Source organism: Odocoileus virginianus, chromosome 34 (genome assembly GCF_023699985.2).
Source record: "Odocoileus virginianus isolate 20LAN1187 ecotype Illinois chromosome 34, Ovbor_1.2, whole genome shotgun sequence".
Taxonomy (NCBI): domain Eukaryota; kingdom Metazoa; phylum Chordata; class Mammalia; order Artiodactyla; family Cervidae; genus Odocoileus; species Odocoileus virginianus.
The window spans coordinates 2,022,281-2,163,037 of record NC_069707.1 but is presented as its reverse complement, the minus strand read 5'-3'; the positions used below and the strand labels follow the sequence as shown (position 1 = coordinate 2,163,037).

The 140,757-nt window shown below is 51.4% G+C and overlaps 4 protein-coding genes and 3 long non-coding RNA genes across 11 annotated transcripts; 3 read left to right on the top strand and 4 right to left on the bottom strand.

Annotated features, from left to right (window-relative positions):
* Nucleotides 1-63: 63 nt before the first annotated feature.
* LOC139033046 (uncharacterized) lies at nt 64-16,037 on the top strand. Of its 2 annotated transcripts, none has more exons than XR_011485671.1 (2): nt 64-1,057; nt 13,134-16,037. It is a non-coding gene; the product is annotated as an uncharacterized lncRNA (long non-coding RNA). The 2 variants fall into 2 exon arrangements; XR_011485670.1 differs by lacking the exon at nt 13,134-16,037 and adding an exon at nt 1,415-5,445.
* Nucleotides 8,629-31,148, bottom strand: LOC139033045 (uncharacterized). The gene is made up of 3 exons (XR_011485669.1): nt 30,617-31,148; nt 9,094-23,840; nt 8,629-8,926 (listed from the first exon to the last, which is right to left on the bottom strand). It is a non-coding gene; the product is annotated as an uncharacterized lncRNA (long non-coding RNA).
* A 10,867-nt stretch (nt 31,149-42,015) lies between these two features.
* On the top strand, nt 42,016-70,949 carry CCR6 (C-C motif chemokine receptor 6). Of its 4 annotated transcripts, XM_020885956.2 has the most exons (4): nt 42,016-42,168; nt 55,858-55,957; nt 67,464-67,573; nt 67,672-70,949. In XM_020885956.2, exons 3-4 carry the CDS (start codon nt 67,565-67,567, stop codon nt 68,788-68,790), a joined length of 1,128 nt encoding a protein of 375 aa, XP_020741615.1. In that variant the 5' UTR covers nt 42,016-42,168; nt 55,858-55,957; nt 67,464-67,564; the 3' UTR covers nt 68,791-70,949. The 4 variants fall into 4 exon arrangements, with proteins under 4 accessions (XP_020741615.1, XP_070317819.1, XP_070317818.1 ...); XM_070461718.1 differs by lacking the exon at nt 55,858-55,957; XM_070461717.1 differs by lacking the exons at nt 42,016-42,168; nt 55,858-55,957 and adding an exon at nt 60,518-66,215.
* A 10,232-nt stretch (nt 70,950-81,181) lies between these two features.
* On the bottom strand, nt 81,182-86,475 carry GPR31 (G protein-coupled receptor 31). The gene has a single exon (XM_020885940.2). The coding sequence runs from the start codon at nt 85,943-85,945 to the stop codon at nt 84,977-84,979; it is 969 nt and encodes a 322-aa protein (XP_020741599.2). The 5' UTR covers nt 85,946-86,475; the 3' UTR covers nt 81,182-84,976.
* A 7,604-nt stretch (nt 86,476-94,079) lies between these two features.
* Nucleotides 94,080-120,455, top strand: TCP10L (t-complex 10 like). Its single transcript, XM_020885958.2, has 11 exons — nt 94,080-94,195; nt 97,740-97,875; nt 99,739-99,954; nt 101,708-101,821; nt 102,945-103,103; nt 104,775-104,883; nt 106,413-106,516; nt 108,609-108,710; nt 113,645-113,726; nt 117,214-117,331; nt 119,323-120,455. Exons 2-11 carry the CDS (start codon nt 97,741-97,743, stop codon nt 119,510-119,512), a joined length of 1,329 nt encoding a protein of 442 aa, XP_020741617.2. The 5' UTR covers nt 94,080-94,195; nt 97,740; the 3' UTR covers nt 119,513-120,455.
* On the bottom strand, nt 120,384-123,365 carry LOC139032975 (uncharacterized). Its single transcript, XR_011485593.1, has 3 exons — nt 122,668-123,365; nt 122,280-122,540; nt 120,384-120,725 (listed from the first exon to the last, which is right to left on the bottom strand). It is a non-coding gene; the product is annotated as an uncharacterized lncRNA (long non-coding RNA).
* A 2,045-nt stretch (nt 123,366-125,410) lies between these two features.
* On the bottom strand, nt 125,411-135,901 carry TTLL2 (tubulin tyrosine ligase like 2). Its single transcript, XM_020885961.2, has 2 exons — nt 133,650-135,901; nt 125,411-127,139 (listed from the first exon to the last, which is right to left on the bottom strand). Exon 2 carries the CDS (start codon nt 127,119-127,121, stop codon nt 125,532-125,534), a length of 1,590 nt encoding a protein of 529 aa, XP_020741620.2. The 5' UTR covers nt 127,122-127,139; nt 133,650-135,901; the 3' UTR covers nt 125,411-125,531.
* Nucleotides 135,902-140,757: the final 4,856 nt, after the last annotated feature.

Sequence of the window (140,757 nt, the reverse complement as noted above, 5' to 3'; positions counted from 1 at the left end):
CTGCTCTGTCTCAGCTCAGTGCCTCGGGGGGTGCTGCCAAGCATGGGGTTCAGCTGTCCTGCACCCACCGTCAGCCCCGCAGCACCCACAGCATCTCCTGTTGACTGGACCCCACTGGGGACCTGCTGGACTGCAGGGGGCTAAAGGCACTTCTCTGCATGTGGGGTTGGGGGCTGAGCCAGCAACACTGCTAAGAATTCAGCTGGTCACCACCCTGGGTGCTTAGAGCACAAGGGACCGCTGCAGTCTGTGAAAAAGTGGCCCTTGCATGACCAAATTTGGCATTTTTGGATTCAAGTCCTTTATCAGGTGTTTTGCATATATTTTCTCCCCACTTGTGGCTTGCTATTTTATTCTATCAGTCTTTCTCAGAAAAGATGTTTTAAATTTGAATTAAGTTCAGATTATGAGATTTTTCTTTTATTTGTTATGGATTCTACTTTTGGTTTTATATCTAAAAACTCATCACCGAACTCAAGGTTCATCTAGATTTTCTCCTGTTTTTCTTTACATGTTTTGAGATACTGTGATTTACATGTAGCTCTGTGATATGTTTTGAGCTGATTTTTACGAAAGGTGTAAGATCTGTGGCTAGATTTACCTGTTTACGTATGGCTGTTCAGTTGTTCAGCACCACTGGAGAAACAACTGCCCCTTCTCCACTGAATTGCCTTTATTCCTTCGTCAGAAATCAGATTGTATTAAACTTGTACTAAACTTTATGAAGAACCCTCCCCCAAAGTCTCTCGGCCAGCGAGACTGTTCAGTACATATCAGAGAAATTTAAGGAACGATAGATGTATTCTAATTTGTTTTTACCTTGCCTCTTAAAAGAATAATATGCATTGGGAACTGTTACTAAAATAACTGCCATTCATAGTAACAGCTGCTTGTGACCACAGCCTTCTTAGTTCACAGAGTGTTCTCCCAGGAGACGTGAGCTCCGTAAGGCAGGTACTCTGTTCTTCTCACTGCTGTGTCCTTCCGTCAGAGAGAGCCGTGACTCCACGTGATGCGCCCAACAGCTTGGTGGAAACGACACAGTCCTCTCTTACAGGTAAGACTGTATAGGTTGCAGAGGCGGGACCTCAGCCTTTCAGACAAGACGTGCAGAACGCACGGCTTCTACACCCCAGCAGAACCGGGGTGTGGTTCAGGGAGCAGATTGTGCAGACCAAAGAGGGAGACTGCTCACTGCGGACAGATCAGGTAGTAAATTTGCACTGAAGGTTCGGTTGAAATCTGTATAGTGGCCTAGACTGGATTCTGAGGTGGTCAGGGCAGGAGTGGACACGCCTCGGTAATCTTTGCACACCCATGTTTGTTTGTGTCGTCCTGAAAGTACACGTGGGTTTCCTGGGCAGGGACCGATTGTTTCTGAGAGCAGTAACCAGGTTTGTTTTCTTTGTTCTAGTTCTCCCCTCCTGCAGTGATGTGGTGGGGGCCAAATTGCCGTCATCGAGCCCACTTCTGGGGGCTGTATTGTGGGTGAAGTGAAGTACAAGTTGCTCGGTCGTGTCCAGCTCTTTGCAACACCAGGGACTATACAGTCCATGGAGTTCTCCAGGCCAGAATACTGGGGTGGGTAGCTGTTCTCTTCTCCAGGGGATCTTCCCAACCCAGGGATTGAACCCAGGTCTCCCGCATTGCAGGCGGATTCTTTACCAGCTGAGCCGCCAGGGAAGCTGCTGACACTAGACCAAAGGTATATTCTAGGAAAATTTCTCTCTTTTAAAGTAGTCTATGGAGTTTTCCTGCCTGATTCTACTAGTATTTTATATATATTTTTTGTTGTTTTCAGAAGCTTTATTAACCCTTTAAACCCTTAGGACCAAACTGCCCTTAAATTTTTCTAAGGAGAAGGTAGGCAGCCATCCAGATTGCTGCAGCATTGCATCTTTGACCCCCCTTTCTTAAAAAGGGTATGCTGCTGCTGCTGCTAAGTCACTCCAGTCGTGTCCGACTCTGTGCGACCCCATCCCTGGGATTCTCCCGGCAAGAATACTGGAGTGGGCTGCCATTTCCTTCTCCAATGCATAAAAGTGAAAAGTGAAAGTGAAGTCGCTCAGTCATGTCTGACTCTTCACGACCCCATGGACTGCAGCCTACCAGGCTCCCCCGTCCCTGGGATTTTCCAGGCAAGAGTACTGGAGTGGGGTGCCATTGCCTTCTCCGTAAAAAGGGTATAGGTTCAGTTTAATTAACACTGACTTTTTAAATGTGCAAAAATCTACCTCTGCTTTTTTTTTAAAAAGCAAATAAAAGGAAAACTATGGCTTCATTCCAATAATCAAATACCAATAAAATGGCAATAGTACAAAGATCTAAGCAAATCTCAAATACATCAGATTCATAATTAGAATATCACATAATAATTTTAACAAGAAAAAGCTTAATAATAGGTAAAGGAAAGCAAATAACTGTGTTAACTGTAATTAATCTTACAAACTTTGCAATATCATAATTGTTTGCTTTTGAAAGCCTTGTTTTTAAAATTAAATGCCTACTCAGCAAAACTAATTGGAACAGATGCATTTATGCAAATTTATATCCTAGAATACCAGAGAAAACAGGAGACGTCCATCAAGGATGAGTAAGAAAGTTCTGTTCTTTTTCATCATCTGTGTGATCAGGTGGCAAAGGACATGCTTTTCTCTTTGCTTTTCCCAAGCCACCGCTTCCAGCCTCCTCAGGAATCTTATTCTCTTTTTCTGAATCTTTAGGGGACAGTCTGAAGAATTCTCCAATTCCTTTTTGCCTCTTGGGAGTTGTAGGTGAGAAACCCCCCAAATAAGGATCTGCAGGCTTTATGAACATGGATCTTTCCCCTGAGACAGGGAAAGGAATTTGATTCCCTCAATATAAATAATTCTCAAGAAGAAAGGGGGAAAGACTCCTGGGTTCTTATTCTTTGGAATGTAATTAAATGTCTCTAGGAGGAGAGACCCCTGGAATATCTTCATGGCTCCTGGGTCTCAAACCCTTTTGAAATATAAGCACAGACCACGAGAAAGGCGAATCTCTATGCAGTAACTTATAAGGCCTGTCCTTTGTCCAAGGTCCTAGTAAAAATTGCTCAGAGAGCCCTAACCATGCAAAATGCAAAAACATTTTCTCTGAAGTTTATAGTCTGATGTCCAGTCACTGGCATAACTCAGCCAAGAAGAAGCTGGCAAGCAGTGAGCTGGAATAGCTGAGACAAACTTTGGGCCAGAGAAAGGGTGAGGTGCGCACCTCCGGCCCGAATGTGCCGTAATGCAGGTCCTGGCACTTCCCGGCGTTACCGTAACAGCTCATCAAGATACTTACACAGCACACAGGGCACCGTCTGCTCACAGAGTTGCACCACCATCACCATCATAATCATTCGGAAACATTTCCTTCTCCACCAAAAAGAACCTCATACCCTCTGGCAGTCATTTGCCCTTTTACACACCCCTCCAACCTTCCCCCAAGACAGCCACTTCCTGTCTCTCTAGAGTTACCTACTCTGGGCCTGTTCTTAATAAGTGGAATTAAGCAGTACGTTGTATTAATGTTTTCTTTTGTGATTGACTCATTTCACTTAGCATAATGTTCTCAAGGTTTATCCATGTGGTAGCATCTACCTACCTTCTTTTTATTGTGAAATAATATTCTGCTGTATGGATATATGGATATACCATGTCTGATGTGTCAATTTGTAAGTTGATGGACATTTGAGTTGTTCCCACTTGTTGCTGTTATGAATAACACTGCTAGGAGTATTCACACACTATTCACATACAAGTTTTTGTGAGGACATGTTTTCTCCTGAGGACATACTTGGAAGTGGAATTTCTGAGTCATATAGTAAGCCCATGCTTAGTATTTTGAGGAATTGCTAAACTGCATTCCGAGTAGCTGCAGCGTTTGACGTCCCTGCCAGTGGTTTCTCCACATCCTCTCCAGCACTCGTTAGTATCTCTGTCTAACCGTAGCCGTCCTGGTGGACATGGAGCCGTATTGCCCTGGGGTTTGGGTTCGCACCTGGAGCGTGGTTCCTGTTCCCTCAGGAGGCTGTGTCCTACTGCTGTTAGCTAGAGTGTCCTGCAGACGTCTTTAGGTCTAGTTGGTTAGTAGTGCTGTTCAGGTTTTCTGTTTCCTGATCTTAGTTTTTCTGTCCCTTACTGAAAACAGGGTCTTGAAATCTCCAACTGTTACTGTTTAACTATCTGTTTCTTCCTTCAGTTCTCTCATCTGTCCAAAACGCCTTTGTGCCGGAATTCTTCTGTTAGGTGACTGTTACGTCTTCCTGAATGGACGGGCCTTTTATCATAAAATGTCCTTCATCTCTAGCACCTTGTCTTTGTTTTAAGATCGTTTTGCCTGATACCAGTATAAACTTTCTTGTTCCTATGGTAGCTGTTTGCATGAGACACCTTTTCCTTTCAGCCTGTTTGTATCTCTGAACCTAAATAACCTCTAACTTTTGCTTGGATTGTTTAATCCGTCCACATTTAGTGTTATTATTGATATAGTTTGATTTATGGCTACAAGTTGCACTGTTTTGTTTTTTATATATGTTATGAACTTTTTGTTTTTCTGTTCTTTCTTTATTGCTTTCTTTTGCATCAAATGATTCTTTCCTAGTGTAATAACTTAATTCCTGCTGTGCTCACTGTATATGTGTGTGTCTTTTCCACGTGCATCACTATGTATGTTTTAGGTGATCAGTCGAGCATGATGGTTTGATTTACATCATGCATCATAAAATAATGATTACCACAGTAGGTTTAGTAAATATCCATCATCTCATATAGATACAATAAAAAGAAAAATAATTCTCCCTGTGATAAGAATTACTCTTAGGATCTGCTCTCTTACCCACCTTCCTAGGTATTGTCAGTATCTTTTGAAAGTTATTTCTTAGTGGTTGCTCTAGGGCTTACAATGTGCTTCCTATAAGCATCTTCTTTGGGTTTGTCCTGAGTTACTCCCACTGAACTCTCTCCTACACAGTTTTCTCCCTCCTTCCTTGCTTATGTTCTATTACTGTTACTATCTCTGTGCTTGTTACAGATCCAAGAATTACCTATATAACTTTTACTTTATATCATTTTATGTCTTTTAGAGAACCCATGGCCATAAAGTGAGGTGGGGACTCGGGAACATCGTATGAAAAGGGAAGTGTGCCTCTCCGTGGACAGGGTCCCCGGACCTGCTGCTAGAGTGGGGCCTGTGAGCTTCCTCTTGATGGCTCTGTGGCAAATGACACCCCTACCCACCTCTGTTAGCGGGCAGCGTATCCTGATTCAGCCCTCTCCTGTTCCCAGGCCACTTGTTCTGGGGGCAGTGTCACGGAATGACTGAGGGTGCTCTCATTTCTCCTTTGTTAAAGTTGTCATATGCTGGGCTGTGTACTGGGATTTCTCTCAGTTTGGACTCCTCCACTTGAACTTAAATAAAGTGTAGTCAGGAACCTTGCATAGCTGTCTATGATTGTTCAAGAAACTGTGAAATGTCCAGAATGTGATGAGTTCAGAAGGTGGCCTGGGGTGTGTGCTGGGAAGACTCAGAGCAGGAAGCAGAGTTGAAACTGAGAGTTGGGCAGTGACTTTGGTAGCTTGGTCCCTTGCTCTCTACACTTCTGGACACATTTCTGCAGGAAGATGAATGCTAACCCTCTGACTTATGTGAAGTTTTTGCAATATCTTTCATGAGTGGAAGCTTTAGTAATTTTATTTGGTTGTACTCTGTATCAGTGGGCTGAGGAGGGGGCAGTGGAAAGCTGCTTCCCCCAACCCCCCCCATAATATATAATCAAGCTCTGAAATTTGAAAAGAACAATTTTCCTTTAACACCTTCCTTGTTGGGAGCTGCTGGACTGGGCGCCTCTGTTGTTGGGGTCAGCATGCTGCCCAGAAAGTGTAACCAGCTGGCACAGGAAAGCTGCGCTTTGTAAAGAAAGCAGAGGGGGCATCTCTGCCCTCAGCTGACATGCTCTGAGGACACATCAGGGCCTCGCACTGTCGTCTGGTGAGTCTTGCTCAGAGTTACTGAGAGTTACTACTGAAATTAATGTGTTAAAAGCAACCTTCTCCCTAAAAAACCCACCCGCCTATAACTGAATCACGTTTTTCTGCTCGTGTTTAGGTATTAAGCGGCATCGTGTATGTGATATGCCTAGTAGCAGCAACCAGTCAAACTAGGTCACTTACCCAGTGTGCATTTTGAAGTCTTACCACTGGAGCAGCAGGTGGTATTTATCTGCCGCTATTTCCATTTCTTTGAAAAAGGAAAAAACAATTGCTATGGGCTTATAAAAATATTTGGCAATGGATCTCCTCAGAAACAGCAGAGAACGTTTAAAAAAATTATTTTTTCTGAGAAAACAGAGGATGCAGAAAACTTGGAAATAGAGTGTTTAAGCAAACATTATTTCTGCTTATTTGCAAACATTATTTTGCAAAATTTAAAAGTCTGTAAAATGGCCAACTTTCTAAGAACAGAGAAATACATATCCAGTTGATTCATTATGGTCAAGTAAGGGTGGAGCAAAAAATCAGAGGAGAGACAAAGGAGAAAGTGAAAAGAGAAGTCGGTCAGGAGACGGTGTGGAGGGGAGGGACGGGGCAGGGCAGGGAGGGCGGACGTCGGGGGCGGTGGCCACGTGGGACCAGTGCTCCCCACGGTGGAAGAGCTGTGCTCGCCGCTAGCCGCTGGCCTCTTCTCGGAAGCGGATGGTCAGCTGGGGTTCATGGGTCCGCCATGACCACCACTCACAGTTCTCTTTTCTATTGGCGACTGACGTTTCTGGATCAACCGGCCACGGAAGCTTCCTGGGAAGAAACGTCCTCAACGGCTGTGGTGCGGACACATTAATCTCCTAAGCTGCTGGCTTCCAGCAGACTTTCCCTGCTCCAGTTCTGAGGTTACTAGACTACGACAGGCAGGGAGGGAGGGATGTATTAATGTGTAAGGTTATTTTTACCAGCGATGGCCACTCCTCAACCTAAGTAATTCTCAAAAAATGAGTTGATTAAAAAAAAATCTTCAAAATCCTCAGAGGTCTATATTTGTGTATTAAAAAAGAAGTGAAATCTATCCTGTTAATACTTTAAATATCTCACTAGTGTTTAAAGCCTGTCTGTGATATTAAATCCAGAGCCAAAGAGGCAAACTCTTTCCAAAAATGTACATTTTTTTTTCTCATAGAGACTAGCTCTTTAATTGTGTGGACTTTAAGAAGCATTAGAAATATAGGCCACTGTCGAATGCATACCTGAATAGGAAATTTTGCAGAAGATAATTTTGCTGTTTCTCTCCAGAGTAGCTGAATTTTCCACTGTGGTTTGGCCTCTGTGGTTTTAGAAATTATTTATACTCTAAGCGTGTGTTCAGTTATGTAATAGCAATCACAGTGTAGGTGTTCTTGTCCATCGGCCTCTATTCAGCCAAACTTGTTTGAGGTAAAACCCTACTTAGTAAGATGATTCAGAGGTGGAGTGCTCTTGTTAATTAAGTTTACCTTTGTAAAAAAGATATGGAAATTTTAACATCGAAAAAGTCTAAAGTGTAGACCCGTTGGTTAGTAATCTTAATGTTCAGACTAAGACGTCAGAGTGGCTGCCGTGATAATGCTTCCTGAGTGGAAAGACGGAAATTATCAGCAAAGAAAGAGACGCACCAAGGAAAAGTAAACGAAAGTCAGAACTGAAAATTTCAAAAAATGAAACAAAGTTCTCACTGAATGGGTTCAGTAGCGGAACAAGGATAACAGAAGGAGTCCCTGAACTTGCGAACAGCTCTACAAAATTATCTGGCTTGAACGACAGAGAAAAGACACAGGAAAACATGAACAGTGTCAGGGAACTTTGCGATATCACCAAAATCTTATCATGGGAATACCAGAAAGAGATGAGAAAGAGTGTAACAGAAAACATATTTGAAGAAATAATGGCAAAAACTTACCGAATCTGGCAAAACATGGAAGCCTACAGGTTCAAGAACCTCAGGAAGCTTCAAACCGGACACCCTGCAACCTCACACCAAATTCATATTCTAGACACATGATGATCAAACTACTGAAAACTCCACAAAAGAAGCCTCGAGAGCAGCCACAGAATGCAGTCTTTATCGCGGATCAAAGGTTCAAAAGCGTGCAGATTTCTCATTAGAAGTGATGCTACACACAGTGACAGTGTCTTTCAGGAAGAAAGGCGAAAGAAAGATCACCTCAAATGAAGGAGAGACAGAAGACCCGTTGGTAGGAGACCTGCTCTGAAAGACTCGCTAAAGGAAGTTTTTCAGACAAAAAAGATATAGGATACCAGAGGAAAACAGGAAAAACCAGGAGCAAAGGAAACATCAGAAAAGGCAATTGTGTAAGTAATATAGTAGACTAGGGTCTTTGAGTTTTTAAAATGTCTATGATTAAAAACAAAAAAATAAAGTCTGTTGGGGTTTTAGTGTATGTGATGTATACAGAGGTATAATACATAATAACATAAAGGCCGGGGGTAAAGGGACCTCTGTGGCCACTAGCTTTCTCCACACAACTGAAAGTGCTAAAAAAGAAAACAACAACAACCAAAAAAAACCAACCAAACTGATAAATTTGCTAGGTTGACCAAGGAAAAGAGAATATTCAAATTATTAGATCAGAAATGCAAGAAAGGACATTACTTCTGATTTATAGGGGAAAAAGGATTGTAAGCAAATATTAAGAACAACTGCATGCCAACATGGGAAAGGCAATGGCACCCCACTCCAGTGCTCTTGCCTGGAGAATCCCAGGGACGGGGGAGCCTGGTGGGCTGCCGTTCATGGGGTCGCGAAGGGTCGGACACGATGAAGCGACTTAGCAGCAGCAGCATGCCGACAAATTAGTTAACCTCAATTAAGTGGGAAGTTTCCTGGAAACACATTCACAAGACTGACTCAAGAATAGAAAATCTGAATAGACCTGTAAAAAATGAAGAGAATGAATTATTAATTTAAAAGACTACCCAAGAGAAAAATCCAGTTAGGTGGCTTCACCACTGAATTCTACGAAGTATTGTTTTAAAATTAATAACAATTCTTCACAAACTTCTAAAAAAAGAAAAGAGGCAGGAGCACTTTCCAACTCACCTTTTGAGGCCAGTTTGCTGACACCGAAGCCAGACGAAGATCTCGCAGTGTATTGATGTGAAAATGACTGATGGACATCTCTTGTGAATATGGATGCAAAACTCTCAGCAAGGATTTAGTTTTTGTTCAAACTAATGATTTCTTGATTCTTAGTTAAAAGTAACCATGATACAAATCAATTTGATTTCCCATTTTTGAAAGTTTATTCTCCAGCTGAGTGACCTTGTGTTCAGAAAGACAGGGAGAACAGAATTGGGGGGGAAACTAACTGTTGTTGTTCAGTTGCTAAGTCGTGTCTGACTCTCTGTGACCCCATGGACTGGAGCCAGCCAGGCTCCTCTGTCCCTGGAATTCTCCAGGCAAGACTGTTGGAGTGGGTCGCCATGTTCCACTCCAGGGGATCTTCCCAGCTCAGGGATGGAGTCTCCCGCATTGGCAGGCAGATTCTTTACCACTGAGCCACCTGGGTAAATAAAACTTCACCAGTTTATCCAAAAAAGCAGTTAAATTTCTGATTTTTCCTTAAAAGTACCTAAACACTCTGACTTCAGTTGGATCTGAGAAGGAGACAAAGCACCTTTGTTCAGGCCTAGGCCTGGCCTTGGACACGATGACAGAGCAGGCAGCTTCCTTCAACTCTCTCTCTGGTGATTTTCCTCCCTTCTGTCCCACGGCCTTATTCCTCATGGACATCTGGCCAGGCTCCGGATCTTTCTAGCAAGCTCCAGAAAGGCTCACTTTGCCCGTATTCCCATTCTGAGACCCCTTGATATGGTCACATTGGGGAAGAGCATGGATCACTTGAAGGGCACGTTTGAGTTGCAATCTAATCCTCATATGCACGGCATGTATCAGGGCCAGGTTTCATCTCCCCTGAGCCCCAGTCTGTGCATGCGTAGAATCCGGGTAGCACCTCGCTGGCGGAAAGGCTGGGAATGCTAAGCAGGAAAGCAGCGTGCAGCGCCCAGTTAGGGTCTCCATACCAGCTCATCGTCTCCCTCCTCACCTCTGTCTCAGGAGGCTCACTGTCCCCGGCAGCACGTGTGGATGTTAGCGAAGGTCTGTGGGGGTGCCGCCGTAAAGCCAGCAGCTCTGGGCAGTGCGTCTTCCAGACACAGGATGTGGGTCTGGGTTAGGGCTCTGTGCCGCGAGAGCTCCGTCTGCCAAGCGCAGGAAGGAGTCCGGGGGTCCCATCTCGTTCCATCGCTTCCTGGCCGGTAACGGCGGGGCTCCTCGCTGTTCTCCTCTGTGACTTTGCCTCCTCCCAGGTGCCTGCGGGATCGGCGGGGGGCCCACGCGAGTGCTTCCAGCGCACTGCTGGGGCAGAGGTCGGCGCCCAGACGTGGGGCCCGGAAGTGAGAGGGCAGCCTCGCACACCCTCTAGGAGTGCAGCCCACTCTCTTCAAAAGGCAGGAGGGGGCTGATACGGCCCTGTTTTTAGCACCATCGAAACACACCTCTTGAAGAACATTTCTAAGAAGTTAAATGTTTATACCACTTCTCTTTAGGGAAATCTTGGCTTGCCTTTCGAGTTTTTGAAACCTGTCACTATGGTCAGCCAGCCGAATCACGCAGGGGGTAGGCTAGACTCTGCCATGTCTCTTGTCTCTTCCAGACCCGTGTCCATCCCAGGCCTGCCCCACAGCACCCCCGCTTAGGGAGGGAGCTGACCGCCTCCCCCCAAGTCTGGAGAATCTGGACGCCAGACTTTAAGAGGACTCACCCGGAAGTGCAATAGATCCCCCGTGTCCATGCGTTAACTAAAGCAAGTGTTTGGTGACACCAGCGTGGTGGAGACTTGGCATCTGCTCTGAGCGCGTGAGCCGCTGTGAGCCCAGGCAGGGTGTCTGAGCAGGCCAGTCCCATCCGACCCACGAAGGACGCTGCCCACCCAGCGATGCTGCCCTGGGGGTGGCCGGGGACATGGGACTCTCCCTTTCCCAGAAGAAAGCTCCAGACAAGACCTACCATTTTGGAGTCAAATCTCGAGTGATTTATAGGAACAGCTTTTTTTAGGAACTCATGATCAGATAAAGATGGATTTGAAACCCTATAGACTCAGAGCCTGTGGTTTTATCTAAAAGGAAAACTGAATATCATTGCTCCTAATAGAAATTATTATTATATTCAGTTCAGTCGCTCGGTTGTGTCTGACTCTGTGACCCCATGAATCGCAGCACGCCAGGCCTCCCTATCCATCACAAACTCCCGGAGTTTACCCGAACTCATGACCATCAAGTCAGTGATGCCATCCAACCATCTCACCCTCTGTCATCCCCTTCTCCTCCCACCCTCAATCTTTCCTAGCATCACGGTCTTTTCCAATGAGTTGGCTCTTTGCATCAGGTGGCCAAAGGATTGGAGTTTCAACTTCAACATCAGTCCCTCCAGTGAACACTCAGGACTGATTTCTTTTAGGATGGACTGGTTGGATCTCCTTGCAGTCCAAGGGACTCTCAAGAGTCTTCTCCAACACCACAGTTCAAAAGCATCAATTCTTCAGCACTCAGCTTTCTTTATGGTCCAACTGTCACATCCATACATGACTACTGGAAAAACCTTAGCTTTGACTAGATGGAGCTTTATCGGCAAAGTAATGTCTCTGCTTTTCAATATGCTGTCTAGGTTAGTCATAGCTTCTCTTCCAAGGAGCAAGCATCTTTTGATTTCATGGCTGCAGTCACCGTCTGCAGTGATTTTGGAGCCCAAAATCACTTTCACTGATTCCATTGTTTCCCCTCCATATGCCATGAAGTGATGGGACTGGATGCCATGATCTTTGTTTTTTGAAAGTTGAGTTTTAAGCCAAGTTTTTCACTCTCCTCTTTCACCTTCATCAAGAGGCTCTTTAGTTCCTCTTCACTTTAAGCCATAAGGGTGGTGTCATCTGCATATCTGAGGTTATTGGTATTTCTCCTGGTATTCTTAATTCCAGCTTGTGCTTCATCCAGCCCAGCATTTCCCATGATGTATTCTGCATAGAAGTTAAATAAGCAGGATGATAATGTACAGCCTTGATGTACTCCTTTCCCATTCTTGAATGAGTCTGTTGTTTCATATCCGGTTCTAAGTGTTGCTTCTTGACCTGCATACAGGTTTCTCAGGAGACAGGCAAGGTGGTCTGATATTCCCATCTCTTTAAGAATTTTCCACAGTTTGTTGTGATCCATACAGTCAAAGGCTTTAGGGTAGTCAATGAAGCAGAAGTAGATATTTTTCTGGAATTGTCTTACTTTCCCCATGATCCATCAGATGTTGGCAATTTGATTCTGGTTCCTCTGCCTTTTCTAAATCCATCTTGAACATCTGGAAGTTCTTGGTTCACGTATTGTTGAAGCCTGGCTTGGAGGAGTAGGTTTGAATAATGAACAGTAGGTTTGAATTATGTCCCAGGCTTATGGTAATACATTCACTTGTTCAGGGTGCATTGGTGTGGAGAAGTAAGCAAATAATGAGCCCTGGGGTAGTAATGTGGCTGAAAGTGCTTAGCTTGGTGTCTGGCTCGGGACGGGTGCTTGATAAACGCTTAAGGGAGCTGCCCTCAGTGCTCTGCGGTGAGTTCCCTCTGTCCTGGAAGCCCAGGGGAGTCCCAGCCGGGACAGCGAAGTCCTCAGAAGACTCAGTTTCAGGTCCTCACGTCGAGACATCATCTCCGTCAACCTGTGGGGTTTCTAGCTGCGCCCTCCTGCCCCTGCCAGAGCTTAACGAACAGTGAGAGCTGTGGGCTGCCGCCCCTCCCGGCGTGCCCAGGGGTCCGGATCAGCCCCTGGTGCGAGTTCCGGAACATCGCCCAGCGAGTGGTCCCCGTACGCCGTCAGCGCCGCGTCAGGAGTGCTGACTCTCGGGCCCACTCGGGGCCGCCGCACCCGTGTCTGTGCGTTGCAAGACTTCAGGGGATTTATGTGCTCACTAGAGGTTGAGAGGTGCCAGACTTTCAGAATTAGAAACGCCGGTCTGCTGGACTCTCAGTTAAGAACAGGCAGTTACACAGCTACTGGATGAGGACTGCTTCACAAGCTTGAACCTTAATCTTCTGGCAGGAGGAGAAATGGCCTGCTTTCTTCCTCGCTTTGATCGCTGAAGACGCAGTCAGGGCTGCTCGTGGGACAGAGAGACGGCCCGAGACGCCCACGTGAGATGCCCTCATCTCTGCTGCCGGGGCGCATCTGGAGCGTCCACCCTGGCCATCCTGACTCCGTCCTGGCTCAGGGTCCAGCGTTTGCAGTGTTCTGAGTAAAGGCAGTGGCTGTGCCCGCCTGCAGCAGCAGCAGCGAGAGGGAGTCCAGCCTGAGGACGCGGCCCTCCCTTTCACCGACTGCTCTGGGCTCTGTTCTCTGCTTTGTTTTCTCACTTTATGCAAATATCTTTAAATTTCTTCATCCCCTGCTCCTATTTTGCCCCTCCCTGTTGCCCCCATCCCACAGGTAGTCATTGGTTTGTTCCCCACAGCTGTGGATCTGCTTCTTTTTAAAATAAATATTCACTAGTTTGTTGATTTTTTAGATTCCACGTATGAATGATATCACACTATATTAATATTTGTCTTTCTCTGTTTGACTTATTTCCCCAGCATAATACCCTCCAAGTCCATTCATGCTGCTGCAATTGGCAACATTTCAGTCTTTTTTATGACTGAGTAGTATTCCATTGCATAGAACATACACTACACATATGTATATATAGGGGCTTGCCAGGTGGCACAGTGGTAAAGAACCCACCTGCCAATGCAGGAGACGTGGAGTCCATCCCTGTGTCAGGAAGATCCCCAGGAGGAGGGAAGGGCAACCCACTCCAGTATTCTTGCCTGGGGAATCCCACGGACCAGAGGAGCCTGGTGGGCTGCAGTCCATGGGGTCCGAGACTCAGACACAACGGACCAGCTGAGCACCAGCCAATGTGTGTGTGTGTGTTCACGTCATGGAGCGGGGTATATATGTACTCACATCATGTAGCGGTGTGTATATATGTACTCACGTCATGGAGTGGTGTGTGTGTGTATTCACGTCATGGAGTGGTGTGTATATATGTACTCACGTCATGGAGTGGTGTGTGTGTGTTCACGTCATGGAGTGGTGTGTATATATGTACTCACGTCATGGAGTGGTGTGTATATATGTACTCACGTCATGGAGTGGTGTGTATATATGTACTCACGTCATGGAGTGGGGTATATGTGTATTCATGTCACGGAGTGGTGTGTATATATGTATTCACGTCATGGAGTGGTGTGTGTGTGTATTCACGTCATGGAGTGGTGTGTATATATGTACTCATGTCATGGAGTGGTGTGTGTGTGTTCACATCATGGAGTGGTGTGTATATATGTACTCATGTCATGGAGTGGTGTGTGTGTGTTCACATCATGGAGTGGTGTGTATATATGTACTCACGTCATGGAGTGGTGTGTGTGTGTTCACATCATGGAGTGGTGTGTATATATGTACTCACGTCATGGAGTGGTGTGTGTGTGTGTTCACGTCATGGAGTGGTGTGTATATGTGTACTCACGTCATGGAGTGGTGTGTGTGTGTGTTCACGTCATGGAGTGGTGTGTATATGTGTACTCACGTCATGGAGTGGTGTGTGTGTGTGTTCACGTCATGGAGTGGTGTGTATATATGTACTCACGTCATGGAGTGGTGTGTGTGCGTGTTCACGTCATGGAGTGGTGTGTATATGCATCCTCATCTGCTCTCTTGGCTTTTCCCCAGGCCTTCGGCCGTGCCCAGTCTCACCTTCCGCCCGCCCTGGGCCGCAGCCTCCGATCACATCCGTCAGGGGACTTGGTTGCCCCAGCTCCCCGAGGCTTTGATGCCGGTGCGTCACCTGCTCAGTCTGGTTAGGGCCGTTCTGCGTTTTACCTGGAGCCCTGAGTGAGGGAGATTGGAGCCGTTCTTCGAATGTGAAGCAGCTGAGTGTGTGTCTCAGCATCTGGAGTCACGCGGTGTGCTAAGTAAATGCCAGCTGTTAGAAGCCACTTCCTCTCGCGACTCAGGAAGCCTCAGGAGGGGCTCATTCCCCCCGGAGCAGCAAGGAGACCCCAGACTGTTTACAATGTCACAGCACTTCTCAAGCCGTCAGAGAGCTTCGTGTGCGGGACAGCTCTGCGGCTAGCTCCGCAGAGAGGGGAGCCCTTTGGGCGGGATGAGCTGGCATGCACCACACCAGCCTTGGCAGAGGAGGGGGATAGGCGGCTACCAGCCCACAGCGGAGAGAGGCTAGCGGTAAAGGACGCTGAAGGCCAAGGGTGGGCTGGGGGTCAGGCTCAAACAGTGGGGCCTGGGACACAGGCAGGTCCACCCTCGCCCGGGGCTCCTCTCTGCAGCCTCCCCCAGAGACGGCAGGGGTGCCTGGGGGCAGGACTCAGAGGCGAGCTCCTCTGTGGACGGTCCTGCATGGGGCCCTCGGGCTCTGGAAGGCAGACACAGCACTCTCTCCTACCCGCGTTACCCTTTCCTGCCAGTTAGCAAAAGCCTCAGGCTACAGACAGAAGAGTGGTCCAGCTTCTCAGCCGAGGACAAACAATGACCCACTGCAGCTCGGGACGGAGCAGGAAACCGTCTCCCACCCAGGACAAGCCATGGCCACAAGGCAGAGCGGGGCTTCCCTGGGAAGGAGGGTCAGGAGTGCTTTGAAAACCTTATGGCAAAGCTCGGATTCATAGGCTTACATCAGCCTTGGGACAGCAGAAAAATCCCTCATTCCACCATCAGGAGCTGAGCATGAATCATAAACAGTAGCTGCCTATTTCTGGAGGAGAAAGAAACTTCAGAACGCGAAGATGGGCAGGAACACGGAGAAAAACCCAGCGGCACTTTGCCCACTGTGATGTGCTGAAAGTCACGATTAAAGACAAACACCCTGAAACCCAGCTCAAGCCCTGATTAGATAGACGACCTCCTTGCTCCTAGAACCTATTAAATGATTGTTTTATGAACATAAAAGCTACTTACTGTGATTTCTTACATTCTTTACGTTCTTTATGCATAATTTTCAGCAGTCAATCCAAAGCTGATACTTTAAAAAGCAAAGCAAAACCTGACCAAATCATTGCCAACAGATAAAGCACTCAGCAGGATTAGAACTAGCAATGACCCAGATGTTGGAAGGCTAAGATTGGGACTTGAAAATAACCATGATAAGTGATATAAATGGGTTCTTTTAGCAGGTTTCTCAGTAGACTAGTCTCAGCTGAGGAAAGCTGATGAACTTGCAGGTAGATCAGAAATCATAAAAAGATACACAAAAAAAGAATATAAGGCTGAAAAAAAAAACATAACACAGAATCTAAGATCCTTGGGACAATATCAAGTAATCCAACACAGTCAATTGGATTCCTAGAGTAAGAGTGAATGAACAGAAGAAATATCTAAACAGATTGTCCTTGTTGTTCATTGCAGTCATGTCCGATTCTTTGCGAACCCGTGGACTGCAGCACGCCAGGCTTCCCTGTCCTTCACCATCTCCTGGAGTCTGCTCAGACTCATGTCCATTGAGTCGATCACGCCATCCAACCATCTCATCCTCTGTCTTCCCCTTTTTTTCTTGCCCTCAATCTTTCCCAGCATTAGGGTCTTTCCCAGTGAGTCAGCTCTTCCCATCAGGTGACCCAAATATTAGAGCTTCAGCTTCAGTCCCTCCAATGAATATTCAGGGTTGATTTCCTTTAGGATGGACTGGTTTGATCTTGCTGTCCAAGGGACGGTCAAGTATCTAAATGGATAGTGGCTAAGAATTTTCCAAAAACAGGGCAAGATAAACTCCAGGTCCATCAAGTTCAGGGAACTCCAACAGTGTAAATACAAAAATAAATAAACTCCAAAACTGAAGGAAAAAATCCACCCAGACATATCATCAGTAAACTCCTAAGACAATATTTTGAAATTTTCTGTAAAAAAAAAAAAAAAGGTTTAAAGAAGCAATTTCAGATTAGTTGCTAGTGTCAATACTGTGGTACATAAGCCTAGGACACATGAATTAATCCGAGGCTTGAATTTTGAAGGGGAACAAAAAGCTTGTTATTTAGTTCAGCAGTTCTGGGCTCACCGACATAGGAACACTTGGGAGAGTTGAGGATGTTACTTCCTGGGCACCGTCCCTAAAGGCCTGGTGCTCCGGGTGCTGCAGACCACCCCGAGGGGCGGCTGCCCATTTCACGTGGCCCCTCCCAGCCCGCGTCCCCCGCAGCCCACGGAGGCGGCCTCGGGGAGGAGGTGCCGCGTCCTCGGTCACGGAGCTGAGTGGGGTGGGCCAGACTCGACCAGGGGTGACTGGAAGTCCTCACTGCTGAGAGACTGCAGCTGGGGCGACCACCACAAAGCGCCTCCTTCCCGCGAGGTGCAGTGTTCTTGCAGCGGTCAGTGAGCAGAAATCAGAACCCCTGGGGACAGCGGGGCGTCCTCCGTAAATCCCCCGACCTCCCACTCCAGGAACTTGGGGGCCACAGAAATTGTGGGCCAGCCTCTCGGCGTGGGGCTCCGTGGGGCTCCGAATAGGAGGCTCTGGGTCACGTGAGGCCCCCTGCCTTCCCCCTGCGGACAGAGGTCGCAGGTCAGTGGGGTCTCCCCGGGGACCCAGGGTGGCCCGGGCTCATGCACGGCGTGTTTCCTGGGGCCAGGGTTCCCGAGTCGGCCGTGGATTTGGTCTGGAGGTGAAGAGGGGGTCGGAGCTGCCATCAGAGGTGGGTCAAATCGGCAAGAAGCCGGACCAGCACCGGTCCTCAGGAGGAGGACAGCGTCACGCTGGGCAGCTGGGAGGGGAGCTGCTCAGACAGGCTGGTGGGGCGGGGCCCCCACCAGGACCTCAGGTGGGAGCGGGGCTGGGACTGGCAGGGAAGGGTCTTCCTTCCTCTCCTGGGACGCACGCTCCGGGAGCCGGTGACGGACAGGGAGGCCTGGAGTGCTGCTGTCCACGGGGTCGCAGAGAGGCGGACACGCTGAGCCACTGAGCAATAAGCAATAAAGGGATCGGAAGTGTGCGGGTCTCCTTAACTAGCCTTTATCTCCTGCAGGTGACAGGAAGGGGAGCGGCCACCCCGCCTCCGCGGGCTGCTTTGTTTTTCCCTTCTTTTCTGGTTCCTCCAAGCCCACTTCCTCCACCTCGGGGGTTCCTGTATGTAAAGCAGGCACGGACACAAGCCCTCTCTGCCGCCCTCACAGCTGGCTGAGTCGTCTTCCTCTGCCAGGGGGTTCCCAGGACGCGGCCGGCCGCGGGCAGGGGCCCAGAGGCTTTCACAGTCTCCGGACAGGCTGGATCAGCCTAAGACTAGCCCTGCCATGCGTCCCTTAGGATGGCCTGGGCACCAGCTACCTGTCCCTCCTCCCCGAGCCCTTCCCTCTTTAAAATGCACCACCTGCCAAATGTTTCCCAGCAAGGCTGCACCGCCCTCCGTCACACTCCCAGAGAGATGACGGGACTTACACAGAGCTCCCAGCTGATGAGCACCACAGCCCAGCTTCAGATACCAGTCTAAATCCACGGTCTAGTGAACTCTGTTACATTCTAGTCCTGGGAGATGGGAGGGAGGTTCAAAAGGGAGGGGGCATATGGCTGATTTGTGTTGAGGTTCGACAGAAAACAGCAACATTCTGTAAAGTGATTCTCCTTGAATTAAAAAATAAATAAATTCTTTTAAAAAAGCCTATGTCTCGGCGTCTCTGCCCCCAGTGGCCCCACTCACTACACTCACACCCTCCAGCGTCTCACTGGTCATGAACTTTCTCTCATGTCCTAGGCTTGTAGTCTTTGATAGTTTGGCCGAGGGAGAATTTCAGGCTTAAAAGGCAATGCAGAAGTATGGGTAATGTGCCCAGGCTCCCCTCATGGTCCAGTGGGAAAGAATTCACCTGTGAATGCAGGAAACATGGGTTCAGTCCCTGGTTCTGGGAAGATCTAAGTCTCTGAGCCACAACTACTCCAGGAGGCGCAGCTGCTAAAGCCCACGTGCCTACAGCTTATGCTCTGCAACTAGAGAACCCCCCCCCCCCATGAGGCGCCCACACGCCGCCGTTAGGCGGGAGCCCCTGCTCACTGCACCTAGAGAAAGCCTGCAGGCTGTGACAGAGGCCTGGCGCAGCTGTAAATAAATACAAATGCATCTTCAGTATAGCCCAGTGTGAGGTTCCAAACGTTGCCTCGAGCGGTGTTTGTCCGCCGGCCAGAGCATCCGGGTGTCCTGTCAGAGCAAGGAGCTCCATCTGGCAGGATGCTCTGGCATCCCCTCTGGCAGGGTGGTGGGCGGGGGTCCAGAGGGAGAAGTCGTGAAGGAAGTGGCCAGGCCCTGTGTGCTTCGGGTGAGTGTCCCACATAAAGGCCGCCTGCTTTTATTTCTCTTTCAAGTCGAAACCTCTTCCCCTTTTGAGATGACAAATCACAAGGTCGTCTTGCCCCAGATTGCGGTGAGCCCCCCCCATCTGTGATCAGGTCTGAAGATGGATGCGTGAGGAGATAAGCTTTGAAAGTCCACACTCCTCAGATTTTCCACGCCCGTCATGACTTCCCTTGCTTGTTCACTCGGCAGGCCTTTCTGGAGCACCTGCCCGCTGGGGAGTCGTCCACGGGAGCCAAACAGCAGCCCCGTCTCTCCGGGGCGTGCACCCTGGTGGCCGCAGACAGGAAACGTGGCCCGTGGGGCGATGAAGCAGGGCTGGAGCCGGCCAGCGGGAGCCCCGTGGATGGTCAGGGAGGCAGGAGCTCTGGAGCAGGCGCCTCACTGGGGAGCGCCCGCCCCAAGTTGTCTGGGGCGGGGGGCACATCCTGGCAGAGAAGTCAGAAGGACAAAGGCCATGAGTCAGGAACACCCTGAGCAAACTCCAGGAGAAGGCGGATGTCAGAGTCCCGGGTGTTAACAATGGGGGGAGATAAAGCCTGGAGGGGGAGGGCGTGGTGGGCCTCCCTCCCCATGCGAACACTGTAGGTCACGGTCAGGATGCAGGCTGGGCTGGGGGCGCCCTGGGGGTTTCGAACGGAATCCAGACCTGACCTGAACAATCGTGAAAGGCCCACTGGGCCTGCCGAGTGGAGACAGGAGTGGGGCGGGGCCATTTGGAAGATGCGAGTGCTGGCCGGGGTGATCGGTGGTCAGCAGGGGAGGAGTCAGGCCGTGAGATTCGGGATACAGGGTTCAGGTTAATCCCAAGGACACAGCCAAGGGGATTCGCTGGCATGCACGATGGGGACTGGGAGAGAATTTGGGCGCCTCTGAGGTCTGTGACTTCCCTGTAGCTCAGATGGTAAAGAATCTGCCTACAATGCAGGAGACCCGGGTGCTCTTCCTGGGTCAGGATGATCCTCTGGAGAAGGGAAGGACAACCCACTTCAGTATTCTTGCCTGGAGGATTCCATGGATGAGGATGAGATGTTTGGATGGCATCACTGACTCGATGGACAAGAGTTTGAGCAAGCTCCAGGAGTTGGTGATGGACAGTGAAGCCTGGGGTGCTGCAGCCCATGGGGTCACAAAGAGTCAGACACAACTGAGCGACGGAACTGAACTGAACCAAGGTCTGTGGCCTGAACCACATGGGTTGAAGGGGTTTGGTTGCCTGGTGCTGAAATGAGCTTATGGATGTGCAAATTTATGGAAGGCAAACTGAGTTTGATTTTAGACAGGAAATACTTGAGATCCTTGTGAATGTTCTGAATGGGAGCGGACTCCCGATGTCTGGGGTTCCAGAGAAGGATCTGGGCTGGAGATAGAGTTTCAGGGTGCAGTTAGTTGAATACAGTCTCACGAAAACTCATGTCTGCCTGGAAGCTTAGCACGTGACCTCGTCTGGACATAGTCTCTGCAATGTGCATGCTAAGTTGATTCAGTTTCTTCAGACTGCAGCCCGCCAGGCTCCTCTGCCCATAGGAGTCTCTGCAGTGTGTTGCCACGCCCTCCTCCAGGGGATCTTCCTGACCCAGTGATGGAACCCTCATCTCTTATGTCTCCTGCATTGGCAGGCGGGTTCTTTACCACTAGTGCAACCTGGAAAGCCCCTGTCTCTACAGATTAATAACCAAGTCAAGGGCCTCAGATCATCTTGGCGTGAGGGTGAGACAGGTGCCCACCCCACCCCGCATCAACATCCCTGTAAGAGGAGAGGATCCAGGTGCAGAGAGGTGACGTGAGGGTCAAACAGAGAGCGGAGTGGTGTGTCCGTAGGGCAAGGCCCCCCAGGGGCTGCAGACACTGCCCACAGCTGGGAAGGGCCCTGAGGTGGTTTGTATTCAGACCTATAGAGGACCCAGCCCCAATTCGATCCTGCACTTCTGACCTCCCCAACTGTGAGAGGTTAGATTCCTGTAGATTCAGTCCTTGGCTTTGTGGAACTTTGTGGAAATGTCCCCAGGAAGCTAACACAGGGCTTTGGAGCAGAGACAGAGTTGAGGTGAGGTCCAGGTGAATCACGGAGGCCCCGTCCAGGGTGGCCTGATGTCTAGGGAGGGCAGGTGAGGGGCCCAGCACAGGAGCCTGATGCATCTCTCCTTTCATCATTCCAGCAGAACTTCAGTTCAGTTCAGTTCAGTCACTCCGTTGTGTCCAACTTTGTCACCCCATGGACTGCAGCACGTCAGGCCTCCCTGTCCATCACCAACTCCTGGAGCTTGCTCAAACTCATGTCCATTGAGTCAGTGATGCCATCCAACCATCTCATCCTCTATAGTCCCCTTCTCCTCCTGCCTTCAGTCATTCCCAGCATCAGGGTCTTTTCCAGTGAGTCAGTTCTTCACATCAGGTGGCCAAAGTATTGGAGTTTCAGCTTCAGCATCAGTCCTTCCAATGAATATTCAGGCCTGATTTCCTTTAGGATTGACTGGTTGGATCTCCTTGCTGTCCAAGGGACTCTCAAGAGTCTTCTCCAACACCACAGTTCAAAAGCATCAATTCTTCAGTGCTCAGCTTTCTCTATGGTCCAACTCTCACATCCGTACATGACCACTGGAAAAACCATAGCCTTGACTATCTGGACCTTTGTTGGCAAAGTAATATCTCTGCTTTTTAATGTGCTGTCTAGGTTGGTCATAGCTTTTCTTCCAAGGAGCAAGCGTCTTTTAATTTCATAGCTGCAGTCACCATCTGCAGTGATTTTGGAGACCAAAAAGATAAAGTTTTTCACCAGCAGATCTTAGAAGTAGTAACACTGGAAAGCGGCAGGGAGAGCCTGGGACAAGTTTGCTAAGTCGCTCTGACTGACGTTCCGGCCTCAGAATGACGGGCATTAGGTCTCAACCCCGCCCCTGGCCCAGACCTAGGAGTCAGCCTGCTCACAGCTCTCCTGCTTGGGAGCGGCATCGTGTTTTAAAAAGTCAACTTTATTGAGATAATATACACACTTTCTGAGGGCGACAGAGGATGAGATGGTTGGATGGCATCATGGATTCAATGGACACGAGCTTGGAGAAACTCCAGGAGATGGTGAGGGACAGGGAGGCCTGGCGTGCCACTGTCCATGGGGTCACATAGAGGCCAACACATCTTGGCGACTGAGCAAGGAAAAGAGATTTATACACAACAGAAAGCAGTCATGGTCGGGACTGTTTCAGTGAGTTTTGACAAATTTACACCAGCACGTCCACAACCACGATGAGAGCAGAAAACATCCCCACCCCTCTGAAGGCCCCCGAGCCCTTTCCCGTCCGTCTCTGCTGCGTGCCTCTCTGCTTGACCGCGGACCACTGGCTGTCGCCGAGCCCAGCTGATGGTTTCCCCCGAGCTCCATGTCCGTGAGGTCGCCCGGGACGTCCTCTTCCTGCCTGCTGCTGCCCGAGTCCCTGGGGGTGGTGGCCTTGCGCCCGGCTGTCCTGGAGGTGTGGGGGCTCTCTTCTTGGGTCCGCGTTCAGTGACATCAGCTTGGCTGCCGGACACCGGCCAGAGTGGGGTTGTTCACTCCACAGGAGTGGGCAGACCTACTCATCAGGGCTCCTTTAATCCTGGGGGGCCACTGACAAACACTTCCGAGTCTGCCATCTGCATGCTGGTTCATAGTCAGAGCTACTTCCGGGTCAGCCCCCCGGGCGCTGGAAGGGAGCCCCAAGTCCATGGCTGCCCCTGCCCCTCCCGGCTCACACCACGCCCCAGGAATCCTGGGAGCTTGTCCGTGATGGCCTGTCCTGCTCCCAAAGGCGCTGCTGAAGAGGGAAGGGAGGCTCGGATATGTCCCCTCCCCAGGAAGAGTGGGGGGCATTTTCTGTGGTCGCTGCTCCTGTGCCTCGGCAAGCGGGCCTCACGGGGGGCAGAGCCGGTGCCCTGCCGTGTCAGTCTAGGACTGCACACAGGCCAGAGGGGTTGTCAGAGCAAGCGATGCCCTCGCCGAGTGTGGGGTGCTCTCTGAGCTCCTGCAGGCTTGACTTTGTCCCCGGGGCACTGCACGGATGGGGAGCCTTGGACTCGTCTGGTGGGGGGACCGTGAGGCCCTGTCACCCGGCCACTCCTAGGTGAGGGGCGACCCAGCCTAAGACCGGTTTCTGCCCCTTCTCCCCAGAGCCTCAGAGTTCTGGAAACCCAGAGGCCAAGAGAAGCCTTGACGAGCCACCCTGGCCAGGTCTCCCTCGCTTGCCAGCCTGGCCTGCATTTACAGGGCTTCCGAGAACCAAGGAGGGCTGGGCTCAGGGTTCCTCACTCTTTCTGCTGAGACAGAGGGAGACGGTCCACCTTAAAGTGACCGTGTCTCCAGCTCGGTCCTTCCTCCAGCGTACGCCGTGGTGGCCTTGGATCTGCAGCAGGTTCCCTTGAATTTCTCCCAGGTTCCCGGCATTTGTACCTGCAGGAAACAGGAACAGGTCGGCGCGATGCTCCTGCCACTCCCACAAAGCCCTCCGCGGCCGCAGGAGCAGGGCAACTGCCCCGGGAGCCCAGCGCGCGGGACGGTGTCTCGGGGCTGCGGCCCGGGGACTGGGCGAACTGCGCGGGTCAGCACCCGCAGCCGTCTCGCTCCCAGTTTATCTCGTCATCCCACGGACCTCCTGTGCCCTTCACCCTTTCCTCCCACAGAACAGAGGACCAGACACCAGGCGGCTTGGGGCTGCCCTTAACGCGGGTCGTCCATCACTGGTTGGGGCACTCTGTGGTTCTGCATGTGTCTATGGGCACGAAGCATGTTCCGCGGGGTCCCCATGAATCAAACAGCCAAAACGTCTGGCGGGCCTCGAGAGCTGAGAGCCGAGGGCCCCTCCAAGGGCAGCCATGTGGCCCACACCGGGGACGGGACTCCCCTGACGCAGCCCCCAGCTTCAGCGCTCACCTGCGGCAGGTGAGTTAGCCGGCTGTAACGATTCTTTCCATTTATTAGAAAGTTCTCCAGGGTGAGCCGGTATCTACGGAAACTTCCCTTCTTCTACTTCTGTCTCTGCATCCGGCCCAGTTCCTGGCATAGAATTAACCCTCACAACCTCTTTGGGGAACTGAGAACAAGACTCTTCCTTCCCTCCCCAGGTTTGCACTTTACAGTTTGACGACAGCTCTCGCGTTGTCCGCCGTCTTCTCGCTTTGGAACCAAACGCAGAGCGTTCCTGTAAGTCCTGATCCAGGGGCCCAACCCACGGGCTCTGCCGTCCACACGGCCTTCCTGACCGCACTGCCCGTCACTTCTAAGACACGGTGCCCAGGTCTGGAAGGAGTGACCCCCGTCTGCTCGGCAGACACACTCGTGACGCAGCGCCCGAGAGGGCCCGACGGCACCAGCACCCCCAACATCAGGCTCCAGCATCCCTGGAGTGATGTGGTGTGATGTGGTCTCACGCACTCCCCACCGGGAGGCAGGCTCGGCTTCCCGGCCGGTGAGCCTGCCTTGGCGCATGTGGCAAAGGGATGGAGTGCAGTCCTGAGCCCAGCCCCTGAGACGTCCTGTCGGAAGCGTCCCCTCCCCTGCGGGCGGCTCGGGCGACGCTGGGGAGGACGAGAGGACACGCGGCTACCTACGGGCGGGCCGCCCCGGCCAAGGCCACCCTGCACTGGTCAGCACTGGCTGACCTCTTGGCTGGGGCAGGCGTGGCTCAGTCAACTCTGGCCCCATCAGGAACCAGCTGGCTGACCTGCAGGCTTGGGAGCAATAATACGCGGTTAGTGTTACATCCCCCTGAGGTTTCAGTGCGGAGTTTTTTTACAGTGTTATTTTGGCAATACATAGTTAATACACCGCATAACTAGCGTCACCCAAGTTTGGATTACCTATTATAGTGGCTTACATTAAACATGTGATCGGTTACAGGTTTTTCCCCTGGGCTGGCCTTGTGGCTCAGACAGTAAAGCGTCTGCCTGAAATGCGGGAGACCTGGGTTCGATCCCTGGAGAAGGAAATGGCAACCCACTCCAGTACTCTTGCCTGGAAGATTCCATGGACAGAGGAGACTGGTAGGCTACAGTTCATTGGGTCACAAAGAGTCAGACACGACTGAGCGACCTCGCTTTCACTTTCACATTTTTTCCTTTGGGCTGACCTTGTGGCTCAGCTGGTAAAGAATCCACCTGCAGTGTGGGAGACCTGGGTTCGATCCCTGGGTTGGGAAAATTCCCCTGGAGAAGAGAACGGCTGCCCACTCCAGCATTCTGGGCTGGAGAATTCCATGGACTATACAGTCCATGGGGTTGCAAAGAGTTGGACATGACTGAGTGATTTTCACTTTCACATTTTTTTTTAAATTTCAGATTTTCATGATTTTTTTATCATTGTTTTAAAAATTTTATTTATTTTTAAGGTCCATCTAGTCAAAACTATGGTTTTTCAGTAGTCATGTACAGATGTGAGAGTTGGATGGTAAAGAAGGCTGAGTGCTGAAGAACTGATGCTTTCATACTGGTGCTGGAGAAGACTCTTGAGAGTCCCTTGAACAGCAAGGAGGTCAAACCAGTCCATCCTAAAGGAAATCAACCCTTAATATTCATTGGAAGGACTGAGGCTGAAGCTGAAGCTCCAGTACTTTGGCCACCTGACTTGAAGAGATGACTCACTGAAAAAAATGCAGATGCTGGGAAAGACTGAAAGTGGGAGGAGAAGGGGACGGCAGAGGATGAGATGGTTGGGTGGCATCACCAACTCGATGGACATGAGTTTGAACAAATTCTGGGAGATAGTGAAGGACGGGGAGGCCTGGCGTGCTGCAATCCATAGGGTCTCAAAGAGTTGGACAGAACTTAGTGATTAAATAACAACTTTTAATTGGAGGATAATTGCTTTACATGATCAGTTACATTTATTTGATAACTTTTACATGTATCAGTTTCTTGACTTGTGGTGGAACATCTGAAGTGTGGTTAGTCTAAACTGAGATGTGCTATAAATATCCAATGCACATATGCTTTTGAAGACTTAGTACAAAAATGATAAAATATTTCATTAATTTTTATATTGGTTACATGTTGGAATAGTTACATTTTGGATATACTGAGTTATAAATTATTTAAAAAATTTTTTTTATGTGGACCATTTTTAAAGGTTTTATTGAATTTCTTATGCTATTGCTTCTCTTTTATCGTTTGGTTTTTTGGCCACAAGTCATGTGAGAGCTTCGTTTCTCAACCAGGGATTGAACTGACACATCCTGCAGTGGAAGGCAAAGCCTTAACCACTGGACCACTAGGGAAGTCCCTAGAGTTAAAAATCTTGAAGATTGCTTTTCCCAGTTTCCTTTGACCTTCTCAAGGGTGACTACTAGAAAGGTTTAAATTATGTATGTGACTCACATCGCATCTCTGCCAGACACTAGTCAGGACGTGGCCTGCAGCCCACGTGTTTATCATGTTCTTCTGTGTCTTGCTGCTTTCAATGCAGAATTCCAACCACATGAAATAACACAGAATCTTGAGCATTATCTACACTAGTACTTATCCATCTCAGATCTTACAAATCAGCAAATTCGATGTGTTTCTTTCCTACCTGTATCCGAGTCATTGATTGACAGTAATTCTGAGTGAAAGATCCGTGTACCCCCATAACATTTCACTAATCAATTGTTTCCACACTGAAAAAATCACTCCCTCTTTCTAGGCGTACGTAGTGATTCAATCAGCCAAAAATCTACCTAAGGGTAGTATTCATTCATCCTACATTTTACCAGTTAATTCAGAAGGGTATTCAAAAGTTTTGCTAACATGAAGGTGTATTGGAGAAAACCAGGATGTGCAGGAAGTCAGATCAAGGTCTGCAGAGTGGCAGGTGTTTCCCGGTGCGCCAACACAGGAGCGTGTTGAGAAGGACGGCAAGGCCGGAGCCAGCAGGGGCGGCGACGCTGGAGACTCCTGCCTCCCGTCCTCCCGCAGGCACGCCAGACTCGCAGCTGCTCGGGGGGCAGTTCCCTTGGAAACAGGTCCAGAGACTGGCTGAGGGACGCCTGCTCTTCAGGTAAGTGAGACCTTGCTGCTGCTGCTGCTGCTAAGTCGCTTCAGTCGTGTCCAACTCCATGCAACCCATAGACGGCAGCCCGCCAGGCTCCCCCGTCCCTGGGATGCTCCAGGCAAGAACACTGGAGCGGGTGGCCATTTCCTTCTCCAGTGCATGAAAGTGAAAAGTGAAAGTGAAGTCGCTCAGCTGTGTCCGACTCTTAGCGACCCCATGGACTGCAGCCCACCAGGCTCCTCTGTCCATGGGATGTTCCAGGCAAGAGTCCTGGAGAACATACCCACTTCTAGTCTGGTAGCAAAGGCAAGCCCCTCTCGTCTTTGGTCCCGGGCCATACGTTCTGGAGAGAGCTCCCACCTCCCACCTTCCCCACGAAGAGGAAAAGGTTTAGATTCCACATCTGGTGCCCCAGCTTTCAACACTCCCACCGGAGGGCCAGGCCACCAAATCAACTAGCTCTGAAAGTCAACAGGACCTGTGCCCTTGAGACCCACAGAACTTGAGCGAACAGAGAAGCAATTCTTAATTGGTGAGCAAGGACTGACCTGGCTGTCCACCTGGGCTGAGCACAGAGGTCAAAGAGGAGTAAAGACTCAAGGGAACACAAAGCAACCAGAAAATAATGAATGAATGACGGCAGTATGTCCATATTCACTGATGATTACTTTAAATGTAAATGGATTAAATTCTTCAATCAAAAGACAGAATGACAGAATGGATTAAAAAAAAATAAGGTCCAACTGTATGTTGCTTCCAAAAGACTCATCTCAGCTTTAAGGACAGAAGTAGGGTGGAAGTGAAGGGACAGAAAAAGATACTACATGCAGTGAAAACTTAAAAACAGAAGACTTTATATATACACGTGTCAGAAAAAATAGACATCAAGCCAAAGACTTCAATGAGATAAAAAAAGTCATTATATAATGATAAAGGAGTCAGTTTATCAAGAGGACATAACAGTTGTAAATATTTATGCATCTGACATTGGAACAACTAAATATATAAAGCAAATATTAACAGATCTGAGAGGAGAAATAAAGAACAATACCATAATAGCATGCAATACTAATAATATTAATACCAGCAATGCCTCACTTTTAACAACAAATAGATCATCCAGACAGAAAGTCAATAAATAAATATTGTGCTTAAATTGCACACTAGACCTGGTGGACCCAAAGGACATATATTTCAATAGAACATTTCATCTAGTGGCAGCAGAATACATGTTCTTCTCAAGTACACATGAAACATGCTTCAGGATAGGTAGATCAACAAAATAGGTCAACAAATTAAGAAAATTGAAGTTGCATCAAGTATCTTCTCCAACCACAGTGAAATGAAACTGTAAGTCAATTGCAAGAAGAAAATGGAGGATTCACAAATACATGGAGATGAAATAGCAGGCTACTGAGCAAGAAATGGGTCAAAGGAGAATAAAAAAGACATTTTAAAGTGTTGAGAGACAAGTGAAAATGGAAGGACAGCATTCTAAAACATCTGTGATGTAGCAAAAGTAGTTCTAAAAGGGAAGTTTATAGCAATAAGAATGTGCGTTAAGAAAACAGACATAATTTCACAGTGATAGGAGGACAGACTCTGTATGATTTCAGTCTTTAGACCATGAGTTTTTTGCACCTGGTTTTATGTCTCCAGATGTGTTTCAGTATCTCCTAGTTCATAGTCTTTGGGACCTTGAGTAGAATTTGTATCCTACTGCTGTGTGAAAACTATATAAATCTTAATTATGTTGAATTGGTTCATAGTGCTTCTCAGGTTTGCTATATCTTTCTACTTCTCTGTATATTTGTTCTATTAATTTTTGAGTCCTTGATATTGAAACTCCAACTAAAAATCTTAATTTATCTACTTTAAAAATAATTGTACCTAGATGTCCATCAACAAACAAATGGATAAGAAAGCTGTGGTACATATACATAATGGAATATTACTCAGCCATAAAAAGGACAGCATTTGACTCAGTTCTAACGAGGTGGATGAACCTAGAGCCTATTATATGGGTGAAGTAAATCAGAAAGAGAAAGACAAAGATTATATACTAACACACACGTGTATATGGAGTCTAGGAAGATGGTGCTGATGAGCCGTGTGCAAGGCAGCAAACGAGGCACAGAGAACAGACCCGTGGACTCGGTGGGGAGCGGGCAGGTGGGGCCGTCTGAGAAAGCAGCACTGAAGCATGTGTATCACCACAGGCGACAGACAGCCAGTGGAAATCTGCTCTATGATGCAGGGAGCTCCGACCCGGTGCTCTGTGACAGCTAGAGGGGTGGGATGCGGTGGGAAGTGGGAGGGAATTTCAAGAGGGGACATATGTATACCTAGGCCAATTCCTGTTGATATATGGCAGAAACAAACACAGCCTTATAAGGCAATTATCCTCCACTTAAAAATAATTTTTAAAAATTGTAATATGTAGTGGAATTACATGTAACTTTATTCTGTGTTTTCCAAGTCTCAGGTAAATGTGTTACCATACTTTCACAACTTAAAACATTAAAAAAGAAAGAAAAAGAAATATTTAAAGTAAACAACTAAATTTACACCTCAAAGAACTTTACACCTCAAGGAACTTTACACCTGAAGCAGAATAAGCTAAGCCCAAATTTAGTAGAAGGAAGGAAATAAAGATCAGACCAGACTCGAATTAAACAGAGACTACAAAGATCAGATAGCTTCACTGATTAATTCTACCAGACATTCAGAGAAGAATTAACACCAATCCTCCTCAAACTCTTCCAAAAAATAGAACAAGAAGAAATGCTTCCAAGCTGATTTTATGAGACCAACATTACCCTGATACCAAAACCAGAAAAAGGCATTACAAGAAAAGAAATCACAGGCCAATATCTTTGCTTAACACAGATGCAAAAATCCTCAGTAAAATACAAGCAAAGTCATTTAAATAATACTTTGAATAGATTACACACCATGATCAAGTGGGATTTTTTTCAGTAATGCAACAATGGCTAAACATTGACAGGTTAATTATTGTGATTTATCACATTAGCAAAAATGAATGATAAAGATAATATTGTCACCTCAATTGATGCAGAGCAAACATTTGACAAAATTCAACATACTTTTACAACAAAAATTCTCATCCAACTAGGTATAGAGGTAATGTATCTCAACATAATAAAGGCCAGGTATGAAAAGCCTACAGCTAACATCATACTCACAGGTGAAGCGCTGAAAGCTTTATCTCAAAGATCAGGAACAAGAAAGGATGTCCATTCTCACCACTTTTATTCAACATAGTACTGGAAGCCAGTGTCAGAGCAATTAGGCAAGAAAAAAAAACAAGACATCCAAATCAGAAAAGAGGAAGTAAAGTTGTTTCCATGTGCAGATACCATGATATTAGACAGAGAAAACCTACAAGAGTCTGCCAAAATAAAAGAAAGAAAAACGCTTAGAACTAAAAATGCCATGATCGCACCCTCCCCCTTGAGCCCCTTGTAAGCGTTCTGTCTCCCTTCCTCCTACAAAGGCTGCAGGGGCAGCCAGTTCAGAAGCAGAAAATGAACCTGTGAGCAGCTAGGGTCTCATGACGTCCGGTGGGAAATGCAGTTACCATCCTAGACGTGTCCTGCCAACAGGGCAGCCGACACAGAGACTCGAGCAGCTGGGATGGGCTGTGTCTGCCGCCAAGAGCAGTGTGGGCAGAGGAAGCCAGCCTGGGGACAGGACGACCCAGAAAGGGCCTGTGGTGTAGGGCCTTCCCGTCAATGGTGGCAGCCAGCACACCGGGGCTTGCTTGGTTAAAACCACGACCCCCAGGAAGTGAGTGGGGTGACTTGGGGAGAAAGTAACAGACAAAAGCTTTTGTGACTAACAACAACAACAAAGAACAGACTTTGTTTACAGGTTGCTTAGAGAAAGTATGTAAGTGATGACTTTTGCTGGTAAAAACCATAATGACTAGTTGTGGACAAAAGCCATTTCTCTCACTTTTGTACATCCAGGGAAATATCCCAGAAACTGAAGGTCTTGACCCTGGAAGACGTTTTGATTCCAGGGACTGAATGAAGAATGGAGGTCTAGACTTGGAAAAATCCTAATAAATCTTAATTTAAAAATCCGTATTTTAGTGCAAAGCAGCTACCTGGTAAGTATTTGCCAAGTAAGTGAAAGAAAAAGATGTGAGGACAATTTTATTAAAGTTTTTATCAGATGGTTGAGAAAAAACACAGCTCATGAGTTCACTGTTTTAGATATCTCCTCGTAAGTGCTGTTATGTTAGTAATATCTGAAGAAAGTCAAGAAGCCTGGAAAGGAAACTATGGTCCAAGGTGGCAGCTCAAAAACAGACTATGACCCCTGGAGTTGTGCAGTGCACATCCTGTGCAACTGTGCACGGCAATCCTGCAGAGTCACTTAGGTTTGAGTTAGTATTCAAGAGCCCTTGGGAGTTGGGTCTGTGGACACCTGGTCCAGATCCCAAATGGGTTAAGGAGGGTGTCTGTGTGGAGTGTGGATGGCAACCTAGCGCGGCGTATCAGAACCAAAGCAAGGTGAGGGGGTAGCTGCCCAGGAGAGCAGCGGTGGTGATGGGAGACCGTTACACAGAGAGAGGAGAGATCAACTTGGTCAATAACCTGACATTACTGGAATCCCCGTTTCTCAGGTCGAAGAAGGAATTCATGAATGTGGAAAGAGAGAAGCCTCGGATGAACCGTTCACTGCTGATTTAAAACTGGAGATACTGGTGGCAGTCATGGCTTCAACCTATGCAGACAGACGTAGATGTGAGTGTCGTGCTTGGCTGTGTGCTCAGTCGTGGCCAGCTCTCTGCGGCTCCAGGGACTGTAGCCTGACAGGCTCCTCTGCCCATGAGACTTCCCAGGCAAGAACACTGGAGTGGGCTGACATTCCCTTCTCCAGGGGATCTTTCCAACCCAGGGATCGAACCCGGGTCTCCTGCACTGCAGGCAGATTCTTTATCCTCTGAGCCCCCAGGAAATGCAGTGGTGCTGTGAGCCCATGTGTTAGTTTCCAGGTAGCGTTCTCCACCACAAGGAGCCAAACTTGGAGAAATGGCAGATCCCAGGGCTGGAGTCGAGAAGTTGCCGCATGGGCTGGAAACAGGAAGTAAAGGAATGCTCAGACCGTGATGTGATGTCAAGAGGATGCAGGCTCAGCTCGCAAGGGCTCAAGTTGGTCAAACCTGAAGAGACTTTTACATCAAAACAAATATGGTATTATTTTTATTCTTTAATTGGAGGAAGATTGCTTTATTATGTAATGATGTTACTATTAATGAAAATAATAATGGGTTATTGAGTAACCTACTGAGTAAAATAGGAATCCATGAGCCTGATCTGACATAAATAAGCAGGGAGATGAGAATGCTTCTGGAGGCAGAACACCAGACGGGTGGATGGCAGCGTGACCATTGGGTGCACTCCTAGTAATAAGTAATCCAGGAAATACCCATGTACGTGGGAACCAGCTGTAGGTCTGATGAAGGTAGACTCTTTACAGTCTCAAAGTGTCCCCTCGTAAAATCTCACTCATTACAAAAGGGCAAAGAATGACCTGGCAGTGGGAAGCCTGGCTGATACCAGGTCCAACACGTGGTCACGGTGAGTCCAAGCCACGGGACAGGGCAGCTGTTTGGGGAAAGTACAGGGTCATCTCTGTGAGGCTTCTGCCAGAGATGCATGTCCTGTGTCTGGACACGGGGGAGCCCAGAGAAACCCAGACCCAGGATCGGTCCTCAATCTGCAGTCATGAGTGTCTGTGTCAGGACACGGGGGAACCCAGAGAAACCCAGACCCAGGATTGGTCCTCAATCTGCAGTCATGAGTGTCAGGGGAAAGACTCAGACGCTGCCTGAAGGTAAAGGAGACTAAGGATGTGAGCGCAGCTTGTGGCTCTGGGGCAGATCCGTTTTGCTCTGATCAACTTTACGGGCAAGCGGTGACACTCCAAGCATCTCTGGGGATTAGAGGTGGGCGTGGATCTGGGTGAAGCCCACAGGTTCTAACTCTCCCTGCCTTCGCATTCCATCCACCCCCGGCCACTGCTTCCTAAGAGTGCAAATTGGCCACAGAAGGTTTCCTCACATTTTCTGCCCACTTAGAGAGGTAAGACATGATGATGATAAGGAAAATAGAAAACTAGTATCTTTGTAAAGGAGACAAACATAAAAGAGGACTTGGAAGAAATTATTTAATGAGAATAAGAGATGAGAGACATATGTTTGTTGGCTGAATGGTACAGCCAGTGAAATCAATATTTTATTTTTATAATCACTGCCCTTTTAACATCAAGCATTACCTTGGTTAACCTTTTATTTTTATTTATTAAAACTTTAATATTTGAACATATATTGGTTCTGAATCACTAACATGCAGAAACAGGCAAAACCACTGGAAACCTTGTTCTTGACCGCTCCTATCTGAATGGCCTAATGTGACAGATGCTCAGACATTTAGTTACAAGAAACAATAAGGTTAAGTGTGGGGGTGGTCAGCTTACTCAGAGTCAAGACTTCAAATTGGCACCTTTTCTTAAGAAGGTGGGAGAGAAAGCAAGCAGATGAATGATTAAGCCTTTCTTTCTAAGAATTGAAACTTTGCATTTAATTAATAATTCTGGCTTTTAATTAATAATTCTGGCAATCCAATACATGATATTAGATGCCAGCAGGCAATATTTCTAAATAATTAGATCTCGATATGTATTAACGAAAGTAATTGCCATGAATAAATCTTCGTTAGCATATTCAAACTGAATCTCCAAACTCCTGGCGTCAGTCTGCATGTTCTCACCTTCCCAATTCAAGTGTACGTTTTTTTTCTCTAGTAGTTGATGGTTCTTATTCAAAAATCACCAAATCTATAATATTGTTCTGATTTGCTCAAGGGGGGAGAAAGTAGATCTACTTCATTCTTTCAGAATAAATGAATTTGTGATTAGTACTAGTTTTTCACAAACATGCAAAAAGCCCTATTTCCAAGTGACTTTTCTGTTTATTCTGCTAGGATCCCACTGGCCTCCTTGAAATTGTGTATTTCGACAAACGAGAACAAAATCCTTTAGTTGTAAAATGTGTTTTGAATGTATTAAAAAATATTTATTAAGGCAGAAGGATACATTTATCCCAAAATGAAGTTGTGACAGTGTTTATGTATTTCGTAAGTTCTGTCTTGGTTTGGGGTTTGCTAGAAGCACCCTCTGAGTCTAGTGGAGATATTCTACAACCTGGTGCGTAGAAACAGTGAATGTAAAGTAAGTCATCGGGATAAAAGAATGTGGGGAAGATCGTGTCACTTGCTACAGTCTCTCTTCACCATCTGGCTGAATGAATGTTTTATTGGTGATGAATTGTGATTCTTAAACTTGCCAATCTTGCTGTTTCCTTCCAAGCTGAATGTCTTTTTTGGCTCTTACTAGATTTTTTTTTCAGCAGTGGCAGATATTGTCAAAAGATGACTGACAAGTTTAAGATAGTGAAAGATTCCCTTGAGACCTCCTTGGAAGGGATATCGATACTGGCACAATTCTCAGTCCCCTTGTAGGGAGTGGAGTGGGAATCAGAACGAAAGGTCTGCTTTGTCTGAATCAGTGTGTGCTCGTAAGTAAAGGAGCACAGTAATGGGGACCTCTCGGGAGACTGTGAGCAGAGAGACGAAGGTAAACTGTGTGCATACAGCAAGGGCCTAACAGGTAACCCAGTTACCACCTTTGCAGGCTGTCGCAGTTCTAACTGCATCATGTTGCCCTGATGAAAAATTTCAAAGTTTGAGTGAATTTCTGTTTTAAAGAGACGGAGACTTGAACATCCGTTGAAACCGTCTCCCCGCCAGCGGGCTCCTCAGTGAACCCACGCCATTACTTCTGGAAGGACATGAGGAATGTGAATTCAGGAACTTCCAAATGTCGCGAGGAATGTGAATGCGGGAGATTCCGAATGTCACGAGGAATGTGAATGCAGGACCCTCCGAATGCCTCGCGTGCCGGGCGTCACGCGGACAGGTGTGTGTCACAGCCTGTTTCTGCAGAATCAGACTCTTCCTGGAGGAACTTGTGAGCTTGCAGTCTATCCTACTAGGACTCCCTGCTTCCTGCTTGGTGGGAGGGTTATCAGTTCTCTGGGGAGGGCTTTTAGAAGGTCTGGCTGAAAGACAGACGTGCTGTGTGACCTCCGCCTGGAGCTGGAGGAGTCTCTGCCAGACCCCAGGTGGGGCCTGGGGTAGCTGGCCTGGGCTGGATGGGCGAGGTCGTCCAGGAAGTGTGATGTTTGAGAGTGACGTGTCACCCTGCGAACTGGTCCTCATGCCGAGAGGTGGCCGTTCCCAGGAAGGGGTGGGGCAGGTTCCCGGGGGTCCTGGATGAGGTGGTGATGCTCACGGTTCCTGAGTGCGGTGGAAGTTGCCGCCCTTAACTGTCCTGAGACAGAGAGCTCAGACTGAAAACTCAGGGCCACAGGGGCATGGGGAAGCACCTTCCTCCCCTCGGGGCCTGACGTGGGCTCCGAGGCCGACCGACTCCCTTCCAGTGGGCGGGCCTGGTGCTCTGCCCATATGGAGGCAGCCAGATGAGCGCCCAGGAGCCAGGCAGAGGGTCTCTGAGGGTCCCCTGAGGACGGCCCTGCAGTTAGGAAGTCTTCTCGTAGCAACTTGCGTTTCTACGGGAATCATAGCCTCCTCTTATTAACACTCAACCTTCAGTAAGATCTCGTTTAAGAACTGGTCTTTCTCATGCTGTGGGAATAAAGCTCAGGGCTCAGTCCAGGCCTGAGGGCCACTAAGATGGGGAAGCCAAAGCCCTCTCTCGGATCCACCACTGGAGCGGCAGCAAGCACTCCAGCCTGGACCACCGTGGAAAGTCCCGTCTCATTCTTGGACCCACTGAGAGCTGGCGTCTGTTCAGGTCTTCCAGGAAACGGTTGAGGATAAGACAGTCCCGTGTGTCACTTCAAACCTCAGAGAGGCCCGACAGAGTGGGACCTTCCTCCCTGGGGTAAGGGGTTTCAACCCAGATGCCTGGGTGCCCAGGAACATCCCTGAGAACACAGCCCTTTTTGTAGCAGAAGACTCGTCCCCCACCCTCTGAATCTTATGTGTCTTTTCAAAGCCATGCAACTTCCCGCTCTCTGAGTCCTCTTGGCCATGAAAGCACCAGAGTAAAGGGCCCGGGTGCTCTCTGAGGGGCTATTCTTCTCCACTGTGCAGGTGACTAAATGATTCCAGTACGTAAAGCGTCAAGGAAGCGGCTGACGGAGAAGAGCTCAAGATCACCTTCCAAACTCGTGCTTATTTGCCGCGTATTGAAAGCCCGACCGCAAACTGGGACCACGGCAGGCCTCTCGAGGGAAATGCCTGGGTGTCAGGGGCCTGGGCAGCCACTTGCTCGGCTCTCATCTCCTCCTGATCCCTCGCGTGCTTCTGTTTCCCCCGTGGGTGCCTGATTCTGAAGCTGACTCTTCTTCATTCCTGGAAAGCACCTCCAACATAAGTCTAATGTAGGCAACAGAACTGTACTTAACATTTGGGGGTATTGGAGTGCCGGTTACAACACAGAAAAGGCCAGGAAAACCTAACATTAAATACGAGAAATTTATGCTTGTGTATTTATTTATTTATTTAAATTGGAGGCTAATCACTTTACAATATTGTAGCGGTTTTTGCCATACATTGACATGGATCAGACATGGGTGACATGTGTTCCTACGCTCGTGTTATTTTATTAAGCATCCCAGGCGGCTCAGTGGAAAAGAATCCGCCTGCCAGCGCAAGAGATGAGGGCGTGGTCCCTGGGTTGGGAACATCCCCTGGAGAAGGGAATACTCCAGTATTCTTGCCTGGAAAATTCCATGGAGGAGCCTGGATGGTTACAGTCCATGGGATCACAAAATAGTCTGGCATAACTGAGCAACTGAGCGTGCGCGTGCACACACACACGCACACACACAATGTCTCCCAAACTCTAGTACAGATTGGTCTCTGACTATATTTGTTTGTCCACAGCACCGTTAATAAATTTTCCTAATCAACAAGGACGGGTAACTCCAAGATTGCTTATACTACTTACTGTGCTGCTCAAGAATCTACAGGCAGCTTTACTGTCCTTTTGCTTAAATAGCGTTTCTACCGTTCTGAAATGTATCCACAGTACAAACAGCCTGATGTGTCAATAATTATCAAGACATTGCTATACAAGCATGGGCTTGCTTGCTAAATACCAGAATCCTAGAACGTAGTGAAAGTGAATGCCCCTCTGTTGTGTCTGATTCTCTGAGACCCTGTGGACTATACAGCCCATGGAATTCTCCAGGCCAGAATACTGGACTGGGTAGCCTCTCCCTTCTCCAGGGGATCTTCCCAACCCAGGGATCAAACCCAGGTCTCCCACCTTGCAGGCAGATTCTTTACCAGCTGAGCCAACGGGGAAACCCAAGAATACAGGAGTGGGTAGCCTATCCCTTCTCCAGAGGATTTCCTGAACCAGGAATTGAACCTGGGTCTCCTGGATTGTAGGCAGATTCTTTACCACCTGAGCTATCAGGGAAGCTGTTAGAACGTAGACGCCCTTAGAACCTAATAGACACATGAGAAAAGTAAGTTGTGATAGAAAAGGTCGTGTTGCTTTTCTTGATGGTGGCCAAGTAAGTGTTAGTCGCTCAGTCGTGCCTGACTCTTTGCGACCCCATGGACTGCAGCCCACCAGGCTCCTCTGTCCATGGGATTTTCCAGGCAAGGATACTGGAGTGGGGTGCCATTTCCTTCTCCAGGGGATCTTCCCAACCCAGGGACTGAACGCGGGTCTCCCTCATTGCAGGCAGCCACCAGGGAAGCTGCCCACATCAAAGAGGGCAGTTAACATCCCACCAGAGTGTCTCCTTGGGACCACTGTCAGAGACGCTGTGAGCACGGAGAGCAACGTCAGCCGTGCGTTCAGCAAACCCGCGTCTGAAGCCGATGGTGACCACTAGGCTCCATTTCAGGGAGCCTGTCTAGGGCCATCGCTGGACCATCTCAGGCTGGAGGGACTGGATGGTTAGAAGGTAACAGGACGCTTTAATTGCACAGCCCACTGGCCCTCTGTCTTACTCAGCTGGCTGGACCACAGCTCCGGCTGAGTTCCGCTCTCTGCAGCTCCTGTGCCTACACGATGACTGTGTCTAGAAAAGGAGGTGTCATTGCTGGTCTCACTTGAAATCCACGGCTGTCTGGCGGTCATGGCACTCTCTACCCCGTCTGTTCTCCCTCTCCCCTGGATGGCTGTTCACTCCTCTTCCTCTCTTGTCAGAGCCCTGATGCCTATTTTTCCATCTTCAGTCTCAGCCGATGATCTGGTTTCCTTTCCTACTGTGAACGAAGGAATGATCAGAAAAGAGCCGGTATGAGCACGCACGACCACACTCTCCCGTGTACTGTGCCCGTGGGCGCTGCCTGCCGCTGAGGAAGTCCCTCACGGGTCCCCAGGCTCCTCCGTCCACGTGAAGTGAAGGGGGAGTGCGCCTCCCTTCTCCTTGCAGAGATGACATTTCCCTCCTCACTGGATCATTCCCACCAGGGTGTAAAGACCGCTCATCTCTCCCATCTTAGCAACAGATGTTTGGATTCCAGCGGCGTCTCCAGCACCTGCCGTTTGTCTCTTTCCTCCTGGGCAAGCGCCCTGAACTGAGGGTTTGCATTTTCTCCCGTCTCCCACTCTCCTCCAGTTAGGTTCCCCTACCGCTCGACGAACACTGTCGAGCTTGCAGTGATCGCATGCTGCTGAACCTAGTGGTCACTTTTCTCAGTTTGTGCCGCTTGATCTGCTGGCAGGGTTGACACAGTTGATGAGTTTCCCCTTCTTGAAATACCTGTGTGCTTGGCCTCCAGATCTCAGGCCCCGGACCTCTTCTCTTATCCATCTATACATTCGCCCTTGGTGATCTCATCCACCCGAGAGCTCATGGCTCCTAAATTTACCTCTCCAGCCAGCGCTGTCCTTGGAGCTTTATATTCAGGTAAGCAATTATTTGTTGTATTGATGTTTCCACTGGAATAGTCTAATAGGTATCTCTCACTTCTTAAGTTCCTAACCAGTTTCCTGATATTCTCCTCCACCCTCAACCTGCTTCTTCTGTGATTTTATTTAATCAAATCTATCCATTGATGCTTTTGAACTGTGGTGTTGGAGAAGACTCTTGAGAGTTCCTTGGACTCCTAGGGAATCAAACCAGTAAACCCTAGAGGAAACAAACCCTGAATATTTGTTGGAAGTACTGATGGTGAAGCAGAAGCTTCAATACTTTGGTCACCTGATGCAAAGAGCCAACTCACTGGAAAAGACACTGATGCTGGAAAAGATTGCGGGCAGGAGGAGAAGAGGGTGATAAAGGGTGAGATGGTTGGATGGTATCACCCACTCAATGGATATGAGTTTGAGCAAACTCTGGAAGATGGTGAAGGACAGGGAGGCCTGGTGGGCTGCAGTCCATGAGGTCACAAAGAGTCGGACACGACTGAGCAACTAAATAGCAATAAATCCATAAAGAAGGCTGATTGCCAAACAATTGATGCTTTCAAACTGTGGTGCTGGGGAAGACTCTTGAGAGTCCCTTGGACAGTGAGGAAATCAAACCAGTTCATCCTAAAGGAAATCAACCCTGAATATTCATTGGAAGGACTGATGCTGAAGTGGAAACTCCAGTATTTTGGCCACCTGATACAAAGAACTGACTCATTGGAAAAGACCCTGATGCTGGGGAAGGTTGAAGGCAGGAGGAGAAGGGGACAACAGAGGATGAGATGGTTGGATGGCATCACCGACTCGATGGACATGAGTTTGGGTGGACTCCGGGAGTTGGTGATGGACAGGGAGGCCTGGCGTGCTGCAGTCCTTGGGGTTGGACATGACTTAGTGACTGAACAGCAACAATCCTTCTACTGTTCAGGTCAAACAGCTGGAGTCACCTTCTGCGCTTCTATTTCTTTCAAATCCTACGTCCAGTCTGCCAGCAAAGCTTGTTGACTTTATCTCCGATATGGGCACGTCGTATCTTACTGGGATGTCCTTCCTAATTCCACCTAGGCTCCCTTTCATCTGCATTTCACATTGCCCCCAGAGTCATCTTCTTAAAACGTAAGTCCAGCAGTCCTTAACATGTAGTGTCACTCAAAACCTTCCGGAAGTTTCCCACCTCCCCCTGAGGAGACGGTTAAGTCATCACGGCAGACTGGAGGGCTCCGCAGCCCGGCCCCCTCGGCCGCTTGGACCCCAACACTCCCCCCACTTCCTGGGCTCAGTCCCGTCACACCGCCGCCTAGATTTCCCCTGAACGTGTCAGGTGGGTGTCTGTCTGCATCAGGGATGCCATGTCCTGAAACACCTCTCTCCCAGGGACACCTTTCCTGATGGGTGATCGCTAACTGACCTGTCTGCCTGATTTCCCCCCAAGGCACTCGTCACCGTCTACCGGATTGTGTACCGTTTTATTTATTGATTTTGTTTATAATGTAAACCCCATAAAGTGAACGATTTTATCTGTTTCAGTCACAGCTACAGCACTTTGGCCAAGAAAGCTTCTCAGCACGTAATGGAGCTCAGTTAGTATTTGCTGAAAGCACAAATGAACTGTGGTTTGGTGTAGAGGACTTAGAAGACCCAGGCCTGGTTTTGCAAATCCACTACTCCTGATTTATAGACTCTGGAGAAAACTACTTAAACACCTTTACGGGCTCGTTTCTTTCCCTCGGGAAAATGCTTTGCCAAAAGCGTTTGTCAGGATTAAGTGAAAAGATAAATATGAAGATTTGCTTCTGGTGTTATTAGACATGTTAATTAACATTAACAGTACTACGTATAGTCTTGTGGGAAAGAAAGCAGACGGTTGGACAAACCAAGGAGGAGGTTCTCACGTCTTGCCCATCAGGGTCACTGGTGTTTTCTATCAAGGGCCAGTTTAGGACTTTCCACGGGGGGGTTTGTGGCTCCACTCATTCTATTTTAGGTTTCAGAGAAGGTGCCCCAGATTCCCCTCAAATTACAGGACTGTCCCTAGACTGAACAGCTGCTCTGGGGGTACAGAGGCTCACAGGTCAAGTGACGACATCACGGCTGCAAACTGTAGGAAATGGGGGTATTCTTCCTTTATGACTGGGTTATGCCTTCTTTTGGATATGATCACTGACATACATTATTTGCGATGTGCTGATTCTCTATTTATCATCTTCACCTTTAAAGCATAGTCATGTGTGTGTGTTTTTTTTTTTAGACTTTTTGTTCTTTACAGTCCAGAATGTGAGTAGTTGTCTATAAAGTTCACTAGGCTTTATGTGAAACTTTTCAGAGAACTTTGTAGTCATTCTGATTAATTTGCAATTTCCAAGAAGAATAAAAAAGTATTCCACAGACCAATAATTCTGAAACAAGAAAAAAAAATTTTTTTTTGTCTAAAATTGAAATTATTAAGTGACCTAGTTGCATAAGCTTGCCTTCCTCCCCGCCCCCCCATCTTATTATCTGCCTTTCTATGACCTGAGGTATGCGCTGGAGGAATAAAGTTTGTGGTGAGGCGTTCCCCACACCGCCCAGCACGTGGGCGCAGAATGAGCGCAGGGACACCTGAGGCGCAGGCACTAGAAAGTCCGCCTCCGAGCCGCTTCCGTCAGCACAAGGGCCGGGGGCTTTACGCTGGCGCAGAGAAGTCTGAGGATTCAAGAGACCTGAGCTTCGCCAGGGACAGCTCTGGGACCCTTCCTTTGTGGAATAAGAAGCTACTCCTCTGTCGGTAAGTTTTTATTTCATCTTGGAATCTAGAAAACGCGGCATCCCTGTAGTCTCAGCAGTTTAATGTGTTGAAGGTAAAAGAGTGTTGAGCAGCTCTGTATCATCCTGGTCGACACTTAGACCTCTTAGTCGTGTTCTGGGGGGAGAAGGAGAGACGCTGACTCGTGTTGAGTCCACGGCGTGCGGGCTGCTGTCCCAGAGGTGCCCCCTCTATTGTTTATGTAATCTGATGTTACATTCTAACTGCAGTCCTGGGAGCAGGTGTGACTAAAGGGTTAGAAAAAGCCACTCTGTCCATGGGTAGCGCGGAGGGAACACACTCCCTTCAAGCCTGCTGGAACCCGCTGATGGTGACCAGCTCTTGTGAAAGGCTGTGGAAACACTGGCAAAGAACCTAATAAGCCACCGCCACCTTGGAAAGAGCGATCACACACGTGAGCCTTGCCTGTGAAGGAGAAACACAGACTGCAAACCCAAACCAGACGCAGTCTCCTTAACTTACTGTTTGCACCCGTGCTGGGCTACCGTGTGCGGAATGGGGTGCTGGCGGACAGCAATGCGGATGGGGCGCGGGCCCGGGGGAGGGGAGAGTGCTGGACGGGGTGGCCCGTGGTAGGAACTGCCCCAGAGCTCGGGGTGGGGTCTAGGTGAGGGGACGGGCAGAGCAGCTCCCACGCAGATGGGCAAGAGCGCCGCAGTGGCGGGGAGACGGGCAGAAGACCGGGCGGCCTGGAGCCGGCTCCGCAGGAGGGCAGGGCCCGCGGGCGGGTGTGGGGGTGTGCATCTACGCGTGGATGTGTTCATGGGTCTGCTTCAAGGGGCTGGACAGTGCGGCCATTCACCGGAAGACCTTCTCGTGACACAACCATCTTTCAAGTGAAAGTGACAAATAGGTGGTGATGGGTTTCACTCTGCTGTGGGTTCATGTATTTGTGTCATTAAAAAGTACTGTCAGCCTGTTCATTTGACAGCACTTAGGCATTTGCCTTAATCTTTGGTTCGGTCTCTTATTAAACACATCAAACCTTCTGAGCCCTCCCTTACCTAGAGGTCTCTTATCTAAGAGCATCAACCCTCGAAGACAAACTGAGAAAGAGGAAATTAACAGAAAAGAGCCTCTGCAGCGAAAATAGATCCCACAGAGCCCACCCCACCGCTTTTCTCCCAGGGGAGACCCTCAGGTGTGCATCGAGAGGTCCCGACTCCTATTTTAGGTGATTTCTGATGAGTAACGCCCTTTGGTTTTCCAGGGCAGAGCTCCGAGACGCAAAAGGTTTCAAGTGGGAAGGCCGCTGCTGAGTGAGACCCCGGGAGGAATGAGGCGGGAGAGAGGACGAGGCGGGAACACCCTAGAACTCAGAGGGGCAACTGAGCGTGCTAAACTTTGGGGCCACGTAATGCACAGCAGTCAGCCCCAGGCATCTGCGTGACCCGTGCCGAGGAGGATACTCACACTCGCAGGGCTGACCGCAAAGGGCTTCAGAGGCAGGACTGGACGCCGGAGATTTTACTAGAAGGAGCGTTTGAGCAAGAATTTCATAAATCGGGTCTGAAGTTTTAGAATACTTAGGACTGGAAACGATTGACCTCAGTTGAAGGAGAATTCAGAATTACCTTCCCCCACGAGCAGGGTGAGTCAGACACTGTCGTGCTCCTCCATCAGCTGCACTCAGCCTGCGGGCTCGCGGCGACGGCGAGGTCCCGGGGTCTACAGAGGAGGCCGTAACAGAGCAGACAATGTCTAGGACGCACAGTCCTTTGTGCTTTTTACAGTCAGCTTTGGGAGTTGAGTGAGGCATCGGAGGCCTGAGAAAGAGACCAGGGAACAAAGAAAAGATGAAGGTGTCTAGGAAGGAGCGGTCTGGGCGGAAGGGAGGAGGGACTCAGAGGAGCAACGCAGAGACGGGGGCGCAGGCACACGGGACCAGGGCGGGTCCTGGGCGGGCAGACGTGGCGCAGGGTCGCCCGCCGCCATCGGGGGTCCCCCGGCGTGGGGCCAGGCCTCCGCACGGCCCTCCTCAGCGTTCTCCTCCTGGAGGGAATAACAGGCACTTTCTCCCGGTGCGCTGTCTCCCCTTCTTCACACCAAGCTCCGGGAATCCTAGGGGTGAAGGGATGACAGGCTGCAGGCTGCCTGCCCCCTCTGGTCTTGCCTGCCCAGCCGCGCCGGGGCTGTTAGGGGCCTCGGAACCACCCGGGGTCTGCTCGGTCAGGGACTGCAGAGGTCATCCAGACACTCAGCCCGCGTGCTTGGAAGCCCCTCTCACCGGCAGAGAAGTCCTGGACCCGAAGGCTAGTCACGGCAGAGGAGGCCGCGGCGGCCGCTGGCCGCCTCAGTGGCCGCTACTGGGCCAGCTGGGAAGCGGCCGGCTTGCTGTCGCATGTCACGGCCTGGGCCTTTCTCATTTCTGTAGCAGCTTTATAAGTCAGCCTGGCAGTTCCCGTCAGACAGACTGAGAAAGGAGGCTTGAATCTGGGTCACCGAGGTGCACGATGAATCAGTGGTGGCCCCAGACTCTCAGCCCCTGCTGCGCCCCAGCGGGCACCGTGAGGCCTTCACGGGCTCAAGGAAGGAGGCTGTCAATTTTACTTGTGGGTTTATCTGACACCACCAGAATTATTCGCGTGGAGGTCCCCCACGCGAAAGGATGTGTGGCTTGCAGCTTTGTTTCTGGCAGGTAAACAGAGGCTTTAGGAAACTGCAGGTCACGGTCCTGTGTGTGTAATGAAACGAAAATGCCATGAAGTAGCTTGGCCTCCGTGGCCATTCTGTCGCTTTGCAGACTCCGTAACACAGGCTTCAGTCGTTCGCACCCCTCCTCCCCGCTTCTGGCCGGCGGTGGCCTCTGCTCCCCAGCTGTGAGGCGGGGGTCGCTGGCCTCGGATGGGGGTCTGCGGGGGCCAGCACCGAGGCCTTTCTTGGCCTTCCTCCTTCGTTTTTTTTTTAGAATGGGGTGCACATGTCAGCCATCTTTTTTCTTAATGTTATTTATTGGCCATCCTGGGCCTTCACTGCCGCTCAGGCTCTCTCTAGCTGTGCGTGAGCGTCCTGCTGCCGGGCCTTCTCGCGCCGTGGGGAGCTCAGTCTTCATCATGCAGCACCCAGCCTCGGGAGCTGTGGCTCTTGGACTTAGTTGCTCTGAGTCACGTGGGATCTTCCCGGATCGGGGACAGAACCCGCGTCCCCTGCATTGGCAGGCAGATTCTTTACTGCCGGACCACCAGGGAAGCCCCCTTTGCCCTCTTGATGTGAAACGGGGTCTTTCTGTCTTCCCCACTCTGTGACCTAATTCTATCCACTCTGATAAAATTAGTCATGCCCTCCCTGAAGAGTTTGAAAGCATGTCTGAGAAAAGCCAGCCCCACTGGAAGGGAGCTTTAACGCTCCCTGGAGCTCGTTCCTCGGTCGTGATGATCTCACATGGGTTTCTCTGTTCTGAACTGGGGGTCATGTTCATCAACTTCTTTCACCATTTCCTGGATCTGATTTGAAGGAAAACAGCATGTTGACTGCTCAGGAAACCGATGGGAAAAATGTGAATACAGGGGCACTCAGAGCGTGCAGATTATCAGGAGCTATCTAGCAGGTGTAATTTTTCCAGCAGTTTACCTGAATGATATCTGCAACAGTTACTTCAACTAGCCCTTTTCCTGTTCTCAGAGACCGTTTCCTTGTACAACCATGCATCTGGTTACGAAGTACATGGAAAAAGCACAGAGACCCAGAAACAAAATGACTTTTCTTATGTTTCTGCCTCCTGAGCCGCCATTGTTAGCATTTCAATGTATTTCTGCCCAGGCCGCTGTGTTCCGGCAAGAATTGTAGCATTGTGTCTTTATAGTTTTGTCATGTTCCTATTTTGGCTTAGAAGCTTTGGGAAGAATAAGGCTGCCTCTAGAATGGTGTGCTCAGGGTTAGAACTTTAAAGTTGGGGCCCATATAAAATTTTTGCAAAGAAGTCTGTTTTCACATGGTCAACTCAAAACCTTGAAAACCTTCCTCTCCTCCCCCACTTCAGAGATGCCAGGCATTAGAAAGAAAGTGAATATTGGTTCTAGCAAAGTCGTCTTTAAAGCAGAGGCTGTGGCCGGCATCTGAGACCCTCGCGGGGCACCAGCGTGTGTGTCTGGGTGATGGGGTCACTTCCTTCTTGAGGAGCTCCGAAGCCAGCGGCCAGGAGGAGAGGATTCCTGATGCTCCGGGGCCCCTGAGGAGGCTGCCTCACCTCCCTGCTCCCCCCAGACCCGCCGGCTTCCCTGGAGCCTCGTTGAGCCGACCCCGCACGCTAACCCTAACCCCACGCCCCCTCCCCGTCCCCTCGGCAGCCCCCTCCCACCCCATCACTCCTTCCTCCCAGCTCCCGTCTCCCTCCGCCACCCCTCAGGACTCTGCTTTTTAGACCAGGTAGCCCCTTTCCCTGGGCACGCGAGGCAGCCGAGGCTTCCTGTCTGCAGACAGTGCGGGGAGGTCGGTGGGGAGGGAAGCCCGGGGGGTCTCACCCCTCGCCCTCACCTGCAGAGACCGCCTCCTCCCACCCTCAGTCCTCTGGCCCACGGCCTCCCTCTCAGCGCGACTGAGAACAAGGCTGTTCCTTTTCCTCGCCGGCGTCTTCCCCGTGGTCCCCTCTCCGGCCCTGGGGCAGCTGGCCGCCCCCTCCTTCCCTGTTCGTTCTGGTCCCAGGCCCCTCCTGTCCCCTGACCATGCTCTGCGCTAAGCAGGTCTGCGTGCGAAGGCTCCCGCACCCTGGCCTGGGGGCCATTACTGCCGTGGCCGTAGACCCAGAGCGTCTCAGAAGGGAGCAAGCTTACTCAGAATGAAGAGCAGAGATGATGAGGGCGCTGTGAGCTCCGTGGGCCGACCTCCAAGCAGGCTGAGGAGAGACGCTGGGACCTGGGGACGGGCCAGCTCAAGGGCGAGCTGATGATCCTCGTGGGCTGGTAGTCAACTCGTGGCGCCTCAAGACAAGGGAAAGTCCTGCTGGAAGGCTGGCATTCGGAGACTGGTGAGGGTGAGCTAGGGAGAGTACCAGGCTGGGCGATTCTGCCTAGTTTGGGATCTGAGAGCTGGCTGGTAAGATCAGGGGAGCCTTGGCAACCGTTACAAAGGGCCTCAGGCACTTCGGGAGGGGACCTTGGTTCTGGGCACCATGTCCGTGGCCTTGGGATAGGACTCTACGATTACTTCCGTTAGATCCCGGCCCACTCGGGACTGCCCTGCAGTTTCTACGTTCTGGGAAACCAGGCTGGTTGGCCGCCCGAATCCTGGCAGCCCACGAGGAGAAGGCAGGAGGCCGATGCTGGCAGGAAACCTGGACCCCGTCTCTGAAGGCTGGCTCCTGGCCCCTGTTGGCCTTCCAGGGGCCCTCGCCCTCTGCCCTCCTGGGCTGCACCTGAGGGCTGAGCAGAAAGCCTGCAGTCAGGAAACCAGGCTCTGGGGGTTGAGACGGGTACCATCCGGGTGGGTGGTCTCTGGCCCCACAGCTGCAGCTGAAATCAGCTGTGGGCCAGGGGTGGGTGGGGGCCGCAGGGGGGTCTGCTGACTCCCGGGGTTCAGCCAAGCTGCCCTTGCGCCCGTTGCCCTCTGCAGTGCCTGCCGTCTCTTTCTTTGAGTCTGGGTGCGCATTTTTTGGTTTTATTTTCTATTTATTCATTTTTGAATTGGAGTATAGTTGATTTCTAATGTATTAATTTCTGCTGTATAGCAAAGAGACTCGTTTATACACACATATATTCTTCTTTAGTTTCTTTTCCACTGTGCTTTATCACAGAGCATTCAGTGTACTTCCCTGCGCTACACGGAAGGACCTTGTTGTTTATCACTGCCAATTAAAAAAATTTTCTTTTTCTACGTCTGTGGTCTCTGTTTCCTGAGACCACACTCTCTTCTTAGGCCCTTGTAATAACGTTTTCACTCAGACATTCATACTGAAAGCTTATCTTCCAAGAGCACTGTAAACTCCAGTGATTATAGCAAAGGGTGCTTTTCTGCCCTCAGGCTCGCTGCTCTGCGGGGCTTTCTCCAAGCACGTTCCTCCCGTGCCTGCTGCAGTGACACTGCGCTGACTTCCGGGCAACCACTGCTTCCAGCCACTGCTTTCCTCCTCACTTCAATTTGTCCTTCTGCTTCCTGGCTTCCCTGACGGCCCGGAGGGTAAAGAATCTGCCTGCAATGCGGCAGACCCGGGTTCCATCCCTGGGTCGGGAAGATCCCCTGGAGGAGGAAACGGCAACCCCACTTCAGTGTTCCTGCCTGGAGAATCCCAAGGGCAGAGGAGCCTGGCGGGCTACAGCCCACGGGGTCGCAGAGAGTCGGACACGGCTTGAGTGACTAACACTCTCCTGGGCTTCAGAAGCCCCCGAGCTTTTATCAGTGCCTCTGAGTTCAGCTGTGACGTCCCGCCCAGAGCTGCCCCGGCTTCGCGTTCTGCGGCTCCTCTGTGGGACGGCAGGGAAGGAGAAGTGGGGGGAAGAGGAGCAGGGGGAAGGGTTGGGGGGCGGCTACTGGGGCCAAACCCGCAGGAAGACAGGCACCGTATGTCTAGTCCGCACCTTCATCTTCCACAAACCTCCTCTTCCCTTTATCAAGGAGACAGACCCCCAGAGACTGATTTGAAAAATGCCCGTCACGTGGCTGACCCAGATCTAAAGTCAAGACTCTCCAGTGACACGAGACCTCAGTCTCCGCACCTTGGATGACTCTCATTTCCTTCCTCTTCGAGCAGTTTCTGTACCTTCCGCGTAGAGATGTGTCCGAAACCTAGAAGGAAGCCTCCAGGTCTGACCCCCCCACGACTGTTGAGGTGGAAGAGAAGTTATCATTTTCATTCCTTGCTCCTCTCGCTTCTTCCTGGGTCTTCAGAGCATCCTTTCTCTCCACGTTGATCCCAGAGATGCACAGCCTGCGGGCGTGGCCGTGTGCCCCGGCTCTGGAAGCTCTGAGGTGCATGCGCTTGAGGAAGCTGCCGCATCTCTGAGTTTCAGGCTGACGGCATCGGTACCCTCCAGCTTCCCGTCAGGATGAAGAGAGCAGGATGAGGGGAACAGCAAGCTGGCGGGCTGTGCCCTCAAGCCTGCCAGCGGCTCTCGGCTCTGGGCCACCTCCCTCCCGCGCGGCTCCCTGCCAGGGGCCTTTCTGGGAACTGAGCCCCAGTCCCTCCACGGAGAGGAAGTGGGGGAGGTGTCGGGCTGACCTCAGTGCGTGGCGATGGTGTGGGCTGTTTTCTGTCATTATTACTCCAGGGGCAGCTCAGATCATCAGGCACTGGGGGCTGGAGATGGGGAGACCCAGGAGAGCACAGGGGGGTTTTCTAAGTTAGTGACCGACAGTGGGCGAAGCAGACGGCAGGCCCAAAACCGCAGCACGTGCCCCAACAGGGAGGCTGGGCAACCTGGAATCTCGGTCAATTCCAAGACACACGGTGTCAGCACAGCTGCAATTAATTCCCTCCATGAGGTGATCTATGAGATGCCTGAAACGTGGGAGACCCGGGTTCAATCCCTGGGTCGGGAAGATCCCCTGGAGAAGGGAATGGCAACCCACTCCAGCATTCTTGCCTGGAAAACACCACCGACAGAGGAGTCTGGAGGGCTATAGTCCAGGGGGTCGCAAAGAGTCAGACACGACTGAGCGACTTCACTTCTTCACTTCTTCATGAGATGCTGTTTGTCGCAGCAGGAAATTTGCTGGCGGGATCTGGTGAGCAGGGTGTCCCTATTTCTCTGGGGAGGAAGCGACACACCCTGGGGCCCAGCCCCGAGCCACCCCAGTGAGACCCTCTCCTGTCAACCTTGCCCGCTTCACCTCGCCAACAACATCCCTGCTCAGACGTCTTATTTCCCCCACCTCTAGCATCCTGCCGGCAAATTTCCCAGTAGGGGCAAAGAGCATCTCATAGAGGCTGGAGGTGACTAAGAGTCCAGGTTGCCCAGCCTTCTTGTTGGTATTCTTGGGAAGGATGTTTTTTTGAACAAAGTCAGCTTTTGCTGGGACTTCTGGGTTTGCGACCCACCGCTCTTCGTCAGGAGGGGCTTGTCCGCAGGCCGGGAGGACAGCCCGGGTCACTCAGGGCTGCTCGGCCAGGCAGCTCCGGCTGTGGTGGCTCCAAACAGCGGCCCATCGCCCGCTCTCTCGGCTCTGGGGCCGGGGGCTCCGCGGAGTGGTTCTCTGCCTGTCGTGCAGTCACAGTCAGGGGCCGGCAGGGACCTGGTCAGGGAGGCTCCGAGGCCTGGCTGTCTCCCGGGGGTCTCAGCAGGCTCCGGCCACCCACATGCGACCTCCCCCCCGGGGCCTGGGCTCCTCAGTGCAGCACGGAGCCTGGGTTCCGAAGGAGGCCTGGCCGGGGGGAGCCGGGGGGCTCCTGTGACCCAGCCTCAGAAGCCCCGGATCATTACGACTGGCGGAACGATTGACCCAGCAAGCCAGCAAGGGCACTCCAGACTCCAGGAGAGGGTCAATGTCCCCTCTGAGTGCATGAGCCGCAGTCTGTCTTTCGTTTTTATTCTATTTTATTTTAAATTAATTTATTCATTTTAATTGATGGCTAGTTACTTTGGCCACCTGATGTGAAGAGCTGACTCATTTGAAAAGACCCTGATGCTGGGAAAGATTGAGGGCAAGAGGAGAGGGGACGACAGAGGATGAGATGGTTGGATGGCATCACCAACTCAATGGAGATGAGTTTGGGTGAACTCTGGGAGTTGGTGATGGACAGGGAGGCCTGGTGTGCTGCGGTTCATGGGGTCGCAATGAGTCGACACGACTGAGCGACTGAACTGAACTGAATTACTTTACAGTATTGTGGTGGTTTTTGCCATACATTGACATCAATCAGCCACGGGTGTACACGTGTCCCCCATCCTGAACTCCCTCCCACCTCCCTCCCCATCCCATCCCTCAGGGCCGTCCCAGCGCACCAGCCCTGACGCCCTGTCTCATGCATCCAACCTGGGCTGGCGATCTGTTTCACATGTGGTGATGTACATGTTTCGATGCTATTCGCTCAAATCATCACACCCTCGCCTTCTCCCAGAGTCCAAAAGTCTGTTCTATACATCTGTGTCTCTTATGCTGTCTCACATATAGGGTTATCGTTACCATCTTTCTAAATTCCATATATATGTGTTAATATACTGTATTGGTGTTTTTCTTTCTGGCTTACTTCACTCTGTATGATGGGCTCCAGTTTCATCCACCTCATTAGAACTGATTCAAATGCATTCTTTTTAATGGCTGAGTAATATTCCATGGTGTATATGTACCACAGCTTCCTTATCCACTCGTCTGCCGATGGACATCTGGGTTGCTTCCACGTCCTGGCTATTGTAAACAATGTGCAGTCTCGTTTCAGCAGCAGAGGCACTGACCCACGCTGTCTCTGAAGACCACCCAGCACACCGAGGGGTCGTCTCATGAAGGGTAGCTCAGCTGGGTGCGGTTGCCAGGCCCCTGCGTGCCCAGCACTCGGGACACCAAAGCCAGATTAGAGTGCATCTCTCAGAGACGCTGCAGACCACCCCCTGCTGGGCCCTCACAGCTGCCAGCGAACTCCAGATTCGGAATTGGTCATTCATCAGGGAGGCCCAGGGTCCCCTGAGACCCCAGAGTCATCTGCCCTATGGGCCACCTGCCTGTCAGCAGACGTGGGTCACCCGTGTGTCACACATCTTTGGAAATCACCCACAAAGTTGAAAATATATGAAACCCTTGTCATCCCTTAGAGGGACATGCAGTTATCGTGGTGAGGAAGTCCATGTGACTGAAGAACTTTCTTTACAAAACTGTTGCCTAAAATTATTTTAACTTTTCTAGTGAAAAATGTGTTTGTTCATAGACCATGCACATTTCCCCAAGTTCCTATCTTTCCCTTTTTTAAGAGTTTTATTTTCTATTGGAGAACAGTTGCCCTGGTGGTGGGGTGGTAAACATTCTGTCCCCAATGTGGGAGACTTGGGTTCAGTCCCTTAGTCGGGATGATCCCCTGGAAAAGGGAATGGCAACCCACTCCAGTATTCTTGCCTGGAGAGTCCCATGGACAGAGGAGCCTTGCGGGCTACAGTCCATGGGGTCACAGGGAGTCGGACACGACTGAGTGCTTAAGCAGAGCATATAGGACAGCAGAGTGGCTCGGTTTATATACGTACCTGTGTCTCTTATTTTTCAAATTCGTTTCCCATTTAGGTTGTTACATAATACGGAGCAGAGTTCCCTGTTCTGTACAGTAGGTCCTTGTTGGTTATCTGCGTTAAATATAGCCGTGTGCACATGGGTTTTTTCATAACCTACGTGCATTTCCCGAGTTCCTCTTTTCCCTTTTAAATTCTTCTTCCTCCCTGGGCGATGAGCTTGTCTTCTCCCTGGGGCTTGTGGGGCTGGGACTCCCTTCTTTCTGGCTCCACAGACTCTGCCCCGCAGGAGCTGCCTCTTTCCATGGCCGAGGGGTGAGCCTGCCAGTTAGCAGGAGGGTCCCTGGGACTCACCACAGCCTCACCTCAAAGGGTAACGCGCTTCCCTCTCGGCTGTGATGTTAATTTTCCAAATGGCCCCTGGGCTTTGTCCTGGATGAACTGTTCACATTTCCTGGCAGCCTTTCAGACTGCAAACCATTCACATAAATAGCACAACCTAGGGTGGACCTCTTGCTCTTTACGTCCATCACCACGTCATGCAAATGAGCAGCAGCGTCTTATTGAAGTAGTGTTGAGAGCTCACGGGATTTTTAATATGGGAAATTTTTGCTTTTTTAAAGAAAGCCTTTATTTCTTTGGCTGTGCCGTGGCTTCATTGCCTCGTGTGGGGCCTCGAGTTGCGGCTCACAGACTCTAGCTGTGGGACGGCCCTTAAGCATGTGGAATCTCAGCTCCCCGATCAGGGATGGACAGTCCCAACAAGGGGACACTTCTAGAGAGAGGAAACAGATGGGTCTGAGCTTCCCAAGGGTGGTGTATAATTTGGATTTTACTTTGAAGCAGAAGGAATCTGGGGGCAGAGGACACTGGAGGACCACACAGGCCCCCGAGTCCCACCCAGGAGCAGCCTTGGGAGTGGGTGGGAAGGCCACAGTCCGGGGCTGGAGCCCATCAGGGACCAGGGCCAGACCTGCTACAGACAGGCTCCCGCCTGGCACAGAGGAGGCACGCCAGGGGCAGCGGTCCCTCGGGGGTGCCCCCTCCAGCTCTGGGCTCCCCCGATGGGCGGCCCAGCACCCGTGTCCAGGAAGGGAAGGTGCTCCAGGCCCCCTGGCCTCCCGATGCTGCCTCACAGCATCGCTTTTGTCGGTGTGCTGAATCCCACTCGCTGCCCCTCGGGGTCCTCAGCAAAGTCAAGTCTATTTTTCCTGTTTTAGGCAGGTTGGGCCTGGGGTGATACTGAGCCACAAACGGGCATACCTTCCCACCGTCTCGCTAAATAAGACTATCGAAGGGGACGTCAGAGGGAAGCGGTGGGTTAGAGGGTGTGTGGCATCTGTGTCCCCCGATCCGGAGGTGACCTGAATCTTGACCTTAGCCTGGAAACTGGCGTGGCGGGCAGCCCTTCCAGCAGCCTCCGCCAGCGGGAGCAGGGTCTCAGAGGAGGCAGTGGTGGCAGGGGGGTGATGGAGGGGTGGGAAGGACATGGTCCCCTCCTCTCCCTCCAGATGCCAGCCGTCCAGATCAGGGGCTGCGCGGGATGTCACAGGGAGGGTTCTTTTCAGAGGAGCGGGCAGGACACCCCGTGTGAGTGGAGAACCAGCAGAGCGAGATGAGTCAGGACCTGGAGAGACCGTCCTTCAGAAGGACTGTCGTGACGGAGGGAAGGGGACTGCTGGGACGGCGGGGTCCTGGGGCCCTGAGCTCATCCAGCCTCTCAGTCAGAAGGAGAAAGGCTCTTCTTCTGCAGGTCGGGGGGAGGCAGGGATGAGCAGAAACTGGGCAGGGAAGTAGTCTGCGAGGTCGGGGGAGAGGCTCCAGCTCTGCTCCGACAATTCCCGGAAGAGGAAAGGGGGCCAGGGCCACGCTGCAGGGCGGCGGCGGCCTGGGATCGAGCTGGGCTCTGGGGTCCACGGCAAGGAGAGACCCTGACCAGCGCTCGGTCAGCACCCAGCCGAGCGCTGGGGGCTGTGCATGGGCAGCGTGGTTGGCTCAGCACGAGATAGGAGGGGTCAGGCTCGGAAGGAGGGAAGGCGTCAGTCCCCCCGGTCTTGCTTTCTGTTGGTCTTGGCTGTAAAACCTTGCAAAGACCTGGGAAGCCAGGAGTGCTGCAGTCCCTGGGGTCGCAAAGAGTTGGACATGACTTAGCAGAACTTTGCTATCAGTCTTTTTATGAAACGATTTCCTGAACTTGGATCATAACAACACACTACAAGATGGTGAACACTTCTATGATTCTAGGATATCTTTTCTTTAAATTTTTTGCTAATTTTTTAAAGCCACTTAAACCGAAAAATGAGCTCCCCCAGCTGCTCACCAATGCTCTTCCTCGCATCCATCCCTACATCCAGTGACAAGGCACTCGGGAGGTTTGTCACCTGCCATCTCCTAATGAGCACGTGTCCTGCTGTTTAGGGTCTTGTGTTTTTTTAAGTTGAGAGATAATTGACATCTAACATTGCATTAGTTTCAGGTGCATGACACAATGATCTGATATTTACATATATTGTGAAATGAACGATAAGTCTAGCTAGCATCCATCACCACACGAGACGTTTTTGATCCCAGAGGAGACAATACCATGTGTGTGAGTTAGTCGCTCAGTCTTGTCCGATGCTTTGCAACCCCATGGACTATAGCCCGCCAGGCTCCTCTGTCCATGGGATTTCCCAGGCAAGAATACTGGAGTGGGTTGCCATTTCCTTTTCCAGGGGATCGTCCCTATCCAGGAATTGAACCCCCATCTCCTGTGTTGTAGGTGACTTCTTTACCACGGAGCCACCTGGGTTTTTATCCTCCCAAAACTCGAGTTTATTGAGCACTTACTCCACTCCTGGGCTTCTCCGGTAGCTCAGAGGGTAAAGCGTCTGCCTGCAATGCGGGAGGGCTGGGTTTGATCCCTGGGTTGGGAAAATCCCCCTGGAGGAGGAAATGGCAGCCCACCCCAGTCCTCTTGCCTGGAGAATCCCACGGACAGAGGAGCCTGGTGGGCTACAGTCCATGGGGTTTCGAAGAGTCGGACGCGACTGAGCGACTTCGCTCACTCGCTGCCCCACTGCAGGCGCCGTCCTACCTGCCGGTCTCCAGAGCCGGGCCCGCTGCCCCTGTGGCCGTCTGCGGCTGCCCCTCTGTGCAGCGGAGGGATGGGGGCTGCGGAGGGTCAGAAGCTGGCTGTGGTGCACAGCTTTCTGGTGAACCCAGGGAGGGGGGCCCTGGAGGCTACGTCCACTGTGCTCACTGGCCTTTTCTAGATACTCGTGCGTCTTTCCAGGCTCCCAGAGGTCGCCGGCCCAGAGAGGCCGTGTTTGAAAACAACGTCATCGCCACACCTTGAAAAGCAGCTCAGAGTCGCCCTTGCGGGGGAACCGCACCCAGGCCCCTCCCTTCTCATCAGCTTTACTGCGGCTCCAGGGGTCATATGATCGTTTTATAACCTACAGGATATAGATGGTTAACCATCTGTATTTGGGCAAATAGGCGTTCCCTTTACATAGGAAGTGGTAATTCAGCAATTTGCTTCTGGTTAATCCTGGTCCCTCACTGCTTTTTTCTTAATGACCATTAGAAAGTGCGCCTGGTGAGAGGTCACAGTGGGGATGCCCGCGCCTGGGGCGTCGTGAGGGCTGTGTACCGCTTCGTGCACTCTGGACCACGGCCTTTTGGAGGTGAGCCTGCTAAGCCCCTTTCGAAAACGTCTCTTCTTCTCTGATCCCTGCATCTGAGGGATATTAGACATGGACCTGCTTGACTCTTGAGGACTCTAGGATGCTGGCGTGCTGTCTGTGTTTACACTTCATAAAGCATGCTCACTTTTGCACGTGCAGCGGCCTTACACTTTGAGGAATAGCGCCGTGTTTTCAGGAAGCTTGCTTTCCCCCAAACGCACAGTAAGTGATGCGTTCTAATTGTCTCGCACTAGAGCTTGGGCAGTTTGGTCGTTGCCTCGTAACGTGATATCCGTGGGGCATCGGTCTGGGCAGAAATGCAGTTCTTTACTTAAATAAGGCCACAAAGAGTTTGGAGAGCCAAACCTGAGCTAAAAATGTTTTGGAGATGATGAGGAAGGTGATTTATGGCAAAGTACGAGTGAGGGTCTTGAATAGTTGGAGGTTGACTGGGAAGGAGCTTCTCAGGCAGTCATTTAAGAGAAATTGATGGGGTGGAAATTTTTATGAGACTCAGCACAACACAGGAAAAGCTCTGATAATGGCTGCTAACGCCACAGTGACTAGGGAGTTAGCGTCTCATGACTATAAAAGGATGCATGGTGGTCTTTAAGACAGTCTGCACAGATTCCCTCCAATGCCCATGTAGCTGCAGAAAACAGATATTGTAGTGATCAGCCCTGGAAAGAAACCAATGCCAAGTCTGAATTAGTCACTAGTTCTTGAAATGATTAGAGGTATAATATTAATTACTGTAAATGAAAAAGAAAAGGTAAAATGAGCTTTTGAAGAAGCAAAAGGAACCAGAAGGAAAAAAAATACAAACCTATATTCAACTCACTGGAAAAAACCTTCTGGCTTCTTTCTTAACCACGCATATGCAAAAGCAGAAGGAAGCCAGCCTAGAGTTTCAGCTCCACTGACATTCATCTAAAAAAGGGTAAAACTCTGTGTGCCTGTGAGTCAAATGAATTAAGACAGCAGTGACATGGTATTGAATGCCTACCTCTATGGTATGTAAGACTCTGATACCCATATGTATTAAAATAAAGATATTATTTAAGATCTTGTGGGAATTGTATAGTCCTTCAGTAAGACCTGCTGGAGACAAGGTGAATTAGAACGAACTGCAGTCTTCCCATTTGTAAAGTGGGTACGCCGTTGTTTAGTCTTTGAGTCACATCTGACTCTTTGTGACCCCATGGACTGTAGCCTTCCAGGCTCCTCTGTCCATGGAATTCTCCAGGCAAGCATACTGGAGTGGGTTACCATTCCCTTCTCCAGGGCATCTTCCCTGTCCAGAGTGAACCTGTGGCTCCCACATTGGCAGGCGGATTCTTTACCACTGAGCCACGAGGAAAGCCTGTAAAGTGGTTGTAAGTCATCTGAAAGGGATGTTGAGAGACTTAGCAAGGTAATAGACATAAAGCAGTGATCCCAAAGCCCACTGTGCAGTTAGAACTTACAGCGTGCACACCCACCCTCCAACACTCAACACACACATGCATATACACAGGCCTACACACACACAGCACACACACATACATGCAACACACAACACACATGCCTATACACAATGTGACATTCACACGTGCGTGCACATTCACACACCCACATGTATGCACGTGCGTGTGTATGCTCACCATGTACACACGCGTTCCTTTTGTTCTCATTCTTTGTCTTGGGGGCCATCACTGTTTATGAAAATAAGCACAGATTGAAACCTTCTGCTTTAATTTTAGCAAGCCGTTAAACTTGTTTAATTTGTTTAAATCAAAACTTTAAGTTTTCCTTGCTGATAATACTTTGATAAATGTTGTTAATGTTTCTGCATATTTAATTTTCATGGGTGGAGTCTGCCCTTGGCCAGAGGGGCCAAAAGCTGAGGGCGGCCTGCTGCCCACCCCTTCTGCTTTTCCAGCCACCTCCGCTCCCCTCCCCTCCACGTGCCCTCCCCCTCCCCTCCCCTCCCCTCCCCTCCCCTCCCCTCCACGTGCCCCTCCCCTCCCCTCCCCTCCGCTCCCCTCCCCTCCACGTGCCCTCCCCCTCCCCTCCGCTCCCCTCCCCTCCACGTCCCCTCCCCTCCCCTCCCCTCCCCTCCCCTCCCCTCCCCTCCGCCCCCGCCCTCCCCTCCCCCTCCCCTCCCCTCTCTCCCCCTCCGCTCTCCTCTGCAGTATCCTGCTTCCCTTTGCCCCCACCCGCATCTGACCCAGCGGAGAGCAGACCAGTAATCCGCCTCCCTGCGAGCCCATCCTGGTCACTGGGTCCCAGCGCAGACGCTGCCTGCTGAGGACCTGAGCCGTTCCCCATCCTTGTCCTCTGCCTGTGACCAGGAGGCTTCCGAAGCCCTCAGAGTCCCAGGACGAGGCCTCTGTGCAATGGAGGCCGGGGGGTGGCGGGGGCGACCTCTGGTGGGCTTGAGTGCAGCTGGGCAGGGGGACGGACCACGGCCCTGTGCACAGCCGTTCTGATCTGAGGACATGCGTGTATAGTGAGGTGTTCTTTGCATTCTTGAGCGAGGCAGTCAATTAGCTGTTAGTTTCCGAGGTACCTTCTTTAGTACACGGTACCTAATGCCAGTGGTCCAAGGCAGCCACGTCACTTAACTGTGATGAAATGTAAAGTAGCATTGTGAACACCATGTTAAAGATGTTGGTCTCATTTAGTAGCACTAAGGATTTCTCGAGTCTTTGCAGTGTGACAACTGAGGGCAGAGGCCTGCTCCCCGAGGCTCCTTCAGTCTGGGGTTCTGGCACGTCTACTTTCATTTATGGCCTCAAAGCTTCAGTGCAAAAGTCATGCAAAGGTTCAGCTTATCACCGCGTGCCTCTGCCAAAGTAAGAGAAGCCATTCGATGGCCTGACTTTTAGAAACATGGGTTCTGTGTGTCCGCGATGAGAGGTGACTCCGCCGGGGCTGGTGCAGGGGTTCGCCTTCCCCTTCCTGCACTTTCTGAGGGCGCGTCTACTCCTGGCCGCAGCCTGCATGGACACCAGCTGGTACTGGAGGGGATGTTCCAGAAAGGAGGAGGCAGATGGAGGCAGCTCCCAAAACTGACCCCAAAGCATCTCTCCCGGGCCTGTCCTAGTCCCCGCTTTCTTTGCAGCCAGAACATCTCCCAGGGACTCACTGATCTAAGCTCACTGATTTACAAGCTGATCTAAACTCCAGCGACACAGCTGTTAGAGGCTGGACTCCCCAGTGAAGCCACGACGCTCACACAAACGTGCGTTAGGGTCCCCGGAGGCGCTGTGAAGGGGGGTGAGTGGTCGCGGCCGCCCTGAGCAGGCTCTGGAGCTCATCTAATGCCCAACTGCACTGATCCCTCAAAAGACAGGCGTGCGCGGGCTCCTGCCGTGAGCACGACACGTGAAAACACCGTCCTCCGGGCACCCACGTCTTTACCCACTCACTGCCCGGCTGGAAGCTGCCTTTCCCCCGCCCCACACCCTCGTGTGGATGGGGCTCCAGCAGCCCCAGCTCCAGGCTTACTGGTGGTGAAACATTCAGGGCACACAGGGGTGTCTGCCTCAGAGCTCCTCGCTCAGACCCTCCGCTTGCAAAGGCACCTCCCAAGTTCCAGCCCATCCTGCCCCCACGGCCCCCAGCTGGAGAGGAGAGGGGCACCCGCTCTAACCCTTTCCTCTCCAAAGAGCACTCCAGCAGAGACTGATTCCGCAGGTCTGACCCAGCTCACACCCGCCTCGTGCTCCGTAAGCAGTGACCACTGCGCCTGACCTGGGCTTTTCTGGCCCCCAAGGCAGCTCATGCCAAGCTTGCCAACCCATTCAAATAATCTTCCTGACGTTTGGTCAGTTCTTTGGAAACCATCTCTACTCACTGGCTGCCTTCTTACCCTTTGCAGGCAGGTGTAAACCTAGACCCTCTCTAAAGGCCACCTTGCAGGTGGTCAGTGATATCACCCCTCCCTGGCCCCCATCTTTGCAGAATAGCACCCCCTCTGACGCATGGGGTCTCTTCACCATCGCGGCTGCCTGGCTTCCCTTGCTTCCGGCTGGCCATGTTTCCCACGGCGCAACTTTAAATTCCACTGTAAGTCTGACCACTGTAGACTTGACGGCACTATCGCGCACCTCTTTTCAAACCTTCCAATGACTTGGCCTAAGAATTGAACATCAGTTACTTTTAACACGTATTGAGCATTATTTCACTTTCCTATTGTAGTCATGACAATTTCCTCATGTCTGTTTTATTCTCTGTTCATTAAAGAAGGTACAAAAATGTCTCCTTTTAAAAGTCTTAATGTTTTTACCAATTTTCATAAGAACAACAGAAAGTGCTTCTGTTAGAAAGAACATAATCCTTCTCCAAAAAGCTTACTGTTGCTGCTCAAGATCTGAGGTCATTTGCCTGAGGGGAAAGAAAGGCTTTTTGCCCGTTGTGGTGACACTGGGCCAATCTGTCACTAACACGATTCCTTTGCAGAGTTGACATGATTTCTGTGATGAGGACGGTGGTCTGGGGCAGGCTGGATCATTTCCAGGTACTGCTTATGCCCGGTTCACACGAGGACTCGAAAGCTGTGTTTTCAAGAACACTGAGCTTCACCACAAGAGCGATGCATCCGTCATCATCCACAATTGAATAACGCTTATTCCCAACAGGTGTACAGCACTATCCCTGAAAAATATGGAATTTACAGATGTGGGTTATTCTGGTGTATTTTGCCATTTTAATTAGAAAAAAAAAGAGTCAATCAAAGGAAATTAAAATAATGTCTCAAGGTTTCCCAGATGGTGCAGGGGTCACGAACCCCCTCTGCCAATGCAGGAGATGCAGGTTCCATCCCTGGGTCAGGAGGATCCCTTGGAGGAGGGCATAGCAACCCAGTCCAGCACTCTTGCCTGGAGAATCCCGTGGACGGAGGAGCCTGGTGGGCTGCAGTCTGCGGGGTCACAAAGAGGCAGTATTCTTGCCTGGAGAATCCCGTGGACAGATGAGCCTGGTGGGCTGCAGTCTGCGGGGTCACAAAGAGGTGGACCCGACCGAGCAGCTGAGCATGCACTTCACTCCCTCACTCAGAAATAGACATAATTCTGGCCCAGCTTCTAAGGTCTCTTCTGGGAGTGTCCCCGAGAGTGGCCTGAAGGTCTGGCCCAGACCCTGCACCGACACCCACGACAAGCTGCTCCTACCCGGGCCTTCTCTTCGCTGAGAGTAAAGCCCTTCTTTCCCTGCCCACCCCGCTTTTACAGCTAGTGCTGCCGTTTCATAACGATTTGCTCACCTGATAGGTTCTTGAAGCTGGAGCTTACGTTCTATGCATCTTTGCATGCTCAGCATCAGTAGACATTTCACAATCGTTGATTGAACCGACTGTATTCATTGTTAATAATAACAGATAGACAGCATCATTATCTATCACAGTGCAGTTAAAAAGTAGTTTCCCTAAGTGGGGGTCCGGCTGGGCCCAGTGTGCTGGGGCCTCCCTGGCCGCATTTCAGCTGGGCTGCCCACCTCATCTGCACACGGGACGAGGAACTGACCCCGCCCCACCCGGGGCGCCCCACCCAGGGCCCGTGTTGACGCCCCGGTCTGGCCTCCCCCTGGGCCCCCGGTCCCCGCATGGCCCCCTGCAGCACGGGGTCTCCACTCCTGCTCCGCCTCAGCCCGTCCCCGAGCACCTGTACCCCCACCCACCTCAACCTGTCCCTCTTCCTCCTTCTGGGGTCGTCTCTAGTCCTTCCTCCCCACAGACCTCCCACAGCCCGCTGTCCTCAGTGGGGACCTGTCGCCAGCATCAGTGCGTTTATGTGGAACCATGTGCAGCTGTTTTTATTAGCCGCTTGAGCCATAGATGATAGCAGTAAATGCCCCAGTCTGAAAGCCAGCCTTCAGTGGGCTTTGCCAGCGGCCATCATCCTGACGGGGCACGTCTCGGGCACCTCAGAAAGGCCCCCCAGGCCATTCCGGCTGACCCCTTCTCCCTGTTCCCCACCCACAGCTGTCACTGACTGGGCTTCCACCGCCATCGTTTGGCCTTTTCTAGAATTCCATATAAATGCAACAATGCAGAACCTGGGCATACACGTTAAAGTTCTTCACCCAGAAAAATGCCCTGGCGCTCCGGGCGTGCGGAACAGGCCTCAGCAGCCCCTGGCCACCCGTGGACTGGGGCCGAGTGTGTGTCTGGGGCGCCATTTACATATCTGCTTGCCAGCAGATGGGCACCAGGGTTCCTTCCAGCCGGGCCGTGAAGAACAAACCTGTGACTGCACGCCTTTCATTTTCATTCTCTCGGGTGAACGCAGGGGTCACTCACGGTTTGAGTGGTGAGTGTGTGTGTGTGTGTGACCAGAGAGGCCTGGCCCTGTTTTCTCAGAGCAGGCCTCGGCATCACCGCCCTGCCACTTGGGTGGGACGCCCGTGGCTGTCTCTTCCACAGTTGCCCTTTTGATTTCAGCCAGTCTGGTGAGTGTGAAATGACTTCTCACTGCAGTTTTAATTTGCATTTTCCTAGTAATTAAGGACATGGTGTGCCTTTTCTTATGCTTTTTTGCCATCCATGTGTTTTCTTCGGGGAATCAACTTAAAATCTTTCGACTGATTCTTCTTGAGTTGTCACTGAGTTGTAAGTGTTTGAAGATGCTGGCTACAGTGATGAGATATAAATTTACATTTTTCCCCCCATTCAGTGGTCTTTTTCATTTTCTGAAGTCTTTCAAAGAGCAGAAGTCTTAAATTCTGATGAGTTATAATTTATCAGTTCTCTAACAGTCCATGCCTTGAGCAATCTATATAAGAGATCGCCTTCATTCCCAAGGGCATGACAATTTTCTGCTGTTTTCTTCTAGGTGTTTTGTGCTTTTAGCTCTCACATATAGATCTATAACCTATGCTGATTTTTATTTTTATTTTTTTGCCTATGGTATGAGATAAGGGGTACAGATCAACTTTCATACAAGAATATCCAGCCGTGCTGGTTCTATATACTGGACAGACTGTTGTTTCTACTGAATTACTTTGGTCCTTTAGTTAAAACTCAGTCTCTCTTCTGTTCCGCTGCTTCATGGGTCTATTCTCTTATCACACCCCACTGTCATGACTACTGTAACTTCGTAGCAAGTCTGGAGATCAGGTATTGTAAGTCCTACAGGTTTGTTCTCTCTTTCAAAGTTGCTTAGGCTATTTTAAATCCCTTGAGTTTCTTAACCATTTTAAATTTACCTTGTCCATTTCTACAAACACCCCTGCCACTGTTTTCACTTGGATTTGTTTGTCTCTGTAGATCAATTTGGAGTAAACTGACATTTTAACAATATTGAACTGTTTGATTTAAATATATATCTTCATTAATTTAGATTATTTAATTTCTCTCCACGTTGTTTTATAGTTTTCAGGGTATGGATAAGGGGGGAATGTATCCATAAATATTTGATTTCATGCTTTCTGATGCTATGATAATTTGTTATTCAATTTCAATTTCTAAATGTTGCTGGGATATAGAATCGCAGTTGCTTTGTGCGTGTTGACAGAGTCCAGTCTGATGTTAATCCCCATCGGTGTATTTTTTTTTCCTGCTGCACCTGAGAGGCATTATAGGTCTAGTTCCCTGATCAGGGATCGAACCTGAGCCTTCTGCAGTGGGAGCACAGAGCCGTAACGCCTGGACCAGCAGGGACTGCACCAGTCTGTGTAATCGCATTCTACACATTGTGCATTTCATCTTCAGGATCTTTCTTTAGTCTTTTATATCTTTCATGGTGCTCCTCATCATGTCTATGCTTTCCTCTGCCTTCCTGATCATGTGCAGTCTGTTTATAGTGCGTGCGTCCTAAGAGGCTTCAGTCATGTCTGACTCTTTGTGACCCTGTGAACTGTAGCCCGCCAGGCTCCTCTGTCCACAGGATTCTCCAGGCAAGAACACGGGAGCGGGTTGCCATGCCCTCCTCCAGGGGATCTTCCTGACCCAGGGATGGAACTCCTGTCTCTGATGTCTCCTGCTTTGGGAGGCAGGTTCTTTAGAACTAGTGCCACCTAGGAAGCCCATTGCATTTATCCCAGGATCAGACCACGGGGTCACGAAGAGCCAGACACGACTGAGTGACTAACACAGACAGTGTATTTGTAGTAGCTGCCGGAGCATCTTTTTCTGCTAATTACATCATCTCTGCCACTTTTCTGTTTCTTTGTGTAGATCACGAGTCACTTTCCTGTCATTTTGAAGGTTTGCGCCTTAGTTTGAGTTGCGATAACAAATTACTGCAGACCGACTGGCGTCAACAACAAGCGTCTTACTTCTCACAGTTCTAGCAGTTGGGAAGTCCAAGGTCAGGGCCCCAGCGGATCCAGGTCTGATGAAAGCCTGCTTCCTGGTTTGCATCTTCTCAGGGCGTCCGCGCAGGATGGCGAGCAGAGAGGAAGTGGGCTCTCATATGCGTCTCTTCTTACGAGGGCCCCGATCCCCTGGGGATGGGGGCGGGCTCTCATCTCCTCGCACGGTCACCCTGGGGATTCAGCTTCAGCGTGTGAACCGTGGGGAGCTGCAAGCATTCAACCTACAGTGGTTTAGACATTTTGTTGGGCACCTGACATTATGAATTTCACATGCTGAAGGTAGAACTCTGTCATATATCTTTAATTTGGGGATTCATTCATTCTGAAGGTAGCAGTATGACTGGAGTCAGATGGCTCATCTGTGACTTTCTCTCAGACTCTGTCCTGGCGGGTCCGGAGAGGCATTTAGGTCGGCTTATCTTAACCCTGTTACTCCTAAGACGGCTCCCTTCTGAGGATGCTCCCAGGGCCCCAGGACTTGGAAGGTCGTGATCGCTGCTAATGCCGGACACCAGCCTCTGTTCACTGGTGCTAAACAAAAATGCAGAGACAGAGTTTTCGGTGAAGCAGAAAGGAGCAGTTCTGACTGCTTTGCCAGGCAAAGGGGGCTCCCGGGGCTTGGGCCCTCCAGCCGGTGCCCTCCCCTGAGAGAGGAGGAAAGCATCTCACAGTCCCAGGAAATCGGGCTGCAGACGAGGGTGCCAGTGTGCCATCTCCTTCACCTCGGGAAAGTTTCAGAACTGTCCCAGCTGGCGTCAGCTGCCAGAGGCTGTGGTGGTCCTAGAGGCCATCGCTCTCTGAGCTTCTTTCTGGAACGAAGGATGCCCCGAAGGAAAGGGCCACGGGGGAGTGTTTTCCCGAAGAAGTGAACAGTGGGGGCAGAGTACAGTTCTCACTGGAAAATAATCGCTTTCAAAGTGCAGTTCAACAAGGACAGGGGAAAGAAAACATCTGTGAGAGGGAGTGTTGGGCTGGGATGAACGCGGAAGGTCTGACACGGTGGGGCGCCAGCTGCCTGTCGCAGCCCCGCCCTGCCCTCGGGAGGCCTGTCTCCAGCCTGCGGGGTCTCTGTGGGCGGCCCCGTGCCCCTTCTGGGGGCTCTCCCCTGGCCGTGCGCCCCGTGGTCTCAGGACGGCTCTGCGGGCCCCTGTCTCTGTGCGGGGGCTCCTCTCTCATCCGCCCGTCTCCCTGAATTCAGGCCTGTCTCCTCAGCACCGGGAGGAGGCCGTTCTCTGGGCTGCGCTCCTGCTCTGCACACGGGAATGGCTCCCAGTGAGAACCAGGGGGCTTTGCAGAGCTCAGACCACTGCCCGCCTCACCGTCCTCCTGGCAGGGAACACAGTCCCCGTCCATCACCCAGCATCTGAAAACTGTGATTTGATGCATTTTGTGGGCGTTTTTGGTTGCTTGATGCAGTAGGGTGCGCGTGGTCTCTGCTAATCCCTCGTGGCCGGAAGCACGAATCTTGAGGTCGTATTTCATCTGATACATTTAATCTGGTGATCTGACGGCTGCTTATCTCCTCATTCGCTTGTGCAACACGGGAGCTCTGATTGCGCGTCTTCTGCAGGCAGTTGTAGAAGTGCAGAGGGGAGCCGAGCATTCCTGCGGCCTCGCGTCCAGAGCGGGGGGCAGGCAGTGCAGAGGCTTGGGCTCCAGGCAGCAGAGAAGGAGGGGGTTGAGGCCATCTGTGTGTGATCAGGAAGCCGCAGCGGGAGAGACACGTGATGCAGGAAGCATGTGCAGGAAGCCCTCCAGGGTGACCTCTATGTACACGGGACCCCTCCGCCAGTATCAGTGTGGCCTCCATAGCCGAGGACAGGCCAGGCACAGCCGGATGGGCTCAGGGCAGCATCCTCCTCCTCCACCTGAGCCTCCAAGGCTGGCCTTTCTGTTCTTCCTGGGCTCCTGGGCCACCGGTGCGGGGGAGCTGCAGGAAAAGAGGGAACGCACATTTCAGGTGAGTCTCAGACTTCCAGGGTTTCGTCCGTGGCTGGATAACAAACCAGAACGAGGCACCACACCAGGTAAAGATGGATGAGGGCGTGTGGGAAGAGCAGCAAATCTTTCTTTCCCCTCTGCCTGTTTGTTTCAAAGTGATGGACCTCACAGGCCTTCCTGCAAGGCCCTGCTCCAGCCTGCACCCCACTCCCAGTGAGTTCCTTGAGCCTGGAGCCCTGGAGCTCCCCTCTTGGCATCCCCAGCACATCCTCAGCGCCACTGGGGTTGTTCAGCAGCGGTCAGGCCAACCCAGGCAGCCTGGGGTTTCAGAAACACGCAGGGCTCAGCATTCCTTTTCAGCCTGAGTGGTCCCCTGCCAGGGGCTGGTTCTGCGGGGACCCAGGGCTGTGCGGTCACAGAGCCTTCCCTAACCGCACCGGCCCGAGCCCCCCTCCCTGCAGCCTGGTTCCTGAAGATCAGGGTGTGTTGGCTCCAGCAGACCAGCGGTTGCCAGCAAGACTGTATTCTGGACACATCTGTGGCTCCCAAGTCCCTTCCGCCACGTCTGACTCTTTGTGACCCCAGGGACCATAGCCTGTCAGGCTCCTCCGTCCATGGGATTCTCCAGGCAAGAAGACTGGAGTGGGCTGCCGTGCCCTGCTCCAGGGGATCTTCCCGACCCAGGGATCGAATCCAGGTCTCTTGTGTCTCCTGCACTGGCAGGCAGGTTCTTTACCACTAGTGCCGCCTGGGAAGCCATGCAGTCTTTAAAATTATATATAGTATTTTCAAGCAAGGACTATAAAGTCTAAGTATCCTAGCAACACTACCCTTCTACAGGTTTTGTTCAGTGGCATCTTGTTGAATGTAATTAAACTGAATTCTTCAAGAATATTTTACTGCAGATTGAACCTGTGGTTTTGCTGGTATCACCTGTTTTTACACTCGAGATCAGGGATCGGCTGTCACAGCCCATGGCCTGCGGCTGGCCTGCCCATTTGTTCACATAGCTGTCTGAAGTTGCTTTCAGGCTTCACCAGCAGACCTGAGTAGTGATGTCAGAGACTACATGACTTACAGATTCTAGAATATTTAATGTCTGGCCTTCCATGGAAAGCGGCTACTGACACCAGTTCTAAATGAGTATTTCTGTATAAAACAGCAGGCTGTGCACTCTTGTGTTGAAATGGGAAGAATTCTATTTCCTTAACTCTTTGGCTCTCCGAAATACACAACTGTACTGCATTCTGCTTTCCTTCCTCCTTAGATTCACGTCTCTCCTGTTCTCTCCACTGTGAGCCAAAGGAAGTGAAAAGTCTGCTGCTTTCTGTTCCAGGCCTGGCCTCTCTGCCCAGATCGAGCACCAGGATGAGAGGGGTGAGCATCCTTGTTATTTTGGCTGGGAGGATAATATCCGTCAATTTGACTCCTAGAAAATTACACTGCAGCTGACTCTGTCTTTGTTCACTTTCTAGGAACCAATGAATTCCACCAACATCTACGATTCAAATGAGGACTACTTTGGATTAGCTAACAGTTCGGATTACTTACTGGATGATGACAGCTTTCTGTGCTCCCTGCAGGAGGTCAGAAGTTTCTCCGGGCTCTTCGTGCCGGTAGCTTACTCCTTGATATGCGTCTGTGGCCTCCTGGGTAATATTCTGGTGGTTGTCACCTTTGCCTTTTATAAGAAAGCCAAATCTATGACGGATGTTTATCTCTTGAACATGGCCGTGGCGGACATACTCTTTGTCCTCACCCTCCCCTTCTGGGCTGTCAACCACGCCACCGGTGAGTGGATTTTCAGCAACACCATGTGCAAACTGACCCGGGGCATCTATGCCGTCAACTTCAACTGCGGCATGCTGCTGTTGGCCTGCATCAGCCTGGACCGCTACATCGCCATCGTGCAGGCCACCAAGTCCTTCCGGCTCCGCTCCAGAGCCTTGGCGCACCACAAGCTGATCTGCTTGGCGGTGTGGGTGGTGTCCGTCCTCATCTCCAGCTCGACCTTCACGTTCAACCAGAAGTACAAGCTGCAGGGCGGCGACGTGTGCGAGCCGCGGTACCACGCCGTGTCCGAGCCCATCCGCTGGAAGCTGCTGATGCTGGGGCTGCAGCTCCTCTTCGGCTTCTTCGTCCCACTGGTGTTCATGATCTTCTGCTACGCGTTCATCGTCCAGACCTTAGTCCAGGCGCAGAACTCGAAAAGGCACAGGGCCATCCGCGTCATCATTGCGGTGGTCCTCGTGTTTCTGGCCTGCCAGATCCCGCACAACATGGTGCTCCTGGTGACCGCCGTCAACCTGGGCCGGACGGACCGCTCGTGCAGCGGCGAGAGGCTGCTGGGCTACGCCAAGAACGTCACCGAGGTGCTGGCCTTCCTGCACTGCTGCCTCAACCCCGTGCTCTACGCCTTCATCGGCCAGAAGTTTCGGAGCTACTTTCTGAAGATCATGAAGGACCTGTGGTGCGTGAGGCGGAAGCAGAAGGCGCCGGGCTTCTCCTGCTCCCGGCTGCACTCGGACACCTTCACCTCCCGGCAGAACAGCGAGACCGTGGACAACGACAACCCATCCTCCTTCACCATGTGAGGCCCCCAGGCTCAGCGCTGACAGGATGGAGATGCACGGGGCCCGTGGAAATGAAGCAAAAGCGAGTGGGGTCGTTCCTGCAGGATCAGGGCCGCCGGTGCTCTGGGTGCCGGGGGGTTCCCACAGGGAGCACCCCCAGCTCACCTGACCGGGGATGCCCTGCACCCCTGTCCCTGATGGCTGGCATTCCACAAAGCGGGCTTTGGGACGTGCTGGATGAAAGTGAACTGCTTACAAGCGGGAACACTTTCAGGAATGTTCGCAAAGAAGCCTTCAGCCGCAATTTCTGGTCATTGCAAAACATCCCATGACTTCAAAACAAAACAAAACAGGAACAACCATCAAAAGCCCTCACATAACTCATTTAGGCAGAAGATTAAACATTTTTCCATCCCCATGGATACTGTTGCTCATCAGAGCAGCAAACCGGGCTGGCTTGAGCTTTTTCTCGTTTCCTTGTGACGCACTCAAGTTGCATGAGATTGTAAAAGGGCAGAAGGAAAAACAAGCTCAGAGACCAAAGAGGTGGCTGCATAAGTGCTGGTGATGCCGGGCCCCAGGGGTCAGGCAGCTGTGGTCGTCACGGGACGTCAGGAAGTACAGTGTGCTGTATTTCTCTCCATGATGGCAATTCTCCAAAAATCAGTTAGATGAAGGTGCTTAATAAATACTTGTTTAACAAAACATAATAAAATTGGGGCTTCTAGTACAGATAAGAGTGAAAGTCACTCAGTCGTGTCCGACTCTTTGTGACCCCATGGACTATGCAGTCCACGGAATTCTCCAGGCCAGAATACTGGAGTGGGTAGCCTTTCCCTTCTCCAGGGGATCTTCCTGACCCAGGAATCGAACTGGGGTCTCCTGCATTGCAGGCGGATTCTTTACCAACTGAGCTACCAGGCAAACTCCAGTTTGAGTTAGTTGTTTAAATTTTTTAAAAATTTAGTTTTAAAAAATTAAATTGTTTAGAATACTTAAAAAGAAAACAACCAGGAAACTACTGAGACAACAATGAAAGGGGTTTTGTTCCTTTCCATTGCGGTGTTAGAGAGAGACGTGTGGAGTCTGGTCGTGACGAGCTTCAAAATAGCTGGCAGAGAGCTAGGGTCATGTAGGTTTCTGCTGCTGTAAACAGCAAGTTACCTGAAGTCTGAAGTTAACTGCAAAATCAGATTTTAACAACTCTCTTTGACTTCATAGAAAGTTCATAGGACTCAAATTTTGAAAGTGTTTTAGTATTTTGGCCACCTGATGAAAACAGCCGACTCATTGGAAAAGACCCTGGTGCTGGGAAAGACTGAAGGCAGGAGGAGAAGGGGATGGCAGAGGATGAGATGGTTGGATGGCATCACCGACTTGATGGGCATGAGTCTGAGCAATCTCCAGGAGTTGGTGATGGACAGGGAGGCCTGGCGTGCTGCAGTCCATGGGGTCACAGAGTCAGACATGACTTAGTGGCTGAACATCACCACCACCAACAAAGTGGGGAAAGTATCAACACATCTTATGGAAACACAAATGCTGGAATCTCTGGTAGTCCAGTGGTTAGCACTGTTTTCACTGCTGAGAAACTTGGTTTGATCCCTGATAGGGGAACCAAGATTCCCCAAGCTGCATGGCCAAAAATAAACAACCTCCCTGCCCCACCCCCAACAAATGTGTCTTAGAAAGGTCCTGACATGAACTGCAAAGATACTGACATGGTTAATGTTGACCAGCATGTTATTTGAAACTTTCTCCTGTTCTTGCAAGCCTCAGCTGTGTCTCTATATGCCATTCAATGGGATTTCTTAAGATCCAAAGTCTGTATTTTTAAAACATGGTTTTCACTTTGCAAAATAAAACTGTTCTGTGGGTGAAGTAGGAATTGTCTTCAAGTCTCAGGGTTCTGACGGGAGACCCAGGTGTTCAGCAGTCCCATGTCTTTCAAATCTGTTAGCATGTGACTCTAGAAATCAAAGCAGAGGAGGTGTCACTCAGATGCTTCTTTCAGTTTGATCAGAGCCCTGATGAGATCTGGGGAAGTGTGTCTCTAAACCCGCACAGAAGCTTCGCACAGCCCCTCTGCACCTGGCCCCAGAGGGGTGAAGCCTGCCTCTTTATGCAATAACTCTTCTCAGATTTCAGCCATAAAGAATAAAGACGTTTTGCAAACTTGCTATGTATGTTGTTTCATTAAACAAATGGGATCCTTTTTCTTGCTGCCTTGGGCATCAGAACAGGTGTATCAACAACCATTTGGTGCTCAGAGGCGGATACTCCCGGTCGACCTGGGACTCCCATGTCTCTGCTCTACATTAAAGGACCCCAGACTGGTCTTTATGGCACCTGGGTCTTTTCTCCTGTTTCTCGTGTCTTCGCTCACAGTCAGATCTTTTCACCTCTCCTCTGAATCTCTGCAAACACTGTTCCACTGTGTTTGGGGATCAGCTGCCTGTACTTGGAGGCACAGCGGGTTCATGCCTGTCAGGCTGTTAGTAATAAATTAATCACATGCACATGCATAGTTTCTTGCATAGGCATATGTATGTGTTTTTAATATACACTGACCAGAAGATAATTTTTCTTGGTTTTTGCTACAAAGTAAGTGAGATGGTCTTGAGCAATTACTTCTGGATAATTGAGATTTACATATATGTATATATATATGTATGTATATGTATATATGATGCGTCAGCAAAGGTGAAAGTGCAGGCACTGAAGCGTTATCTTTCAAATTGTACCCTGATTTTCTTCTGATGATGAGAGGCTAGCTCTCAAATGAGGCCGGGAAAGTACAATATTTTAAAATCTTTGCGAGATTTCCGCCAGTGTGCCAGTCCTGGGCATCCTGCGAGGTATCAGGACAGAGTCTGGTCTAAACAACACAGCGTGTGTGCGCAGGCACAGTCTACTGGTGTGGCTCGTTGGGAGGCCTGCTGAAGCAAAGTATCCCAGACCAGGCCGCTTGGCCAGCAGAAACTGACTTCTCGTGTCTGAGGCTCTGGCGCTGCGGAACTGGCTCTTCCCGAGGCCTCTCGCTGGCTTGCAGACGGCCGTCTCACTCCTGTGTCCTAGCTGGCTGTGCTTCTGGGGGGCGGTGTGTGTGTCCTAATCTCTTCTTATAGGGACACCAGTCACATAAGCCCGCATAAGCCACATTAGGCTGACCTGAACGGTGTTGTTTTTAACTTAATCAGCTCGTGAAGCTCCTCTCTCCAAATCTGGGCTTCCCAGGTGGCGTTAGTGGTAAAGAACCTGCCTGCCAATGCAGGAGACATAAGAGATGCAGGTTCCATCCCTGGGTCAGGAAGATCCCCTGGAGAAGGGCATGGCAACGCCCTCCAGTATTCTTGCCTGGGAATCCCATGGACAGAGGAGCCTGGCGGGCTACAGTCCATGGGGTCGCAAAGAGTCAGACACGACTGAAGCGACTTAGCACACAGTCACGTTCTGAGGAAGCGGGGTCAGGACCCCAGTGTGGGGGTCACAAGTCCAACTAGTCCATCACGACCAGGTTTCTGGAGGCAGAGCGGCTCTTCATATCTGAGTTGATTTCAAATGTGAGCACTCGTTTCCGGGTGGTCCCTCCTCCCTGGTAAGGTGCATCCTGAGCAGTCATTCCCACTGCGGGCTTCAGTTTTCAGCTGTGCTCCCCACTAGATGCGGACAACGACGGTGCTGTGGTCCTGGCTGGACACCCCTGCCCGCTGGCCTGTGCTGAGGCACCCCCTGCAGATGGGCCTCCTCCGGAAGCCTCCACTGGTCACCTGCCCCCCTCCATCCTGCCCTGGGGGAAGGGGTGGTCCTGCTTCCCCAGCCCCACCCTCCAGCTCCATAGGGGGGATTCCCCCAAACCTGGGCCACTTCTGTGCTGGATGCAGAGGGCACCCTCTTCTCTCGGGGACCTCTGGGTGGTGGGCGGCTACGGCCACAGAAGCAGCTCTGATGGTGCCAGGGGAGGCGGGGCCCCATTCGCCCACCTGTTTGCACTGACAGGGTATCCCTGGCTGGAGGCTGCAGAGACCCCTGCTGTCTGATCAGCAGCCCGCATTCTCCCTCGCAAGTGCGGGGAGAGTCAGGGCCTCACGTGTACAGTCGGACTAACGGAACCACAGCACCTCTTCCCGCGTGGTGCCTGCTTCCCTGAGGGAGCCTTAAGCTCGGGGACTTTCCACGCGGGGAGGCTGCAGAACCAGCGCTCAGACCGGGCGGCTGGGGCTTATATTCTCCTGTTATGATTTTGCAACTCACCGAGAATTGCCAGATTGCTCTCTCACATTCTTCCTAGAGCTGCATTTGCTAATACAGTCATTTTCCTGATGTTTTTAGGTAAATCCATAGCAGAGCTAGCTAGCAGTAAGAGCTGTGTCTTTCCTAACCCCTTGTCTTTCTGTTTGTCGCTGGGTCTTCACTGCTGCGCGGGATTTTCTCTGGCTGTGGGGAGTGGGGGCTTCTCACTGCAGTGCCTTCACTTCTGACGGAGCGCAGGCTCCGAAGCACAGGCTCAGCAGCTGTGGCCGGAGGGTTGAGCTGCTCTGCGGCATGTGCGACCTGCCCAGATCAGGGATCGAACCCACGTCTCCTGCATTGGCCCGAAGATTCTCTACCACTGAGCCCCAGGGAAGCCCTCTGATCCTTCGTTTATTTCTCGTGTTAGAGTCCAGGTGGACCTTCCAGACCACCAGCAGGTCGCTGTTGTCCTTAACGGCAGTCTGTCCTCATGATGCAAGGGGGCTGCTATAGCTCCCTCGATCACGTTTTTATTCCAGCTAACAGAAAAAAGGAGAGGGGGAAACAGGTAGCCTTTTATTTAATGACACAATGTGAAAGTCATAGGAATCACTTCTCCCAACCTACTGGCCTCGATGTGGTCCTGTGATTACAACAAGGCAAAGGAAGCCTGGAGAAATGTCTCCCACTGAGTAGCCATGTGTCCACACACATGTAATAACAGTGAACACACTATGTGTAATTGTGTCGCAACGGACCATTACTCTGTGGGAGGGGAGAGGAGGCACTGGGGAAATGGATTTCAATGGAAAGAAGTACCATTTGCTTTAAAAAAAAAAGAGCAAAGGTTGTACGTGTTAAAGAAATGCTCAGCTGCAGTAAAAAGAGCAGTGCGCGCTTGGTAACAGTCTCAGCTCGGCCTCTAAGAGGCGGGTCGGCCCGGGGCCCTCTGCCTACACACGGCCTCCTCCCACACTTGCAGTGATGACCAGCACAGCATCCGGAGCCAGTCACTCTAAATCATCTGAGCACCACATCTGGGGGCTTCCCTGGTGGCTCAGAGGGTAAAGGATCTGCCTGCAATGCAGAAGACGCAGGTTCGATCCCTGGGGCGGGAAGATCCCCTGGAGGAGGAAATGGCAACCCACTCCAATATTCCTGCCTGGAAAATTCCATGGACAGAGGAGCCTGGAGGCCTGCCGTCTATGGGGTCCCCAAAATCTGTGATAGCTTACGGTGAACGGTGTCGGATTCGTGATCTCTGAAGAAGATTTAGTTTCAGGACCAGGCTTGGTCACTCAAAAGACTTTGTGTAGCATAGTTAAGTATGAAAAGGGACAGAGAAAGGTTCTGACACATCAGAAGGGGGAAGGAGAGTGCCCCCTCGACAGTCTTCAGTTCAGTTCAGTCGCTCAGTCGTGTCCGACTCTTTGCGACCCCAAGGCTGCAGCACGCCAGGCCTCCCTGTCCATCACCAACTCCCGGAGCTTGCTCAAACTCATGTCCATTGAGTCGGTGATGCCATCCAACCATCTCATCCCCTTCTCCTCCTGCCTTCAGCGGGCCTTACATACTTTTATCAGACCCATTCCCACAACATATGTCTTAAGATCACAGGAGTAGATGAAAGGTTCTCTTAAGGACAAACATGTCCTGGAGCAGGATGCATTGCTTTATGATCCTTAGAACAGAGTTTAAGCTGATTTGTTTCGTGTAATCATCAGCTCCGGGCGTAAAGAAAAAAACGTTTTATGTGATGAAGACTAAGGAATGTAGAAAAAAAAATTTGTCCCTTCCTCGTCCTTGAGAATTCCGGACCCCTCTCCCCTCTCCGAGGGCCCCAGACCCCTGTCTCCTCCTTGGGGACCCCGGACTGCTTACCAAGCTGCCTAGGGACTGACTCAGTTGGACAGAGTGACCGAACGCACACCACAATTTCAAGGGGCCTGACTTTGCAGGCGACGTGGGGGCGGACCTCCCGGGTGGGACGCGGCCGCCACCTGCTGGTCACAGTTTGCGCTTACGGGACGTCCAGGCGAGAGGCCCCAGCATCTCAGAGGGCAACCCCGTTCCGTCTGCGCGCAAGGTCAGTGGGGGACAGGCGGCCGCCCTGGAGATGCCGTCAGCAGCAGCCTGCAGCCTGGCCTTCCCAGGGAGCGGTCCTTGGCCGTCTTTCCAAGTCAGCACCCCGGGCCCAGGAAGCCTGGTGTGTGGTCGGCACTTGGGTCTCACACTTCTCTCCGTGAACACTATGGTCCCACCGAAAATGCCAGCTTTGCCAACCAAAGCCCATCTAGTCGAGGCTACGGTTTTTCCAGTGGTCACGTATGGATGTGAGTTGGACTATAAAGAAAGCTGAGTACTGAAGAATTGATGCTTTTGAACTGTGGTGTTGGAGACGATTCTTGAGAGTCCCTTGGACTGCAAGGAGATCCAACCAGTCCATCCTAAAGGAGATCAGTCCTGGGTGTTCACTGGAAGGCCTGATGCTGAAGCTGAAACTCCAATACTTTGGCCACCTCATGTGAAGAACTGACTCTTTAGAAAAGACCCTGATGCTGGGAAAGATTGAAGGCGGGAGGAGAAGGGGACGACAGAGGATGAGATGGTTGGATGGCATCACCAACTCAATGGACATGAGTTTGAGTAAGCTCCGGGAGTTGGTGAGGGACAGGGAGGCCTGAAGTGCTGCAGGCCATGGGGCTGCGGAGAGTCGGACGTGACTAAACTGAACTGAAAATGCCAGCATTGCTGTTCCAATTTGTCTTGGCGGGAAGGTGAGAGTCTCAGCCCCTCCCATTTGTCCCATGGGACCCAAGCTGAGCGTGGCAGCGGGCTCAGGGGCCGGAGGAGCAGACGCAGAGCCCCCTGCATGGGAATCGTGATGAGCCTCCTGTTAAGTCAGAGCTGGGCTTCCTGAGCTCTCCCCTGGTGGCGTTCACATCCTGTGAACCCACCCTGGGTGGGGAAGGAATCTGTTGATGGTTTACAACTGAAGGAGGGACGCTGCCAGATGCTTGCCAGAACTCGGGTACCAAGGTTTCCGCAGGCCAGTGACAGTTACCGTGGTTACTAGAGCAGGGCCAGGAGGGGAGCGGCCCCTGTTGCCAGTGCCCAGGAAGGCCCTTCCCTCCCGAGGTCTGGTGTGAGTCGGCAAGGATGCTGGGAGACCTTCCTCCCCCATCAGAATCTGCAGGGTGCCCCCTCCCATCTCTCGCCCACGGAGGACGGCAGGGTCCCTTCCTCTGCCTCTCTGTTGATGAGCTCTCCCCACACACTCCCCTTAAACGTCAGGTTGGGAATTTAACTTTCAAGTAATGCAGTGGCTGAGTCCACAGTTTCCAGGGAATTTTGCTGCCTCATTTTTGCTGTTTTCTTCCTTTATCTTAACAGTGTTTGCCTTTGTGTTGGCAAAAGTCACAGCCAGTGCGTTTTTCCTAGGCAGATAGAGCTTCAGATTTTATGATGCTGGTGTTTGGAATCAAACTAAATGTTTTAGAGTAAATTAAAGCTCTAACTGCTTGCAGGCTTGTTATAATGCAGCAGGATTGGGGGGTTCTTAGTAAATAAAAGTATGATACCATCAGAGTTCTAGTAAAAATGAGATAAGTGAGTCATGAGAGAGTTCTAGAGTTTCTCCCACTCAACACTGAAATTCAAGTTAGAAACCAAAACGGTGTGCCTGCAACTCCCCCTGAGCTGAGCTCGCGGCTGCTTGGAGGAATTAGTTCTGTAAAACACATTTATTTTCTCTAGTATGGTGAGTGTGTTCACATCCCAGGTTCCTGTTCAGGCTTAAAAAGAGGTTATTTATTTTTATTTTTTTGCCTGTATTTTAAATTTGGAAATAATTGTTATAATTAAATATATTTGTTGAGTTTTAACTTGGAGTGCAAGGAGATCAAATCACACAATCCTAAAGGAAATCAACCCTGAATAGTCATTAGAAGGACTGATGCTGAAGCTGAAACTCCAAAACTCTGGCCACCTGACGCAAAGAGCTGGCTAGTTAGAAAAAAGCCCCTGATGCTGGGAAAGATTGAAGGCAGAAGGAGAAGGGGGCAGCAAAGGATGAGGTAGTTGGATGGCATCATTAACTCAATGGACATGGATCTGAGCAAATTCTGGGAGACAGTGGGATACAGAGGAGGCTGGCGTGCTGCAGTCCATGGGGTCAGGAAGAGCCTAACTCAACTTAGTGACTCAAAAACAACAATAATGAAACTAACCAAGAGTTGTAGCTGAGACCTGGGGATTGTATTGCATGCAGGTGTTGGACCAGGGTAGGGTTGTGGTGAGACCTGGCTACTTTTTTCTCACTGAGTGAAGAACTGTGTCATATGAGTATACAGCTGCTAGAGTGGTTTGGGCTTTTGTCCAGAGGTGGGAGAAAAGTCCCCTGGGCTTGAATCCCCGGGACTGCAAGGAGATCCAACCAGTCCATCCTAAAGGAGATCAGTCCTGGGTGTTCATTGGAAGGACTGATGCTGAAGCTGAAACTCCAATACTTTGGCCACCTGATGCGAAAAGCTGACTCATTGGAAAAGACCCTGATGCTGGGAAAGATTGATGGTGGGAGGAGAAGGGGACGACAGAGGATGAGATGGTTGGATGGCATCACCGACTCAATGGATATGATTTTGAGTAAACTCCGGGAGCTGGTGATGGACAAGGAGGCCTGGCGTGCTGCAGTCCATGGTGTCGCAAAGAGTCGGACACGACTGAGCGACTGAACTGCACTGAACTGGAAAACAAACCTGTCCTCTGCGCTGAACTCCCGTGTCTAACAGGGCTGTGTGAACACACAGCCTGATCTGATGGGAGCTGAATCTAACGGAGAAATGTTCAGTTTCGTGTTGAACGGAAACCAGATGCACGTGCTCTGGGGACTTCTGATTGTCCCTAACACAGGCACGGGGAGACGGCAGAGCAAAGCCGGTGAGGGGGTGACGTGTGTCGGGGAGAAGCAAGGACCTCAGAGGACAGGAGGGCACTGCGGATGGGGGCAACGGAGGCCCAGGTGAAGCTGACGCTGAGAGCGTGGAGGAGAGGTGCACCAGGAGACGGGGGCGGTGGAAACGGAAATAAAGTGCTAGGAGCAGAACTTCAGACCACCCGCCCTGACAGCCGAGCTGAAATCACTGCTGCGGGAACGGGAAGGGGAGAGCGAGAGGGCAGGAGAGCGCTCCTCTCCAAGGAGCAGGCAAGTGTGCACGCGAGTGCAGGGATTTGTTTAAAGGGCCTGACTCCTACACCCGCGGGCTGCAAGCTCCGGCGGGTTTCTGCCTTCAGGTCTGAGCGCAGGACGCCTCTTTCTCCGGGAAACCCACAGATCTGCCTCTAAGGCCCCCTCCTGATCGGACGAGGCTCACCCCATCAGGAAGGGTGAGGTAGCTCCTCTCCTCACAGGCAGCCAATGCAGACGCTGACCCGTCCCGAAAAGCTTCCACACAGCGCCTGGGTTAGGGTCTGGTGAGTCCCTGGGCACCAAGGTCTGGCCGTGTAGACACAGACAAGTAACCATCACGCTGACCGAAGAAGGGAAACTGAAAAATGCATTTGAAACTCAGTGAGGTGTAGGTGGGGCTTCCCAGGTGGTCTGTGCTTTAGGGTGATGGGTAGGTCAGTGAGCCTACTGCTGAGAGCTCAGTAGGCAAAGAATCTACCTGCAATGTGGCAGACCTGGGTTCGATCCCTGGGTCGGGAAGATCCCCTGGAGAAGGAAATGACAACCCACTCCAGTGTTCTTGCCTGGAGAGTCCCAGGGACAGAGGGGTCTGGGGGGCTGCCGTCTATGGTGTCGGACCGGACTGAGACATACGCGGCGGCAAGGAGGTGCAGACCGGAGTCCACGAAGGTGTAGCTGCTCGCAGGGACCAGGGGGCCACCCCGTGGCCGCGACGGACTGGCAGGGACGTCCACTCCAGGGAGGGCCTCCACCCCCACCAAGGCCTGTGGAGGGGGGGCGGGGGGGGTATGTGCCCAGGGCTGGCAGCTCTGCCGTTTTCAAAACCTAGACTTTTAAAAATGAAGAGTCTTGGGTCTTCTTAACTATGTATAGTATAAGGCAAATTGAAAATTACTTGTGAGTTAAACAGAAGCCTTCTGCGAGCAGAATGCAGCCTTTGGGCAGCTGTTAGAATTCTGAGGTGGACAAGGATTTAACCATCCAGACACAGCAGCAGCCTGGGGAGGCCTCTCCCGCACCTCTGGGTGGTCAGGTGGGTGCTGTGATGGTGCAGCGGACAGCCAGGAGGCTCGGTACGGGCCAGGAGGCCAGGGGCATGCCAGGTGGCCGGGTATGGGCCAGGTGGCTGGGAGCACGCCAGGTGACCGGGTACGGGCCAGGAGGCCAGGGGCACGCCAGGTGGCCGGGTACGGGCCAGGAGGCCAGGGGCACGCCAGGAGGCCGGGTACAGGCCAGGAGGCCAGGGGCACGCCAGGAGGCCGGGTACGGGCCAGGAGGCCAGGGGCACGCCAGGAGGCTGGGTACGGGCCAGGAGGCCGGGGGCACGCCAGGTGACCTGGAGCACGCCAGGTGGCCGGGTACGGGCCAGGAGGCCGGGGGCATGCCAGGTGGCCGGGTATGGGCCAGGTGACCAGGGGCACACCAGGTGACCAGGGGCACGCCAGGTGACCGGGTACGGGCCAGGAGGCCGGGGGCACGCCAGGTGACCAGGTACGGGCCAGGTGACCAGGGGCACACCAGGTGACCAGGGGCACGCCAGGAGGCCGGGTACGGGCCAGGAGGCCGGGGGCACGCCAGGAGGCCGGGTACGGGGCAGGAGGCTGGGTATGGGCCAGGAGGCCGGGTACGGGCCAGGAGGCCGGGGGCACGCCAGGAGGCCGGGTACGGGCCAGGAGGCCGGGTACGGGCCAGGAGGCCGGGGGCACGCCAGGAGGCCGGGTACGGGCCAGGTGGCCGAGGGCACGCCAGGAGGTCGTGCAGGGCTGTGCAGGGCCTCTGAGGTTGGGCCTGGTACCCTCACCCCCTCCATCTCCCATGCCCTGTGCAGCACGCTCACATCTCTGTCCTCTGCTCTATGAGCCTCACGCGGGACGAGGAATGCCCTGGAGCATGGTCTCCACTCTGCTCTCTGCTACAGGCTGAAGAGGTTAAGTGAGTCACAGGACAAAGACTGGCGCGTTAAGCAACCTGTCCCGTTTGAATGCGAACGTGGAAACCATCTGTGCCCCTTGTCCAGGGGTTGGACTGACAGAGAGAAGCTCCCATCAAGTCCCGGACGGCCCAGCCTGGGGCAGGGAGTGCCCGGGGAGGCAGGGGGCCGGTGAACTCGGGGTGTCAGCCTGGGAACCAGGCGGGGGAGGGTGTGAAAAGGGCCGGCGCTTCGCCGCTCCCTGGTCTCCCGTTTTCTGACTGCAGTCGGCAGACAGCTGCTCTGCAGGGCTGCACTGAAGACCCCAGGCGTCCCGTGTGCACAGGTCAGGACGTGGTCCTGGGGGGCTGGCCGCCCTCCCAGCCGTCCTTCCAGTGAATGGTCATCAGCCTTTCCGGATGGAGACATGGGCCCCACCCGGTGATGGGTTCGAGTTTCCCCGACAGAAGGGCAGCAGGGCTGAGCCTCCAGCTGAGGCCGGAGCGCTCCCGGGGACCGCAGCCTGTCCCACCCTGATTCAGGCTCCCGGGGGTCCCATGCCCGAGGCTGGGCGTGGGGGGCTCTAGGCTCTGCATCCAGGAGGGGCTTCTCCAACCACCCTCAGGACATGTGTCTTCCGGCCAACGGTTCCAGTGAAAAAGAGGCTTAGGCGTGGAAGCTGTCTGAGATCTCGGTGGAGTACAGAGCAGGGTGGCGGCAGAACGAACCTGCTGCGGGCCCGGTTCTCACCTTCTCCGTCTCTGATGTCATCAAGCACTTCCTGATTTTCAAAGAAACGTTTCTCCACTTCACATCGCTTGGGATGGCTACTATAAAAACGAACAAGCGAACAAGCAAAACCAGAAAATGACAAGGTCTGGGAAGGAGGTGGAGCAACTGGAACCCTCGCACACTGCTGGCAGGAGTGTGAGATGGGGCAGGCAGTGTGGATATGGGGTGGGGAACCCTCAGACAACTAGAACTGGAGTCACAGGGTCCAGCGTTGCTCTGCCGGGACGGCCTCTACCCATTTAAAAAAGATCCCTGTTAAACGGTGAATAAAGTGAATTCTTAACTTTAGATCAGGTTGGTTTGTGCATGTATTTACTCCGCAGATTTATTAAGCCTGTACTGTATGCCAAGCCTGGTCCAAGGAGCCTCCAGGGTGGGAAGTGCAGATGGGAGGTCCACGGAGGCCTCTGGGCCAGGGTGAGCCAGGCGGCGGGGAGGGGCTCCCAGGACAGAGTCTGGAGCGTCCCAGGCCCGAACCTGCACCTGCAGGATGTGTGACCCAGGCGGGCGCAGCAGCTGCTAGAGTCTGGAAAAGGGAAGAAGAAGGTGGCCGGGGTTTTCAAAGAGCAGCGGCGTGATCTGAGCAGAGAAAGAAATACATCTCTCGTACGGAAATCTGGGTCAGAGCTGAGGCAGGGCTGAGATTTGCAAGGCGCGCAGCGAGGTTGGGGACCCGCCGCGTTGCAGGAAGTGAGTCACGGGAGAAGAGAAACCAAAACCTGCCGCTGGCAGCAGGATGGTTGCGGTTCCGACGGCCATGGGGTGCTGTCTGTTCACACTTTCATTCTGAGTCATTTCCTTACTCGGAGAAGATCATCTGGAGAAGACAACCTCCGTGGTCCGTGTCTTTAAAGAAGAGGCCCGTCCACGTGCAGAGCTGGCGTCCGACTGGAGAGGCAGGACCAGGCGGCCAAAACATCCTCAGAGATGTCTGGAGGATCCTGAACCTTCCACACACACAAAAGATTGTCCCGTTTCACAGGATCCTTAGAAAACATGCAGAAAGGAATTGCTGGAAGGAAAGAATAGCAATAAAGCTTTGATGTAGCAAAGCCAGCCGGCTCAGGAGGCCGTGCTGAGGGCGTGTAGGTGAAACGTGAGTCCCCAGAGGGACCACAGGCTTGTGGGGACGTACACAGAGACCGCTGATTGAGCGGATCGTGTGGAAGCGGCCAGGCAGCACCTGCTGTACGCTGTGTCGTGAGCCGGTTCCATGCCCACAGTTTCGTGGATTGTTTCAGCCACATGGTCGCCCCGTGTGGTCTGCTTCTCCTGCCCCCATTTGACAGGAGAGGAAAGTTCAGAGCAGTTGGATGAACTGTCCCAGGTCACAAGGCAAGGAAGCGATGGAGAAGCATGCTGACACAGGGGCCCCGGGCACGGCCGCTGACCCCAGGACTCTCAGCCTGGCTGCACGGCGTCAGAACTGACGCTGTTGCTCAGCTGCGTCTGACTCTGTTTTTCTTCCACGTCCGACTCTTTACGACCTTGTGGACTGTAGCCCACCAGGCTCCTTTGTCCATGGGATTCTCCAGAAAGAATATTGGAGTGGGTTGCCATTGCCTTCTCCAGGGGATCTTCCTGACCCAGGGTTCGAACCCAACTCTCTTACATCTTCTGCATTGGCAGGCAGATTCTTTACCCTGGAGCCACCTGGGAAACCCAACAGAATTCATGAGGGGACTTCAATCTTACCCATGCCTCCCAGACTAACTGAGTCAGAACCCCCGGGTGAGCTGAGGCATCCAGGTTGCAAAAGTTCCCGGACTGATGCCCCAGCGAGTCCAGGAGACGGCCATCAGGACCCTGAGAGGCAGCAGATCTGTGACGAGACCTCCCCATGCGGTCCCCCGAGGGTGGGCAGAGCCGCTGGCCACAGCACTGTGGAGGGAGCCCGGCAACACGGCTTGTGGGAAGCAGTCAGTGCCCAGGGTGGGCCAGCAAGCCTGTCCAGACGGTCACGTGGGCTGGCTTTGCCCACCCCCACCCCAAGCGTCCCTGACGTCTGGACGGCTGTGTGTTTTCAGGGTGTGGATTTACCTGCATAGCGGCAGAGATGTCATCAGCACGAGGATGGTTAAGAAACATGTCCTGAGTAGATCACTGGGTTATCAATAAGGCTTATGGGGAACTTATCATAACATGGGAAAGGCTTCTATTGAATGTTAGTTTCTTTAAGTTCAGTTTAGTCGCTCATTTGTGTCTGACTCTGCGACCCCAGGAACTGCAGCACGCCAGGCTCCCGTTTCTTTAAAGCAGCATTTAGCATTGTATATGCCGTAGAACAAAGGAAGAAAAATGGAGACAATTCTTCTCTTTGAGACAGAAGAAACAGTTTAGAATGGCCACATCAGAGAATTTTATTCAGCGGCATCACACCTCATCTGGTCCTGTTTCCCTTCTAAGTCTTTTGAAATTCTGTTCACTCGGGCGGAACTGAACTCCGAGAAGAGAGCGCGGTGTTGCTGGGGGACCCACACCCCCCGGGACCCCCAGGCACACTGGCTGCCTACCTCCTCCAGGGGCAGGGTGGGAAGGTCATGCCCACATTTCAAGTCTGGTTCTGGCAAGGAGCCTACGTGGGAGGCACACAGATCCTGGAGGGGAGGTAGCTTTGCCATTTCCTGTTGCCTAATTCCAGCAAGGAGTTAATTCCAGTTAAGGTGTTTAACCTTAAACACCTTCATAGAGCACCTTCTGGGAAAAGCAGAAGTCTCTCCCTGGGGGCGGTACAGGTGAAGGTCATGCGAGGCCCCAGTGTGGGCTGCGTGGGACCCAGCGCTACAGGCAGATCCCGGGACCCGGTGCTCCAAGCGGACCCTGGGATCCAGTGCTACAGGCAGACCCTGGGACCCAGAGCTACAGGCAGCTCCCGGGACCCGGTGCTCCAAGCAGACCCTGGGACCCAGAGCTACAGGCAGATCCCAAGACCCGGTGCTCCAAGTGGACCCCGGGACCCAGAGCTACAGGCAGATCCCGGGACCCGGTGCTCCAAGCAGACCCTGGGACCCAGAGCTACAGGAAGATCCCAAGACCCGGTGCTCCAAGTGGACCCCGGGATCCAGAGCTACAGGCAGACCTCAGGCCCCTTCTAAGCATCTTGGAGTCTCTCCAGGGCGGCACCCCTGCCTTGAACAGAGGGTGGGAGATGAGGCAGATATCAGGGTGATGTTCTAAGTCCTCTGTCAGCAGCATGGGTTGCAGACTTGGGACATCATTTAAGAGGCAGAGGAGAAGAGGCAGCCGCTGTTAGTGTCCAGGGGCCCTGCCCACCTTCTCTGGGTGGCCTTGCGCCCGCCGGTCCCCAGCAGCCTTGCTCAGGACTTCCGCGTCGCGGGCATTGGGTGGAAAGCACGCTCTCACACCAAATGCTCCTCCAGGAGGCTCAGAGCGCAGCGGTTGTTTTAGAGCTGGGGAAGCAGACAGAATTTCAGAAGCACACAGCCATTCAAACCTTCATGAGTTCTACAAGCACTTCTGAGAAGTTTAGTGAGAAAGCACGCCTAATAATAAAGGTAGGCACTGACCGTGCTGTCTTGGGTGTGACCTATAATTTATGCAAGTGGAGCTCAAGTTTATCAAAGTGCGGTGAGCCAAGCAGCGCTGAGCACGGGACGCTTACAGCCGGCGGAACCTGGTTTCAGACCCGAAGCCCCACTTCCCCACGTCAGTTACCACAGTCTGCACAGTAGGTGCAAAAGAGCAGAGACCTCTTTGCATTTACAAACCAGCATAGGAAGTTAAAGTGATTTGCCAACACCGAACCATCAGAACCACACCAGGCTTGCCACCTTCCTCCTCCTCTCCCTCCATCACCGGACACCAGAGCATCTTTTCTCAGCGACGAGCATGGGGCCATGATTGAGCAGTTCAGCATGCCCCGTGATTGTGTCAAGGAGGCTCCGCCGGCTCCGTTTTGAGTAGTGGCTCTGTGAGGCTCTGTCGCTGGAGGAAATCGTGGTGAACAGCGTGGGCAGGACGCTTGCTGGCACGGTGTGAAGTGTGTAGCGCCGAATCCTGACTTCCCATCCTGCTGGCTCGGCCCCGGGAGAGTCGTCTTGGAGACAGGGAAGGGCAGGCGGTCCTCAGGAGTCTGAGTCTCTGAGGTCCCAGCCCGGGGCCTCTGCTTGCAGCCTGCGGGCCCGCAGGGTGAGCGCGTAGAAGAGCTTGCGGTAGGAGTGCCGGAAGGCCGGGCTGGAGAAGCAGTAGACCACGGGATTCAGCACGCCCTGCAGGTAGGTGAGGCTGCCGGTCACGTCGGCCGCGTGCATCGCGGCGGTCAGCAGCCCGCAGCTGCGCGCCCCCCGGGAGGCAGCCAGCAGGACGCGGGCCACGAAGCAGGGCAGAAAGCATAGCGCGAACAGCACGCCCACCGCGCCCACCAGCGCCCGCGCCCGCCGCAGCTTGGGCTGCTTGTCCGGCTCCCGCAGCCGCTTCCGCAGGGTCCTGAGGATGCCCGTGCTGCAGAACAGGATGAGGCCGAAGGGCAGGATGAACTGGACGAAGAAGAGGGCCTCCTGCCAGAGGCGGTGGAAGGAGGACTCTTCCCGGGGCTCGGAGCTGGGGCACTCCACCTCCGAGAGGAAGGCGCTCTGGTGGGTGAGCCCGGCCATGAGCAGCCAGACCAGGCCCGAGATGCCCCAGGCTGCCCGCAGCGACAGCGTGTTGACCCTGAGCCTGGAGTGGACCACCCGCAGGTAGCGGTCCAGGGTGACGGCGGTGAGGAAGGCCAGGCCTGCCCCGCGGCACAGGGCCCGCAGGAAGAGCAGCGCTTGGCAGGGCGCGTGCCCCAGGTACCAGCGCTTCTGCTCCAGGTAGAAGGCGGCGTGGAAGGGCAGGCAGGCGGCCAGCAGGAGGTCTGCCAGCACCAGGTTGAGCAGGTAGACGGCGAAGGGCTTCCACACCTTCAGACGGAAGAAGAAGGTCCAGAGCGCCACGGCGTTGCCCAGCGTGCCCAGCCCGCACTCAAGCAGCAGCAGCGAGGCCGTGGCCACCTCCGCCGCCTGGCTGTGCGCCGAGCAGTTCATCGGCAGCATGTCGCGCATCCCCGCCATCCGTCCGGAGCTGAGGCTTTGGGAGCGAAAGGCAGGGATGGGGCCCGAGGCTGTGCTCGTTCCCACAGGGAACACACTGACAGCATCCGGATGAAGTCAGAGACAAAGTAAAATTTGTTTGGGGAAAGAGGATCAGGAGCGGGGGGAAAAAACCCTTGCAGTTTTGTTTTGCCCTGAAGAAGGGGAAATTGTGTTTCACTTCCCGTCGTCCTGTGCTAAATCGAGTGCTTTATCCTGAGGGTCTGTGTGTGGCCCCGGAGGGGCTTGGGAAGTTCAGGAAGACTTTATAAAGTTAAGATAATGAAGGGAACAGATTGTTCTCGAGTTTGCACTGTTTTCCCACAGTCAGACCCGGTGCTGCGATCCCTGAGAAGAGGACGTGGATGACCCGGTCATTTGACAGTTGCCCACTTTCACTTGTCCTTTCGTTTCATCAGAGCTGGTCTTCTGTTGAGGAGAAGATCCTACCCTACCCTCCCCACACTCCCCACGTGGGGACCCGCACCCCTGGGGGTCGGAAAGCCCCTCCCTCGGTGGGCTTGGAAAGCAGAGTGAAACCGATGATGGGTCTGGACGCACAGGCTCCACCAGCATGTCTGGTCCACGAGCGCAGGGATGCACTCTGTGTGCTGGTGATGAAATAGTGCCTGACGCATAAGCAGAGTCAAAAACCAAATACTGATGAACCCGTCATTCCGACCCATCCTGACCCTGACTCACTGGGTCTTGGCCCTGATTCGCCCTGTCTCTCTGCAGCCTGATTCTTTTTTCTCTTCCGACTTCATGACATGCAGGATCTCGGTTCTCCGACCAGGGGTTGGGCCTGTGCCCCCTGCAACGGAAGCTCTTACCACTGTACCTCGAGGGAAGCCCCTGTTCAGCCTGCTTTGCGCGTTGGAGTCAAATAGGGTTCAGTTCTATCTGGCTTCTCCACTCAGCAGCCCTGCGGGGTGCAGATGAGGACGTCGGCGTGCGGGGTCCCCGTGTCTGAGACACTCTTAGGTGCATGCGCTGTGCACCGTCATCTGGGACTTCACGGGTGCCAGACACGTGTGCTGCAGTCGTCATTAACCTCTATCCGATGCTTAGACTTTCAGCAAAGCTCTTTTCTCTCCCAACGTCGTGGTACAATTCCACACCTGACTTCAGTTCCATGTGCTTCGACGCCTTCATTTCTGAGACCTAAGCTGGAAGCTTCAGGAGGTTTTTCATCAGTGATGATTACTAGCTGCCGTATGTTTACCGTGTTTCAGGCACTGTCCCGTGCTCACCTGTGTTACTGCAGTGAACTGAGTGGCATGAGGTGCAGGAGGCACAGGTCTAAGCGCTGCGCCGTGGATGACGGCATGGTGGTTCAGAGAGGGGAGGTCACTCGCTCCAGGTTGCCGGGCAGTGAGCGGCAGGAGCCAGGTCCTCCCAGCCCAGCCTTCCCCAGAGCCCGCGTCCCAGCCACTCCGCCCACGGCTTCCACGCCTGCAGCGGCCTCACACCTGTGTGAGCGGAAAGTCCAGGTCTCAGGAAGCCCACCACGGCCTTTGATTTGCATGACTTCTCAGGCAAATTGACTAGTGTTCCTTCTTGCTTTAATTTTATCAGGTTTTCCTTTTCAACTGGACCACCAGCCCACACATTCTTCCATCTCTGCATCATGCAGGTTCACCTGCCTCTTATTTCCTAAGAAGGTGCATTTGGAGAGTTGTCTAAGCTTTTGCAATTGCAGAAACATCCTGCCTGGTACCTCTTGTGACGCCTCCAGGGACATGAGAGGATGTGTTCGTTCCAGCTGAGGGTTGGCTGGAGACCACCATCTCATCTCCAGGGATGCTGTGGCTCATGGTGACGCCCAGGAAAGCTGGCACTCACTCAACTGCTCAGGGACAGAAGTCACACAAATGCAGGAAAGAAATGGATTACATCATTTCAACGCATTGAAAACTTGGAGAGACCTTAAAAGCTCCTGTCCCTTAACTGCAGATTCACAGTATACCAAAAACTTTCTAAATTACAAATATTCTAGCTCAATAGGTAACATAAACATGAATAATTATGTATTTTCCCTTTAAATATAAAAGGAGAATAATTATATATTTTTAATATATAATTAATTATATAATATATAATTACTTATATGTTTCCTTTTAAATATAAAAAAAAATCAAAGTTATAGAGTTAAAAAAAATTCTGCTTCTTTTTCTCAGCATACTGGTGTATTCTCCTTACTTCTGGAAGATGGTATTGTCCTTTAAGAAGTTTGTTGTGATCTGCACAGTCAAAGGCTTTGGTGTAGGCAATAAAGCAGAAATAGATGTTTTTCTGGGACTCTCTTGTTTTATCTATGATCCAACGGATGTTGGCAATTTGATCCCTGGTTCCTTTACGTTTTCTAAATCCAGCTTGAACGTCTGGAAGTTCATGGTTTACATACTGTTGAACCCTGGCTTGGAGAATGTTGAGTATTACTTTGCTAGCAAGTGAGATGAGTGCAATTGTGCAGTAGTCTGAACATTCTTTGGCACTGACCTTCTTTGGGATTGAAATGAAAACTGACCTTTTCCAGTCCTGTGGCCACTGCTGAGTTTTCCAAATTTGCTGGCATATTGAATGTAGCACTTTCACAGCATCATCATTTAGGATTTGAAATAACTCAACTGGAATTCCATCACATCCACTAGTTTTGTTCGTAGTGATGCTTCCTAAGGCCCTCTTGACTTCACATTCCAGGATGCCTGGTTCTTGGTGAGTGATCACACCATTGTGATTATCTGGGTCATGAAGATCCTTTTTGTATACTTCTTCTGTGTATTCTTGCCACCTCTTCTTAGTGTCTTGTGCTTCTGTTAGGTCCATACCATTTCTGTCCTTTATTGAGCCCATCTTTACATGAAATGTTCCCTTGGTATCTCTAATTTTCTTGAAGAGATCGCTAGTCTTTCCCATTCTATCGTTTTCCTCTATTTCTTTGCACTAGTCGCTAAGGAAGGCTTTCTTACTTCTCCTTGCTATTCTTGGGAGCTCTGCATTCAGATGGGTGTATCTTTCTTTTTCTCCTTTGCCTTTAGTAAAGAAACAGTCAAGTATGCAGAATGTGATAAATTTGCTTTTCAGGACTCTGTGCTTTCCTAGAGACATTTCCTTCTGTCCCAGCGTGTGAAATCCCAGACACCCTCTGGTGCCCCTGCCAGTGAGCGGATTTGGTCCGTGGGGGACAGGCTCCCAGAGGGCGGCTTTGGCGAGGGTCCCTGCAGGACCCAAGTTTAGGCAGGGACCCCGTGCTGCTGTCGAATTTGCCTGCTGTGAGTGAAATGAAGGTCCCTGGAAGCCGTGCCACAGGAAGGAAAGGCAGGGGGAAGGGGCGTCGCCTCTGCGGGCCTGCACTTGCCGAAGTGCCCTCACACCTGGGGAAACTCGCCACAAGGGGCTTCCCCGAGGGGTCGGGAGTGAGCAACTTTCTCCTTCCAGAGTGGGGATCCACATGGGAGCTCGGAATCTGGACGACGTGTGAGCAGGGCTGCAGCTACTGACGCTTTGTAAGGTGGCAAGCCTTCTCCTGCCTTAACCACGTTTGGGCCGCCGCGTAATCTTCAGTTCGGTCCGTCAGTCATGTCTGAGCGTTTGCGGCCCCACGGACTGCAGCACCCTGTTTATGCAGCATACGTGAACCCAGAGGTGGCCACACCAAGTGAAGTGAGTCAGACAGGACAAGTACCACACGCTGTCCGTCCCCTGCGCGTGGGACCTAAAGTGCGGCTCCGATGAACCCGGCAGAGAACAGGCCTGCGGTTGCTAAGGAGCTGAGGAGGCTGGGAGGACGGCCTGGGAGTTCGGGGTCAGCAGATGCAAACTACTACATACAAGATGGGTGAACAGCCAGGTTCTTCTGTAAAGCAAGGGGACTGTTTCCAACAGTCTATAATAAACCATAATGGGAAAGAGTATGAAAAAGAACGCATATCTGTATAACTGGGTCACTTTCTGTGTGGCGGATTTTAGCACAGCATTGTAAATCAACTATATTTCAATAAAATCATTTTTTTAAAAGCCCTCATGTGATGATGAACTGCTAGATACGGACAGTGTATGCACACGTGTGTGTCTGTGTGTGCATCACAGATCTCTACACTGATCTGAGAGGAGCTCAGCTAGCTTTTGGGGGAAGACGACTGCTACATCAGATCTTTTCAAATTTGCTTCAAAGTCAACTTGGATAACTGTTGTTAGGACGCCGTGGCCCCTGGCTTCCGCTCCTCCCCACGCCTGGGCCGGGGGCGGGGATGCTGTGCTCCTGAGTTTGCGCCCCTCTCCTCGCCCTCCTGGCAGAGTCTGGGGGGGCGGGGGCGGGGAAGGGGTCAGTGCAGCCACCTCATCCCCACCACCCCCGCCTTCTGCTGTCACAAACCGCCCCTGACATTCCCGCCATCACTCTGATAACACATAACTCAAAGGATTAGGAGAAATCGACGCTCATTTTCCTAGACACAGGTTTGCTTTTTCACAGAGGAGTCTCAGATTTCATCCCATCGCCAGTCTCATCATCTCATGATGAGATCCCATAATGAGATCTCGTCTCATCATCTCAGCGCGTAACAAACAAGAAACACAGGGAAGTGCCGGGAAAAGGGAAGTCACTGTTACATAACCGCCCGTCACACGCGGGCCTTTACACAGAGACAGGGTCACGCAGTCCCTGCTGCGCGCAGCCTGGCTTCCCGCCGGGCCATTCTCGCGGATCAGCAGACGTGACTCTGCGCGCGGGGAGGGCTGCTTGCTGGGTGGTGTGACTGCCCCCGCTGCGCGCCCTCCGGTCAGCGCTGTCTGCATTCTCTCGCCTCCTCTCTGCTCTTCTTCTCCCAGGCCTGAAAATGGCCAATGCAGTTTCTGTGCTTACGAGATGGATTGGAAGGTGGTCTAGTGGGCTTTAAATTCTCCTTCTCGTGAGCTCAATCTTGTCACTGATCACACATGTTCTCGCCCTTCCCCACGTCTGTCTCTGTCTGTGCGTCTGGGTGTGATGCCCGTGTCCACATAACTAACCACGCTGCGAGGCTGCTTGTCACATGAGCGAACACTGCGGTCCTCAGCCTCGGGCTGATGCTTCCAAAGAAAATGTGTCCCTCTCAAGTGTAACCTCACAGGCTAAAAACTTTAGAATTTACAGCTAGTTCCTTATTATTGAAGTGACCTATTCAGTCAGAGAACATATAGGAAGCTGTAAAGTAAAATTGAAACAATCGTTTCTAGTCCCACTACTTAGAGACACTATTTGCTAACATTCTGGTGAATTTCCTTTCGGTTCTTTCTGTGAGGCGCCGCTTCACACAGGCTGCTGCTGTTGCACCCTCAGCCGCTCGGTCGTGTCTGACCCTTTGTGACCCTGTGACCGCAGCAGGCCAGGCCTCCCTGTCCTTCACCATCTCCTGGAGCTGGCGCAGACTCGGGTCCACTGAGTCGGTGATGCCATCCAACCATCTCATCCTTCTCCTCCTGCCTTCAATCTTTCCCAGCATCAGGGTCTTTTCAAATGACTTGACTCTTTGCACTAGGTAGCCAGATATTGGAGTTTCAGCTTCATCATCAGTCCTTCCAATGAATATTCAGGACTGATTTCCTTTACGATGGACTGGTTTGATCTCCTTGCAGTCCAAGGGACTCTCAAGAGTCTTTTCCAACACCACAGTCTGAAAGCATCAATTCTTCGGCACTCAGCTTTCTTTATGGTCCAGCTCTCACATCCATATGACTACTGGAAAAACCATAGCTTTCACTAGATGGACTTTGTTGGCAAAGAAATATCTCTGTTTTTTAATATGCTAAGTTTGTCATAGCTTTTGCAAGGAGCAAGCATCTTTTAATTTCATATCTGCAGTGATTTTGGAGCCCAAGAAAATAAAGTCTGTCACTGTTTCCATCGTTTCCCCATCTATTTGCCATGAAGTGATGGGACTGGATGCCATGATCTTTGTTTTTCGAATGTTGAGTTTCAAGCCAGCTTTTTCACTCTCCTCTTTCACCTTCATCAAGAGGCTTTCTGCCATAAGGGTGGTGTCATCTGCATATCTGAGATTATTGATATCTCTCCCAGCAACCTTGATTCCAGCTTGTGCTTCATCCAGTCCAGCATTTCATATAATGTACTCTGCATATAAGTTAAATAAGCAGGGTGACGATATACAGACTTGACGTACTCCTTTCCCAATTTGGAACCAGTCCATTCTTCCATGTCTGGTTCTAACTGTTGCTTCTTGACCTGCATACACATTTCTTAAGAGGCAGGTAAGGTGGTCTGGTATTCCTATCTCTTTAAGAATTTTCCAAAATTTGTTGTGATCCACACAGTCAAAGGATTTAGTGTAGTCAGTGAAGCAGAAGTAGATGTTTACAAAGTGGATTTTTTTCTCCATTTAATTTGTAATCTTAAAAAGCTTCTCGTGTCATTGTGTTTTGAAATATTTGGAACATCAGCATCGTAGACATGGTGAGGGATATCCTACAGCCGAGCCTTTGTCTATGCCACTAGCTATGACTTTACAAAAGGTTCTAAGAGACGGAACTTGTGTCCATGATATAGGAGGGCTTTGCATGTGTTTGATTTTAAATTTTGTTGTTTTTAGTAAATAGGTGTAGAGTTGACACAGAAGATCGTGCATTTCTTTAGTTTTCTTTATACATCTTTTAGGCCAGGAACTGGGGGATGAAACACACTTTGGGGGGGCTCGCCGAGGAGGCACTGGGAGTGGATTCTCCTACCATGGGACCCTGCAGGGCCCCCGGCCCTGCCCCGGCCCGATGCACACCCCTGGGACTGAGCTGTGACCCGGTGGAAGTGCCGCCCCGCCACTCCGTCAGTGACCCGGGACGAACCTTCTAGTCCGGCTCCATGCAGCTCTGGGAACCTGCACTCAGGCCAGCAAAGCATGAGTTTCAGGGACAGGCCCGCCCTTTCCTGTTTCTCAGGCTTGTGGTTACGGCGAGCTGGCTGCTCCCCAGCTGTGACCCTGCTCGGGCAGCCCCCCGTGGGTGGCAGCTTCCCACAGGGCTCAGGGGTGCGGGAAACTCTGAAAGAGAGTCAGAGTTTACCAGGTAGTCCTCTTCATTTATCGACATCAAACAAAAACTGAAACCGCATTCACATCTAAATTTTGCAGGCTGCGGGACCGAGGAGAAAGGGACCCTCTGACTTGGTGCTCAGAAGAGGCAGACAGGGGATGTGGAGAGACGGGGTCTGTCCTGTGTGCTGAATCCCGTGACCGAGAGAAGAGGAGCTGGTAGTCACAGAGGACCCCACTCCGCACCGACTGGGCTCCTCAACCTGGCACGTTCATGGGGGTCCCAGAGCCAGGAGCACATTTAAAGTCATACTCCAAATTCAAACACCTTGGCCACGGTTAACTAGACATTCTCCCTGGTGTATTTGAAGAATATTACGATCTGGTCAAACTGTTCTTGTTAAGAGGGTTCTCTAATTAGACAGTATCAGGAATGTATTTTCAAACCGTTTTCTCAGTGGGCAGCATTAGTAACAAATAGTCTTTCTACTGAACCACAGGATCACGCCTTCATAGAGCTATGTAAGAGCCTAGAAATGCCTTTTTCTTCTAGCACTTTCCTAGAACTCCCAGCAACAGCCGGCACGGTTGAGAGCACAGCTTCCCTGACACGTGGTGCCCCAGGGCCCGTGTCCGGGTCCTCTAATCCTGTGGCTTCACCTGGAAGCCCTGCTCTCCTCCCATCCAGGGTCTGCAGGCTCGGGCTCGGCCCCCTCTCCCACCTCCAGGGGTGTCATCTGATTTATTTCCCCAACCGCGGACGTACATAGCCACGCTCCCTCTGTGTCTGCAGGGATCCTGCTACCCTTCTAGCAAATAATGGATCAAAGGACAGCTTTTCGTCCTTGAGGACTCAGGCTAAGAGAAATGAGGCCTTGCTCTGTGCTATGCATGGAAAACTTGATATTAAACACATCGTGGGCGGTCAGTTGGGGGGTGGAGTCCCACCACCTTCAGTTCCTATGCGGGTAATGTATTCCGCTGACTTTGAACTGACTACACCCAAACCACACGTTTGTAAATATTTAACTGTCTTCTAACTTAATGAAATCATAAAGCTAGCCAGAGTGTTGGGAAGTGTGGTCCGCGTGTGCCCCTTTAAGGCGGGGAGGCAGTTTAGAATCAATCGCTGTTCTCTGAGAAGGAGTGGCAGGGTCAGGGTGGCTGTGGGGGGCCAGGACCCCACCCGATGACCGCCCTGGACTAGGTGAGGCGGCAGGACTTGCTGGGTCGGCTGCGGGTGGGGGTCTCCCCAAGACTGCCTTAGGAGCTGGCATTCATCCTGTTAGAGAAACACGAAAGGAGCACCTTTCTAGAGTCACAAGGATGACACACTCAAGCCAACTTCTGAGTAAGACTTTGGTAAAACCCAGCTGGGGATGGGATGACGGAATGATTAGTTCACTAGTCTCTGCTGTTGGTGCTTTTGATTACCTTTCTTCACCAAACAAATGCTTTAACTTCTTACTTTTCTGCCACTGTGGTTAACTGTTCATTCCATGTTTAGTGTAGTTCGAAGTTTATGAGTAAATGCATTTCTGTTTGCACACAGGTGTAGATGTCATAGTTTCAGTGGTCCTTTTAAGCCTGCCGCCTCCCCCAAGCGCTTGCCCTGGGACAGTCACTGATGTCTTCTGTTGCTGTTGTTCGGTCGCCAAGTCATGTACACTCTTTGTGACCTCGTGGATTGCAGCACACTAGGCTTCCCTGTCCTTCAGTATCTCCTGGAGCTCGCTCAAACTCATGTCCATTGAGTCAGTGATGCCATCCAACCATCTCATCCTCTGTTGTCCCCCTTTCCTCCTGCCCTCAATCTTTTCCAGCATCAGGGTCTTTTCCAATAAGTTGGCTCTTCGAATCAGGTGGCCAAAATATTGGAGATTCAGCTTTATCATCAGTCCTTCCAATGAATATTCAGGGTTGATTTCCTTTAGGATAGTCTGGTTTGATCTCCTTGCAGTCCAAGGGATTCTCAAGAGTCTTCTCCAGCACCACATTTCAAAGCATCATTTCTTCGGTGCTCAGTTATCTTTATGGTCTAATTCTCATATCCATACATGACTACTGGAAAAACCATATCTTTCTTGGCAAAGTAATGTCTTTTGCTTTTTAATATACTGTCTAGGTTGGTCATAGCTTTTCTTTCAAGGAACAAACATCTTTTAATTTCATTGCTACAGTCACCATCAGCAATGATTTTGGAGCCCAAGAAAATAAAGTCTGTCACTGTTTCCATTGTTTCACCTTCTATTTGCCATGAAGTGATGGGGCCAGATGCCATGATCTTAGTTTTTTTGAATGTTGAGTTTTAACCTAGCTTTTCATTCTCCTCTTTCATCCTCATCAAGAGGCTCTTTAGTTCTTCTTCACTTTGTGCCATAAGTGTGGTATCATCTACATATCTGAGGTTACTGATATTCCTCCTGGCAATCTTGATCCCAGCTTGTGCTTCCTCCAGCCCAGCGTTTCTCATGATGTACTCTGCATGGAAGCTAAATAAGCAGGGTGACGATATACAGCCTTGACGTACTCCTTTCCGATTTTGAATCATGTAGGTTGTTCCATGTCAGATTCTAACTGTTGCTTCTTGACCTGCACACAGATTTCTCAGGAGATAGGTAAGGTGGTCTGGTATTTCCATCTCCTTAAGAATTTTCTACAGTTTGTTGATATCCAAACAAAGATTTTAGAATGGTTAGTGAAGCAGAAGTAGATGGTTTTCTGGAATTCCCTTGTTTTCTCCATGATCCAAGAGATGTTGGCAATTTGATCTCTGGTTCCTCTGCCTTTTCTAAAACCATCTTGAACATCTGGAAGGTCTCGGTTCATGTACTATTGAAGCCTTGCTTGAAGGATTTTGAGCATGTCCTTGCTAGCATGTTAAATGAGCACAATTCTGTGGTAGTTTGAGCATTCTTTGAGATTGCTCTTCTTTAGGATTGGAATGAAAACTGACCTTTTCCAGTCCTGTGGCCACTGCTGAGTTTTCCTAATTTGCTGGCATACTGAGTGCAGCACTTCAGCAGCATCATCTTTTAGGTTTTGAAATAGCTCAGCTGGAATTCTATCCCCTCCACTAGCTTTGTTCGTAGTGATGCTTCCTAAGGCCCACTTGACTTCACATTCCAGGATGTCTGACTCTAGGTGAGTGACCACACCATCATGGTCTTTAGGATTATCCAGGTGACTATGGCCTTTTACGTGAAGTTCTTCTGTGTGTTCTTGCCACCTCTTCTTCATATCTTCCGCTTCTGTTAGGTCCTTGTGGTTTCTGTCCTTTTTTGTGCCCATCCTTGCATGAAATGTTCCCTTGAAATCTCCAGTTCTCTTGAAGAGATCTCGACTCTTTCCCACTTTGTTGTTTTCCTCTATTTCTTCACATTATTCACTTGAGAAGGCTTTCTTATCTCTCCTTGTTCTTTGGAACTCCGCATCCAGTTGGGTTTGTCTTTCCCTTCCTCCTTTGCCTTTCACTTCTCTTTCTTTCCTCAGCTGTTTGTAAGGCCTCCTCAGACAACCACTTTGCCTTCTTGCATTTCTTTTTCTTTGGGGATGGTTTTGATCACCACCTCCTCTACGTTACAAATCCTCATCTATAGTTCTTCAGGCACCCTGTCTATCAGATCTAATCCCTTGAATCTATTTGTCACATCCAGTGTATATCATAAGGGATTCAATTTAGGTCATACCTGAATGGCCTAGTGGTTTTCCCTACTTTCTTCAATTTAAGTCTGAATTTGGCAATAAGGAAGGAGCTCGTGATCTGAGCCACAGTCAGCTCCCTGTATTGTTTTTGCTGACTGTGTAGAACGTCTCCATCTTCAGCTGCAAAGAATATAATCAATCTGATTTGGGTTTTGACTGCCTGGTAATGTCCACGAGTAGAGTCGTCTCTTGTGTTGTTGGAAGAACATGTTTGCTGTGACCGGTGTGTTCGCTTGACAAAAGTCCCTGTTAGCCTTTGCCCTGCTTCATTCTGTACTCAAGGCCCCACTCGCCTGTTACTCTGAGTCAGCCTTAATCCTCATTTTGATAAAGGTCCGGGTTTACTTAAAACAGAGCGGAAAGACCGTCAGCTGAGGGTGGTTTCAGAGGACCCCCTGTGTTTGGGGGAGCTTGGTTGCTCGGGTTTAGCTCTGCTTTCTGCCGCCATGAGGTGCGGCGGTGGTGGACACGCCGTCCCGGAGGCCTGATTCCTCCTCGAGTCTGCACACAGCCTGGCCGGGAGCCGCAGGAGTCTCCGTGGCTGAAAGCCCGCAGCCTGAAGGCAGGAAACGCGTCCACCCGTCCCCTGCCTGGGGTGTCCGGGGGCAGGGCCAGCGCCCCACTCTAGGGTGGCATCCCTTGTCTCCGGTGGCCCAGACTCGGCCCACTGGGGGTGTTGGGAAAGCCGCCCCTTCAGCCCGGCGGACGGAGGGTCCGTTCCAGATGTTGGGCAGTGCCCCTCATGCTGAGTGCAGAACAGGGCCCTCAGTTTCCCATGGAGACGCTCCTGAGCACACCCGGAGTCCCGTCTGCACGGCCCGATGGCCTGTGAGTTCGAGTGTCTGCTCTCCACCGCCAAGGAGAGCCTGCGGGTGGCTGCTCGGTGTTCCGTGGGAGCTTGGCGGACACCGCCATGGCCTGTCTGTGAGTCAGCTTTGTAGGCACCACGCAGGCCGAGCTGGACTGTCTTGAGGGGGGATCCCATGCTGCAGTGGGGGGCAGCCTGCACCCCCTCCCTGCCCACCAACCTTCTGCTCCTTCCTCAGAATGCTGAAGGCTCACCTGGGGGCCGACAAGCCAGCGGAGACAGAGCCGAGCTGCCCAGAGGATGGCGGGGCCGGGCCCCACCCCGACACAGCGGCTGGGTGCTCCCCAGAGGACGGCAGGGCTGAGGACATGCTGGTGAGCGGGGCACAGGCCCGGGGGTGCAGGCCTGCGGGGTGCAGACACAGGGGTTACAGCCTGGAGGATGCAGGCTTGGGAGTGTGCAAACCTCGGAGGTGCAGGTCCAGGGGGTGCACAAACCTCAGAGGTACAGGTCCAGGGGGTGCAGGCCTGAGGGGCGGTGCTGGCCTGGGTGGATAAATGGGGGTGCAGACCCAGGGGGTACAGCCTTGGAGGGGTGCAGTTCTGGAGGATGCAACGGGGGTGTGCAAACCTTGGTGGTGCAGGTGCAGGGGAGCATACCCAGGGGGTACAGGCCTGGGGATGCAGGCCTGGGTGTGTAAATGGGGGTGCAGACCCAGGGGGTGCAGGCCTGGGAGGCTCCGTCCTGGTGTTGACCCTCTCTTACCAGTCCTTGCCCGACTGTGTCCAGGGGACCCAACTCTGGAATGCCCCTGCTCCTCACCCTCCCTTCGTGACCTTCAGGTTCTGTGTGGGGAAAGTAACCGGGGTCTGGAGGACAGGGAACCATGCCCAGGCTTCTGGGGCCTTGTCAGCCCACCCCTGTGCCCAGAAGCTCTGTGGCATCAGCCTTCATGAACTTGGTGTTTTTAGAATAATTCCTGCAGGTGAGGAGAAGAAGAATATGAATTTAATTCACTATGGAAATGCAATGACTTTCCCACTGTTTCTAGAAGAAAATGAGAGAATGATATAATTACTAGTTTCCTCTCAAATTGTGTTATTTTTTCCTTTTAATAGTTAATTTGCAAGTGTGGTGTTTATTTTTTGGAGGTAATCTCTATAAAAGGAAAATATCTTTCTCAAGTTCTAGGGTTTTTTAAACTTAATTTTTCTGTCTTCTAAATCACTCTACTAAACTGTTTCTAAAGTAGGCAAATTAATACCTTCTTTTCTGAAAACAGCTTTTATTCTTATATACAAAGAACATTTCCTTTGTTATGCCCAACAGCTTATAGTTTTTTCTTAAAAAGATAATTTCCATCCACTTTTAAAAAAGCATATTTATTTCTTTACTTACCTATTCTTGTTTTTGCTGTGCATGGGCTTTCTCTAGCTGTGAGGAGCAGGGCCTGCTCTAGTTGCAGTCCACGGGCTTCTCGCCACAACGGCGTCTCTCGCGGCAGAGCCCAGGCCCGGGGGAGCTCAGCCTTCAGCAGCTGTGGCGCGTGGGCTCAGCAGTTGTGCCTCACGGGCTCTAGAGTGCAGGCCCAGCAGTGGAGGTGCTCAGGCTCAGGTGCCCTCTGGCATGAGGGGTCTCCCTGGACCAGGGACTGATGCAGCGTCCGCTGCACAGCAAGGCGGATTCGTAACCACCAGACCTCCAGGCAAGCCCCTTATATTTCTAATTTTGAAGTCTGTTTGTATCTTAACATGGAAAGCTGGACATAACTGAATGAAGAAGTGCAAAGCAACAACTCACATCAATTCCCCGTGTTTCATTCTCTGCACTGAGTGTTCTGTGTGCAGGTTTCCCCTCTCAAAGCAATGGCCCGAGGGCACTTTGTGTCATCATGTTAGAGGAGCAGAAGCTGAGGCCCAGAGAGGTTAAGTGCCTTTCCTGAAGTCACACAGCAAGGAAGGGGGCGCAGCCAAGGTCACGGTCTGGGTCTGAATCCCTTCAACGCTCACGCTGTCCAGTCCAGGCTGTCCTGACCCCTCAGGATAAGATGAGGTGGGAAGAAGCGAGACCCCTTTCAGCCTCTTCTGCCCCAGGAGTGTTTTAGCAGGAGGATAAGCCTCCTGAGCTGGTAGTGTCACGTGGACGTGACTTGGCGGAGACGGACAGAGGTCTCCTGGCTGCATCGCGCCCAGCGGCCGCGGGCTCCTGACAGTGGTCCTTGCTCTCTCCCGGCGCAGCGGCTGCAGCAAGAGTTCTCGGGGCTCCGAGAGGAGTTCAGGAGGCAGGAGGCCCGCTGGGCAGCCACGCACCGTGAGCTCCGGGCCCAGATGGACGCGCTGGTGAAGCAGAACCTGGAGCTGTGGGCCAGGCTGAGGGCCTCGGAGAGGCGGCGCCTGGAGGCCAAGCGGAGCGCGGCGGGCTCGGTGCACGTGAGAAGATGCTCAGACACTCAGGTACCGGGGCCTCTGTTTGCTGGCCCAGAGCATCTCCCCCAGAGCTGCGTGCTTGGCGTTGGGCGGCCATGGCACTTTCCATGCAGGAGACAGGGGGCTTGCCTCCTCTGGCCAACTCCACACCCCATGAGCAACCAGTTCAGTCGGGAGGGGACAGGGCGTTCACGGGGGCCCCGCGCGTCTGTCTGCAAAGACATCTGCCAACACCAAGCAACAGCACGTGGGATGCTGCCCGGGTTTACGGGGGCGGTCTGTGCTTTCTGCCCCTATCGACCCCTGCCACGACCCCCGAGGTGGGTCTGTCCTACCCCAAGGATAGTCACGTGGCTGGGGAGCCCAGAGTCTAGACTCGGACCAGCTCGCTGATTCCAGAAGCAGCCCATGGGCCTCAGGGCCGCTCTGTCCATGCCGGGGGACCGCTTAATGGAGAGGTGGGAAAGTGACCACCCTGCTTCCCTGCACGCGGCGCCCGGCTTCCACGTGCGGGTGGCACGGCGGAGCATAGGCAGCAGAGACGGTGGGGTGGCCCGGACTTGGTGCTGTGTTGGCAGGTGCATCTACAGAACTGGACCCTTCGAGCTGTACTTGCAGGAGTCAGCAAGAAACCATGTAAACAGCTCGAAATGTAACCGGGTGTTTCCTCTAGCAGATTAAGGGAAGCGCCAACACTTCTTGTCTGCACGCACTGTGTGCTTCTGAGCCTGTAGTTCAAGGACTTGAAACTGAAAAATGAAGTTGCTCAGTCGTGTCAACTCTCTGTGACCCCAGGGACGATACAGTCCTTGGAATTCTCCAGGCCAGAATACCGGAGTGGGGAGACAGTCCCTTCTCAGGGGATCTTCCCAGCCCAGAGATCGATCCAGGGTCTCCCACTTTGCAGGCGACTTCTTTACCAGCTGGGCCCCCAGGGGAGCCCAAGGACTTGGGGTATCTCTGATACCCTCCCTCTCTCATCTCCCTTTCTCATCTCTATCTCTCATTTTCAGCTCTTGTACTTGGCGGGCTTCCAAACACCCCTTAAGTCTGTGCACAGTCCCCGTCACAGGGTCCTGGGGTTACTTAGACGGACCAGGCCTGCCCTCCAAAGTACACACCTGATCTGAAGGGAACAGACACACATGTGAAATGCACACCTTAGGTGCACATAGGTACATCTGTGTGCAGACACGACTTCAGGGACAGAAGATCAGAAGGTCAGCGGCCTCAAGGTCAGTGACCACTCACGAGCACACTGGACCAGCCTCCCCTCACCCCCCACACCCTCGCCCCTTCCCCGCCCAGCCCTCCTCTGGGCTGAATGGTGAGTAACTTAGAATACTTCCTCCCGCCTGAGGGATAGGGCCGCTTGCTTCAGATCTGGGAGGCGACGGCTCTCCCAATTCCGATCTGAGATAAACTGTGAGTGACACTAGAAATGGGGTCACGTTCTTCCTTCTTGAATCCTTTCTCAGCTGAAGACACACAGCTCAAGGAAACAAATTAGGTGTTGGTTTTGTTGCCTTGGGGATCTCGGGATATTTTCAAACAGTGAGCCATGACATCCCCATGTTTGGGATGTGGTGTGTGTTCCTGGAGAACCTTCCACACGTTGAGGGGAGAATCCCACCCCGGTCCCCCACTTGGCATCCCTGTTTTTTCCCTAAGACACTGTAGTTACTGTTGAATGGATTAAATGTGCATTTCTCTCACAGTTACTGTACCTCAGGAGATGTGACCTCGCTTCCTGAATTTTCTGTGTGATAAACTGTCTTAGGTGTCAGAGTCTACTGTCGGAAAAACGTCCCCTCTGCCAGCTGATGCAGGGATAACGCCGAAACATGCTGGCCGAAGCCACAGTGCAGCGCTCCTAGGACTGCCGTCAGGGAAGGTAACTTCCACCAGCTGGACTCTTGGGTTTGTCCTCTGTGAGAGGACGCCAAGGCTGGGCACCCAGGCCCACGTGTCCCCGCAGCGTCCCGGGGGGACCCTGCCTCCTTGAGGGATTGCCTCCTGGTAAAGCAGGGTTCCCCTCTCTTGCCGCAGTCTCCCTGGGGCCCGAGGGCCGAGGGCCTGGCAGGGAGCTGGCCACGGGCGGGAGGGCCGTACACCTGGGTCTGGGCTGTATTTCCAGCGATCCAGCCGCGGGTCAGGGCCCAGGTGACCACAGCCGTGACCCTGTCTGGCTCATCCTCGTGTGTTCCTGCAGCCGTCGCGTCCCCTTGTGGCTTGTGCCCTGGACTCTCTCCACGCACAGCTCACGCTGCTGTCTGGGGGCCTCCTGCGGGGTGTTATTTTATCTTGGCTGCATTTTCCTGGCTAAGGGCAGCCCCTCTTTAGTCCATCTTACCAGCAACATATTTGCTACTTCAGTTCTGAGGCGTCGTCACACCTGGAGGCCAGCATCGGGTAGTGGGGTGACTCGGGCAGAAAGCCCCCGACTCCTGGGGTTGGCCTGGTGTCCTGCCCTCCTGCCCCAATGCCTATACTGAGCAGAAAATATTTTATTCCTTGAAGGAGGGTCTGGGCTCTCCTAATCCAGGTGTTTATTAAAAGGTGGAAAGCTGTCTTTTTCGGGTCATTGGGGTGGGGAGCGTCCAAAGCTCCAGCGCTGTGTGGAGTTGCTGGTTTGCTTTGGAATGAAGCCTTCTCTTATGTTCTGTATTGAACTGATTTAATCAATGCATGTGCAAGTGAAGAATTGGTGTGCTCACACCACAAAGCTATCAATTTTCGAATAAGGCAAAGGATAGAAAAAATTTCTGTTGCATGTTTTAAAATTCAGTTTTGAGCAATTTCTTTTGCCATAATAGCAAATCTCTTCTAGACAATCAATGCTAACTTTCTTTGATTCCATGTGAACACGGGCTAGCATGTGGGAGACTAGATACACCAAGAATTCTGCTTTGCAGCCTGTGCAAAACAGGGCTAGAACAGCCTAGCATGAGGTTTTTGCCGATATTTTTGGATAATTATTGTCATTAATGCAAAAGTAGTCCCATGTTCATTTTCAGCCAATAAGCAGAGAGGCAGAGAAAACTGACTCAGGGAAACCGATACCATGTGAAGATGGCGATAAGACTCTTTCCAGAAATCTTCAAGACAGACATGCAAAGCCTCCTGGGAGGGAACAAGCCTCTGAAGAAAGGCCAGCCCTGTCTGAGGATGCAAAGGTAGCACTGGGGAGTAGTGAGAATTTGTACTGCTTATGCTGAAAGTCTAGGTTTAGATGGAATTCCACTACGTCTAAAAAGAATACTCAATTTATCATTCTAAATAGTTTAAATTTATTAAGAATAATTATATTTTCATATACTAATGAATATTATTTGACTTTAATGCTAAAAAAGTAAACGAATGGAGCTGATTATCATTTTCTCTGTTGTGCTCTGTGTTTTCCTGCACCTAAACACGGCCCCTTGAATAACTGACTCAATGGACATGAGTTTGGGTGAACTCTGGGTGTTGGTGATGGACAGGGAGTCCTGGCGTGCTGCAGTCCATGGGGTTCCAGAGTCGGATACGACTGAGCGACTTAACTGAACTGAACTTACTGTATAGCAGACATTGAGAAACATTACAAACCAACTATACCTCAATAGAATACATTTTATTTTATCTTTTAAGCAGTTATTAATAGGCATGTGAGAACTAAGAAAATTTACCCAAATCAACTATTTTTAAATAAATTTACTCATTTTAGTTGGAGGCTAATTACTTTACACCGTTGTAGTGGTTTTGCCGCACATTGACATGAATCAGCCACGGGTGCACATGTGTCCCCCATCCTGACCCCCCACCCTCCTCCCTCCCCATCCCATCCCTCTGGGTCTTCATCCCAGGGCACCGGCCCTAAGCACCCTGTCTCATGCATCGAACCTGGACTGGCGATCTTCTTCATGTATGATAATATACATGTTTCAATGCCATTCTCCCAAATCATCCCACCCTTACCCTCTCCTAGAGTCCAAAAAACTATTCTATATATCTGTGTCTATACATAGAATACATTTTAAAAAAAATAGCCCCTAAAAATAGAACTGTCATATGACTCAGCACTCCCACTCCTGGGCGCACATCCACAGAAAATCATAATTTGAAAAGGTACACACACCCCAGTGTTCATAGCAGCACCGTTTACAACAGCCAAGACCCGGAAGTAACCTAGATGTCCTTCAACAGAGGAAGGATAAAGACGATGTGGCACACACATACAGTGGAGCTTCATTCAGCCATAAAACAAATGAAATAAGGCCATTTGCAGCAACATGGATATAACCAGACATTATCCTACTAAGTAAAATCAGATGGAGAAAGACAAATACATACGATGATATCACTTACATGTAGAATCTAAATTATGATATAAATGAACTTACACTCGAAATAGAAATAGACCCACATACATAGAAAACAAACTTATACTTACCAAAGAGGAAAGGGTATGCAGAGGGATAAATTAGCATTAACATGCACGCACTACTGCAGATAAAACGGATAAGGAACAAGGACCGGCTGCCTAGCGCGGGGAACTCTGCTCCATATCTTGTAATAACCTATAAGGGAAAAGAGCTGAAAAAGAACACAGATATTTAACTGAGTCACTTTACACCTGAAACTAACATAGCACTGTCAATCAACTCTACGTCAATAACGACAACAACAAAAATAATATGACAAAAAAAAAAGGTCCTTCTTGCAGGGCTGGGCTCAGGGCTGCCGGCAGAGTCCTCGGACGATTTGAAAACGCTGACAGCGGAAGGGTTTTCTGCGGCGTGTCGTTTGCGGCCCTGAGGGCCGCAGCTGAGCGGGCCTGTGGGCTCTGATCCCGTCCTTGCCCCTAGGTGCTCCAACGATCACCCCAAAGTCTGCAGAAATGGAGCGGCAGGAGGTCCCCAGCACCAGCTGCTCTTGCGGTCGCCCCCCAGGACCACCGAGCCAAGGACGACCCGGGTGAGCCTCCTGGAGCGGGTTTTTCCTCGGCGTTGCTGTTGGCTCCCAGGCGTCGGTTTCATTATCCTGTTAGCGTTTTATTATCCTGAAGATCTTCCCGGGGCGAGCGCCTGTGTTTCTCAGCAGGTCATCCACCCTGCTCTGACCCTCTTCTCCGGTTCCCTCGCCGGGCCCCCTCTGCCAGTCTTCTCCGCACACCCTGCTCTCCCCACACACGCAGAGCTGGTCCTGGGGGCGGGCGGTCCCGCCACCTGGATGGGACCGTCCCCGCCCGGTTTCTGAGCTCGGGGCTCTCAGCATAGCTGAGCTGGGTGACTCTGGCTCCGGGTCCCAGCAACAGGACCAGAGAGCCCCGAGCTCTGGACGTGTCGGGGAGCCCTTCCCGAGTCACCTTCAGACCCACGTGTGGACCTGCCGCCCTAAAGCCCGCCTCTGTGCTGGCTAGAGCCCTGAGGGTGGGGCCTTTGTGTGGAGCATGAGCTGCGGGGGCCTCGGGCACCGAGAACTCAGCGGGACAATCAGGATCGCCTGGCTTCCGGAGACCTGACCCTCGCACTTAGCTGTCTGTCCCCCGCCAGTCCTCCTGGCAGGACCCCCGGCCTTGCTATCTCAGAGCCCGCCCTCGGCCCAGGTGGACGTGGGCTCCTGCCCTGCGCTGGTCCTCTGGGTCCTCCCGGCGGTCTCCCCACAGCCCAGGCTGGCTATTCACCCCCCCAAAGGTCGATGCCGGTGGTCCCCTCGCCCCCCAGAGGACCCTGTGGGCCAGGCCTGACCCTGCTCCCCCAGCCTCAGTTTACCTGCTGGTGCTTCTTGCTGCTGACTTGCCGAGTAGGACAGCCCCCACCCCACCCAGCTTCCACCTCCAGTCCTGTCTCCCCTGACGAGCGCGGTGCCTCCTTGGAGACACGTTCCCTGACTCCTGGGACCGAGGGGGCGCTCACCCCTGGCGACCTCTGCCCAGCAGACCTGCCACCGTGGGGTCAGGTTTTTCTCTCCTAGCACCCATCTGCCGGCGGCTCACTCGCAGCTCCAAGGCAGACAACAGGTCTTTGGATTCCATCACCCGAGCCATCTTAATACATGGAAAAGGGTGAATATATTCTTTAAATGGGCTTCTCAGGTGGCGCTAGTAGTAAAGAGCCTGCCTGATAGTGCAGGAGAGGTAAGAGACATGGTGTCGATCCCTGGGTCGAGAAGATCCCCTGGAGGAGGAAATGGTAACCCACTCCAGTGTTCTTGCCTGGAGGATCCCATGGACAGAGGAGTCTGGTGGGCAGCAGTCCATAGGGTCTCAGAGTCGGACACGACTGAAGCGACTTAGCACACATATTCTTTAAACAGCTCATGCTTCCTGCATGATCAGCTGAACCCGTGTCTGCATAATGGACCCTCTGTTTGCATGTTGATCTCGTGAAGGAAAGAGAACGTGTTCACAGTTAGTTTACGTGGGACTTGGGACCCAGATGAGGATAATGTGGTTTTGAGACGTGTGTGCACTGCTCTCTCAACCTCACGTGCTTGCTCCGCAGACACACGCTCCTCGCCCTCCGGGAGGGACGCAGGCAGGCCCCGTGCCCGGACCCCGACAGATGAGCCCATGTGTCCCTCGCCAGGCATCTCCGAGGAGCCACAGGTGGGTGGGGTGAAGGGGTGCAGCCCCCATCACTGGGAGGGACACCCCCTCTGTCTTCATGGGGAGAACAGAGAACAATGATGATTCCAGATGCCCCTCCCAACCTGCGGAAGGGCTGCAGCCTTACCAATAGGTAGAAACATTTGTTCTAGCTTTCTCTTGGATGCATTTAGCACGTTGTCAAAATAAGAGCGATAATTTTCCATCACTTGAGTTCTCAAATTAAGTTTTATATAAATAGCTTTACTTATAATTTTTAACCATAACTATTAATAGTAAAATCAAAGGCAAATATAGCGTAATTACCTCCAACTGCTAGCTAACAATCTGCTTATTATATGCTGTATTTAAAACAAGAATAAGTAGTAGTATTCAGCTCAGTTCAGTTGCTCAGTCATGTCTGACTCTGCAACCCCATGGACTGAAGCACGCCAGGCCTCCTTGTCCATCACCAACTCCCGGAGTCCACCCAAACCCATGTTTACTGTGTCAGTGATGCCATCCAACCATCTCATCCTCTGTCATCCCCTTCTCCTCCCACCTTCAATCTTTTCCAGAATCAGGGTTTTTCCAATGAGTTGGTTCTTTGAATCAGGTGGCCAAAGTATTAGAGTTTCAGCTTCAGCAATCAGTCCTTCCAATGAATATTCAGCATTGATTTCCTTTAGGATTGACAGATTGGATCTCCTTGCAGTCCAAGGGACTCTCAAGAGTCTTCTCCAACATGACAGTTCAAAAGCATCAGTTCTTCAGCGCTCAGCTTTCTTCACAGTCCAACTCTCACATCCATACATGACCACTGGAAAAACCATAGCCTTGACTAGATGGACCTTTCTTGGCACTTAATGTCTCTGCTTTTTAATATGCTGTCTAGGTTGGTCATAGCTTTTCTTCCAAGGAGCAAGCATCTTTTAACTTCATGGCTGCAATCATCATCTGCAGTGATTTTGGAGCCAAAAAAAAAAAAAAATAGTCTGTCACTGTTTTCTTTGTTTCTCCATCTATTTGCCATCAAGTGATGGGACCGGATGCCATGATCTAAGTTTTTTGAATGTGGAGTTTTAAGGAAACTTTTTCACTCTTCTCTTTCACTTTCATCAAGAGGCTCTTTAGTTCTTTGATTTCTGCCATAAGGGTGGTGTCATCTGCTTATCTGAGGCTATTGATATTTCTCCCGGAAATCTTGATTCCAGTTTGTGCTTCATCCAGCCCAACATTTCACATGATGTACCGTGCATATAACTTAAATAAGCAGGGTGACAATATACAGCCTTGATGTACTCCTTTCCCAATTTGGAACCATTATGTTGTTCCATATCCAGTTCTAATTGTTGCTTCTTGACCTACATACAGATTTCTCAGGAGGCAGGTCAGGTGTCTGTTATTCCCATCTCTTTAAGAATTTATAATTTTCTCCATGGAAGGAAGTTTGGGCTTGAACGTATTTATGGTGTAAAAGTTGTTGTGGTCGTTTAGTCTCTATGTCATGTCTGACTCTTTGTGACCCTCTGGACTGTAGCCCGCCAGGCTCCTCTCCATGGAATTCTCCAGGCAAGAATACTGGAGTGGGTTGCCATTTCCTCCTCCAGGGGATCTTTCCGACCCAGGGATCGAACCCACACTCCTGCATTGCAGGCAGATTCCTAACCATCTGAGCCACCAGGGGAACCCAACAACAGCAGCGCGGTGTAGAAGAAGGGAGCCGAGAGAGAACTTCCCTCCCCTCCTCCCGAGAACAGCCCACATTCTGTTCTGCCCTTTCTGACGTCGTATGTAAGGTGCTAAGAGGTGACACTTTTCTCTGGCTTTCACTTAGTTTGGACCTTTACTCACGGGTTCATCTCAACTCCTCAGAAGGAACCCCACCATCTCTGGGTGGGGGCCAACGTCTCCATCAGGAGGTGCCTCATTACCGGCACTCAGTCATCCTGGCCCGGATCAGACAAACAGGGATGCTGGGGACATGCGCCTTCATAAAAGCCCAGAACACAGCCCTGGATAGGGTGCGGGGCTGGCCCAGTGAGGCGTGGTGGCAGCGGTCCTAACCACGGTTTCCATGGAGACCTCAGATACTTTGATGCTCTTTGCACAGGATCTTCCTGTAGAACCAGAGTCGCCCCCACATGCATCTCAGCATGAGGACACCGAGATGAAACAGGAGGAGGAGGGGGAAGTCCAGCACCCCGAGGACAAGGTAGGCGGTGGTACGGCTGCCCATCTTCCCAGGCCAAGCTCCTGGGCTGACAGTCTGTCTCCAGCAAGCAAAGCCACGCGCTTCCCAGAGGAAAACAGATTTAAACATAATTTGTCTTGTATTGCCTGGAGTGTCTCCTTGCTCCACATTTTGACCCTTGAGAAGAGTCTCAGTTCCTGAAGGTCACATCCATGCAGAGGGCAGGGGTGGGGGGTGTGGGGGACAGGGCTCTCAGGAAGTGGGTGGAACAGTATGGCCGCTGCTGCAGCCCCAGACGTCCCATGGGCTCTGACAAATATTCACTGATGCCCAAATGACCACCCAGACCTGCATTCAACTGACGGCATTTTGAGCTGGTCGTCGGCCTGTGGCAAGCTTGGAGTCTGGCTCATTCTTGCTTGTTGAATTACCTCTGGCCTAGGTGAAGATGGACCCATGCTCTTTAGGGTCAGGAAGATCCCCTGGAGAAGGGAATAGCTATGTACTCCAGTATCATTGCCTGGAGAATTCTGTGGACAGAGGAGGCTGGTGGGCTGCAGTCCTTGGGGTCGCAAAGAGTTGGACATGATTGAGGGTCTAGGCCTGAGCACAAGCAGGACTGAACAGAACATAACTTCCCTTCCTTGTCTGGCCGGTTTGGGGCCAGGGTGATGGCGCAGCCTTGGCTCCGACCGCAAAGCGGAAGGCCACTGTGTTGGCCAGCAGAGTGTCCACCGTAATTCGTTTGATGGATTTTGCTCCGGGTATTTTCAGAAGCCAATGTTAGCTTTCATTTCCTCTGTATTTTCTCAGTTGAATTGCTGCTGTATTTCTGAGCTATGGTAGGAGTAATAAGGCCATAAATTAGCCATAACACATTTTACTAATTGGAAAATATGCACAAATATTAACTCCCAAAATTCTGATATTATTTGTCAGTTTTCCCCTTTCTGTTCATTTTTATCATGAACAATGTTTTCAAGGGGAAGAAATAGATATTCTTTTCTAAATTTCTAGTTCAGCATGATGGATATGAAGCTATATAATATTTGCCAATGGTTAATTGAAATCAATAAACATTCCAGACAGAGTAGTGTATGCATCAACAAGATGGGGTAGAAACAAAAGAAAAATGTGAAAAGAAAATGTTTAAACAGTAATTATTGTATTTACAAGGCCTAGGATTTCCAAATTTACCAAATTCAATGACTATGAAATAGCTAGTGTGTGTGTGCATGCGCATGTTCGCGTGTGCACACGTGTGTTCAGTTGATCGGTCGTGTCTGAGTCTTTGCAACCCTATGGACTGTAGCCCACCAAGCTGCTCTGCCCATGGAATTCTCCAGGCAAGAACACTGGAGTGGGTTGCCACGCCCTCCTCCTGGGGATTTTATCTAGACTGATAATAATTTGATAATCTAGGCACATCTACATAACATGGCCTTAAGGAAACCAGATATTTGTAAGGCAAATCATATCATTTTTTACTCATAACCAAATTCAGGGTGGGGATTTGGCGCTGATCAATTTAGTGAGACTTTTCATGGAAATGTTAACAGTTGGTGTCTATGATGCCACCCAGGCAGTAGGCTTATAACAGTTCTGAACAGAAGGAAAGATCATGAAACCACAGCAGTGAGACTTTAAGTAATTTTCCATCTCAGAACCCTTGTGTTTCCGTCAAGGGGGGACAGGCACTCAGCGACACCTGTAAAATGGACACTTTCTCAAAAGGCACCGAGGAGGATGTGTGTGCTGACAAGAAGGCCGCCGCCCCACGGCGTTCTAACCGGGACGTGTGGGAGAGCCCACCAGACACCAGACTGGTGTGCACAGCCACACGTCGGTCTTGAAAAAACCAGACCCCACCCGCTTATTAGGAAAGTTTCTGTTCATGGTCACCCTCTTCCTTGGGGGCTCAAGGAGGAAGCTAGAAAGTGGGCAGGTGCCAGGCTTTCACTGGGGGGGGCTCTTCTGCCTACTGGGTGCTCTTAGGCCGGTGAGATGCTCAAGTCAATGGGAAACTCGGGATTCCACACCAGAGAGGGAGTAGCCGCCAGCCCCCTTCCAGCCGTGAGTTCTGACTCCATCATTCAGGCACTGGTCAGCCCTCTAAGCCTCTGTAACATGAGCGTCACTTGCTGGATGGTGATGAAGAGCAAGTGACACAGGGCATAAACCTGTGCAGCAAACAGTGCCTGTGTTTACTAACCTGTGTTTGTAAACTCAGTAGTAAACACTTAGCGAAACTGCCTTAATTATAGAATTAATGTCAGTACTGCAGCAGACTTAGGCAGAGAACTCAGTCCTAGTGTGAGCTGGAGGTCAAATGGAAGGGGATGTTTTCTCTTTTCTTCAGTTGGATGGCTTTTGCACAGTCTGGTAGGAGAAGGAGGCAGTCTTCCCAAAGCTGGTGCTGCCTGCTGGGTGCTGGGCACTGGGTGCTGGTCTCTGGGTGTTGGCCCTAAGTGATCAGTGCTGGTCTTCGGGTTCTAGGTTCTTGGTGTTGGGTGCTAGGTGCTGAGTGGAGCAGGAAGCCTGGGCCTTGGAGCCGTAAGGTTCTGGGACAGTGACCTGAGATTTCTCCATGACCACGAGTGTGAACATGGGAAAAGAACTGATCTTCTGAGCCTCAGTTTCCGCATCTAAAAATCAGAGCACACCTGTTTAACAGATCAGCATTTCTCAACTGGCCCCTGGGAACATTTGCAAGGCTGGGGGACCCTCTTGGCTGTCATGACTGGAGTGGTGGGGGGCGGCTATCGGCGTCCAGAGGGTGGAGGCCATGGGCACGGGCAATGTCCTACAGCAGGTACAGGACGCCCCCTTGCATTCTAACACACACAACAGACAATCTGGCCCAAGTTATCAGCTGGGCGCAGTCTGGGGAAATCCGCTACAGGTTATTAAACAGACTAAATTCACAGCAGGCTGGTATTGCTTGGTGCATATCGAGCACTCAGTCTCTGGTTATAACTGGTAGAGGCATGTGATGTGTTTGGGGGAAGCAGGGGTCAGTGTTGACCAAGACTCATGGAACAAACTGATGTCTGGGTTGTGTTAAGTTATCATATTTGGGGGAAGAGATTCAGCACAATCTGGAGAATTTACAGGAACTTCTCCAATAAGGCAATTGTCCAGATAATTTGGGATTTAACTTGGTTCTAACTAAGGAAACTCTGGTAACTTACAAATCATCGTTTTAGTAAGGCCTGGAGATGAGAGTAGGGTTGTAGCAGACTGATAATTGTCTTTTAGCACTTAAACACCACCAAACTGTGTTCTACACATTTCTTAAGCTTCCTTTAAATACTCAACTTGACTTCTTTATTTTGACCAGGCTTAGGGATTAAGAGGTCGTGCTCAGGGCCCTGGGAGCCGTGAAGGACTGCAGAGCGCATCTCTGCCGTTTCCCTCTTGTTTTATTGGTTTTAATTAGAGAGGTCAGCTGATGGCTCTGTGATTTCACTCCAGCTAAAGCCTCTGACCCTTTCTGAGGGTGAACGTTGGAGTGCTAAACTATTTCCCTGCCAGGTGAGCTCTCATTGGTCTGAGTTAACCTACACGTCCCCTTTTACTTGCAAACCAAGGCAAACAGGAGAGTCTGGAAGAACCTGTTTGGAAGGTGGCCTCTCATTTTTGTCACAGCTATGTGGTATTGATCTCATAACTTACCCAACCCTTCGCACTTTGAACTCTGAGTTTCCCTGACGTTGGGGTAATAGATAGTTGTTTCTTAGCCAGACTCAGGAGGGGGTGGAGACGCAGAGACCAAGGATGGGTGTAGACGCTCGGTGTAGATGGTAGGTGTAGATGGTGAAGATGAGCGCTGGATCGGCTTGCTGTGTGGTCATGGGGAAGTCACGGGGTGGGGGGAGGGGAAGGATGACCCCAGGGCCCCTGCTGGGCCAACACTGCGCTCTTCCTGCCTCCCTCCGGTCTCCAGGGAGGCCTGGCCTCTGAAACTTGGTTGGACTTCATAATTACTGTGATGCTGGACAAATAAGCCTTCTCTCTGATTCTGCTCACTTTGGGACAGACGATCCATGTAAGAAGACTCACTTCAAAACAAGGAAGCACCGCAGTCCCTCGAACCTCGGTAGCACAGTTTTCCAAATAATTCAGCTCTACTTATTTCCAAATAATTCAGCTTTACTTAAACAGTTCTCTCCACGGGTTCATTCTCTCAGCCTCTTTTCCTGACGAGCAGAGATGCTCAGGATGACCGGCACCAGCTGACCGGGCCAGACCCTCAGAGCTCGGAGTAGACCGAGATTTCTTCCTCCCAAGTTCTCACTTTGAAAACAAGCCCATCCGTTAAACAGCCTTTTGTATCTGTAGCCTTCCTTCCTTTAACCTGCCCTCCCTGCTGCGTGGCTCAGGCACACCCAGCTTAGCCCAGGGACCCCCGAACAACAAGCCTCTCCCCGTCCTCTCCTGCACTTTCCCACCTGGTCTTCCTACACTTGATCGGAAGCCTAAGGAGTCCCCATAACTCAGAAGCTCACAGTCACGGGACCCGTTGAAAAGGCAGAGAGGTGCAGACGGATGCCCACAGGGGAGTGTGTGTGTTACCCGGGGCTGGGCGGTGAGCTTCTCCGTGGCAGGGATCACAGCCCACACTCACCGAGCTCGCCACGAAGTAGGGGGGATCTAGATGGCTACAATCTCCCCAAGGCTGCCCAGCTTGGGCAGGTTCCAGGTTCCGGATCCCGCCCGGGTGAAGGGCTGAGGGCCACCTCTGGGCCCACTGACCTCCCGGACTAATGAGGCAGCTCAGTTGCCTTCATTTGGGGGCTTCGATGTCCAGCTCCTCTTCCAAAGCCCTACTTCCCTTCCCACGCACAGCTCAGGCCTCCGCCTGCAGGAAGCGCTCCGCTCGATTCAGAGGTTAAACCCAGGCTCAGAGTGGCCCCCGGACGGCATCCCAACACAGGGGTTTCTGGTGCTTGCAGACACACTCTGCCGGGGCTCAGACAGTACGTACGGCACATCGCCGGCCTCTGGAAGTCGGGCGCGTTCCCAACAAGCAGACAGGTGAGTGATGCCAGAGCACCTCCGGGGAGAGGTGCTGGCCGTGGGCAGGAGATGCCCAGGGCGCTGTCTGGGGAAAGGTTAATTCTACCAGCTGTGGGCACTTTTAGAGCAAATTCTCCATGCAGACGTCAGCCAGATGACTTGGCAATTAACTCACTTAATAAAAGCCCTTTTCATACTGTTCCTGGGGTTCACAAGGCAAGAACGCTGAAGTGGTTTGCCATCCCCTTCTCCAGTGGGCCACGTTTTGTCAGAACTCTCCTCCATGACCTGTCCATCTTGGGTGGCCCTGCACGGCATGGCTCACAGTTTCATTGATTTAGGCAAGGCTGTGGTCCATGTGGTCAGTTTGGTTAGTTTTCTGTGATTGTGATTTTCATTTTGTCTCCCTTCTGATGGATAAGCCTCAGAGCTTGTGGAAGCTTCCTGATGGGAGGGACTGGCTGTGGGGTGAACTGGGTCTTGCTCTGGTGAGTAAGACCATACTCAGTAAACCTTTATTCAATTTTCTGCTATTGGGTGGGGCTGTGTTCCCTCCCTGTAGTTTGGCCTGAGGTCAAACTATGGTGGGGTAGTGGCATCACAGACTCAGTGGACATGAGTTTGAGGAAGCTCTGGGAGGGAGACGATGATGGACAGGGAAGCCTGGCGTGCTGCATTCCATGGGGTCACAAAGAGTCAGACACGACTGAGCGACTGAACAACAATAATAACAATGAAAACTGCCCCTTTCCTTATTCTTATCAGATGACTGTGAGCCCGCCTCTCCAGCCTGGCCCCTGGAGAGACACCTGTGGACCTCGGTCAGTGGGCTTGCAGTCAGCTTTTCCGCCTGGTCCTGTCAAGCATCAGGGGCAAAGTCACCAGCCACGGGGCCTGACGCTTAGCTTTGCACCTTCATCCTCTTAAAAGGTCAAATTCTTTTCCCAAGTTTACATGGACTCTGGAATGCAAAGCTCAGGTTAAAACCTGAGAAATCCGGCCTTGTGAATTTGCTTCACCTATGATCTAATTTTATCATTCATTATTTTGAATCCCTATATTTTGCATATTAATGATTTGAATATCCTCAGAGGACCTGGCTCTCTAAATGGTACGAGCTAGTGGACAAACCTCCCATTTAGCATCATCTCCACCATCCGCAAGCTCCGGGAGATAGTAAAGGACAGGGAAGCCTGGCATGCTGCAGTCCACGGGGTCACAGAACGGGACGTGACTGAGTGATTAAACAACCACCATCAGCATTACAGCCAGAACTTTGAGAATTTTGCCTCTGGAGTGGATTTTTAAGAGAGTGTACAGATTGCATCTCCAAGGTCTTTCTTGCCGCCTATAGCTACTGAGGCTCTGTGTGAGATGGGCATTTCCATCTTCTTGAGTTGCTGCTCTTGCTGTTGAAGCTAACAAAGTCCTGATCCTGTGCTGAGCTTTGTAGATTTCCAAAAGATTGTCCCTGGGATGGCTTTACTGCAGCCGGTTAGCCTCCACCCCATTATGGGGCTGACTGTCTCCAGAGCCGTCATAGAAGGAGGGTCAGACTTGGGTCACCATCTTGGCTCCTTTGCATAGTGTCCCTTCCTGATCTGGGACCGATTTGAAAATAGATCCCCCTCTGGGTTGGACACTTCCCATGTGCCATCATTTTATATCCTTCCTGACCACTGTACATGGTTTCACAGCTGTCCTGAGAGAGGGTGGAATTATAACATGCTCTCTGTGGTCACCGGGACCGTAGGTCCAGTTTGTGAACACCCATCAACGTCCGCATTGAAGGAGCAGGGTCCCTGATGAATGAGCCAGTGATGGCTTACCTGTTCAATTCAAGAGGTTCATTGCTTTGTCTTTATACTTTCCAACCAAAAAGTTATTTCCTATTTGTCAAGTGTTTCAAATCCTGTTGTTCCTTACACATAATTGGAGGTGGGTTAGCACTGCCCTCAGCTTTTCAAAACAAAGATGCTGAAATGATACCAAACCAAGGCGTCCTTCCCTCACTAAGACAGGAAACTCATCTCTTTGAGTTTGTAACCCACAGAACCAAAACCACCCTCAATCTAGGCTTGCTGACCATCATGCAAACCACCCCAGTGCGTTCCCTTGTCTAGTTCTCTCACATTTAGGTGGCCACTCTTTTTCTCTCTATGAAATGTGACTAATCACCTCAGAAGGGTGTGTCAAGGACAGCTGGTTATGGGTATTGACTGGGGGCAGAGAACCTCGTGTTCTGTCAAGGATAGTAAGACAGGACAAAATATTTCTATTGGGTGTGTGTGATCCTGGACATGAATCTCAGTCTGAGACTTTTCCCTCTATTTTAGCTTTGCCGATTTAATTTTCTTTATAGAAGTATGACTCCTTTCTTCCTTACGACTCCTATTTAAATGTCCTGATTCTGTGTGAACTAGAGAGGAATGTGAGCTCTTTTGGGCACTGCATTCTGTATTTATCCATTAGAGCAAACTCTTTAACTATTACTCAGCTCCTTTATTTTTTGTTTGCCCTAAATTAAAAAATATATATTTATTTTAATGTAAGTTTCCTATATGCTCTTTACCCAGATTCACCAAGTTTTAACCTGTTGCCACATCTGCTGTATCATTCTCTGGGTGCGTGTATGTATATATGCAAACATACACATCCATTGTTTATAGTTTCCGTTTCCCTTGGGGATAAGCAGCATATATTAAGATCAGTGCCCCTCTGACCATGAAGACTTCCATTCCTATGACCAGTCCTGTTGGGTTAGGGCTCACCCTGCTTCAGCATGACGTCATCTTGCCTAATTCCATGTCCTAATAAGGCCATGCTCTGAGGCGCTGGGGCCAGGACATCAATACAGGAACTCTGGGGTGGGGGACAGATCAAGCTGTAGCATGCCCCTTGGACTTCTTTTCATTTATTCTGCTTGGAATAAGCTGGGCCTCTTAGATCTGTGGAGCCACATTTTCGCATCCAGTCTGGGAAATTCAGTCATTATCTTTGATCATATCTGCATTCCTCCACATTCTTTCATTCTTCTTCTGGAATTCCGGTCCGATGCTTTTCCACATCTTTTCTCTCCCCTCGAACATTCTCCATCTGGCCTGACCCCTCAAGTCAACAGGAAACGGTGACAGTGAACTCTACCCTACTGAGGGTCCAAGGCCTTCAAAGGCCCACCTGCTGTGGGGTGAGTGATGACCTTGGGTCTGGAAAGGCAGGATTTAGGGAGCCAGAGAGCATATGGAAGGAAAGAAAAATTTTAATTAGGGAGATAATTTGAGTGAAGTTGGGAGGATATAAATTATGTATTTTAATGAGACCAGGGAGATGGGCCTGCCTGGAGCAAGATATGCAAATATAAATAAAATATGAGAGAGTAGGATACAAGAACATCTTGAATACTAGTCCTCTTGGAGTGGATCACTGTAAAATATGTTTATACAGCTAAATAATGCAACAAGTATTCTAGTTATGAAGATCTGTTGACTTAACCTATATTCTTCAGAAAAAGTCTGCTCTGACGGCTCAAAGGAAATCACGTTTCCAGATGGGACGGTGTGGCGTCTGAATGATGGACGCGAGGAGACTGTATTCCCGGATGGGACCATTGTGAGTGTGGAGAGGTTAGTACCGGGAGAGGCGGTGTCAATCTGAAGTCTCTGCAATTTGTGGTTTGTGCAGTTGTCAAGTCTCTGGATTAATTTAATTTTTGTAAAAGTTTCCGTATTTGTATAAATATAATAGAAAACATCTTTGACCCTAGAGGTTTGGTCTTATGACCTTGATCTGATTGATTTCATAGTGAACATGGATCTAAAAACTCATTTTTAAAAAATATTACTTTTTAATTGGAGGATAGTTGCTTTACAACACTGTGTAGGTTTCTGCCATACATCCACGTGAATTAGCCATACATATACCATGTCCCTTGCCTCTTGAAGCTCCCTCCCACCTCCCACTCCATAAACACTCATTTTTAAGTGTTTCCTTCACTGACATTGGTCATGACTGAATTGCAGCCATAAAAATAGTCTCCGGCGTCTGGTGTGTGCCCACTGAGACCGTGTTGTGTAGCAGCCCGAGCCTGCAGCAGCTCACACGTCAACAACTAAGATGGACGGGGAAGCCCTGACGGGGGACGAGCAGGGAGACCCTGCACCCCCTCCCCTGTGCCGACTCTCAGACCCTAGAGCTCCCCCCTCCCCACAGTGCAGGGGCCCTGTCTTTGGTGGGCTGCTGCCTCCGTGGGTCCCCTCTCCTGTCACAGAAGCCACAAGTGTCGCCATCACTGCCAGAGTCACTGTGCTTGAGTGACTCTACCAGGCTCCTGCCGCTCTCGAGTGATTCTACCTCAGGTCCCCGCTCCCCGGGTGATTCTACCTCAGGTCCCCGCTCCCCGGGTGATTCTACCTCAGGTCCCCGCCCCCCAAGTGATTCTACCTCAGGTCCCCGCTCCCCGGGTGATTCTACCTCAGGTCCCCGCTCCCCGGGTGATTCTACCTCAGGTCCCCGCTCCCCGGGTGATTCTACCTCAGGTCCCCGCCCCCCGGGTGATTCTACCTCAGGTCCCCGCTCCCCGGGTGATTCTACCTCAGGTCCCCACTCCCCGGGTGATTCTACACCAGGTTCCTGCTCCCCAAGTGATTCTACCTCAGGTCCCCGCTCCCCAAGTGAGTCTACCTCAGGTCCCCGCCCCCCGGGGGATTCTACCTCAGGTCCCCGCTCCCCAAGTGATTCTACCTCAGGTCCCCGCTCCCCAAGTGATTCTACCTCAGGTCCCCGCCCCCCGGGTGATTCTACCTCAGGTCCCCGCCCCCCGGGTGGTCCTACCTCAGGTCCCCGCTCCCCAAGTGATTCTACCTCAGGTCCCCGCTCCCCGGGTGGTTCTACCTCAGGTCCCCGCTCCCCAAGTGATTCTACCTCAGGTCCCCGCTCCCCAAGTGATTCTACCTCAGGTCCCCGCTCCCCGGGTGATTCTACCTCAGGTCCCCGCTCCCCGGGTGATTCTACCTCAGGTCCCCGCCCCCCGGGTGATTCTACCTCAGGTCCCCGCTCCCCAAGTGATTCTACCTCAGGTCCCCGCCCCCCAAGTGATTCTACCTCAGGTCCCCGCTCCCCGGGTGATTCTACCTCAGGTCCCCGCCCCCCGGGTGATTCTACCTCAGGTCCCCGCTCCCCGGGTGATTCTACCTCAGGTCCCCGCTCCCCAAGTGATTCTACCTCAGGTCCCCGCCCCCTGGGTGATTCTACCTCAGGTCCCTGCCGCTCCCCGGGTGATTCTACCTCAGGTCCCTGCCCCCCGGGTGGAGCCAGCAGTCTCTCCTTCCTCCCTCAGCACTACCTTCGGGTGCCCCGTGAGTGACTCTGCCCGAACAGGCCTGCGAGCCCGGCCTCTCTCCTGAGCTCTCCCCAGGGCCGCCCTGAGCCCTGCTCAGCTCCTGTCTATACCCTGACACTGCAGGCGCCTTCGCTGCTCCTGCCCTGGCAGGATCTGTACCCTCATCAACCAAGATCTGGGGTTCAGATGTACAGACCTGGATGGCCACATCTCTTGGCCCCCACGGGTTCCCCATGGGAATGTGCTGGCCACTGATAAGGTTGTTCTCTCCACCAGGAATGGTGACAAGACCATCGTGCTCAGCAACGGTCAGCGGGAGATCCACACGGCCCAGTTCAAGAGGAGGGAGTACCCTGATGGCACCACCAGGACCGTGTACCGTGACGGCCACCAGGAGACCAAGGACGCGTCTGGGAGGCTCAAGGTCAGGGATGAGGCCGGAAACATCATACTGGACAGGAAGTAGCTTCTCCCTCAAAACGAGCCTTACCTGTGCCCTTCCAATAGCACCATGACCTTCCGACCTTACCTGTGCCCTTCCAACATCACCTGTGAACTTCCAACATCACCTTGACCTTCCGACCTTACCTGTGCCCTTCCAACATCACCTGTGAACTTCCAACATTACTGTGACTTCCAACCTTACCTGTGACCTTCCAACTTTACCCATGACCTTCCAACATCACCTTGATCTTCCAACATTACCTGTGACCTCCCAACTTATGTGTAACCTTCCGACTACATTATTTGCTAAAAAAAGAAATGACTAATATTTGTGGCCCTATATGATGAAAAGTCATGTAAAACTTGAGGACTACCCAAGTCATCCAGACATTATAAAGGAAGAGACAGCCTGGTCCCCAGGGCTCCTGGTTAGGAAAGGTGGCTGCATCAACACTGGACCAGCCAGACAACAGGAAGCTCCCAGACTATGACACCAGGGCCCCCGGCCAGACCTCTTCCTCTCTGCCCGTCACAAGAACCAGCTCTACACGTGACAGGCAGCCTTCCCTGGGCCCTGGGCGCCTCTACCTCTGCCTGCAGCTGGCCCCGGCCCTCTCCTCCTGAATTACACCAGCTTAGCCTGACCATCCCGTCCATTATCCTCAGGGCACCAGTGCCCATGACCTTGCTGGGCCACATAAGAAGACAGTTCACGCCACTACAGGAGCACCCACAGGGAGCCTGACCCAGGCTGAGTGACCTGGCCTCATGCCCATGGCTGTGCGGGTGGTAAGCCACCGCCGGAAACTCTGCGTTTTTAAATCTCGCAGTCAAGGCAATGACAGCTGCCTCTTTTATTGTTTTGTAGGCAGCCTAGAAAATAAGACACAAAGTGGCATTTAACTGATTTTTATACTAAAATAGCCCCAAAATACAAGAAAGGAATAATTTCCTGAAAAATCTTATGACGAGATGTTTGTATGTGCTCATGTCTTCATGCGACGGAAGTGAAGTGATCATTTCAGTCCTTAAGTCTGTGGTGCACACACCGTGGTCGCCTCCGTGGTTGGGTGAGGCTTTTTGAAGTAACTCAAGAGTAATGTGTGGTCTTGGCTTTGACTTGAAAATCGAAGCATTCTATTGCAATCACACTGGATGGGGCCTTTTCTGCCCAGGAGGCAGCTACCACAGGGTGAGGTCGTTTGTCAGATGTAACAGACAAAACCAACCCACCGCTGAAAGGCCAAAAATAGAAAAGAGTGAAAGGTGAAAGTGTAAATTGTTCAGTCATGTCCTACTCCTGTGACCCCACGGACAGGCCCCCCAGGCTCCTCTGTCCATGGGATTCTCCAGGCAAGAATACTGAAGTGAGCTGCCATTCCCAGGGGATCGTCCCAACCCAGGGATTGAACCCAGGTCTCCTGCACTCAGGCAGATTCTTTACCTTCTGACCACCACCAGGGAAAAGCCAGAAATGGACTCGCTCATTGCTTTGACTATTTTGAGTTGGCTTACCCTGGAAAATTTCATTAAAGCAAACAAAGCAAAATACCGCTCTACCAAGTTAAAGGACTTCTAGCTGTTTGGGGAGATCAGGGGAAGAAAGCAACACACAATTTTGTGGGTAAACTGTGTTCAAACAGCAGATAATCTGCCTGATGGGCAGTCTGCATGAACTCTAGCCTGCAGAATGCTCCTCAGCAGCCACACACGTGAGGTCGTGGGTCAGAATAAGACAGGTCGCCCGGAAGGCCCATGTGTGCTGTGTGTTCTGGTACGCTGCATATCAGAACAAGCTTATAAAAACATTTCATTCTGATTCCCAAAATCTAGAACGTACTTTTGAAATCTGGGCTTCCCTAGTGGCTCAATGTCTGCCTGTTGAGACTTGGGTTCCATTCCTGGGTCAGGAGGATCCCCTGGAGAAGGAAATGACTACCCACTCCAGTATTCTTGCCTGGAGAATTCCAGGCACAGAGGAGTCCGGTGAGTCACAGCTTCACAAAGAGTCGGACATGACTGAAGAGACTTAGCATGCATGCACGCATAGATCCATGACCTGCAGCAGTCTGCAGCACGCTGAGTTCATTGGAAGGGCCTCGAGAGCCTCAGAGGACAGGGAAGATGGGCATGTGGGGAAAACAGGAGTAGCCAGCCACGGGCTCCAGAGGTGGGGCTTGAAGGAGGAGCCGGGCTTCCCCGCCCAGGCCGGTCCTCTGTGGTCCTGGGAAAGGCAGCCCACTAGTCTCCTGCTCATCCTGCCTGAACGTGTGGCCTGCACGTCGAGGAGTGTGGTGAGGGTGGGGACAAGGGTCAGCAGCAGACCCGCCCCCTCCATGGGTAACCGGGGAGGGGGCTGCCTCAGGAACGCAGGCTTCCCCAAGTCCCGTCTTCCATGTGGAGACCCCAGAGGCTCCACGTGTCCCTCAAGGAAAAGGTGCGTATTCAGAGCGAGGCCCTGGGCTTCCCGAGACCCTGGACCAGCTGCTCCTCCTGGCTCCTCCCTCCTCGCTCACCGCAGCCTACCCTGAGCACCCCGCACGCCACCCAGTGACAGTCCCCTCCCTCGGGACCCGCCACATCTTCACCCGGGTCACCTCTGCTGTCCTTCCGAGCCCAGCGCGGCCGCCCTGGGCTGGAAGGACTCCTGGGTCCGCCCTCCACGTCCGCGGAGGGCGGAGCCCTGCGGGGAACACGGAGCCCCGCCCCTCTGCCCGAGGCCTCTCCCCGCACTAATGAGAACCCACAGGTGTCCCTGCCCTGAGGCCAGGCGAGTCTGTGTTACTTACACGGCCCAATACATCGTCCTGCTGCGGTCCCTCGATGGATTCCAGGGAAGGCTGGAGGGCTGATGACGGGCACTTCAACTGTTTCCTGTTCAGGCGGGACATCAGCTTCTCCTATCTCAGGAGGGGGGCGCGGGGCGGGGTGGCTCAGCTAACACCTCCGGGACTGGTCCTCCCCTAGGGAAGCTGAGAAGCCCAGCCCAGCATCCTTCCCCACCTCCACGGCCACTGTGTCAGCAGGCCAGCCTGCAGGTGGACGGTGGGCTGGGAACAAGGAAGAGGTGAGGCATGAGGAGACGGGCTGGCAGAGGGCGTGGCCACGGGGACAAGCAGTGGTCAACCACGCCCCGGGCCTGGGGCCCTGACCCCTGGGCCCCCACGGCCAACCCACCTGTGGTCCAGAGGCGGCGGGAGCGTGCCTGCAGAGGTGATGCGGGATCTGTCCACTCTGCTTGGGGAAGTCGGGCAGGTGGACCTCCCACGCAGCCCAGAGTGACCTCTGTGTCACGGGAACAAACCCCTTCGTTCCTCATTCCTTCTAGAAAATTCTGATCCTGATTTCCTGTTCCCGCTCTGCTGGTTCCCTCTAAGCCCAAGTCAATCCAGTTTTGAAACGAAAGAAGAACCTTCCCTTTCAGCTGTAAGACACGTCAGGCCCTGGAGGGCTCTCAGAACCAAAGATCCCAGTCCGTTTCCTGGACTCTGTAACTGGTAGTTTTTGCAATTGCTCGGTCACCAGTCCCCGGGTTGCAGAGCAGGCCTGGGCCTCCTCGGTCCACGTCCACTTCCCTCTCTGGGCTGCCTGCTCCTTTGGAGTGTTGTTTTGAGGGGATGAGGCCAAAAAGAAATCCCGACATCCCCCCTGGGTTTCCTGGGTCCTTGGTGGGCTGCCTCCTTCCCACCTTTCACGGGCTTCCCTGCCCAATGTACACGCTCTGCTCAAGGTTTGCAGATGTCCCTCGTGGAGGAACAGGGAAATGCACGCCTCCTCCCCTCCTTGGGGAGTAGAGGCCCAAGTATTTCTAGAGAACTCCTCGGTTTCCCAACTTGGGGCTTTGCTGTTCCACTTCAGCAAGATGCTGTCTGGGCTCTTTCCTCCACACACTCCACCCCCAACCCCACCCCACATTGGTCCTCCTGATGCTAATTCTAGGAAATTAGCAAAAATGTTTCCTATCTCTTTTGAAATTCTCAGTCCATTATTATTTCAGTTTAATTGGCCTACCCTTTACTATAAGACAGGTACAGCCCAGGTTTTGGATTTTTGGATGGCCCAAGGCTATTCTAGCCCGAAAAACTCCAAATGCACAAACAAGAGCATCTTTCCTTAATAACGCATGCTCTGCTCACCTGTGTAAGATTCACGTTCACGTCTAAAGAATCGTTAAAACCTGGCTTGCAATAAAGAAGCCAGCATTTCAAACACTGAGGGAGACTGAGATCTCATCTCTGGTTCTTGAGTGATGGATATTGCATGCTTTGGTCTCATCAGATGACCTGGACATTTGTGGAAAAGGCTCCTGTCTTTATTTGCCAGATGTAATGTAGGAGCCTGGCTGAGGAATGCTAAGTCACTTCAGTCGTGTCTGACTCTGTGACCCTATGGACTGTAGCCCGCCAGGCTCCTCTGTCTATGGGATTCTCTAGGCAAGAATACTGGAGTGGGTAGCCATTCCCTTCTCCAGGGGATCTTCTTGACTCAGGGATTGAACCCTTGTCTCTCATATCTCCTGCATTGGTGGGGTGGGGGTGGGGGTGGGGAGAGGAGGGGGTGTTCTTTACCACCTGGGAAGCCTGACTGACAGGTAAGCTCAAAACCACCTTGATGCACTTATCTTCTTGACTCCTTCCAATCTTTTCTGGAACACGAAGGGGAGCAATAAAGGTACAGATGCCTGAAAACAGGCAACGAATAAGAGATGCATTGCAGTGTCGGGACTAAACCTGCTGTAAAATTTCCCCTTCCTTTTTTTTCCTCTGAACCATCTAGGTCAAGTAATAAAATGTTATTGGTCATTTCAGAAGCCCCTCCATGTGCTCCCAAGACAGGAAGTAATCATTATCTTGAAATGGATATTACTCACTTCCTTTTTATTTAAGCCCAGCTGCAAGGCATGTGGAATCTTAGTTTCCTGACCAGATATCGAATCTGTGTCCCCTGCACTGGAAGTGTGGAGTCTTAATTGCTGGCCTGCCAGGATAGTCCCAAGTCCTTACTTCCTTGCATTTGGCTATTTATACTTGCATCACGTGCTATGCATTCCAACTCTCAATAATTTAATCTTGTCTTTTTTTTTTTTCCTGCTTTAACTATTTTTTATTGTGGTAAAACAAGCACAAGATGAAATTTACAATTAGTGATATTTAGCACATTTATCTGGTCCTAAACATTTATACATGTTGTGCAACCATCACCACTCTATTTCCAGAAATTTTTGTCCCAAAAGGAAACCCTGTCATTTAACTGTCATTCCCCACCCACACCAACTCCTGGAAACCACCAACCTACTTTCTATTTCTGTGGATTTACCAACTCTGGGCATTTCATGTAAATGGAATCATACAGCACAAGATTTTGTGTCTGGCTTCTCAACAAAGCGTTTACAATAAATACTGGAGCTTTATGTCTCTCCTATCTGGCAGGAATGGTAACTTGCCTAATTTGGAAGTTTTGGACTTTGCAGGGCTGGAGGGTAATCTAATAATGATAAAGCCAGCAGAGAGGGGACATTTTCCAAATATGGCTGATGGATGTCCCCGGTGGGAAGCTATTTGGTACAGTGGCTGATTTAGGACTGAGGATCCATAAAGACCATAGTCATTTGACTGTTTGTGGGGAAGCTTTCAGTAACTCATTCTAGACAAATGTTTGATCATTAACAAGGTTAATTGTGAACAAAAGATTAATTGTGAACAAAATATGGCCTATTAAAAAAGAAAAAGCTAACCATTGGCCTTTCTTGTACTGTTTTCACCTAAGAATGTTTTTAAATATAATCTTTTTTCATGTTAAAAACGCACAGTATAACTGTAATAAGGCATTTCCAAGTACAGGTAAGGGTCATGTGGTTCTTCTGAGAGATTTGAGCAGAGACGGGTGATGTGACGGAGCAGAACCACACCTGAGCATGCTCTACTGTGAGTTTTTATATTTATGTACAAATCGACAGCTCTCGTCCCAGGGAAGTAACTGAGGTGGGGACAGAACCACCTGCCTTCCCCGGCAGAGGAATTCCTGGTTTTCAAGAAGTCATGTTATTTTCTTTTTATTTTCTTTTCTGCCACTTGAGAACATTGCTTATGCATTAGTTTCTGGAGCTCTTGAATTATCCTCCTGACATTGAGTCCATTCCTAGACGCTCCAAAAGTAGCTTCGTTGAAAGGAAAAATGAGAACAAAGTTGCCTGCCTGGGGACCGGGCACCCAGCTGCTGTCCGGCTGGATGTGCAGGGAGAGGCCCTTCTCCCGGCCGCGGGGCTGGATGAGCGACACGCAGGGGATGAGCGTGTTGAGGGCCGGGTGCCTGGCCCTGGCCTTCGGCTTGGCTTTGGGAGGCTCCCGCGCCGACGGGTGTACCTCCTTCTGCCTGCTCAGCGCTTCTCGAGGCTGGCAGGTGTGCCGGTTTTCAGGGCACGTCGTGACCACTTTCTTCACTGGAGTTTCGTCCTTACTGAATGCCCTTCTGCTCCTGAGTTGTGAGAAGGACTCGTAAGGAAGGTTGCTGCCCTGACCTCTGTCTTTCCCAGCGAGGGAGACGCCGGGACTTCCATCTGCAGCACCACAGCTCTCCTTCCTCTCGTTTCTGAGACTGTGCAAGTGAATGAGCTCGATGGTGTCATGGATGAGCCTCCTCTTCACGGACACATCTGCCGAACAGTCGAGGGACAGGCCCGGGCTGTAGTTGACCTCCAACAGCCACGGCTTCAAGTTGTCATCGATGAGGATGTCGAATCCGAAGAGCTCGAAGCAGTTGGCCGCAAAGGGCACAGAAGGCGCGATGGCCAGCACAGTGAGGATCACCACGCGGTTGATTTTCTGCCAGAGGAGCAGGTCGTCCACGTCCCAGCTCCGCAGGTACGAGAAGAAGCGGCTGAGGGTCCACTTGCAGCCGCTGCCCACCACCTCTTTGATCTTCTCATACGAGGCCCCGGACCTGTTGATGCTGCTGTTGGTCAAGTGGGCGTAGCTGTTCCCCAGATCGCCAAGGTCAAACTTCTCTGTGGCAAAGCGCACCAGCCCTTCCTGATAAATGTAGATGGTCAACGGCTTGAAGCCAGTGACACACACGTAGACGCGGAGGTCACACTTGTATCTCCCGACAAGTAGAGGGTTGCAGATGTATTTCTGTATGATGCATGTGTCGGCAAAGATCAGGTTTTTAATGTCACTGAAAATGATGATTCCTCGCCCTCGAGAGAGCTCTGCAGGCTTGCAAATCCAGTAGCTGAGCTTGGCGTCCAGCGCCTGCTTCTCCTTGAAGTACTGGGCCACGAACTTGCTGTAGTCGCTGGGCATGACGAACGTGGCGGGGAGGAAGGCGTACAGGGGGGTGCCGTACAGACGCCCCATGTGCTGCAGGTGTTTGGCCAGGAGGTCCTTCCTGGTGAGCCTGGTGGTGCCCGGGTGGTGGTTCAGGCACTGCCAGGGCTTGACGTTGGCGTGCTCGGCCATCCGGAAGGAGGAGGTCCTCCAGTAGAGGTTCCAGTCCTCCACGTTCCGCTCGTGCTGGTCAAACTTGCTCCAGCCGCGCTCCAGGAGGACACTTTGCACCACCTCGGGGGTGGTCTCGTCCACCCGGAACACCAGGGGCTTCAGACTGGCACCTGGAGGCTCATCTTTGGCCATCAGATACGGTTTTCTTTTCTAGAAATGGATGATCAGAAAAGTGTTAGAGGAAGAGCATAATGGAAGGGATGGAGAGGGAGTTTGCGATTAACAAACATGCATAAATGGCAACCCCCTCCAGTACTCTTGCCTGGAGAATCCCATGGACAGAGGAGCCTGGCGGGCTATATAGTCCACGGACTTGCAAAGAGTCGGACACGACTGAAGTGACTCGCATACACACACCTAACTGGGTCCCTTTGCTCTGCGGCAGAAACTAACAAGATTGTAAAGCAACTATGAAGTGAAGTGAAAGGCACTCAGTCTTCTCTGACTGTACAGTCCATGGAATTCTCCAGGCCAGAACACTGGAGTGGGTGGCCTTTCCCTTCTCCAGAGGATCTTCCCAACCCAGGGATCGAACCGGGGTCTCCTGCATGGCAGGCGGATTCTTTACCAGCTGAGCTATGAGGGAAGCCCCAACTTCAGGGAAGGAAGTAAAGCAACTATACTTCAACTAAAAAAAATAAAATATATCGTTAGAAAAGAGGTTGGGTGGGCAGATGGCGACCTGGTGGAGATTTCACCTAGGAGTCCAAGTCCCGAGGTCACCTGTGGTCTGGACCCTCCCTGACCTTATCTGGTCTCGCGGACGCTTGCCTGTGCACAAACATGCCCATCGCTGCTGCCTAGAGACCCAGCCCCACCTGTCCCCACGCTCTTCTCCTCGGAGCTCACCGGCGCACCTCCTTCTATAAGATCGAGCTAAACGTGCCGGCAGGGACCCCGCCCACTTCCACAGAGCCGCAGTGGGCCCTGTTGGCGTGAGCACTGTTCAGAGCAGAAATGGCTGCGTTTCTACAGTTAAGTGAATCCGAGCATGTGTAAAAAGCTGGGAACTGTGGTGCTGCGAGATGAGCCAGGGTCTGGTTGGCCTGAGAAGTTTCAAGAACTCGGGCCGGGCCCCTGTGACTGTCTCCTAGGGCCCACTTCATGGTCCCAGGGCCTGGACGTGTTTCAGAGGCCCCGATGTGTTCAAATATCAGCTCATTTGCAAGAAAGAGTTGAGAAAGAACATTGGAGTTTTTTAAAACTCATTCTGTGATAGCAATGGTTGTCTGAGGATTGCACCTCACATTTTACAAGAGAAACAGAAAGTGCAGATTCAACATTTTTCTGAGCTTTCAAACAAAGAAAACAGGAACATTTGTGAGAAAAACCAAAACTGACGATGAAGCTTGAGGCTTTGGTATGACCTAGAAAAAAGGTGAAAATAGTCACAGCCTCTGGGAGAAAACGTCAGTATTCCAAAGTCCTCTGTGCTCATCAAAAATTCCAAGTTCAGGCCACTTTGACTGTTTCTTTGACCATATTTGTATCATTCATGCATAATTAACCACATAAAGTGACATAAATAATTTATTTGATGAAAATTCTGTGGTGTTTTGGAGATTCCAATTGATGGAGCAGGAGTAAATGTGACACACCCTGTACTTTCAGGGTGTCCAGTCTGGACAAGAAAGGAAAGAAGGAAGGGAAGAAGGAAAGAAGGAAGAAAGTGATAAAATAGAGTTTATTATTTTAAGGCAGGACAAGAAAAAAATTAAACATAAAATTCTATATGTGTGTGTGTGTTAGGGCCGTGTGCATCTCATTACATGTTAACCAGAGCTCCTCAAAGACCTGGGCAACCATAAAGGTCAAGTTTTTTCTTTCTTCTGACATTAGCAATGAAACTTCATAAAAGTAGAGTGTTTTCCCAGCTCTGTCGAGGGTCATGGAGACTTGCCGTTTACTCTGTATGTGTTTACTTGGACTATGGATCCTTGGTGAACTTTATGTAAAGTAGCAGTGTGTTATCTTGATGTACAATTTCTTGTCTCAAATGTACATGGCTGTGCCTTTGACTTCTAACGGATGGGACGGTTCTCCAAGCATTCTGAGCCTCTACTTCCTGGGTTATAATCCTCAATTTGGCTCCAATAAAATTCCCTTTTTTTCTTCTTCCTAACTTGATGGCTAATTGAATTTTCACCAACAAAAGAAGGGAAAAAAGAAGGATGGAAGAAAGGGAGGGAGGGAAGGAAGGAAGGATGAAAGGGAGGGGGAGACTCGACTTGCTCACCCATCTTCCTCGTATTTGAAGCTGCGAGAAGTTGCCGAGGAGGAAGGGAGATACTTGTTGCCAAGCGACCTTGTTTCTGAACTGAAGCCACCTGCAGGGTGTGGGTCGCCTCTGCTGTCAAGGCTGCCAGCAGGCTAGGAAGGGGCTTCCAAATAAGGGTCCCAAAGAGTTGTGAGCAGAGCAGAACCAACAAAATGAGTGCCCCTTCAGTGTCATTACTGCTTTGACCTGGAACGTATAGAATTTATAGATCTGTCGTGGCTGGTACAGAATTCAGTCTCTGCAATTGACCATGATGTTTTCAAACTGTGTTCAATGGTATTAACATGTATTTCAAGCCGTGTGTGTGTGTGAGTGTGAGTGTGCACATTTGTGTGTGTGCATGGCAGGCGTGAGGGTGGGAAGAAGGGCTGGGTGAGGCTGGCTCAAATCATGATGGAAGCTGGATTAAAGAAAGTTAAAAATGCTTATCTCTTGTCTCCAAGAAAGTTGCTATTATTGAACAGGATACCCTCTTCAGGTGTGTGTGACGTGCTAGTGGTAGCATTTCACAAAACCAGTGTAAGAAATGCCGAGTCGGACGGACCAGCTGGACTGGTGTCCAGGTTCTGGCCACCTCCGCCTTCTCCCACCTTGGGAGGAAACCTCTCGGAGGCTCGAGAGAAGCAGGTGTGCTCTGACCAGAGCCCACTTCACCTGGAATCAGGGCTCAGAGGCCGGAGCTGGCCTTCTCCAGCCTGTGCAGGCGGCGGTCAGAGAAGCCGGAGGACAGGAACGGGAAACGCTGCTCCCAGGCAGCTCTGTTGGCCTGGGTCTGCTCCCAGCGCAGAGCCCAGGAGGCCATGGCTCATCCTGGGCTGGGTGGTCAGGGGGAGCGTCGTCTAAGGAGGCCGAGTCCTGGCAGGCTGCCGGGCGGTACACACACCGCCCTTGGACCTCGTCTCAATCTAGTATCCACTTTCCTATTAAAATGTCACTGAGAAACCAAATGCATATTTGAGCTTTTTCTCCTGAATAAAAGTCCTTCTGGAGCTACTTGAAATGTGTTTATCCTGCCTTGTTCTCACACGTACTAAGATAGCAAATAGTTCAATTAAGAAAAATATGTGTAGAGTATATGTGTAGGGATTAAAACTAGGTTGGACCATCATCAAAGAACCTACAAACAATAAAAGGTGGAGAGGGAGTGTTTGGAGAAAAGGACTGTGTTGGTGGGAATGCAAATGGTGTAACCTTTGTGGAGAACAGTACTGAGGTTCCTTAAAAAACTAAATACAGAGTGACCATATGATCTCGAAATGCCACTCCTGGGCAGAGCTCCAAAGAAAACCATAACTTGAAAAGGTACATGCACCCCCAATATTCCTTGCAATACTATAATAGCCAAGGCATGAAAGCAACCTAGACGTCCATCAAAGGACAAAGATGTGGGATGTATACACAGGAGAGCGTATCCATGCTAAGGGACTGAATCATGCTATTCACAGTAACATAGGTAGACCTAGAGACTGCCACACAGTGAAATAAGCCAGAAAAAGGAAGACAAATACCATATAATGTCATTTATATGTGGAATCTAAAGATGGTGCAAAGGGACTTATTTACAAATCAGAAGTAGTCACAGATGTAGAAAACAGAGACATATATATAAAGAAACAACTGATCAGGACTTTCTGTTCAGCTCAGGGGACTTGACTCAATATTCTACAATGACCTGTATGGGAAAAGAATCTAAAAAAGAATGGAGATATATATATGTGCGTATATAACTGAATCACTTCGCTGTATACCTGAAATGAATGCAACACTGTACGTCAACTAGACTCTATTTAAAAAAGAAAAACAGGCTGGAGACAAACTCTGAAGCCCTTCTGTGGGAGGAGGGACATGGGTCGTACAGAGCCCCTTAGAAACTGGTACATCCTGGAACGCTCCCAAGCCAGCACCCCCAAGGAGAGGGGTCCCCCACCCCAAGGATGGAGGCCAGGGGCGGGTCTCTGTCCCTTGAGGAGGAGGCAGGCAGGAGCCCCCTCGGCTCTGGGGAGCTGTGAGCTCTGCAGACCCTGCAGCGGCCAAGGCCAGCATCCTGTGTGTGTGCCCGACACCGCTGCGGTGAACGAACACTACAGCATTCCTGAGATGAAAGCCCTCATCCAGACGGACGATCCAGCACACAGGGCCAGAACCAGCCTCGAACTCAGCTGTGTGAAGTGGAGCGCCTCAAAGCCTAGGGAACCTTGGAACGGGCTACCCAAGACTGATGTTTCAGACATGCCGAGTTCCATGTCTTCCGTGGGAGGTAACACGCTGACTTCATCAGAGCAGGAGCTGGTCCAGGAGCAAGACAATTCCAGACACAGAGGAGGTCATGAGCGTAATTAGTCTCATGACTTCACAGCTCAGCTGGTAAAGAATCTGCCTGCAATGCAGGAGACCCCGGCCCGATTCCTGGGTCAGGAAGATCCCCTGGAGAAGGGATAGGCTACCCACTCCAAGATTCTTGGGCTTTCCTGGTGGCTCAGCTGGTAAAGAATCCACCTCCAATGCGGGAGACCTGGGTTGGTAAGAGCCCCTGGAGAAGGGAAAGGCTGCCCACTCCAGTATTCTGTCCTGGAGAATCCCCTGGACTCATGGGGTCGCAAAGAGTCAGATACGACTGAGCGACTTTCACTTTCAGCTCCGGTCACACACAGTCCTGGCCGTGAAGGAAGTTTCTCTTTCCCAGACCTTGATGATACCCCAGAGCACAAGGGTTCTGGGGAAGGGAATCAGACAGCACTTCCGTCATCACTGGAATCACGGCTCCTGGGATGCCCCTGTGGGCCCACTGCTTCTCCCGGAAGACCAATCTCTGCACAAGCATTCCTGGGCGGGGCTGGCCCCCAGGGCCTGCCAGACTGCCAGTTCTCACATTTCCTTCCAAACTAGACCCTCAGAGAGGAACTGGGAGTTAGTTCTTTCATTTTTTTAATTCACACTTTATTTTTTGGCACTTCCACTGCTTAAAAGACAAATTGCCCTGGGGCAACTTCCACGGGAACAGGATCCCACTAAAGTATTAAACCATCTAATTAACACCTTGCCCTTCATTCGCCAATGAACTGAGAGCGGGAAGGTGTGGGGGCCGGGAGAAGGGCCTTCTCAGGTGACCCTGATTCAGACGCAGCGCAGAGTCCACCTAAGTGGGGGTTGGTTCCATAAGAAACATCGGTCAGCGGATGTGGCCGACGAGCCTGTTTATAGCGTGTACGTGCACAAGGTACAAGTCGTGAAACTATGTTTCTACAGAAAGGCCTTGATATTTCAATTTGAAAAGTTAAATCCAAAAATACTTTCCCCACCTTTTTTGGGAAGTACTGGAGATTTCCTTTACAAAGCCTTTATTTGCATGTGTCTCTTGTGAAAATGTGATTTCCTTTTTTTTTTTCTTATTATTAATAGCATTACCTTCAGTCACACTGTAAGTATATTTTAAAATGCCATCTTGTTGTGAATGTAGAATTTATACCCACAGATGATATTTCACACGGCTTAGCACAGCAATTTGCAAATTGAGAAGTTAGTTGTTTAAACTTTAAAAAAATTTTCCATTTTTATTGAATGGGAGCCAGCAGTAGCTGGAGGTTCCAGCATAATTTTTCTAGAGGGTGAAGCCAGCTTATGGGGACGAATCAACCTCAACCATTTGTCTTAGAGACGTCACCATCCTGTTTATCCCCCTTTCCTGATGCATAGTCTATAGATTTCAGTAGTGGTTTATAGTTTATAGAAACACAGAGTGCCTCTCACATTAAAAATATTACCTATATATTACTTGCTCTATTTTTTAAAGTCTTTATCGAATTTGTTGCAATATTGCTTCTCTTTTATGTTTTGGTTTTCTGGCCATGAGGCATGTAGGATTTTAACTCCCCAACCAGGGACTGAACACCTCTGTGTTGGAAGGTGAAGGCTTAACCACTGCACCACCAGGCAAGTCCCTGATTTGTCCTATATTTTAAGTCAGCCAACTTAAGAGTTCCTTGTTACACTTAAAACTAATATTGTAAATCAACTATACTTCAATAATAACTTTGTAAAAAGAGTTCCTATGTACTTCATACATACATGTTCTTTTCAGGAAAAAGTTGGCATTGTTTAAACCCAGAATAATTTCATTATTCTCAAACAGAAACCATGTGCCATTTTTGGTGTTAATTGTAAAGAAGCCTATTTTATCATTAAATCCTTCAGTTTCCTGAAGGCAAAGGCCACTTCCAAATACCTCTTGCACCCAGCCTCCCGAGCATGTGTTCACGGTTCATAAACACTGGTGGAAGGGGACAGGCTGGAAATGAAAACTTTGCCATGGTCCCAGGCTTGGCTGGTGGCTCAGACAGTATCGAACCTGCCTGCAATGCCCGCAGTAGAGGACGTCCGCTCACCGATCCTAGTGGCCCAGCGCCTCAGGGGCCTGCCTCCAGGCGGGGGTGCGGTGTCCAGGCGGGGGTGCGATGCCCAGGTGTGAGTGTGATGTCCAGGCAGGGGTGCGGTCTCCAGGTGGGGGTGCAGTGTCCAGGTGTGAGTGTGATGTCCAGGGGGGGGTGCGATGTCCAGGCGGGGGTGTGATGTCTGGGCGGGGGTGCGGTGTCCGGGCGGGGGTGCGATGTCCAGGCGGGGGTGCAGTGTCCAGGTGTGAGTGTGGTGTCCAGGCGGGGGTGCGATGCCCAGGTGTGAGTGTGATGTCCAGGCAGGGGTGCGGTCTCCAGGTGGGGGTGCAGTGTCCAGGTGTGAGTGTGATGTCCAGGCGGGGGTGCGATGTCCGGGCAGGGGTGCGGTGTCCAGGCAGGGGTGCGATGTCCGGGTGGGGGTGCAGTGTCCAGGTGTGAGTGTGGTGTCCAGGCAGGGGTGCGATGTCCAGGCGGGGGTGCGGTGTCCAGGCGGGGGTGCGGTGTCCAGGCGGGGGTGCGATGTCCTCCAGGCGTGGCTGCGATGGTCCCTGAGCCGGCTGGGTGTAAACGCAGGGCACCAAGCGGGAACGCAACGCTGCGTCGTCAGGCCCTGACCTGGGGCTGGGTTTGGGGTCTTCCCTCGGCAGCAGCAGAGCCCAGCTGAGAGGGGCAGGACAGATGCAGCTGTGCGGGTCACCGGTGATGCGGCCTGCTCTCCTCACAAACCCTGGGGGCCCTGTCAGGGTGTGGGCCCCGGGCTTCCCCCACTTCAGGAGACCACGCAGGCCGAGGCCGAGTGGTCCCACCGACGACACTCCTGAGGCCTCGGAGAAGAGGTGGTGGGCTCCTCTGGTGGGCCCCTGGGGATCTCCTGGGCTTTACTCTAGTGGGACCACAAAAGTATTATTTCTACATAAGACATCTGCATTTCCAAAGTGAACATTTTTTATCCACTGAAGCCACAGCAGACGCTGGGTGGACGCACCCTCCAGGAAGGCTACCCCAGAGTCTCACCCGGTCTTCTGGGGCCTGTGGGCCAGGCCTGTGGACTCTAGGCCTCAACCTAACCCAACAGAGCCATCTCGAAGCCGGGGCCTCACACAGAATCTTTGTACTCAGCCCCTTCAGGTTCCAGCGCGCTATCACTCACTGATTAATGTGTAATGTTTCCCCATCACCTGTCTCATTATAGGCACGGTTATAACCACTCGGGACCAATAAACTGCTTCTCATAACTATATAAAAGCCGCACAGCCCAGCAGCCAAAGATGCCGGCCGAGTGGTGTCAGACCAAAGGGAATCACTGCAGATTTTCTAGTTAGCAAATCAAGAATAAAATCATTCCTTGTATGGAGCCTAGAAGGCATCTTTCTTTTTTGGTTTGTCGTATTAACCCGTTAATTATTCATTGCTGTCCTCCGGCCACCCACCTAGTAAATTTTCTAAAAACCAAGAGTTATTAAGTCCTTCCACTGCTGACTGTCTTCAGGCACAGCAGACAAATGGCAGGTCTGGGAGGATGTCAGGGACACGCACGCTGGGGGAGGCCTCCAGGCTGGAGTGAAGACATCTGGACCTGAATTGTCTGAATCTGATCAACAGTGGTAGATGTTCCATTCAGTTTGAGATGGTCGCTTGAGCTTCCAGAGTTCCAAGCTGGATGCCCCGCTGGGTGCTGGGGCTGGGAAAGGAGTTGATGGTCCAGATGAGAGGCGGTTGCTAAGGGCCCATGAACAGCAAGAAAAATGCAGGGGGCACTTATCTGATGACAACAATTGTCATTTTCCAAAATGAGAAAACGTGTTTCTCCAAACTGTCTTTTCGACGTTCAGCCTCCTTTTGATCATTTCTCAATGGGCTCAGTTTTCTCCATGGCTTGAGTTCTCCAGGGGAACCTGGGCTTCCTCACACATGGAGAGGCTTCCAGTGAGTGCCTGCTGGTCACTGCCCACAGGCAAAACCGACTCCAATGGGTGTCCACACTCCAGGGCAGGGCTGATCTGCCTGGATCATGGAGCCTTCTGCCCGGCTCCACGCCAAAGCCTTTGAGGCTTTCTCTCATCAGTTACATGGACCTCACAGGCGTCCACTGTTTACAGCATCTGCTAACCTCACCCTCAAGCTCACAGGTCTGTTCTCTGAGACCAGACACTCTTATTATACACGCTCCCCTCTGAGAGCATCAGGAGGAAGCTCCTAATGCTTCCTCCTTTCCCAGCCCCAATTCATTATGATGTTTAAAATCTAGAATTTTCACGAAGTCCAAGGAAACTCTGAATCCATAATAGAATGTTCACTATTTTGTTACACCCAGTTCCATCACCAAGACCCTTGCCCCAAGTGGTCAATAGAAAAACAACCCCATCTACCAAGCCTGAGGGAGGCAGCCAGGGAAAGCAGCATGATTATGTGAATGTGGAAGTCTTTCCTGGAAGCCAAAGAACGCCCCAACCAGTAACCACACCACTGACACTTTGCCAGTTAATATGCATGGAAAATCGAAACTTGTATAATGCCTGGTTCATTGGAAAGATGGTAAGTATTTATTGAGAACTGACTGTTATTAATTACCATCATCACTTAAGTACTGTTGAAGAGCTTACATGAACAAGATACTTTTGTAAGAAAAACTTGAGAGAGACACATGTAAGTAAGTAAGCACATAAAATCAACCTATGGGTTTGGGAGCTGTCGCCCTGGGAGGAAGTGATGGCAATGAGTCTCTCAAGGGTCCACCCTGGTGGTGGTCTGTTTCTTGGTCTGGGTGTTGGTTACATCGGTGTGTTCAGTTTGTGAAAATTCACCAAACTGTACACATATAATTGTACCTTTTCTGTCTTTATGTTGCAGTTCAATAAAAAGTTCTAAAAACTTAGCATCTATCTCAGTTGAGGAGCATTGGGAATTATTTATCACTCTCTTGCCTTTTAGTAGAAAAACATCCTCAACCATAAGTTATGAAACCAGGTTCTAGTACCATTTCTTCAATTAGCCAGCTGTGTGATCCAGGACAAGTCACTAACCTTGCTGTCTAGTCTTGCTTTTCTCAATTTCTCAGGAGGAATTTGATCTAGAATCATTTCAACCTTACGGTCCTCCCAACCCCCAAGCCCTCCAGGGCCTTTTGTCTGTGGAAACACTTTAGCCAAGAATAAGATTAATCAGAGAAGTGAGAAAATGCAGAAGCAAAGAAAAGCAGTCTAACAAGACTTAATAATGTAGTTTAGTCGTTGTTGTTTAGTCGATAACTTGTGTCTGACTCTGCCTGCCAGGCTCCTCTGTCCATGGATTTCCCCAGGCAAGAATACTGGAGTGGGGCTGTTATTCCCTTCTCCAGGGGATCTTCCCAACCCAGGGACCGAACCCACGCCTTATGCTTGGCGGGGAGATTCTTTACCACTGAGCCTTTAGGGAAGCCCTGAACTGAAGATTGTTCTTAAAATAGTCAAGATGATGCTGGCGAGACCACCAGCGATGCCAGAGCTGACTGTGCTCTTCTGCACGTAGCCCCGTCCCTCCATCTATACACCCCTGAAACTCCGCCTTAGAAGCTCTTGCCCACTGACCCTCAGTGGCAAGACGGTCGGGGGCGGGTGGGGGGGGTTAGGGCTGGGAGCTGGCCTTTGGAGAGGAGTCACACGCCCCCCTGGGCTCCAGCATCCAGAATAAAGCAAACTGTCCTTTTCACCAACCTTGCCTGTTTTCTGACTTATGACCCGCGAGCTGCTGTCACCAATTTTGGTGACACAATGACCCTTGTCCCCGAGGCCACGCTGGAGCTGTGGCCTCTTCTCTCTGGAGAGAACTTCTGGGTGGGGCTGGACGCCCCGCCATCTACACTCCTCTTTGAGCCACCGGGCTCCCATCTTCATCTCCAGGGTCCCCCAGTCTCTGCGATCACGGACAGCAGCAGCCTCATCACCGCGAGTCAGCGAGCGGCCTGCCCTCACCCCACCTCAGCCGGCCTCAGCCAGCCTCCCCGGTCACGCCCCCCAGCTCCTCGTCTTCACCCTGACGTTTGAGGCTGGGAAAACGCCAGTGCTGAGACCTCAGATCTTCGCTTTCCTCCGGCCGCTCACTCGAGTGTCAGCTAGGACCGGGGCCTCCACTGCAGGCAGATTCTTTCCGGAAGCCTGCTTGTGGCTTTTTTATTTTTCTAAGGAAATGAGGGAGGAGCGGTGAAGGAGCGCCGCACGACAGTCGGACGGATGTTCTGACAGAAATAACAGGCGATCGTGGAGCCAGCGGGAGGCGGGCCGGGGTCACCTGCGGCGGGAGCAACCCGGGGAGCTCGCGTGCGGGTCGGTGCCCTCCCTGCCCGCCAGGGGGCGCCGTGCAGCCGCCCGGCCTCCGCGGTCCAGGTGATGCCCGCGCGCTGCTCCCCGGCCCGAAACGGACGGAGGGGACAGGCGGGCGCCTCCCTCCTGCCCGCCTCCCGGGCCCGGGGCGCTGGGCAGGCGGGCGCCTCCCTCCTGCCCGCCTCCCGGGCCCGGGGCGCTGAGCCCCCGCGGGACACAGGGGAACAGGGGGCTGCCCACCGCTGCCACAGACCCAGGCTCCTCCTGCTGCGGGATCTGCCCCCATCACACGCTCGGGTGAAACCCGAGGCGGTTCAAGCGCCGGCGTGGGAGGAAGCGCTGAACCCTCTGGGGAAGGGTCTCTGCCTGCGAGGAGCAAGGCAGTTTTGAAAGTGTGCGCCTGAGAAAAGGCATCTGAGGTGAATTTTGAGCACAGGGGGAGGAAAGGAATTTTGATAAAGCCAGCTATCACCGCTGAGGTGTGGAGATTATGATATTTATATGCAATATATTTATAAGTTTATGTCATACTGGGGGAACTTATATTGTAATTTGGAGAGAGAAGGGGTGGGGGCAAGGATGAGTCAGGACTGACTCACTGAGGGTCCAGCAGGCCCGACTAAGGTGTTGAAAAAAAAATGGTCAGCGCTGGCCGGTCGTGAGTAGAGGAGGCAGCGTGTGAGTCTGACTCTTGAAGGATGGTCATTGGGTCAGGAGCCACCAGGGGCCACAGACAGTGCAGGGCTGGAAGACTTCCCAGAAGCGAGGCCAACGGGGCCGGTGCCTGACGGAGTCGGCAGTGGGTGTGGGTTAGGCCGGGGCAGCCGGCAGGTGCGTGGCGGGTGGGGGGGTACTCCCCATGGGAGATGATGCTGGAGACAAAGCCCTGTCCAGGGGCGGATGAGTGACTGCCGGGAGCTGGGCCCAGAGTCCTGGGGGGTCATAAGTGCTGTCTGCAGGCGTTGGGGGGCAGAGGACTGCAGGGGAGGCCAGGGCCCTGGAGGGGGTGCTGGAGGCTGAGGGGTGGGGGCGGGTCCGGGGCAGGGAAAGGGTCAGTGGACCCGCGGAAGGCTTGGCAGAGCCGCCACCAGGAAACACGAGGACAGCGAAGGCCGAGGCGTCTCCCCCGGGACCTCTGGGCCGAGCGGTGCTGATGGTGACGGGCACCTCACTCAGATGTTTGGCTAAACGTCAGTGGAGCTGCTACTGTTATCCTGTTCTTTCATGGCGTCCAGGGGGCACTGGGATTCCACGATGTCACTTGTCATGAACTGCAATGACAACGTCAATCAGTGATGCTTACTCCCAGAAATTCTTTTTCAGAAATGTACTTTATATGCTGTTAGCCAGCTAAGTGAGCGAGCTGCTGCAAGAGCAGAGATATGACATGACTTTAAAACCCGTGCTCGACTCCCGCCAGCCACACGGTCCAACACTGGGGAGCTTTCCAAAATGCGGATGCCCAGGCTCCGCTCCAGGCTGAGCCCCTGGGTCAGAGGTCAGGAGAGATAAACCCAGTGCTCCCCCCCAGCCATAAGGACGGGATGAGGAAGCCTCGTAACTGGTCACGGACTCAGCGCGGCAGTGGTGACAGCCCTGTGGAGGGCCCACCGTGTCCCCGGGATGAGGGGCTGCCCTGCGGCCCACAAGGCTCTCCCCCAACAGCGGGGTCCCCCCGATGCTTGGCCAGGCGTCTGGAGGCGGTGGACACAGCACCTCCCGTGAACGTGTCCTGCCTGTTCCGTCTGCAAACGTCGCCTCCCCGCAGATGGATGGACAGAGACCTGCCCGTGAGCTGAGAGGAAGCCATGGAGACAGACTTTGCAGGTAGATGAATGTGTCAGACTTTTAGTCCAGTATTTGAAAAAGAAAACCAGGAAGCCTGGGCCCAGGAGCTGGAAGGGAGGCGATTAAAGGAGTAGGGAGATGGGAGATGAACTCAGATTATGGGACGGGGGGAGGCCTGGAAAGGGTTGTGTGACTGGGGAGGGGGGTTCTGAGAGCCTTTTTGGAGGAGGCTGGTTGGGGGGGAGCTCAGAGACGTGGAGAAGCGTGACCTGGGCCTGGAAGGGGGCTCAGGAGGGGGAAAAAAAAAAATCTCCGTTTCTGATTTGGATGTGAAACTACAAGAGACTGCCAAACCCGTGAGTCCTTTTTAACCCTCTCATTCCACGTGGTTTATTTTGTCATCCTCTCTGACTCGTAAACTGGGAAACGCGCCTCACTCACTGACTACATAAACCTGGCTAGGGTGAGGGTGAGGGTGAGGGTCTCCCGAGGCCCAACGCTTCGACTCGAGTAGAAGTTCCCAGGCTCCTGGAGGGTGGGGTGTGAAGTGACGGGCCGTTCTCACTGAAGGCCGCCCTCCTGGCTTCCTGGGGCCCCCGGCCCGTCCACAGAAAGCCCATCCACAGAAAGCCCGTCCGGCGGGATCCCTGAGTGCGCACTGTCGCCACGACCAGCAGAGAACACCTGGCCGTCGGTCGGGGGCGGTGTCCGCGGGCTCACCTGTGTTCCTCCCCTGTGACCCACGTGGGTGCTCGTTTACATGCCACCTAGAGAACTGTTCTCTAAAGACCGGCAAGCCCCTTCCATCAAATAGTGACCGCTAGGTTGTGTGTTCTCTCTTCTTACCTGGGCGGCCAGTAAACTCAGCACTTGTTTTAGGTGATGATGGTGACTCCCGCACCCATGAGCCTGGATTATTGCCGCACACACTTTGTCTTTATTATGATGTGCTTATAACTTCATTTCTACACTTAGCATTTTATTTCAGATACATATTTAATTTTTAGGAAATGTTT

Excerpts from the sequence above, each read along its gene's own strand:
- TTLL2 (XM_020885961.2), bottom strand. The coding sequence starts at position 127,121 with ATGGCCAAAGATGAGCCTCCAGGTGCCAGTCTGAAGCCCCTGGTGTTC.
- GPR31 (XM_020885940.2), bottom strand. The coding sequence starts at position 85,945 with ATGGCGGGGATGCGCGACATGCTGCCGATGAACTGCTCGGCGCACAGC.
- TCP10L (XM_020885958.2), top strand. The coding sequence starts at position 97,741 with ATGCTGAAGGCTCACCTGGGGGCCGACAAGCCAGCGGAGACAGAGCCG. Across the intron at positions 101,822-102,944 it reads TAGGACTGCCGTCAGGGAAG|CCAATAAGCAGAGAGGCAGA; the intron begins GTAACTTCCACC and ends GTTCATTTTCAG. Across the intron at positions 106,517-108,608 it reads GCATCTCCGAGGAGCCACAG|GATCTTCCTGTAGAACCAGA; the intron begins GTGGGTGGGGTG and ends CTCTTTGCACAG.